At 37.9% G+C, this 144,179-nt stretch overlaps 1 protein-coding gene across 1 annotated transcript; it reads left to right on the top strand.

The window, feature by feature from the left end:
• Positions 1-38,258: 38,258 nt before the first annotated feature.
• Positions 38,259-89,284, top strand: BPNT2 (3'(2'), 5'-bisphosphate nucleotidase 2). The gene is made up of 5 exons (XM_072604633.1): positions 38,259-39,018; positions 73,518-73,680; positions 77,625-77,720; positions 83,641-83,802; positions 86,227-89,284. The coding sequence occupies exons 1-5, from the start codon at positions 38,632-38,634 to the stop codon at positions 86,496-86,498; spliced, it is 1,080 nt and encodes a 359-aa protein (XP_072460734.1). The 5' UTR covers positions 38,259-38,631; the 3' UTR covers positions 86,499-89,284.
• The last annotated feature ends 54,895 nt before the right edge of the window (positions 89,285-144,179 follow it).

The following is a 144,179-nucleotide window of genomic DNA, read 5'->3' as shown; positions in this document are numbered from 1 at the left end:
AATGTTCAATGAACTGGAAAACGTTTTTAAAAAAGGTGAAGCCCTCAGAGAGTAGAAATGGGGACAAAGAATAGATATTTAAGAGGGGGTGATTTCAGCTTAAGGGAGACAGAAGAGAGAATAAAATTTATATAATACTTACTTTGTGCCACACATTGTGCTAAGCATTTTTTGTAAACATTATCTCATTTCAGTCCTCACAATCCTGTGAGATAGGTGCTATTATTACCTTCATTTTACAGTTAGGGAAACTGAGGGAAGGCTCATAGAGTTAATAAGTGTCTGAGGCCAAATTTAAACTCAGGTTTCCTTATTTTAGGCCCATCGTTCTAACCCCTGTGCCGCTAGCTTTCTCACTAGCTTGGTATAAAGAAAAACATACCAACAATTAGAGACATGAAAAAGTGGGTTACTTTAAGTGATAATGGCTTCCCCATCATTTGTCCTTTAGCAGAAGCTCTATAGTCATTGGGGGAGGGGGAATATAATAGAGGGGATTTTATTCAAGTATAGTTTGAACTCGATGACTTCTGACCCCTTCAATAAAAAGATTCCACGTCCTGTGTAATACTGAGAAGATGAAGAAAGAAAATGAGGTTCAAGTACTAAAATAATTGAAAAATGACTTAGTATGCCATAGTCAGTGAATAATGCTGATGGAAAGAAAGAAACATAGCATATAGTATATACTTCAAATTAAAAGAGACAGGCAAATGGAAGTAGCAGAATAATGATACAGAGTCTAGAAGAAGCAATAGGAGAAGAGAGTACATATATTTGCCCCATCAATCAATCCAAAAGCATTTATTAATCACCTACACAGTACCAAGCAGCAGAGATACTAGACCAGGAGTGGAGAATCTGTGGCCTCAAGGCCACATGAGTTCCTCTAGGTTCTCAAGGGGGGCGTTTTGACCGAATTCAAACTTCACAGAACAAATTCCCTTAATAAAAGGATTTGTTGAATAGGGCTGCCTGTGGGACGTTTCCACTTATGTACCCTCTAAATGCCTATTATGTTGATTTAGTTGAAAGACCGGTACATTTGGAAGCAGATACCTGGGTCTGAGTCCCATTTACCTTGTATGTGCCATTTACTGCCTATATGAATTAAACAAATCACTGTGATTTGGGGGTCACGGTTTTGTGGTCACAGTTCAGTGACAAAGTTAGATCACATGATTTTTCCAGTTCTAAAATCCTCTGATTCTAAATAAAACTAAAATGAGGGTTTATTATCTTACCTTTTCCAAAAGTTACTCTTTCTCAAACTCTCTTCAATCATATGACTGTTCAGGCTGTTATCAGCATCTCACCTGAACTATTTCCATAGCTTCCTAATAGTCTCACTGCCTCAGGTCTTTCTTCCCTCTAACCAATCCTCCTCAAGTTGCCAAATGGAGATTCCTAAAACATAGTATGAACTATGATCCTCCTGTATTTGAGAAGCTTCAGTGGGTCTCTATTCCTTCTCAAATAAATTATAAAGTTCCCATTTGGCATTACAGACCTTCACAATCTGGTTCCTTCTGGCTCTGTCTTTCCAGGTAGATTATCTCCCATCTCATACTTTACATTCCAGTAAATCCTCCTTCCCCACCCCAGGTTTGTGATATTCCATTTCCTTTCTCAACACCCACATACCTGAAAGGCTCTTCCTCTTCACCTTCACCTGTTGGAATCCCTACCTTCATTGAAGAGGCAGTCCAAGTATCTACAAGAGGTATTTACTGATCCTTCCAGTTGTTGGTAATCTTTACTCTCATTAAAAAAACATTATTTTGTATTTGCTTTGTATACATTTTATATTTAATTATCTCTGTAAATTCAGGTTTTTATAACCTTCTTTGTGTGATAAGTTCCTTTGGCAATCTGGTGAAGCCTGTGGAGTCTTTCTCAGAATTCTATTTTTAAAAGCATAAAACAAAATACATAACATCAACTTGGTCTCCATTTCCATAAGGGAAATGGGCTGTGGTAAGTCTCTTTCTCAGTCTTCTTTTCCTTATTCATACTACAGGTAGAGCAGGAAAAATCCATTTGCAGGTGCTTTGGTCATACTATATCATTTTTCTTTTCTTGCTTCTAGTAACTTCTAATAACTTTAAAGTCAACTGAGAACTACAAATCCTGCATTTGCCATACTAACTAACCACTCACCATCCCTCCCTCTCACCTGGATATTCTATTGGGCTTGGATATGTCTCTCCAGAATACTCTATCCTTTTCCAATATCCGTAGGCTGGTAGGATAGGAAAAAGTACCCCCTCTAGTTTCCACCTTCTGTCTCCTCTTAGTTGCCCCATGTTGCTATTCTGCAGCTACAAAATGAACTTTAAATATGAGAAAGCTGTCTTCCACCTGAAGTCCATCAAACAGCCAGAGTATACATACATGTGGGTGGGTGTGTTGGAGGGAGGTGTCTGTGTCTGTGAAATAGCTACACACTGATGTCCTAAGATGTTGGATGAGGTATACTGGGAAAATACTATAGAGCCACACTCTGCTTTGATCCCAGCACTGGCTGGCAGCCCTATTCCTTTGCAGTAGTCATCATTAGTATTGATGCTCAAAGCATGGGACAGTTGTACAGCAATATATCCCCAGTACCACCAGGGAAGTATATTCTTGCACTTTGTGTAAAGCCACAGAAGGATGCACAGGGTATTTCCTTGCAAATATAAGGATGGAGTGATTGATTTACTGAACCCCACCTCACTTAAAATAAATAATGATGATCAATTTCAATCATAGGCCTTAAACTAAGTTTGAAAAGTCCTTCAAACAGGAATTTCATCATTGTGCAAAAATTGTTTTCAATAAGCCAAGGAAACTTGGCTACTCCCCAGTGGTCATCTATACATTATCAAGCAAGTTGAGAAGAAATTCATCTGAGATGTTGGAGCAAGGATGACTTTCCAGAATATCTTTGAGGAACTGCCTGAGGGGAAAGAGGAGACATTGACGAATGCCTTGGCCAGGTCTCTTCTTAACCACTTTGTCAGAGGAAAATATTGCAAGTTTTGCAGAGTCTGAAGGCTTCTGGAGTTGCTGTTGGTACCACAGCAGCATCCCCAGATCATCTGACAGCCCTAAATGTATTAGAAACCAAGGATGAGAATACTAGCAAAGTAACAACACCAAATTTAAGAGGAATTCCTTGAGCACCTATGAATGGGAGAAAAGGACTTCTAGGAAGTAGGGGTTGTGAGTCAACCCTTTGCCAAATATACTCTCTAGTTGAGCCCACTTTCCTTTGGATTCTATATGTACCTGTATGAGATTACGTCAAAGGGGTGTTTTGTAACAATTTGAGAGATATTTTGTACCAATTGTTCTTACTGTACTATCTTAGTAAATTCAGTTTTCCAAGAGTTACTTGAGGCTAGCTAATGAAATTATTTTTAACTGATAATTTTTAAGGAAAGCATACTGGTGGAGGCCTAAACCATGGCACTTGAGGAAGAAATAAACACCCTGACTGCCCAAGAGCACCCCTAGGTGCCTGAAGAAGAGTTATCACCAACTTCTGGGAAAACAAAATTCATCTGTGAAAATGGGAGTTGAGATAATAATGCTTGAGGTTTATGTGGGATATACAACTTTGTGAAAGTTACTGTGCCCCATTGTGTGATGACCAACTTTGACAGACTTAGATCTTCTCAGTAATTTGAGAATCTGAGACCATTTCAAAAAATTCATGATGGAAAATGCTACTTACATCCAGAGAAAGAACTGTGGAGTCTGAATGCAGATCAAAGCATACTGTTTACTTTTTTTTTTCTTCCTCCTCATGGTTTTTCCCTTTGGTTTTAATTCTTCTTTACAACATGACTAATGTGGAAATACGTTTAATATGAATGTATACATATAGTCTATATCAGATTGCATGTCATCTTGGGGAGGGATGAAGGGGGAGAAAATTTAGAACTCAAGATCCTATAGAGTAAATGTTGAAAACTAAAGATAAATAAATAAAAATTAAATTACCAAAAAAAAATGTGTTGTTCTCTGGGAGGTTTAGGTCCTCAAGGTTTAAGTATATCAAAGTCCACATTTCATACAGTAAAACCAAATGTATACAGGAGTGTTGGAGGGGATACTCAGGTCATATTAACACTGGCTTTCGTAATGATGACAATAATTTACATCCTCTAGCAACAATATGAATTCTTTTCATTTTACTAATTCTTTCTGTTCCAGACAGGAAACTCTTATCAGTCACAACATCAGATTATAAATGGGTTTAGCATTTTACTGTTTTCTATCCAGCTTAACAATAATATAATATTCAGGATGCCTCCCACTAACAAATCTCATTGATTGTTTTCCACATCAAGTCTCTTTTCCCTGCCAGGTTTAATTAAGAATTTATTTGAACTACCACAGCGGTCTTTGTCAATGTTTTAGATGCTCTGTACTAAATGAGAAATGCACTTTGTAAATGCTTGAGGCCTTTTGATGTATTGTGTTGTCCTCTTATGATAATCCTGAGTTTCTATATTATTTAGCACTTAAGTGTTCAGGAAGAAGATTAATGAATACCATTCATCAGCCCATATTTGAGCTTGTTTCTGGAGAGCCAGGAATGAACACCTTATGTTTCTTGAAGCAGATGTCACAAAGTTCTTTGTGTTTGTTTTTTTTCTTTCAAATTGCAGACATGATGATACAATCCTGAAGCATGCTGAGACTTTGTCTTAATATTATGTCACTGTAATTTAATATCATGCCAAGTGAGTGACAGAAACAACTTCAGTAATTGTTTGTTTTTATTACAGACATTCATATATTTTAGGTGCTTTGTGCTATTTGAAAGTATGGACAGAGGTTCTCAACTATTGGAGAGTGCAAATACTTCCTTAAATTCCCTGTCTGAGTTTTGAAACACTACATAGTTGAGTGAGAAAAGCACTGAGATTTTGAGTCACAGATCTTTTATTTTTCTTTTCTTTAATTCTTTTATAATTTTTTTTTAAAAAAATTTCTTTCCTAATTATTTTCAGGGGTTGGCATAGATCAAAAAAAGTGCCATGACAAGAATTACCTTTGCTAGTTGAATTTATACAACTACGTATTTGGTGATGAATGTAATTTTCACACTTACCAACTATGGGAAGTCTGGGTCCTCCTAAAAGACTATTCATTTTGAAAGTGCTAAAAAATAATACCTAATAAACAACTTCAATAGCTTCCTTAAATTGATAGAGAGGTATCCAGAATCGAGAATATGATACACTGTTCCCCAGGATACCTGAGTTTGATTGGCAAGGACAGACAAAATTTAGTTGGAAAGAAAATAGGACAAAGTCATAGGAGTATTTGATTAGTTCCCACAATCAACCTGATGAAGCTATAAAGCATGAGCATGTCCACTAGCACTTTGCTGTGAGGATAAAGGGCATCCATGATGATTGGATGACTAAGATTCAGGGGGTCAGTCTTGTCAGACCAGGCAGCCCTCTTTCGGAATTATAAAGGCAAACTGACAGACCAGCTTTCTCATACTCTCATCTGATCCATCCATTCTTTCTGCTTCTCTTCCACTTCTCAGAGAAGCTCCTTGAGAAAGCTGTACACATCACTGCCTCCCCTTCCTCTTCTTTCACTGTCTTTAACTCCTCTATGATGAGACTTCGGACCTAATCACTGAACTGAAACTACTCTGTCTAAGTCAGTAAAAATGATCTGTTAATTGTCAAATCTAAAGACCTTTTCTCAGTCTTTATCATTCTTGACCTCTCTGCAACTTTAGACACTGCTGTTCATCTTCTCCTCCTGGATACTTTACCTCAGGTGTTGTTGATCTGGGGTCCATGGACCCTCAAAGAGTTATTGGATAGATTTCATGGGGTCCATGAATATGGATAGGAGAAAAATACCTCTTAATTCAATATAATTCAACAAAAATGAATTTTATATCTTTAGAAACATTCTGAAAAGGGGTTCATGGGCTTCACCAGATGGCCCAAAGGGGTCTAGGACATGAAAATACTAAAGAACCACTGTCACATACTTTCTGGAATCTCATGACCTTGCTCTCTCTCTCCCTTTCTTGATTCTCCTCCTACCTGTCTGACAGAATCTTTTTGGTCTCCTTTGCTGGATCAACATCCAGTTCAGGCCCACTAACTATAGATCTGTCCCAAGGCTTGGTCTTCTTCTCTTTTCTATCTACAATCTGTCACTTGGTGTCTTTATTAGCTACCATGGCTTCAATTAGCATTTCTGTGTATTTGTTTCCCATATCACCAACTGTCAAATAGACATCCTAAATATGGTTGTTCCATAGGCATCTCAAACTCAACACATTTGAAAAAGAAGTCAGTATCTTTCATCATGGCCCCACCCCTCTTCAACTCTCTTAATACCATCAAAGGTACTAACATCTTGCCAGTCACTCAGATTCACAACAGCAGTGTCATCCTTGTCTCCTCACCCTGTTACTGAATGTGTCCAATCAGATGCCAATTCTTAATTTGTTTATCTCTCCAATATCTCTCATACAACTCCTTCCCTCTACTCACAAAGCCTCAGCTTTAATCCTGCACTATTGCAATGACATTCTAACTAGTCTTCCTGCTCCAAGTGTATCCCCATACCGCAAGTAACTTTCACATTGCTGCCAAAGTAATTTTCCTTTAGGACAAGTATGACCTTCCCTCCTTACTCCCAATCAGTAAACTCCAGTGGTTCCCTATTATAGTGGAATCAAATATAAACTTCTATGTTTGACCTTTCCAATTCTTTATCACCTACCTCTTTCCTATCTTCCCAGTTGTTTTATAGATTACTTCTCTCCAAAGCACTCTACAATTCATCCATACTGATCTGCTCATTCTTCCTGACACAGGAACTTTTCTCTTCATGCCTTTCTACAGGCTCCCCCAAACATAGAATGCTCTCTCCTTCCTTATCTTTGCTTTTGGAAGTACTAATTTTCCTTAATACTGAGCTCAAATACCACATTGTGCATAAGGCCTTTCCGGGTTCCTCAGATGTTGGTGCCTTTCTCTCTATGGTTACCATTTATCTGCTTCATTTATATCTTTCATATTCCTATATACATACATATTGTTTTTCTAATTAGATTATAAATTCCTTGAGGGCACACTTTGATTTTTGCTGTTTCCCCAGGACTTAGCAAAGTGCTTTATACAACAGACATTTAATAACTATTTATTGATTGATTTAATTTCTCAATTAAGATATTAATTAATGAAGATATTTCTCAATATCTTCAGGAGTTTCTCTTTGCCTTAGTGCCTTCTTCCAGAGCACAGGAAGAATGTGATGGGGCTTCTCATCTCTTCCCATTACAAGTACAGTTAATAGCATAATATGCCTAATTATAGGAAACTTTGACCCTCTTATTCTGGGGCAACATGTATGGCAGTTGTAAAAAATCAAACCTCCTTTGTGACTGGGATCCTTCCCAGCAACCCTATAGTCATCTAATTAGCATATCAGGGCTCAGGTCCTGAACACTCATCATCAACCAACATAGCACCTCCATCTCTGCCTCAGCAAGGCTGATTAAGTATCAGGTCCTGGACATGCCCAAACCCCTGGACTAAGAGTCAGGAAAAGAGAGAACTGTCTAAATCCTATTCTGTCTCCTATATAAGAGCTTCCTTCCACACCATGTGGCCCAAACTTTGGGACCACTCTGTACTGGAGAGTAGCACATCCCGGTTGTGTGCTTCCCCTGCCTGACCTGTTTCTGGGTATGAGCATGTGCTGAATAAACCTATTGGCTTCATTTGCTTTGCTTCCTGCCTCCACAATATTTTTTTTCCTAAGTTCCTCCTGTGAATTCCTCTTGACATACCCTATCTCTGGCCTTTTTGGATGATTCACCTCTATGAAGAGCAAGAGGGACATATGGAATGCTGCGCATATTTGCCTATGTGATCTAAAGAGGAAGCCACCTGGGTCCCCAGTTGTTGGTTGTCTTCTGCCTTTTTGTTTCCTGTCCTGTGCACATCAGATATTAGAGACCTCTACTCTATTTCTGGGAAGAGATAGGAGCCACTGGGGCAGTATAGAGTGCCTACAGAAGCAAACACAAATTTCTACTCAGAGTTATGTGGAGAGTTCACTGACAATGTTCATGACTCCCAAACTCCTGCCTGGTGAGGGGGGAAGAAGGAAGTAGTATGGAATTCCCCAAGTGGTATGATACAAGAATCTAGCCTTCTAGTCAGGGAAGGGGAATTTCTTAGAGAGCACTAGCTTTGAGCGTTATCTCATGGGTAATCTCAATTTCTTTCATTCTGAAATTCAAGAATTTGAGGTTCAGTCTAAAGGAAGCTTCAGCCTGTACATAAAAATCCTAGTATATTTCTTGGAGAAGGAAGACAATCCATGACATGGATGAAAGTCTAAATCCCATCAGGGACCAGAGGCAGGCAAGAGACATGGACCTTGCTACCCACACCCTCCTCTATTACCATGAGTTCCTTGGACATTGAAGTTTCTGTGGAGAATGAATTTCTTTTTCAGCAGGCATCAAAGTATGTTTGCATTCCAGGGAAGTTTTAAATCACAGGGTGGTTGGATAGCTAGGTGGTGGATAGAACACAGGTGGAGGAGTCAGGAGGATCTGAGTTCCAAAAACTGCACCTCAGACACTTGACACTCACTACCTTGGGCAAGTCACTTAACCCCAATTGCCTCATCCTATATCATCTCCAGTCATCCTGATGAACATCTGGTCACTGGATTCAGATGATTCTTGAGGAGGAGTGAGGCTGGTGACCTGCACAGCCCTCCTTCACTCAAAACAAAGTCAAGTGCAAGTCATGTCATTATTTCTCTGATGACATGGTCTTCTTCAGCAACAAAGGACGAACACACAAATCACAGGATAGTACTATGAGTCTAGAGAAGGAACAATAAAGAAACTTATAGGAAAGAGGCACTCACCAGAAGGTCAAAGGCTTGCCCAGATAGTAACCTCTATTTTATTTCTCCTTCAGGGAGGGAGTGGATTGGCAATCTTTGTACTTTGTATAAAAAGATTTGTTCTGTAAAACTTAGACTCAGTCAAATGGCTGCACCCAAGGACCTAGAAGGCAACATGGTTCCCTGCCCCTGTATTATAGTATTAGAATGACTATGATAATCAATGAGATGGCAGTCACTGAAATATTGAGGTATAAATGAGAATCATATCTCATTTTCAAGGCTTAAATTCATCAAAAGACTTAATAATAATGAAGAAAATATAGGATAAAGTAGTAAGGAAAGACAATTGCCGAAGCTCAGGTAAATGTTTTGTAAACAATAGTCTTTCACAAACCATTCCAAGCACCCAAAGTCTGTAAGTCAGCCAGCAAGCATCTGTTAAGCACTTACTGTGTTCTGGAAACTGTGCTGAGTGCTAGGGATAAAAATAACAACAAAAAAACCCCCAGCAGAAACATGGTCCCTGGTCTCAAGAAGTTCACCTTCTAATGAGGGAGATGACATGCAAGCAATCTAACACAAATAAGATATAAATAGGGTAAATGGGAGATAATCTAAAAATACTACAAATTCAAGTTCATGCTGCCTCCTAATTTCTTCTGTAACAGGAACACCTTAGGAAATGAAGCAGATAATTGAGCACTGAACTACATAATTGAGACTCAAACACACTTCTACTTTAATTATCTGGGTCTTTCCATTGAATTCTGGAATTTAAGAAGAGACATATAGTCTCACAGGGAATTTAGTTAAAATGTATTGATAAAGGGTACAAAGAATATATAATGCCATCCTGTGCTATTGCAACCCAAGTAAGTTTTTTTCCCTAATCTGAGACAAGTCACCCTACAAAAAAGGTCTTCCAGCTGCTAACCTAGTCTGCCAAGGCTGCAGATTGGCCTGAATTATTCCTTAACGTTGTAGTTGACACTATATTTACTCAGGGTTAAATACTTTTTATCAATAGAGCAAATAATCAGACCCCTGGGGTCATTGAATATTTCATTTAGAAACAAGTCAGATGAGGATGAACAGAGGAATTGAGGTGACTCCTTGACACTTAGTAATTATACCTATAAATTCAGAAGTACTATGACAGTGTTTGTGCACTGCTCCTTCTGCCCTCCACCAACTCTGAACAGAGTTCCTCACCTAGGGAATTTTCCCATGAATTTCCTCTGTGACCAAAATAGCCCTTTCCTGAGAAAGTGACTGTGACTTGAAAGGAAACTCTAGACTGGACCAAAAATATTTAGGAGTGAAAAGTAAATGTAGGTTCTAAATGATTTTTAAATTTAGGAGAAAGAAAAACAATGGTAATAGATCACATTGCTACATCATAGTTAATAATCCCAAACCACCCACTGCCAAATGGCCCATCTCTTTAATTTTAGTGTTCTCCTGGTGATGTCAAATTGTCTGCATCCCTGAGAATGTAATATTTGGGAAATTCCCACCCAGATTTTTTATCTCAAACACCTTTCCTTCTGTTCCCCTCAGAAAGGTTATGAAGAAGGGTGGGAAAGAAAATGAAAGAAAAAAAAACCTAGTTGCAACAAATTCTACCTGATATTGAGAAATGTTTCTTTTTAATGTTATTTCCCTTTTCCATGTCATCTGAATTTTTTTTTAAATTTCATAACCCTTAACAGCAAATTGTCAAGTTCTATGAATTTAAAAGGCAAGATTGGTGGTGCTGGGAGTGAGAGTAGAATGAGGAAAATTGAGCTAATTAAAGGAAGGAAAGTTTTTTTTCTTTTCTTTTTTTGATAATTTCTGAGTTTATACTAGAGTATATATCCTAGGCTGTCACTGAGCCTAGAAAAAGAAAAAAAAATGAGCCCATAGATCAGGCTGGGGGTGGTATGAATGTCTCCAAACACAATATTTTGATACTTCATTTAGTCGAGCAACAGAAGACCCTTCCCACACTCTGTTACAAATACAAAATAAATACAAGGTAATTTAAAGAGATTTTAAGAGAAAAAGTTGAAACTATACCTGAGATTTACCCACAACATAAGGCAGTGTGTGCCCAGAAATCTTCATACAAGGTGGACATAAAGTGACACTGGAGAAGGAAAAAAAAGGGGTGGGGGGGCAGGATGCAGAGTCTCACAGTATAGGATGGAAAAGAACTTTTCCCATTTGTACTTTTTTGGAGATAGCAGTAGAAATAAAGCTGAAAAAGCCAATGAGATAAAAATACAGGCTAAGAGAACCTGGGACATCACTATTTTATCACATTCTCCTTGAGTGAAACGATTGTCTATACACAACAACAGTCATAAGATGCTATACATATGGCAGATGTTTAAGAAAAAATAATAGCTAACATTGAAATAAGCTATAGAATTTACAAAGCAATCTGCATGTGATATTTCATTTGATCTTCACAATAACCCTAGAATGTAGAGGCTACCTCTTTTCACATGAGAAAATCGAGGCTGAAATAGGCTAAGTAATTTTCCTATGCTCATAGAGGATCCTCAAAAGTGCCTATGGTTAAGATTTGAAGTCAGGTCTTTTTTTTTTTTAAAGGCACTCGATCTGCTAGGCTGCTTTAGTTGAACTAAGTAAAATTAATAAGATAAGTGCCTCACTTCTTTGGTTCAGGTTATGATGTCCTAGCCTTTACAAATATTTATATGGCTACTTGGATTGCATTTGAAACTGAATGACAAAATTTGATAATCAAATGATTTTCAGAACTGAATGATTTAAATATTAAACAAAATGCTTATATGAATTTTTTTCTCCTTGGATGATTGTTTGGAAATACCACCAAGGTGATCTTTTAACCGTGGTTTAAGTTGTGCTATTTTTTTCTTGGTAAAACTAGTATCTTCTTTATTCCCTATAACTATGACCCCCAACATGTGATCCATTAAGTACTGATGACACGGGCTGGTCTAATATATTATTAATGTTTACAACATGACATCTATGCTTCTCTATTTCTGGCAAGAACATCATTTATGATCACCTCATTTTTATCACATCAAAAGCAACCCCATTCTTTGAATTAATTCTGATGAGGGTTAGTCAATTTTTTGTTGCGTGCAATGACAAGAGAGAAAATATAATATATATTTTCTAGGAGTCCTTTGGTCCCATTGAAGTAGTTTGATGGTAAATACCTACTAACTTCTGTAATGTGGTAGTTCTGGCACTACCTTCTCAGGCCAGGTCTGTTTTATTTTGCCCCACTCAGAGTTCTTGATACCCTGAAGGGGTTGAGAAGTCTTTCTTCTCTGGCATCAGTACAAATTCTCAGTAGCTGCGTTCTCCCCATTTTTTGGACCCCGATTCTATTTAATAATTTAATATTGGATTAGGTTTTTTTTATGTTTTACTTATTTTATTTTTAATTTATGGGATAAAGCAAGCATTTTCATAACATTATAATTTTAAAAAGATGACTGCACATGAAACTGCAAATCTATTATAAACAACTTGCCATTGCTTTCTAACTTTTTAAAAGAAATATTTACTTCGTTACAGCAAGAACACACATAAAAGCCTTTCCCCAGCACCTAAGGGACATAATCTTCCTTATGCTACCTCAGTCTGGGGGAAATGCATTGGGCTTGGGAATTAGGCTCACAATTTAGCTCAGTTCCTACATAGCAATGGGAGCTCCAAGCTCCAGTCCAAAGCCAGCACTCATGATGGCTTCTGATAAGATAAAGACTTAGAAAAAGATTTTTATCATCTACAAGAGACCTGTCTTACAACACTTGAGTTTTAAAGGATTGTGTCTTTAACTTCTAGTGGCAAAAACGACCTTCACAAAAGCAAATCATTTCCCTTGGTTTTGTTTTCAAAGAACTATAAAGTATCCCACCTTTGCTTACTTTGATTTTTCATATGATAGGCATATTCATAAAATGTAACCCTACAGTCACAATGAATGTCTCTTCCTTAATTCCCACTCACTTGCCAGCCAAGCTAAACACTTTTATTATAGCCTAGCAAGTTCCGGAAGCAGAACTGAAAGCCTATGTATATGGAGATCTGTTTATAGTATTTGACTATCTAGATAAATCCACCTCCCTCCACAATTGTTCGTATTTTCCACCTTCAATTTCAGTCTTCCATTGCTATACCTGAATTGTATGTTGAATTGAACTGAAAATCCAACCCACCCCCACAGGCACTGAAGGACTCCAACCTCATATGTCAGTGATGCTGTCAGAGCTGGTCCTGGGATCTTGGTAGAGATAGGCTTTGGGAGCCTGTGCCTCTCTGATGCTCTGAGTAAATCTGACAGCCAAGTCAATACCAGTTGTAGGAAGAGGGCCCTCTACTATAAAAATTCCAATGTGCTTTTCATGACAGCTTGTTAAATCCCTTTCCTCTGATCCCTGAACCTCTTATGACTCAGGGGTATTGAAAGGCACAAATGACTTTTTCAGTTCTGCAGAACTTTAAAAGTACCTGGGAAACAAAGAAAGCTCATAAACTTCCCTGCAAGGATGAAACAAGATTGTTAGCTTGCCACCCCGGAGGTTAAAAAAGAAAAAAAAAACTGCCAGTAAGTTCTTGGCCTTTGATTGAAAACTTTCCTCCTTCTTGGAAGTGGCTGAGGTGTCTATAAAGGAATTCCTCCAAGGACAGTAGAAAACTAGAGTCAGGGGAAATTCTTTCTTTGACTAGGTTTCTGTTCACACCCACTACAGAAGTCTGATGTTATTATAGATTAATTCATTCAAAACATTATTGTTCTAAAGTGATCTTTCTGGTAAATTTTGAAAAAGCTATAATACTTCTGCTTCTCCTCATTAAAAAAAAGAGGGAGAAAATAAATACTACCAAGCAAAAATATGAAATGGTAAAGATATCACAAAAGATTGTGTATTTTGTGTGTCATTTTACAACTGGCATAATGTAAATATCACTGACCTAGAAGTTAGGCTGTCTGAGATTTAGATTTGATTCTCTCCCTAGATAATTGTATAACCTCAGGCAAGACACTTCATATTTTTGCCCCTTAGTTACCTTGTCTAAAAAGAGAGGATAATAACATTTAGTTCACAAGGTTGGTGTGGGTGAGGACTAAAGAAAATGTTATCTGTGAGAATGCTTCGGGAAAAGGTGATAAGCTGAATGTGACAAAAATTTGCCTGAAAAACATCTGGGGGTTTTATTGGAGCAGATATCAATAGAACAACCACAGCCACAGAAAACTATTATGATCTTGAGATGCTTGGCTTCCAAAGAATAAGCCAGTGATCAAGGGAAGGGGGAAAAGAATAAGCATTTAATAATAATAATTAAATTTAATAATGCCTACTGAGTTCAAGACACATGGTTTTTTGTTTGCTTTGCTTGTTTTACAAATGTCTCATTTGATCACTCCAATGTACTCTACCATCATCAGACAATACTTGAAGCATCAGATCATTTGTGGTCACTACACTTTAGGAATAACTTTGATGAGCTGGGGATATCCAGAAGAGGGAGAACCAGCATGGTGAATTTCTGTTTCCATGAGAATAGAACCTGGAGTTGTTAAGCCCAGAGAAGAAAAGACTCAAAGAAGGTGTGATAGCTGTCTCCAAAGGTTCTGGCATCACCCTCAACTGGGAGTCCTCCAATGAAGGCTAGATGACAATTTGTTGAGTCCATTACAGGGAATATCCTATTTTTTCAAGTGTAGGTTAGATTTAAAGATTGACCGAGGTCCCTTTCAACTCTAAAATTCTGTCGATTTTTTGGAATTAAAGAGTGTTATATAAAGTTAAGACTTTTGTAATAGAAAAAAGTATTTGGGCTTCCATTCAGATAATTTGGTATTAGTTCTAGCTCTGACTTCTACTGGGTGACCAGGATCAAATCACTTAATATCCCTGTGTTTCACTTTCCAAATTTGTAAAATGCATATAATATTCTACCTTTCCTTCTTAGGGTTGTGAAGAACGTACTGGCTAAAACTTCAAGCATCATATAAATGTGAGGAATTATTAATACTACTCCTAGTAGTAGTTGTGGTGGTAGTAATGGTAATAGTGGTAATAGTAGTAGTAGAACTAGCAGTAGTAATCAACTTATTCTTAAGTAAACAACTTATTCTTATTCCTTAACTCTTTACATGCAAGCAGAATAATCTCTCCTTATGTTAGGTATATATTTGCCATGTTACAAGTACCCATAACATCTGTCTCACAGAGAAGATAATTCCCAGCTGCATGAAGTTTCATGGAAAAATCGCTGGATTTGGAAAGGTTATGGTGTGGTGTGGTGAAAATAGCCTTGTATGTGGAATCCCTTGGTATAGATAAAGTTAAGCATGGTCATTACTATCAATATGACCTTGGGCAAGTCACTTTACTGCTGATAGTCCCTTCATCTTTCAGTCAATCAGTCAGTCAACAAACACTTACTACACGTCAGGCACTGAAACAACAGAGAATCTGCTCCAAGGAGCTCAAATGTAAATGGGGGTGATGTATCAGTAAGTACCCCAACATACACAAGGGGGCCTGCTATCGCAGCTTCTTTGATCTGCTTTTCTAAAAGGAAAGGCGACTTTTGGGGGGTTAACAATCACTTTATTCAAGCACATGTATCGTTCAGTGAGTTCAGGGGGAAAAGTCAGAACCTTGAACTTCAGAGAAAATACAGAGAGATCAAAAGTCAAAAGTCAACAGACACACTTCCAAAATGTCGATCATTAACATACATACATCTTTACCAGAGAGGGAGGCACTAGCATCTGGGTTTTCAAAGTTGGGGGCTGCTTAGTGGCTTCCCTGTGTCTCATCTGACATACAAACCTTCTTCCAAAAACTAAGCCTCAAAGTAAAACCTGCACCTCAGAGTATGTATACACTTTTCAGAGCCAGAGGGCATGACCCTCTGACCCAGTGTCTCAACAGAAAAAACAAAAGGTACTTGGGACCCTTCTACAAAACAAGTCCCCTAATCAAGCTTCCCTCACTGGGCAGGGCCATCAATGGGTGGGGAAGATCTTCCTTAATCACATTCAAATAGAGGCATTATACTTTTTGATTATACTAAAACAAATACAGCAAAAGATTCTACTTTGTTTGGCCTCACAGGTGACAACAAACAAACAAAAATCTACAAATAAGGATAAGTAAAAAAAATAATTAACAGAGAGAAATCACTAGAATTAAGAGACTTTGGGAAACAGAATTGGGATTTTCTTTTGCAGATGGGATTTTAGTTGGCAATTAAAGGAAGCCAGGGATGCCCCTTGGCAAAGATAAGGAGGGAGAGTATTCCAGGCATAAAGGATAGCCCAAAGCCAAGAGGCATAGTGTGTTGTTCATCAGTCAGCAAGGAATCCAGTGTGACTGGATGGAAGATTACAGAGAAGAGAGTAAGGTATAAGAAGCCTAGAAAGGTGGGGTAGGTTATAAAGGCCTTTTCATCTTAAACAGAGAGTATTATATTTGATCCTGGAGGCACCAAGATGCCCCTGGAGTTTATTGAATAGGGAGAATGTCATAGTCAGACCTGAGCTTCAGGAAAATCACTTGAGCAACTGAATAGAGGGTGGTTTAGAGCAGGGAAAGATTAGAGGCAGGTAGTTCCACCAGTAGGTAATTATAATAGTTCAGGCATGAAATGATAAAGGACTGCTCAAGAATGGTGTCAGTGTTAAAGAAGAGAAGGGGGGATATTGAAGAGACAATGCAAAGGAAGGTGAAATCAATAGGCCTTGGAAACAGATTGGATACGGTGAGAGAATAGGGGTGGGTAAGAGATGAAGAGAAGTCATAGATGACTAGGTTGTGAGCCTGAGAAACTGAGAGGAAGGTATTGCCCTCTATAGTAATAGGGAGGATTGTTGGGAGAAAAGTTTAGGGAGAAAGCTAACAAGTTTAATTCTAGACATGTTGAGTTCAAGATGTCTACCTGACATCTAGTTTGAGATGTCTGAAAAGCAGTTGGAGACATGAGATTGGAGGTGAACGTAGAGGTAGTGGCAGGATAGGTTGATCGGAGATTCCACAGCACAGAGATAGGGGGTAATGAGAGCACCAAGTAAGGCAGAATAGAGAGAGAAGAGAAGAAGATCAAAGACAGAATCCTGTGGAACACCCACTGTTAAAGGACTTGATGTAGAAGAGGATCCAATAAGGAGAAAAAGGAATGGTCAGTTAGGTAGGAGGAGAACCAGGACAGAGTGGTATGCTGAAAACCTAGAGAAAAGAGAATATCAACAAAGAGTAACATGCAGTGCCAAAGACTGCAGAGAGGTCAAAAAGAAGGAGGATTGGGAAAAGGACATTGGATTTGGCAACTAAGAGATCAATGGTAGTTTGGGATAGAGAAATCTTAATGGAATGATAAGATTGGAAGCCAGATTGGGAGGAATTAAAAAGAGAGTGAGAGGAGAAAAAGTTGGGACATTTATTGGAGATGGCCTTTTCAAAGACTTCAGCCATAAAGATCAGAGTAAATATAGATACTAGTTAGTGGGAAAGAAAGGATAAAGAGAGGAGTTTTTGAAGATGGGGGAAACATGGATATTTTTGTAGGCAGTAGGACATGAGTCAGTAGAGAGGGAGAGATTGAAAATAAGTGATAGAGTAGGGATGACAGAGAGGTCAATCTGTTAGAGGAGATAGGATAGAATAGGATCACTTTGAGCAGGTAGAGAGTTTACCTTCACAAAGAGTTAAGATCACCATATCATGTGAGGCAGGGGTGAAGGAGCTAATAGTGGCAGAAGGCATATGAATGTTATAAGATGACATAGAAAGGAGAAGAGAAGTGGGAACTCTTGGTGAATGGTCTGAACTTTTTTCCTAAAAAATATAAACTGAAGATCTCAGCTGAAATGGTGGGGAGAGTTTGAACCATGGAAGGTCCAAAGAGGGATGAAGATGATTGGAAGGGCCTTTCTGGTGAATGGGATAGTGAGTTAATTATAGAGTGGTAGAAAGATTGCCTGGCACTACTGAGGGTCAGTTGAGTTTGTGTAACATAAATTTGTAGTGGACCCAGTTGGAAGGTTTGTATAATTTTCTCCACCTGTGTTCAGTTTTCAGTAATATTTAATAAATGGAAGAAATATAAGAGGGAAAGATCAGAATGAAGAGAAATTTGTTGCCTATGGAACAGGCATTCCACAGGGCAAAGTGGGAAGGAGTGAGTGGTGTTTGGTTTGAACTTCGGAATACAGCACGGGTGGGGAACCTATGGCCTCAAGGTCACGTGTCCTTCTAAGTCCCTGGATTCAGCCTTTTGATTGAGTCCAAGTTTTACAGAATAAATCATTTTATTAAGGGGGTTTGTTCTGTGAAGTTTGAATTCAGTCAAAGGGTCACACTTGAGGACCTAAAGGATAACATGTGGCCTTGAAGCCACAGCTTTCTCACCCCTGGGATAGAGAGAGGGTTGAAAAAGTTAGGAATACGGAATTGGATAGTGAGGGTGGGAAATGAGTTTTGGATGATGAACTATAGCAGTTTAAAATCACTGGGATGTTTAGAGAATGACCAGGTGTGAGAATGTTCCTCATTGAGTGAATGATGCCGCTCCTTTATCAAAAAAGAAGCTAGTGGCAAATGTAGTATAAGGTGGAAGGCACATGATCAGATGGCAGGTCCTGTTTCACCACATCGCTTCCCTCTAAAGGCTGGAGATTAGGTTGGAAAGGGTGCAGCAAGAAATGTGTTCAGTCCTGCACAATGGGAGAAGTTCTCTACAACTTTCCTCTTCCTCTTCTCTCAAGTGACAGGCACAGCAGGATATGGAAGGTTTAAGTCAAAGGGAAGGTTGTTTGTCTTTTCGCCTGAGTTTCATCCAGTTTGGGAGATGGGGCTGGCAACAGGAGTTGCAAGTTGCCTTGTGCTGGCACAGATGGAAGTCATTGCTTTGGGGCAAATGGAAGATACACATCTTGGTCTCTTGTCACCTTCCCTCAGGGGGCATTCTACCCAGACAGAGAAAAAATGTTTGTTACCTGATCTGAGGATTAGTTTATCATTTTACTTGCAAAGGCAGGAGAACAGGTGGCAGCAGGAAGTAATCACCTCCCTGTCCAAGGGGGAAGTCACTTTAAGGCACAAATAAGAAAATTGCATTAAATGGCAATAAAGGTCCCTTCCAGGTCTTAGTTTATGACACTGTGGTTCTACTCAGAAGAGTCCTTGGTTCACATCCCAGCCCTCTCACCTGTGAGTTCTAGAAAGTTTACAATATCATTTATCTTCTCTTAATCTCAGCTCCCTCACCTGAAAAAAAGTGGGTTTTTTACAATATAACCCAACTCACAAATTATAAGAAAAGTGATTATCAAATTTGAAAACATGATATTAATGGGTCATTATTAATAAGAATGTTCCAAAGAGCAGGATTTTTTTAAAATTCAAGATAATATGACAAACTATAAGCAATTTTCCAAAAGAAGCACTGTTAAATATGGACCAGCAGGTCTCTATATCCTTATTAATGTCAGTGATGAAGATGTTAAATAATAAAAGCCAGCTAATAACTGTAACTAGCATTTCTATAACATACAAAGGTTTGAAAAGCACTTCACACATTTTAACTCATTTTATCCTCACAACAACTCTATAGGGCAGGTGCTACTATTATCTCTATTTTGCAGATGAGGAAACTGTGACTGAGAGATTAAACAACACAGCTTTTAAGTGTCACAGGTGAGTCTGAAACAGAGTTCTTGACTTCAAATACTATACTATATTTGAATCCTAGAAAATTCCATGAGAAACATACCTCCATTAGACTCTTGGGGTCAACAGATTTTGATCTGACCTAAATCCAGAGTCATCTAGTCCACAATCTTTTATCCTATTCATAAACACAGAGTGAGAAATTATGCCAATACTTTGCTGAAATCTAAACTATGTCTACATTTTCCCTTATCTTTTACTCTAACAATATGTCAAAAACAAGATAAGATTAGTCTGATTTGACCTGATCTTGATGAAGCCATACACATTGGCTCTTTGTGATAACTGCTGCCTTTTCTACATGCTCCCAAGTTATCTTTGAAATAATACATCTTTTAATACTTTTAGGAATCAGTCAAAATACCTAGCCCAAAGTCTATACATGCATCTGTAATGTATAGGCCTCAGGTGGAGCCTGTTAAGGGAAGCTTGATTAGGGGAGGCTTGTTTTGTAGGAAGGCCCACGCCTTTTGTTAATTTCTAATGAGGCACTGGTTCTCAAGGGCTGTGATGCCCCCTGGCTCTGAAAAGTGTGTAAATACTCTGAGGTGAGGTTTTACTATAGGGCTTACTCATTGGAAGTGTTTGGCCAGATGACTCTAGGTAGCCACTGAGGAGCCTCCCAGCTTTGAAAACCCAGATGTGAGTGCTTCTCTCTCTGGTAACTATATATGTATGTAATGGTCAGACAGTTAGTTCTGTCTGTTGGTCTGTGATGTATGTATTGCTTATGGTCAGACAGTTGGAAGCCCTGTCTGTTGGTCTTTATTTCTCTGCTTGTATTTTCTCTGTTGGTATATGTGATTAAAGAAGATTGTTGGGGGGGGCAGAGCCAAGATGGAGGAGTAAAAAGACACACATACGCTAGCTCCGAACCCACAGCCCATAAAATATCTATAAAGAAGAACTCCCAACAAATTCTGGAGCAGCAGAAGCCACAGAACAATGGAGCAGATGAGATTTCTGTTCCAGAGAGCCCTGAAAACAGACACCAAAGGTCCATCGTACCCTGGACCTGGAGCCGAGCCCAGCCCTGCCTTGGCTGCACGGCACCAAGAGGAGCATATCCGAGCAGGTTTCAGGGACAGAATCTCCAGCAGCTGCGTAGGTCCCTCCACCCATGGGCCCCAAAGGTTGGTGAGAGGGTCTTCTTGGCTTGCTGAGAGGGGAGTGGGGTGCCCCCATAACTCAGGCCCCCTTGGGAGGCAGCAGCGGAGGTGGCAGCGCACTGGGGCTCCCAAACCAGGTGGGAGCTCGGATCCTTTGTTGAAGGTCTCCTCATAAACCCCCTGAGGGAACTGAGCCTGTGAGGCAGCCCTGCCCCCACCTGAGCACCTGAACTTAATCTCACACTGAATAGCAGCCCCACCCCCGCCAAAAGCCCTGAGGCTGGGAAGCAGCATTTGAATCTCAGACCCCAATTGCTGGCTGGTTGGATCTGGAGGCAAAGTGGGAGTGAAGAGAATACTCAGAAGTCAAGTCACTGGCTGGGAAAATGCCCAGAAAAGGGAAAAAAATAAGACTGTAGAAGGCTACTTTCTTGGTGAACAGGTATTTCCTCCCTTCCTTTCTGATGAGAAAGAACAATGCTTACCATCAGGGAAAGACACAGAAGTCAAGGCTTCTGTATCCCATCCCACCCAATGGGCTCAGGCCATGGAAGAGCTCAAAAAGGATTTTGAAAATCAAGTTAGAGAGGTGGAGGAAAAACTGGGAAGAGAAATGAGAGAGATGAAAGAAAAGCATGAAAAGCAGGTCCACACCCTGCTAGAGGAGACCCAAAAAAACGCTGAAGAAAATAACACCTTGAAAAATAGGCTAACTCAACTGGCAAAAGAGGTTCAAAAAGCCAATGAGGAGAAGAATGCTTTCAAAAGCAGAATTAGCCAAATGGAAAAGGAGATTCAAAAGCTCACTGAAGAAAATAGTTCTTTCAAAATTAGAATGGAACAGATGGAGGCTAATGACTTTATGAGAAACCAAGAAATCACAAAACAAAACCAAAAGAATGAAAAAATGGAAGATCATGTGAAATATCTCATTGGAAAAACAACTGACCTGGAAAATAGATCCAGGAGAGAAAATTTAAAAATTATGCGCCTACCTGAAAGCCATGATCAGAAAAAGAGCCTAGACATCATCTTTCATGAAATTATCAAGGAAAACTGCCCTGAGATTTTAGAACCAGAGGCCAAAATAAGTATTCAAGGAATCCACAGATCACCGCCCAAAAGAGATCCAAAAAGAGAAACTCCTAGGAACATTGTGGCCAAATTCCAGAGTTCCCAGGTCAAGGAGAAAATATTTCAAGCAGCTAGAAAGAAACAATTCAAGTATTGTGGAAATACAATCAGGATAACACAAGATCTAGCAGCTTCTACATTAAGGGATCAAAGGGCATAGAACAGGATATTCCAGAAGTCAAAAGAACTAGGACTAAAACCAAGAATCACCTACCCAGCAAAACTGAGTATAATACTTCAGGGGAAAAATTGGTCTTTCAATGAAATAGAGGACTTTCAAGCATTCTTGATGAAAAGACCAGAGCTGAAAAGAAAATTTGACTTTCAAACACAAGAATGAAGAGAACCATGAAAAGGTAAACAGCAAAGAGAAGTCATAAGGGATTTACTAAAGTTGAACTGTTTACATTCCTACATGGAAAGACAATATCTGTAACTCTTGAAACTTTTCAGTACTGGGTACTGGGTGGGATTACACACACACGCACATGCACACGCACACATACATAGAGACAGAGTGCACAGAGTGAATTGAAGAGGATGGGATCATATCTTAAAAAAATGAAATCAAGCAGTGAGAGAGAAATATATTGGGAGGAGAATGGCAGAAATGGAATGGGGCAAATTATCTCTCATAAAAGAGGCAAGCAAAAGACTTATTAGTGGAGGGAAAAAGAGGGGAGGTGAGAGAAAAACATGAAGTTTGCTCTCATCACATTCCACTAAAGGAAGGAATAAAATGCACACTCATTTTGGTATGAAAACAGGGTGGGGGGGATGATGGAAGGGAGGGCATGGGGAAGAGGGAGCAATTTGAGGTAAACACTCATGGGGAGGGACAGGATCAAAAGAGAGAATAGAAATAATGGGGGGCAGGATAGGATGGAGGGAAATATAGTTAGTCTTATACAACATGACTATTATGGAAGTCATTTGCAAAACTACACAGATATGGCCTATATTGAATTGCTTGCCTTCCCAAAGGTAATGGGTGGGGAGGGAGGGAGGAAGAGAAGTTGGAACTCAAAGTTTTAGGAACAACTGTCGAGTACTGTTCTTGCTACTAGGAAACAAGAAATACATGTAAAGGGGTATAGAAAGTTATTTGGCCCTACAGGACAAAAGAGAAGATGAAGACAAGGGCAGAGAGTGATGATAGAAGAGAGGGCAGATTGGTGATAGGGGCAATTAGAATGCTCGGTGTTTTGGGGTGGGGGGAGGGGCCAAAAGGGGAGAAAATTTGGAACCCCAAATTTTGTGAAAATGAATGTTAAAAGTTAAAAAAAAAAAGATTGTTGGCCCCTCAAAAATTGTTTTCCTTTTAGAAAAGCAGATCTAAGAACCTGTGCTAGCAGACCATCTAGCTGTGTCAGGGTTCTTACTGCTATAGCATCACTTTCCTTTGTTGAAAACTGTGATAACATTTGGCCTTCTCCTGTTTGCCATGATCTTTAAAGGATCGGTGAAAATGACTCAACAATCACAACTACTAATTCTTTCAGTGCTCTAGTAGTTTGGCTGGTGCTAGTGACTTAAATACGTAAAGGGCCTCTATTCATCATTTTTGTCCTGACCTTTCCAGTCCAAAAATCATTCACTGTGTTACAAAAAAAAAAAAAAAGCAAAAATCAGAGCCAAGAAATGGACTTTTGTTCGTATGTCATCTATCATCTTTATCCTGTCTACCTGAGAAGAAATACAGAGGAGGATCCCTTTCTTTCATCCTCCCCTTGTTTTCTCCATATAGTTAAATGCCCCTTTTGTTGCCCTTTGTATTTCCCAACAATCTGATCTCATATGTGACCTTGAACACTCCTGACACTATTTTTAAAAGATTATGGCAAGTTTTATTATACCTGCCCTTGCTTTCACATTTTATATATTTTTTAAACTCTAAATTTGTTTATGAGTTACTTGTATAACCACATGAAATGTTTTAAACATATTTTTTCTTCCTCATTGGAGTGGTTTCTCGTAGACTTCAACTTCTCATAGATTTCATTCTCAAATGTTTCCATCCTTCCTAGGTTGACTTCCCTTGTAGGATTTTAAGCTATAGGATCTTAACTGAGTCTTTCCCTAGAGCTTTTGAAATCTGCTTTCCCTAAATCTGGAGTTCATTTCAAATTATATTCAACTTTTCTTTTCTATTTCAAATTTGGAGATAGAGTGGTCACTTCCTTCAAAGATTCTCTTTTTTATTCAGCATTCGATTTCCTTAAGTTGGTAAACCATAAAGCTCATAATAATAATTTGTCTTGTCATTTCCACCAATTTTTGAAGGATGAAATGCTCATTAAGCAAATCCACATGTATTAGCTGCTTTGCTTTGGGGAAAAGAATCCCAACATATCTCTACATAATTGAAGTCCACCATCACTATTCCATCAAATTTCCATACACGCTTGTGTTTTAGTACCCAAGTTCTTCATCTATTTCTTCCTTTTGAATAAGTTACAAAGTATCTGGTATACTCTTATAATAGTATCACTCCTGTTCCTTCCTCTGTTGATCTTTAATTAAATAGACTCCATCATACTTTTTCATTCTCAGTTTCTGGATTTTTTGACCTGAATGTTTTATTAATGTTCAGTGTCATTTTCTCATCCACTGCCAACTTCCCATCCCCCTCCACTAAAATGTTCACCGCCTCCTCAGAGAACAATAATCTAGTCATTATTATTTCTCTTTGTTAGTACATGGCAATCTACTGCTCTGTAGCTTCACTTACAATCCTTAGGACTGATTGGACCAAAGTTTTATTCTTACACCACCATTATCCAATGTGTGGTATCAGCCTGAAAGAATGTTATTTTTTTGAATGAAAGGGCCATATCATTTTTGTATTGCCATTGCCAATGCATGGCACAGTGCCTGGCATGTGAATTCAATCAATCAATGAACACTTACAAATTATAGATAACAGTTGATATTACAAACATGGAACTTCTAATTAATCTCTCTCTATGTACCTATCTATCTATCTGTCTGTCTGTCTATCTATCTATCTATCTACCTATCTATCTATCTATCTATCTATCTATCTATCTATCTATCTATCTATCTATCTATCTATTTATCTATGTATACAGTCATCCCTTCCACATTGTGGAGGTTAGGAGCACAGTGTCCCTGTAATCTGGAAAAGCTGCATAAAAATTTTTGGCCTTCCTTTCATGCCAGAGAAGTCTGAATTGTTGTGGTATTAAAAGATAAAAATATGTTGATGTTATACAATACTGTACATGTATTTCATGCATTTCTCAGTTTCCAAACTGTTTCCATGTCATCTGCTGGCCTTCACGTGTCATCTGAGGCTTCAGCAAAATTCCCCCAAAATTTCCATTTAATTGCTTATGCCGACCTGTGCTATATCGAAACCAGAATGTGGAAAGTCACAATGTGGAAGGGCTAACTGTACAAATAAATCCAAGTGTGGTTTGAAAGTACTGATCTCACCTCTTTTTTAAAGCTTCAGTAACTAACATGATCCATCAGCAAGCATTGGCTGAGTACCTACTCTTTCCCCAGGATTATGCTAGATGCTGTCATAACAAAACAAAACAAACCACCACTATATGGCATATTCCTTGAAATTCAATTGGAGAGGTAATAACATCAACACAAAACAAAATATAGAGAATAATCAAGTACCGTTTGATGTGGTACACATTGTAAATGTTCAAAGAGAAGATAGAGTAGGCAAGAGGAGTTGGGAAACAATTAGAGGGAAGTTGTGGAATGATGGGGAAAAGCATCTGCCAATCCATAGGTGTATAAATTAATATTACATGGAAGCTAATGAGGAAACTAGTCTACTTGAGAAAAGGTTATATATTATAAGAAATAAAATTAGAATTACAGCTTTAGATCTGGAAGGAACCTCAGGGGCAAACTAACCCAATTCTCTTATTTTTATAGATGAGGAAACTGAAGCCTAGGGAGGTTAAGGGATCCGTCCAAGGTTACACAGCAATTATGATGGATGAGGTTTGGTTATAGAAGGCATCCATTGCAAATATGCTAATATTCATCTTTAAGTCATTTCTTTAAAAAGTATTGAAGCTATCATCAAGACTTAATTGGCTTAGAGGTCTAAAGACTGTGACAACTGATAGCACTTTCTCATTACCTGAGTATAAAACATCCAAAAAGTTCTCTAGCATCATTCTGATGGTTCATTGGAAGACTACCATAGCCAACTTAGAGACAGGGAAATCAACTTTGTGTCCTCAATATATCCTTATTGAATGTCCTTCTCCTTCAGCACCTAAGCAAATCTCTTTTATAAACTGTTGAATGACCTACAAATACCTTGTTTCACTCCAAAATTAGTCCTACACTCAGGGGATTGACTTGAGTTAGAGCCTTAAAAGTCAAACAGACTTTTGATACCTTTGATATTATAAAGCAGACAATAGAGAATCATTGTAGGTGTTTAAATGGGATAGCAGATATGATGAAAGCAATGTTTGTCAATGATTACTTGAATTAGTGGTGTGCAAGATGGATTGTGGACTGTCGAAAGAAATCAGATATGAGAGGATATGAGCCAATATCACTGTGGTGACATTTGAAAGGAAGAGGCAAATCCAAAGACACTATAATAGGCACATTATGATTGTTATAGAATCAGTGATATGATAGTTAAAAAGAAGTTTAGTGGTCATCTAGTCCAAGAATAACATAGGATCCAAAGAAAAATTATAACTTTCAATGATTTCCTTGCTAATTCCACATCTTTTATTGTAAGCATTTAAAAACGTTATTCTGAGAAAGGAGCCATGGGTTTTAACAGCTTGCCAAAAGAATCCATGACATAAATACTGTTAAGACTACCTGCACAAGATGAAGTCTCTCATTTTCAGTTGGGGAAACTGAGTCACAGATATTTTATGTAGCCTCAAAGTCTGAATGTAGCCCCAACTTCTGATAGAAAAATGCACAAATAGGATAGTGTACATACATTCCGTTTATCTCTTCATCCTCATATTTGCCTTCCCCCTCCTACTATCCTGATATTTAGTCTCAGCAGATATTCCCTGGACATTATAGCCATGGCCCCAGGTCTCTCATTTGGAATTCTCATTCCAATTAGAGACAAAGCTCTTTCCTAAACTTATTTAGTAGGTGTGTACTTGCTCTTTGTGTGGTCTAGCTTTAGCCTCTTTATAATTGAGACAGAGATATGACTTCATTTGTAAGGACTGACCCAGTTTTCACATGTAGGTCAGCCTTTTGGAGACTTCATGGTGCAACACCAATCAAACTGGTAATTTTTCACCCACACAATTGAGAATTGCTTAGTGTCTGCATTTTCAGAGTACTGACTTGCTCATTTCCAAGTCTTGGGTCCTCTAGAAGAACCTAATGAAGGGGGGTCTCTTTTCCTCATATCTAAACTTGTCTTTTTTTATTCAACTTTAAGACTTAGAAAGGAGAAAAAACTTCCTGTTCCTTGAATCTTATACAGCAACTACAAGAGGAGATTCCTTACCTACTTTAAACAAGGAAAGGCAAGGACGCTCAGGTTAAGGCATGTAGTTATAGCCTGAGGTATGAGTGAGGGAATTTTAGCTGTCAGTTCTATACTCTCCTTTCCACCCTACCACTGTTCCCAAAGCTTAGAAAGAAAATCTTTTACCTGCTCCATTCGTTTTCTCTTTTCTTAAGCTTGTGTAGAGAAACTAGTCTATAGGCCTAGTTAGCAAATGCATAGTCAACTAGTTCTCCATAAGTACCTTTTCTTTTTCACTACATAACCTTGTTTTTTGTCTACTTTATTCCACTTAGCCTGGCGTTCCCCATCCTACACTGTGTCCTGAAATTTGGTGTTCCTGAAATATCAGAAATCGTAAAAAGTCTATCTACCTTTTGCCTAGTTACCAAGGTAGCTGTGATGATGCAATAAACTTGACTCACCATTTTTGCTAACTTTCTCCTTTCTTTCATTTCAAGCATTTCTAAAGCTATCCCTTAGCTGTCATGCTAATTGACAATTCTGAGAGAGACTAGTTTAGGCCTCAGGAAAACTGGCTGCTTAATGTAGATAAACAAGCCAAAGCTCTTTTTAGTTCTCTTATTGTGAAATTTTATGTGATTTTTGTGTTCACTATGGCCAAATCCTCTGTGATTGTTAGCCTCTAGAGAATTCCAAGAACAGATGAGAGATTCTGCTTTTGAGGGAATGGGTACATTTTGCTTCTGGGCAATCCAAGCACTGATATAGAAGGATCAAAGTCATTTTTGTGGATCTAAAAATTACATGAATCAACTTGCCAAGGAGGTTTTCATTGTAACAATAACTATCGAGACAGCCACTTATCTTATAACTTATAGACATTTTCAGATGCTCAGAAGACGAAAACCAATTGTAAAACTTCATTTCAAACCAAGAGCTAATCCAGAGCCAAACTGCTTTCATGAAGAATATTGGACTTATGGCGATCATTTACATTTTTCTATCCTTTTGAGGTTAAAAAAGCGTTCTCGTAACTTTCTGGTGAAGTAGGTGGTGTGTTATGCGTATTTTTTAGATGAAAAGACTGACACAAAAAGGGTGTCTTGACTCTACTTGCACAGATAATGTGTCATACTTAGAATCTGAACTCGTCTCCTGAACCTTAGTCCACTAAAATTTCTACCTCATGAGGGGACCCAGCAAGCCCACTCTGAAACTTGAACTCTTTCTAGACCAAAAGTTCTTAATCTGGGGTCCATGATAGTCAGATTTCAGGAGGTTCATGAACTTGCAACTTTTTTGATATTTTGATACCTGTGTTTTGATATAATTGGTTTAATTTGGAATATTATACATAGCATATGTATTATTTTATGCATTGGACAAACATTTTTAGATGGGGTTCATAGGTTTTGCCAGAGAGCCAGAGGGATTCATGACAAAAAACATTAATAATTAGTTTAAGAACCTCTGCTCTAGACCTGAAGTTCTTAGATAAAGTATGTGTGGGGATTGGAGATGGGGAGGAAGGCAGTAACAAAGATCACTTTCTGGTTCAAAATTCTGTGATTCTATGGATACAAAGTTCAGTGTTTCTAACATACAACTTAGCACTTTCTTTTCTTTTGGATCAACAGATACTCAGTTGGTTTAAAATGAAACACATGGGTAAAGTTAGATGACTTGGGAATTTGTTCTGATGCTAACACCTGTTAAAAGGACACAGTTTAGAAAAAAGGGCCCAATGGACCAACACAGCATTAACAGATTGCTACTTCAAATGTACAATATGTTTTGCATTTGTTTTGAGACTAAGAATGAGAAGTAAATTGGGAAAACTGTTTTTAGGATTCAATTGGCTTTACTGAGTGAAATGCAATTAGAAGCCTATCCAAACTCATAAAATCAAAAAGAATGTTTTGTACTTTGGAAAAAAGGTTTTTTATTGTTGGCCTTTCTAGGCAGATTTGTGGAGGAGACTAATATGAAGTCTCTGAAATACGTGATAGCTTGGAAAATAGGTTATTTGATTTATGATTCCTTTCCCCTATCCTTTTGGCTTAAAATCTACAAATGCTTTAGAACTTCGAAGATTTTTTTATTTCATAAAATTGAACCTGGTTTTCTATACAACCTCTGTTATTTTCAGCGGTCTCACTTTCAAAGTTTGAGAATAGAAGCAGAGTAGAGGTACTTTGTAATCCTGGTGTTTACTTGGGCTGGGAGGGCAGGAGAGTTCCTTTATAGAGTTAGGGTGGTGAAGTGTTAAGACCAATAAACTTGAATTCAGGAGACTTGAATCCAAATCTTAGCCCTGATATAAACTAGTTGTGTGATCTTGATCAAATTACTTTTCTTTCTTTCACTACCTATTGTACAGAATGGTTATATGAATAACCCTTGGAAAATTGCATGACAATAACCAACTTGTGTAAATAATGTATTATTATCTTAGGTCTCAATGAAAGTAGTTATAATTTGTTGGAGAGGTTTTTACCCACGATAAACTGACATTTGTAAGATTACAAAATGTGTTATGATAGGCTACTACTATAATTTAAATTTTTATAATAAATGAACAGATAGTATTAAGTTTTCATTTTTCTACCATTATAAAGCAATAAAATTCAGATATTTTTTATCAGTTTATAAGTAGATGGAAAATTGGTATCATGAGAGATGTAGGTTTTGTTTATGGTAGGAAATAGGAGCATTTGGTGAAAGGTCTGACATTTTATTTATTTTTGTAATTAAAAACAATTTTATACATTGTTAAATGTTGTTAAATAATGCCTTCAGGAAAATTATGTAAAATATACCTTCAAGACAAACAAATACTTTATAAAAAGAGAGGGAAAGTCTGCCCAACTGAAGCAAAATACTCTACAAAATAGAAACAGGAGTGGTATGCATCATTTTGAAAATTTCCTCATGCAAGTTAAGGAAGAAAAAGCATGTTGAATAGTTTGAACCAATGTAGAGATTGGATTCATTAGGCTAAAATATCTCATCCCCCTTTATTCTAATGCTTATGACCTTTTGAATATTTCCAATTTATTCATTTTTAAAAATAATTTATTTTTAGTTTTCAATATTCACTTCCATAAGATTTTGAGTTGTAAATTTTCTCCCCCTTTTTCCTTCCCCCTCCCCAAGATGGTATGCCATCTGATAGAAGCTCTACTTATACACTCATATTAAACATATTTTCACATTAGTCATTATGTAAAGAAGAATTAGAACCAATGGGAGGAACCAGGAGAAAGAAGAAGCAAAACAAACAACAAAAGGAGAGCAAATAGTGTGCTTCCGTCTGCATTCAGACTCCAGAGTTCTTTCTCTGGATGCGGATAGCATTTTCCATTGTGAATCTTTTGAAGTTGTCTTACATCCTTGCATTGCTGAGAAGAGCTAAGTCTATCAATGTCAGTCATTGAACAATGTGGCTATTATTGTGTACGATGTTCTTGTGGTTCAGCTCATTTCACTCAGCATCAGTTCATATAAATCTTTTGGAAGTCTATCTACTCATCATTTCTTACAGCACAATAGTATTCCATTACATTCATATACCATAACTTGTTCAGCCATTCCCCAAATGATGGGCATGCCCTCAGTTTCCAATTCTTAGCCACCACAAAAAAAGCTGCTATAAATGTTTTCCTTCAAGTGGGTCCTTTTCCTGTTTTTATGATCTCTTTGGGATACAGAAGGTCTGACATTTTGAAGTAGAAATATTTGTATTGTTAACATAATTTTGTACTGAAACCTTAAATAAAGCCCTAAAGAACTATCTAACCAGTGAGTGACTGGGAAAACATTTCTCACACTCTTAAATATAATGAATTAAGAAGCTAATCATAGAATTTGGAGCAGAAACTGCACTTACAGATGACTTGGTATGATCTTTTCATTTTACAATAAAAAAATGGAGGACCAGAAAGGTGATTTGCCTAAAGTAACATAAAGAAGTCAAACTGAGGTTTGACTCACAATCATGTAATGTCAATAGTAGTGAGAGTTATTTCAATAACTCAGAGCTCATAAGAGCTACAAAGTAAATGCTTTTCTCAGGTCTATTCTGTAACCTTATTATGGAACTATTCCCTAAAACATAGATCAATCGAACTAGAAGGGAACCTAGAAGTTATGTAGTCTAACCTAGTTGCTGATGCAGAGCTTCCCCTCAGTAACGTAGGCAGCTAAACAATAAGGTGAATAATGCGCTCTGCTTGGAATCAGGAAGACCTGAGTACAAATCTAGCCTCAGATATTTACTAGCTATGTGATCCTGGGCAACTTATTTAACATTTGTTTGCCTTCATTAGGCAGGGTTGTGGTGAAGATCAGGTGAGATGATAATTATGAAGTCTTCATACAATGACTGGAACATAGGAAGTGCTATTATCATAAATGGCTATCTAGGTTTCCTCAAATTTTTGCAGTGTTATTGATCAATCAACAAGCACTTTAAAATACATTGATGTCTTTTGCTTTTACATTTCCTTTCTTTCTCAATATGTTCCTTACCCTTCCCCACCCAGGTGGGCATATTTTATTTTTTTAAAAAAGAAAGAAAAGAAAAAAAATCTCAAAACTAACCAATATTCTAATCAAGTCCAATCGTTCATTCTACTTCCATAGTCCTCCACCTCTACAAAGAAAATAAGAAAATAAATTTTTACCTCTTCTTCTGGACCAAGATGGCTTAGCATTATTTCTGTTTTTATTGTTATTGCTTTCATTCACATTGTAGCCATTACATATATGGTTTTTCTGGTTCTTCTTGACTTCCTTTTGTGTCAGTCCTTATGTCTTCCTTAACTCCTTGTACTTTTTATCATTTCTTGTGGAGCAAAAATGTTTCATTGCATCTGTGCACCACAATTTGCTTAACCGTTCACCAATAAATGGGCATTTATTTTGTTTCTAGTTCTTTGCTATTACAAAAACTGATATACATATTGGCATATGTGCCCTCCCTTTCCTTCCCTACCTTTTATCTATTCCCAGGATATGGTCAAGTCATTCATTTCCTTCTAATAATTCTAAATTGTTTTTACTGTCAGCTTTGTGGGGGGATATTTTAAGGGGAGATTCCAGGATTGCCCTGTTAGCAGACAACCTAGCTCACCATTACTGGAGGGGCTTCAAAGGAAAGCACAAAGGTAAGAACCTGGCTCTATGCTTTATTTGACTTCACAGGCAAGGTTAAAACAAAGACCTGGTTTGGGGAATTCACAGGAAATTGGTACTTGGGAAGTTGCTACAAATATGAGCTTTACTATAATGTGTCACTGCAAGCAGGGATAACAAAACAAAGAAAACACACAACATAGCAAAACAGACACAGAGAGAATCTTGACCCATGGATGTGATGCAAAGAAACCCGGCTCAAAGGATGTGGCAACCAGTACAAAGACAGTGGGAACAGGGGAGGGAGAGTAGGGGTCTGAGCAGGGAAGTTTAGAGAAGTTTTATACTCCAAAAATGGACTTGATTGAGAACAAGTAATTGATGACAGATGTGGGAAGGGGTATTCCTAATCAAAACCAGATGTGGTAGGGAAATTCTCTAGGTTACTTATCTGTACCATGCTTGGGTGGGGAAAGTTTCTGTATAGTGCTTAGAAGTTGTGTGAGGGTTTGAGTTGGCTATCTGAGGTAGAAGGAAAAGAGTGGCTTACAAGTTACTATAGTAGGTTTGAAGTCCTATCCAATGAGAAAATGAAATCATTAACTACTAGACACAGGATCAGAATGGGTCAGGATTGTGGAAAAGTATAAACTGTATGTTATTGCTTCTATGTTTTGGGTATTAGGATCACTTAGCGTAAATGACTCCATTTTGGAGTCCTGTTCTATCCTTATAGTTACAACATTAAATAAGTTGTTAACAAAATCATAATGATCACATTAGGGAAAACTCATCAAGGGTCCAGTAAGGTCTAAGTATACTGTGCCAGCCAAGACATCTTTAGCATTTCTTCCGATGCTATGAACTCCTGATGAAATATATAGCATGGTTCCTCAAACTTGGAGGGGCATTGTGGGAGACAATCTGTTACTGTTGTGTGTTTGACTCAACTATCCTGACCTCTAGAGGCTGATGGAGGGGTGGTAAGCATGAGTAAGTGGCCCACTGAAAGGGGTACTATGAAGGCTAGAACCTGAGAGTGCCACCCAGGGCTAGATGAGTGCTTAGACATTACTCTGGCCTGGAATAGAGCACAAAAGGCAAAGGACAGTAGCCTGGAAGACTTCCATAGAAAGGAAGCATATCACCATATATTGACATGCAGGAACAAAGTTCTAATTATTCACTATAGTTACTCCTATGCCTCTGGGGACCTAGAATTCTGTTCAATCCTACCTCTCCAGCCTCTGATAGCCATCATTCTTGGTTATTCCTAAAAAAACCTGTAAGGGACAATGACTTCTGCCTGATTGGCAGCGAATGGCTCCACACATTTTGCAGAGGATGATACTTCTAAGCTAACTTCTGCTATTTATTTCGTGAGCTTATGCCAATTCTATTTATTCTGTATATTTATGCCTTACTCTTTTTAACTGTGTTCAACAAAAAAAAAGAAAGAAAAATGAAAAAAAGTTCCAAATGAGTTCATGAAAAAATATTGACACTTTGGGGAAAAATGTTTTTTTTTTAAATATTCATAGGTCACATTGTGTAATCTTAATGTAAGGTTAATGGTGGGAGGGGGAAGAGTTAAAGCTCTTCCTCACCCATTAATAGGCCTCAATACTTTTTGTTAATTTCTAATGAGGCACTGGATCAGAGGACTGTGCCCTCCAGCTCTGAAAAGTGTATAAATACCCTGAGGTGAGGTTTTACTTTGGGGCTTATTTTTTGGAATTAGGTTAGTATTAGAGATGAGACTCGAGGTAGCTGCTAAAGCATTCTCCCCGCCCCCCCCCCCCCCCCCCCCCCCTCCTATTTGAAAACTCAAATGTTGATGCTTCTTCCTCTGGTAACTATATATGTATGTAATGGTCAGACTGTTGGATATGTCTGTTGATCTGTGATGTATGTATTGCCTAGTGTCAGATAGAAGCCCTGTCTGTTGGTCTTTATTTCTGTACTTGTATTTTCTCTGTTGGTGAATGTAATTAAAGAAGATTGTTGACCCCCCAAAAGTTGCTTTCCTTTTAGAAAAGCAGATCTAAGAACTTGTACAGCAGGCCCTCCTATGTATGCTGGGGTTCTTGCTGTTACATAATGAATGAATGAATGAATGAAAAAGCATTTATTAAATACCATTGATGTGCTAAAGCATTGGGGGTACAGACAGAAAACTGAGACAAAAACTACTCTCAAAAAGTTGTCATTCTAATTGGAGGAGAAATTCATGCAGGGTGTTCGCAAAGTCTTAAAGCTTTAACTGTACCAAGACTTTTGGGACATCTATGGCAGGTCAAATGCTACTTCCCATAGATTTGTTTGGAGGGCATAGCTGCAAGGAAGATGATATGGCCAGAGTACCTTAGGCTATACTAGTAGATGGGTAGATGGCAAAATCTAGAGGACTTCCTTCTTACCGGAAGGATTGAGCTGGTGACTCTTAGCTAATTCAAGTGTTGTAAGTAACCATAGATACTCTGCAAGAGGCTGAGGTCTAGAACGGCCCCACCATCCATTATTAGAGAAAAATAACAAGGAGAGGGTTCTCCTCTGATTGGGTGAGGGTGAGTTAATGTCCAGACAGAAATGGGGAAGGAAATGGAAAATGGTGGGAAGAAGGAGAGATCCCATTACCTATTCAGCACATAGGATCACAATGGGAAAGGGAAAAGGTTTTTCCTCCTTCCCTGTTCTCACTTGGCTTTCCCCTGAGGGCCTGAGTGTCTAATATGGTCATTGTGAGAAGTAGACAAGGACAAAATAAGGTCTTTGCCTTTCTTGGTTATCTGGTTGAAAAGTTATTCTTTACTGATCAAATTACTTTAAATTCATAAACCTAATTGTTTTTGATGCCTTTACTAAGACCAGTAGTTTTCAAGATTTTCAACATGTTCTAGAAAACAAATTTTTCAGTTATTACATTTACGTACAGTTCATATGAAAGTTCCAAATTGTCTCAGATGGTATCAGTTCATTGATGTTTCCTTGTATACATTATTTATGGCAATATCAAAACAATACACATTTATTAAGTGTTTAGTATGTGCTAGGATGTAATAAGCATTTTTTTAAATTAAAAAATTAAATTTCTTCAGTACAGTGCCTTTCACATCGTCTGCATTTAGTGAATACTTATGGATTGGATTAAAACACATTTTGGTCTTTAATTCTTCTAACTCTCCTTTAACAGATACAGACCTTCTCTGAAGCTATTTTTAAAAATCTTTGTCATTTTATTTACACTCTTTTATTCCCCCTAATTCTTTCATATTTCTTTTTCTAGTAAAATGCTATGATAAGTATGTATTGGGTTTTTTAACAGTTTCATCTGTTTTGCCTTTCTAGTCCTTCTTACACTGCTGAAGCTAGTGTGACTCTATCTTCTTTTTCATTATTAATGGAGTACAGTATTCACTTTCCTTTTTTAAACCCCAGGCAGACTTTCCACTAATGGTTTAACATTTCTCTTTATGATTACTATTCAGCAAGCCTTTTTGTTGCTCTCATGCTACATATAATTTGGGATGGTTCAGTAGCATAGAATGCTTCATATTTCAAATTGTCTTCATTGCTTTATAGCTCCCTGAAGTGTGTAACCATCTTTACTCTCTGACCTTTTCATTAAGAACTCCTTAAAAATCAGTCATGCTTGGTTGCAAAGTTTCCTCCCCACCAGTTGACATGAGGACAGTGGCAGTTTCCAAAGATCTGATGCTGTCCTCGTATCTGATTTCTGTTTGTATTTCACCATCAGCACTATTTATTTTGTAGCTAGTTACAAAAGGTACACTGGGAAATCAACAAGTCCTTGTATATCATTATCTCCATAATACTATGCCAATTTTGGAGACATCTACAGCTCAAGGAGAGGCTGGGCCATTCCAGGCCCAGCTTACACTGTCCTGTCTTGTTAACCATTCAGTGTGTAGGTTCCACTGAAGTTTCCTGTTTTCCAAACAGTTTCAACAAACATTTATTACGCACTTTTTATACGTCTAACATGGGTTTAACTCCAGCTCCGCTCTCCAAGACTTCTCCAGCATCCTCAGGAGTTTGGGGAGTCTTTCTTCTCCACCATTAGCTTGAGCCCCTTTCCAACTGTATTCCCCTAATTTTATGAGGTTCAGTGCCTCACACCATTTTCCATTTAACCATCAGATTAACCTTTAGGACTAGAAGTTTGCTTCAAATATATAGCAACAACAAACATACAAATTTTCCCTTCGGTATTTTGGAAACATGATTCCCCTTCCCCCCAGACCCCCCCAAACATGCACACACATGCACACAGACACAAAACCTTAAGTCTCTGGGGAAGGCATTAGGCTTACAGGTTCGTTTAGTTCCTCCTACATAGAATTTTCTCCATCAAGTTTGAAACCCAGCCTATAATCCCAGATTCCCAAGCCCTGAGCTCCAGGATCAGACACTTCACTCTATGCCATTAGAACAGATTCCAGCCCTGATTCTGGGAGTCACTTAGCCCAAATAATGTAAGTGGAGTTCACCCTCAGACAAGAATACAGGAAAAACCACCTGAGTTTCTGAGTCATGCTGTTTAAAGATGTTAGTTTTTTTCTAGTTAACCAATGGAAAAGGTTGCTTCCAACCAACTGGGCCAATAAAGAACTTGTCCATGCGTGCTCCAATCCTCCAGTCTTCCAGAACCAGGACCTCAGAGTCTTCTGCGTGGATGCCACCATTTTAGATGACCTGGACATGCCAAACATCTTTCTCGACTGACCTTTCATGCTTGCTACCCATGCGACCTTGGGCAAGTCTTTTAACATCCTTGAGCCTAAATGAATATAACATGTATGGACAAAGCAAGAGTTTTCCAGGATGGGCAGGCAGGAATTGTTTAAAATTTGCATTATTGAGAGTGGCTCCCAAGTCAGGAAGACCACGTAGTCATGTGAGTTTTGAACTCTATGTAAAGCATTGTGTTGGGCATTAAGGAATACAAAAAAGAAAGAATGTCAGTGTGCCCGGCTCCCAGAGGATTTAAAATCCAGTGTTTGGAATCAGATAGTCTTTACAATTTGATAGCGGAAGAGTTGAGTAAGGTAACCATCCAATCATGACCGTGGTGAAGAAGTCTACCCTTGAGCCATTCTAAGATGGGTTTGGCGGGCTTCGTTAGAGCCACGTTCGGATTTTTTAAGTGATATTCCCTGTCTGATCAGGACTGGAGCTTATCTCTGAAGGCTAATCCCAGGACTAGTCCCAGGCAGCTAGGGATTTACGGGGTGCACTCGGGGCCTCTGAGAGGTGCTGATCGCAGTTCCCACCGCGTCTACAAGACAAGTCAGCCATGGCATTGGGTTGGAGGAGACCTGTCCCCCCGGATCTCGGAGAAGCCTTGTACCTCGAGCGGGGGGCGCCACCCCGCGCTCCAGCCCGGGAGCCCGCAGCCCTCATGGACAAACGTTCTGATGACCCCTTACCAAAGACCCTAGTTACCCGCCAACGAACATCGCGATTTAGGCCGCGAAGCTTTTTTTATTTTATTTTATTTTATTTTTTTTGTAAGGGGAGAAGGGTTAAGCGAAGCTATATCCCTGCAAGAAATGCGACGATTCGGCCCCAACTCCAGCCCCGCCAGTTCCCAGCTCTGGAAACCGGCCGATCCCTCTCCCCGGGCTCCCGGGCACTGAAGGGCCAGGGGCAGGCACGCCCCACCCCGCCCCGCCCCCAAACCGGAGGCCCCGCCCACTGCGCCCGCCTCCTGCGCGTAACCCGGATACACACCCCCTCCTCCCCTTTCACCTCTCTCTGCCGTTGGCTAACGTGGAAGGGAACGAGCCTGCCGGGCGGTGGGAGCGGGACCCGGCGGCGCCCCCTTCCTGCTCCCCGGGCGGGTGGCTGAGCCCTGGCATGGGCCCCCGAGGCCGGAGAGGCCGCAGCGCCTGCCGACGCCGATAGCTGGCTGGGCCGCGTGCAGCGGGGGAAGGAAGGGGCTGCCCGTTCTGGTGCCTGGGACAGCGGCGGGGTCGGGGAGCAGGAAGGGGGCCCCCGCCGGCTGCGGCTGCCCGGGGCCGGGCGCGATGGCACGCTGCTGATCGTCTCCGCGCTCCGAGCCGCCCGGGCGGGATCGTTTCCGCTCCGGCCGCGTTAGGGAGGCGCCGGGGCCGGGTCCACCATGGCCCCCATGGGCATTCGCCTCTCCCCGCTCGGCGTGGCCGTCTTCTGTCTGCTCGGGCTGGGCGTGCTCTACCATCTCTACTCCGGCTTCTTGGCCGGCCGCTTCGCCCTCTTCGTCTTGGGGGGAGACCGGGGCGGCGGTCCCGACTCTCCGGGCTCTCAGGCCGACGCGGGCACGGTGGACCTCCGCGAACTGCTGGCCGTGTCCGTTCTGGCCGCGGTCCGGGGAGGGGAGGAGGTGAAGAGGGTCCGGGAGAGCAATGCCCTCAACGAGAAGGCCAAAGGGAAAACCCGGGAAGGGGCCGAGGAGAAGATGACCAGCGGGGACGTGCTGTCCAACCGCAAGATGTTCTACCTTCTGAAAACCGCCTTCCCCAACGTGCAGGTGAGTGCCCAGGCTGTGCCCGCAGCTGCCTGCCGTGCAGGCCTTTTTTTTTTTCTTCCCTTAAACAGGCCCAGAGTACCAGCTTGCTTGCTTGTGTTTAACTGGAGTTAAAAAGCAGGATAACCTTAGAACACACAATCTTCCATAAAATCTCTGAAGCGAGAGAGGTATTCATTTCCAAACCCCAGGCGTGGGTGTACTGTACGGGCATTATCCTGCCCTGTCATCTCCAGCCTGAGGTTAGTGTCCTTTGCTGAATAGTTTTAGATTCTTCTGAGACCTATTGATTGATCATTGGAACCATTGAGTCACGTTAACCCGTCACCACACTTCTCTATCGCCTTTTTAACTATGGTAGAAAATATTAGAAAGTTTCTGGAGTGAAGTAAATGACCTTGGGAGTGTATCTCATCATGATCCCATTTATAAAATCTCATTATTCTGTCCTCTATACCTCCCCTCACACTCATCGCACTTGATAATGTACCGTAGTTACTCTCCCTCCCCATATGTATTCATAGAATGAGAATCAGAGAGAAGCTGGGCTATTTAGCCAGAATACAGGACGCTTCCCCTTTCCCCCAGATTAATTGGTAGAGGGGTTGAGCACCCAGAAAGGTGGCTGGATCAACAGTTCAATTGTGTCATTAACTATATTTATGGAATACTTTAGAATTACAAAGTCTTTTACTTGGAGGATATCCTTGGAGGACTCTAATAATGTAGTTCCCCTTTTATTATCCTCATTTTACGTATGAGGACAGTGAGCCTCATAGAGGTTAAGCGATTTGGTTCAGAGTGCCGCTAGAAGCAATCCAAGATATTCTTACTCCGGGTCTAGTGCTGTTTTCAATAGTTTGCTTCGCTCTCGGGGGCGTAGGATTAAACATTTTAGTAAATGTTGCTACATTGTATAAGTATTTTATTAATGTTTACATTCCCACAGCAAGAACTCAAGGTGATTACTATAACACTTTCTTTTGGAAGTTTATGACCTAGGATTTATCCCTGGCATCTTTTACAGTATTTTGAGATTCACTAGAGAACTTTCTATACCACAGCCCAGTGAGGTTAAAATTGTACAGATATTTTGCCCATTTTACAGATGAGTTTGGGCCTCTGAGAGGTGAAAGGAATTTTCCTGTGGTCACACAGTTCTAAGTGCCTGAGGCAGAATTTACACCCAGATCTGCTAACTCTAGCTAGGTTGAACACCAGTTGAAAATTATTTCCAGAGGAATTTAATAACTGAATGGAAAATGGATTGTAAATGAACCCACAGATTGTTAAAATGTGTCTGATATTTATGACATCCTGGAAAGAATACTGAATTTTGAGAAAGAAGATGTGGATTAAAATTTAGTATCTTTGTGATTTTTTTTTTTTGACAAAATCACTTAACTTCCCTGAACTCATTTTCCTAATTTGTAAAAGGAGTTAGCTAGAATTATCTCTGAAGTAACTTCTACACCTAGGCCCTGTGACTTAGAATCAAAGGACCAGAGTTCTAAGGCTTATTATTCTTAGATATTTACCATGAGCGAAGAATTTAAACTTTCTGATTTCAGTCTTCCTGTCTGTAAAATGGGACTAATTTTATAATAGGAATTATACCTGTGCTACCTACTTTGCGGGGACTATCGTGAACTATTTTGTAGCTCATGTTCCTTCTTCCCTCTGCAAAAAATTTTATGTCAACAATGTGGATTGCCAATGTAGATGACAAATTACTCATAGGATAATTAATAGTACTATATTTAATAATAACTCTATGAAATAGGAAAAGGTGAATATCACCATAATTTTGTAAGTGAAGAAACAAGAGGTTATATGATTTTATTAAATGTCTCAAAGCTGTTAGGGGCAAAGCAAGGACTTGTATAGAAGTTCTGGAGCTTTCAGACTCACCAGTCTATTGCCCTTTTTAAAAAACAAAAACAAAAAACATTGGCTTTTTTTCTTCCTATGACTTTCCACTGCAGCACCTACCTCACAGAATTATGGTGATGCAAGTGAGGAGGCAACTAGGTAGTGCAGTAGATAGAACATTAGACCTGGAGTCAGGATCACCTGAGTTCAAATTTGACCTCAGATACAATCTAGCTGTGTAACCCTGGGCATTTAAACTCTGTTTGCCTCAGTCTCCTCAACTGTAAAATGGGAATAAAAAACAGCTTCTTTGCAATGCTGTCTAGGAGATCAAATGAGAAGATAATTGTAAAGTGCAGTGTCTAGCTCAAGTAGGCACTATAGAAATGCTAATGATTTTTGTTACTGTTCTTGCAGGGGATGTTTGAAAAGCACTTTGCAGACTTGAAAATAAATTGTGTGACTGGCAGCTGTTCTGGTTATCTGTGATTTGAACCAAGAATTGCCAAGGAACATTACAAATGTCTCTCTTAAAGAAACTTCCATTAGCAGTTTTGTGGTTAGCAAAATCACTCATCTTGTGTTTAAATATTTTGCATGAGTCCAAAGTGTTGGCTGTATGTTTTTTCCTTTGTTTTTTATCTACCTGCATCAAAACACCCATATTAAACTGCTGCCCTGGAAGTTTATGTTTGTGATGCATTTGGAATTCTCATAAAATTTATAGAGGTCAAAATAATGTGCCATTCTGCTCCAGCATTTCTTTATTCATTTTATTATATCTTTAAGTATAGCTGGGCAGCATGGTAGTTAGACCTCTAGACCTGGAGTCAGGAAGACCTGAATTAAAATCTGGCCTTGGACACTTAATTACTCTGTGACCTTGAGCAATAATAATTAAGGATAGTAGCAGTTAAGCAAATCACATAAATCTTCATCTACCTCAGTTTCTTCAGTTCTAAAATGGGGATAATATATAATAGCTAACTCTGGGATTGGTGCGAAGATCAAATGAGAATGTTTGTAAAGTGCTTAGCATAGTACCTGGAACATAGTAGGCCCTCAATTCTCCCTCTCCCCCTTTAAGGATGCTAATGAAAACAGGTACAGTTTTGAAATTGAGAAAAAATATAAAATTTTGGAAACTTAAAAATGACTGAATTTCAAGAAGGACAACCACAGGGACATTTAAGGTGATGGGAAAGACTGTTACTAAAATCTTTCAAAAAAGAATAAGGTTTTTTTTCTTATATTATTTTCATATCCATTTTGTTCTTTGGGTGACTTCCACAGGCTGCTACATTTGTTTTCTCGCTTACTAGGGAATGCTAAAGCATTATTAGTTGCCAAGGATAATGATCTGCATTTATTCAAGCACAAACACTGAGCTTTTAAAATTGCAGAAATTGGACTCTCTCGGTTTGAGCACAAAATAACTTTTTTGTTCTCTTATGAATATGTGAATGTGCAACTAAAATGTTTACATTGGATGGGGGTTGGAACACTAAAGAAGGTAATGTTCATTTACACAGTCGTAATAGAGTTTGTGTCTTATTGAGATATCTCCCTCCTTTTCTGCTTTTTTAGAATAGAGGCCAAATGTTTCAGCCCTCAAAGAAGAAATGGAAATCCTCCTTCTTTTTCTCACCCACCTCCCCAACAGAATTTCAGCCTTAGCAGTAATAGGGTTTGTGGCACCCCACTTAGAACTTTGTGGAATGGGACCCTCCCCTAACTCTTTTGTCCTGGAGGAAATCAGAATTGGGAGGCTTCAAATTCTTTTCCTTGATCCCTTCCTTCCCTTCTCTGATGTAGGGAGTAGTCACTGCACCATTCCCTGCTCCCTCCCCAAAGACACCTTCCCCTAAGCCCCCCAAATGCCTGATTAGAGCCTGAAGTTTGGTCTAAGCCATCTGACATTCATTCCTCCCACTCCAGAAAATTTCCTTCCATTTATCAGTCCTATTTTAGCTCCCAGTACCTGGAGACAGGTACCCTTGACAACCAGAGTTAGGCTGTGGTCAGGAGACCTAGTTTCAAATGGTACTTCAGATATTTACTAACGTGATCATCTCAGCCTCACTTGGTAAAATGGGGAGAATAATACGCTCTCCCTATGTTGTTGTGAGCATCAAATGAGATGCCCTATTTAAAAAAGCACTTTGCAAACCTCAAAGGACCATGCAAATACTTATTGTTTTAGTCATTTCTTATCAAAGAATAATTTATTTACAAGCATTCATTAAGCGCTTATGCTCCTATACACTGTCTTAGACACTGGGGAACACAAAGACAAAAAAATTAGTCCCTGACTTGAAGGAGCTTATATTCTGTTTTGGGGAGACAAGATATACAAAGATAAATAAATGGTAAATTGTGGACTGAATGATAATATTGTTAGGTGGTACTGTTAGAGCCAAGGATGTAGACTGATGTCTTGACAGTCTGGAGGGAAGTTTCTGTTGGAGTGCTGCAGGATTCTGCCCATGAATTTGCCCTATTCAGTTATTTGTTTGTTTGTTTTTTAATCTGTGACATTAGAGACATTGAAGGCATTGTTTAGAGGGATCACAACTTTTGATAAATGACATGATTCCGAATGATCTCAGCAGCCAGAAATGGAATAAATATCAAATTTTGCTCTTAGATTGGAAAAAAAATGGATGAGCACCAAATGAACAGAACTTGTTTTTGATATGGGATATGGGGATTTAAGTGTACTTCAAGCTTGCTATTCATAACAGTGTATGTAAGAGCTGATGGAAATAATAACAGTAACAATAATTTGAATGCGAAATTAAGCTGCATTAATAGAAGTTTAATATTTCATATAAGAAGAAATAATACTTCAAACAAAGTACTCTCTGTACTGGTCAGACAGTAGGATTATAGGATTTCCATGTAAGACAAGACTAAAGGTCCTCTAATCCCACCTCTCATTTTATAGGTGAGAAAGCTGAAGTCTAGAGAGGTTATTTCTTAGGGTGCCAGAGGCGGCTATCACTGAAAATATTCACCCCCAACCAGACACAGCTTTGTTTACAGTGGTGTACATACTGAATTTACTGGGGAAAGAAAGTTCCTAGAGGTTGGTAGACAGTAACCACCACCATTTTGATTGGATGATAAACATGGATGGAAAGAAGCTCAAATGAAGAAAGGTACTGAGTGGTGTAGGTCTCCATAATGGTGGTTGTACCCCAGGGGTAGGGAAACTGCAGCCTAGAGGCCACATGTGGTCCTCTAGGTCTTCAAATGTGACCCTTAGACTGAAGCCAAACTTCACAGAACAAATACACTTAACAAAAGGATTTGCTTTGAAACATTTCAATTCCTGTCAAAAGACCTCACCCAAGGACCCAGAAGGCCTTGAGGCCACAGGTTCCTCCACTCCTGTTACCCTGTTTGGACTTCAGCTCCTCACCCTCGTGTATGGTAATGCCTTTCTGGTGCCTAGGTTCAGGAATCCCACTGAGCCACCAAGGATGGAGTGACCTCAGAGAAAATCAGCTAACTGGGTCCACAACAGATTTATGTTATGTGATTTCAGCTGGACCCTCACTCAGCCATACAACTCATTTATACTCCTCTATTTGATTCATTATCCTGCTCAGATGTCTTCCCCCACTATTTCTTCCTTTGTCTTTACTTAGTCTGAATTCCAACCTCATCATTTCAACTGAAACTGTGCTCTCCAAAGAGATTTCAAATGATCTCTTAATTGTCAAATTCCAATTATTGTCCTTCTTGACCTCCCTGAAGCCTTTGATACTGTAGACTACCCTCTTCTCCTTGCTCTTTCTAGATATTCAGGGCACTGCTCTCTTCTGGATTTTTTCCTACCTGGCAGATGACAGTTTGCCAGTCTCCTTTGATAGACCCACTATGGGTGGGCATTCCCCAGGCTCTGTCCTGGCTCTTCTTCTCTTCTTCCTCTATATTATTTCATGTGATGATCTCATCTGCTCCAATAGATTTAATTACCATCTTTATGCTGATGATTCTGAAATCTGCTTAAATAGCCCTAACCTCCCTGTTGACCTCCAGTTCCACCTTGCCAACTGTTTAGTGTATATCTTGAACGAGATGTCTCATACTTCTTAAACTCTCAATGTCCAAAGTGAAAACGATTATCTCTACCATCACCTTCAACTTTCCCTTCTCCCTGATGTACTTATTACTATTGATGTTACTCCAGTCCTCCCAGATGTCCAGGCTTGTAACCTAGGTGTCAGCTTGTAACCTTGACAGCCTGTTTTCTCTTTCATCCCTCCTCCATCATATCTAATCTGTTACCCCTGTTGCCAAGGTCTGTCATTTTATAACTTCATCAGCATCCCTTGAATGTGTTTCCTTCCCTGCTCTAGCACTGCTACCATGCAAGATGCAGGCCCCTCATCACTTCACACCTGGACTGTTTCAGTAACTTTCTACTTGGTCTCTCTGCCTTAAATCTCTCCCCACCCCAATCCATCCTCCTCTTTGAGGGCTGTGAAATTAATCTTATTGTGTCAGCCCCTTTCTTCTCCAATTTAATAAATTCCTAGGGCTCCCTATCATTCTAGGATCAAAAAGGTCCTATTTGCGTTTAAAAGCCCTTCACAGTTAGGAAGACTGAGAATTTCTCTGTTAAAAGGTTGGGTACCAACCTTAATCCATTACCCTAAACAAAGCCTTTTTGACCTTGACCCATCAGCCTTTGCAAGGGACTTTTCTAGTGGTTGTGGAATGGGCTTTTAGTACAAAGAAATATTACTTCTTAGTATTTTAAAAAAAAAAACAACTTAGAAAGAGGTTTTTAATATGCTTCCATATCCCATAAATATGGATGTCTCCCAAGACTCTGCCAGTGGTCCTTTTCTTTTACTGCATTCTTTCCTTTTTTCAGTCTCTTCTCTTCCTAATTTCCTTGGTACAGATTACTTCTCCCCCTCTGATTTCTATCCTGAGTTCTCATCCTACATTGTCAACTGCCTGCCTGATGCTGCTTCAGAATATCAAAATAACAGGGCCATCATCTTCCCACAAAAATCCACCTACCTGCCTAACTTTCTAATTTTTCCTCTTGAGCCATTATTCTCCTTGCTTGGCACCTGGGGATTATCCTTAACTCCATTCTCCCATATGCAGTCAGTGGCTGAGTCTTTTTGATTCTACTCGCAAGTATTTCTCACATTATCTCCCTTCTTCCCACTTACAGTACCACCACTGTGCCTTAGGCCCTCTTTTCCTCTTGACTAGATTATTCTAATAATCTCCTAATTAGTGTCCTTGTTTCCACTTTCCCCTCTGTAATTCATACTTCCTGTCTCTACTACACTTGTATCCCTAAAGCAAAGATCTGATGATGTCACTCCTCTGATTAAAAAAAACCAACCCTTTAGTGACTTCCATTGCTTAAAATAGTGTCCCTTAGTCTAACATTCAAGGTCTTCTACAATCTAACTGCAAACCATCTTCCAGCTTTGTTGAATATGCGGATGCTCAGTGCACTCTTTATTAGTGTTAAACCTAGACTAGTTGGTTCTTTATTCTGAGCTGCTGTTTCTTATCTGTCGTTGCTGTCTCTCACATCTGGTGTGATGATCTCCCCATATCTCTGCCTGTTGAAATCCTTGCCTTCTTTCAAGGCTCAGCTCAGGTGCTCTGCCCTTGATAATTTTCCTCCTACTTCTTATGTGTGGAAGCAAGTGGATAGTGCCAGACCTGGAGTCAGGAAGAGTCATCTTCCTGAATTGAAATCCAGACTCAGACACTTATAAGCTTTGTGACCCAAGGCAAGTCACTTAACCCTGTTTGCCTTAGTTTTCTCATCTGTAAAATGAACTGGGAGAAGGAAATGACAAACCACTCCAGTGTCTTTTGCCAAGAAAACCCCAAATGGGGTCATAAAAAGTTGGACATGACTGAAAAACAACAAACCTCTTATGTTTCTCCTACAGTTAGTGATCTTTTCCTTTTTGAATTTCTCATGTTCTAGTTTCACCTCTTCTATATTGAATGTCATAATGGATGGGGTACACCATGCAGCAGCATGGTATGGTTGTTGTCCTTTGTTCTCCAAGAGGACCAAAATGACATCACTATGATAAAGTGAAGTTTCAGTGTGTACGACTGTGCCTGATGAGACCAGTACGAGCTTGGAATGCTCTACCACGGGGCACAGATAGTCCATGTGAACATTTGGGGCAGTTACTCCAAATTTGTACATTCTATATTTCCTTTGTGCTGTCTCAATTCTGTTTTGCTCATAGAGCACAGCGCCCTTTCTGATGTGGGCACACCATGCTGAGTGGTCCTGTGCCAGTGTCTCCCATGTCACACAATCCCAAAGTTCTTGAGAAAGACCTTGACAGTGTCCTTGTATCACTTCTTTTGACCACCATGTGATCTCCTGCCTCATGCGAGTTCTCCATAAAATAGTCTTTTTGGCAAGCATACATTTTGCATTCGAACAACCTGGCCAGCCTATTGGAGTTGTGCTCTCTGAAGCATAGTTTGAATACTTGGCAGTTCATTTCGAGCAAGGACCTCAGTGTCTGATATCTTATCCTGTCAGGTGATCCTCAAAATCTTCTTAAGACAGTTCAAATGGAAGTGATTCAGTTTCCTGGCATGGTGCTGGTAGACTGTCCATGTTTCGTAGGCATACAACAGTGAAGTCAGCACAGTGGCTCTGTAGACTTTCAATTTGGTAGTCAGGCTAATATCTCTTCTCTTCCAGACTTTTCTTTGGAGCCTCTCAGACACTGAGCTAGCTCTGGCAATGTGTGTCAACCTCATTGTCAGTTTGTATATCCCTGGCAAGTACACTACCAAGGTTAATGAACTTATCCAGAACATTCAAAACTTACACTAGCAGTGTTACTTTGAGCAAGTCACTTGACTTTTTTATAGCTGTATAACACATTTTGGGCATACTTTTACCCCAAATAGTTATGATTAAAAAATGTTTTGGTGTTTGAAGGGCAAACCACTCATATTCAGAATATCTGATGATATTTGAGAACAACTCCTTCCTGAATGTTGTGGATCTGGTTTTACCATTTGTTGATATGAACAAGCACAATGTTCTGTTCAAGTCAGTGCTCATTGATGGAAGGAAACTGTTCATATCTTGATGCAGGTGGATAAAAAGAAAAGTATTTACTTTGTGCAAAGCATTGTTCCAGGCATTACAGCCTAAAAGAGTAGTTCAGGAACAATCCCCTTAAGTGAGTTGTTATTCATAATAATTTTTTAAGGCCAGTCATCTTTAGTGTCACATCAATTATTTATTGGATATGGGCACTTAGCTTAAGCTGGACTTTTGTTTAATGGAAAGAGCAATGGCCTAGTTTGTAACCCTGGGTAAGCCACTTTATACTCATTTGACAAAGAAAGGAGCTGAGAACTAGCTAGATGCTCTACTAGTTTGAGAGGTCCATGGAACATTAGGTTGGAAATGCTCAAAAAGCAATCTCTCCTGCAGGTTTGGAGTGTAGGAAGAAAGATTATGGCTGGGTATATAGATCTGGGAGTAATCAGCATAGCAGTGATAATTGAACCCTTGGGAGTTGATGATGTCACTGAGAGAGAAGAGAAGAGGGCCCAGAACAGAGCCCTATGGCACCCCTGCAGTTAGAGGAGAGACAGACAAGTAGCCAGATAGGTCAGAGGAGAACCACAAAAGTGGAATTGTGAATTTCCAGAGTAATGAGTATGCAGGAGATGATGGTCAACAGTATAAAATGCTACAGTGAGGTCAAGAAGGCTGGGGTTTGAGAAAAGATCCTTAAATTGGGCCATGTCAAAGTCATTGGTAACTGTGGAGAGGCTATTTTCATTTGTGTGATGAGGTGAGAAGCCAGATTGTAAGAAGCTGAGATGTCAGTAAGAGGAAAGGAAATTGAGGCTTTTTCTAATAGTTTGGTTAGAAAAGAGAGGACAGACGATGATATCAGAAGGGTCAGGTGACTTTTTGTTTTGTTTTGAAGCATAGGGGAGATCTGGGCATGTCTGTAGGCAGCAAGGAAGCAGCAAGTAGATAGGATCATTGGACTTGATCGAAAGGTTGTGACAAACAAAGCCAATGCAACCAAGATCAGAAGGAAAGCAGAAAGCTGGGAAACAATTTTTTACTGCCAGTGTTTCTGATAAAGGCCTTATTTCTAAAATATGAATCAAATTTATAAGAATATAAGTCATTTCCTAATTGGTAAATTTCCAAAGGATATAAACAGGCAGTTTTCAGTTGAAGAAATTAAAGCTATTTATAGTCATATTAAAAAATGCTCTAAATCACTATTGTTTAGAGAAAGGCAAATTAAAACAACTGTAAGGTCCAACCTCACACTTATCAAATTGGTTAACATGACATAAAAGGAAAATGGTAAATGTTGGAGAGAAGATGTGGGAAAAACTGGAAGACTAGTGCATTGTTAGTGGAGTTGTGAACTGATTCAGCCATTCTGGAGAGCAGTTTGGAACTATGCCTAAAGGGCTATAAAACTCTGTATAACCCTTTAATCCAGCAATATCACTACTAGTCTGTACTCTCAGTGCAGACCAATACCAGGTCTGTATGCCAAAAAGATCTTAAAAAAGGGAAAAGGACTCACATGTACACAAATATTTATAGCAGCTCTTTTTGTAATTGTAAAAAATTAGAAGTTGAAGGGATGCCCATCAATTGGGGAGTAACTGAACAAGTTGTGATATATAAACGTAATAGAGTATTATGGAATACTATTGTGCTATAAGAAATTATGAGTAGGAGAATTTCAGAAAAACCTTACATGAACTGATATTGAGTGAAGTGAGCAGAACCTGGAGAACATTGTATACCGTAACAGTAACATTGTACAGTGTGGTCAACTGATAGCCATACAGTGATCTGAGAGGTTTCCAAAAGACTCTTGATGGAAAATGCTATCTACATCCAGAGAAAGAACTACAGCGTCTGAATGCATATTGAAGCATATGATTTTCTCCTTTTTTTCTTTCTTGTGATTGGCCCCCTTTGTTCTGATTCTTCTTTCACAGCATGACCAATATTTAATGTTTAATATGTTTAAAAAAAAGGAAGAAGTGTTGTAACAGTTATGGGGTCATGGTGCTGTAGGAGATGGAAGGGGACGAGATTAAGGTTACAAGGAAAGGGACTTAGTGAGAAGGGGCATCCCTTCAACTGGAGTAAAAGAGAGGATAGAGCAATCTTGTCCAGAGCTTTTGAGATTTAGAATAGGAGAAAAGAGGGAGCTCAAGGTGTGAACAATCTTATTTTTTTCAGTACATATAAGAGGACAGGGGAGAGGTTTGTGTGAGATTTAAGGAGAGAAAAAAAGGTCTGGAATAGCTCTCAATGGGAATTCAATAGAGAATCAGTTCCCGAGGAGTAAAAGAATTGCCATGCTGCTTCAGTGAAGACCCTAGTGAGATTAGATAATAGAGATTGCAGTGGAACCACTTACCACGTTGAGTAATTTTGTCCAACTCTATTTATCAGCAGGTGAATAAGAGTGGAGAAGGTGGTTGATGGGAGTAATCCAGGACTAGGGTTTGGTAAAGGATGACCCACAGAGATAGTAAAAGGAGACAAGACTTTGAGAGGAGGAAACACTGTAATGTTGAACTGGGTAACCATAGTCAACACCGGGAAGGGTGGAAAGTGAAATTATAGTAGGGCATGACAGCCGGGGAGAGTACTGAGGGACAGGTCTTGGTGAGGTTAAATAACAGATTAAACATATTCAAGCGAAGAGAAAGGTATAATTTAAAGGTGTGTGTGTGTGTGTGTGTGTGTGTGTGTGTGTGTGTGTGTGTGTATATATATATATATATATATATATATATATACACACACACATATATATAATTATTATTAATATTTGTATACTGTTTATTATGAGCTAGGCACTGTGCTAAGAACTTGATAATTGTTATTTTCATTTGATTCTTACAACAACCCTGTGAGGTAGATGCTATTATTATTTTCCCCATTTTACAGTTGAAGAAACTGAGGCAGACAGTGGTTAAGTGAGTTGGCCATGGTCACACAGTTAATAAGAGTCTGAGACCAGATTTGATCTCAGGTTTTCCTGATTCCGGGTATTTTGCTACCTAGAATGATAGGTTATGATCAGATGAAGAGATTTCAGAATATCATTAAAGAAATATTGAGATTTACGTATGTGGATGTGAAGGTAAGGATAGGGAAAAATTATAGTAGTATCTTGAGATGGTCCTCTTTGAGAACAGTAAATGAACAACAGTATCTTGAGGAAGAAAGTTTATCCTTTTTTTTTAAATAAAAGAATACAGATTTAAAAAACAATCCTAACTTATGGAAAGGTTAAACCCCAGACTAGCCATATAGCTTGGTTAGATGCTGTGTAGATATCTGGTGCTCCATCTTATTGTATTCCTTTTCTTTCTGGAGGCACTGATTCATGAATGTGGGAAGAAGGGGATGCATAGTAGTGGTAAGGTGGGCATTCTCCAGCAGGACCTGGTTAGTGGATAGGTAACACAAGAAGCACATAGCATTTTTGGCTGTGCTATTTGTGTTCTAGAGCATGAAACAGGAAGAAAAGCTTATGGAACAAAGTCTGGGAAGCAGGCTGGGTTTATTGTCCTTTTTCAGAAGAGGCAGCCAGAATCATACAAGGCAATTCTCCTAAGGCATTGGGTTTGAACTTGGGATCTGTATTTTTTGTCATTTGGCTGGCCTCCTAAGAGGCAGATTCTGTTCAAAAAGGCTTCTCCTTTTGCTGCTGACCTTGCATCCAAACTGATTCTAATTGTCCAGCTATGGAATATCCTCAGTATACATTTTATAACTCATCTGGTTTCTCCATATTCTTTATAATTTCATCATAGTCAAGTTTGCTCCTTTAATACTTTGGTTTTTACTTGCTATGTAGTCATTACTCCTGGCTATAAGAACATATAGTTTCCTAAGGTCACACAATAGCTTCCTGACACAGTTTGTCACTGTTTTCAGTGACACTTGAGTAGCATCTTTTTTTTTTTCGAGGCAGTCAAGGTTAAGTGACTTGCCCAGGGTCACACCACTAGTAAGTGTCAAATGTCTGAGACTGGTTTTGAGCTCAGGTCCTCCTGACTCCAGGGCCAGTGTTCTATCCGCTGTACCACCCTTAAGTAGTTATCTTTATAGCTTCAAGGATGGTATTTGGTGGCAGTAGTTTATAGAGAAAGCAGTTGTCAGAGCAGCCTGTGGGAGACAGTACCATTTTCAACACAGTATCTACCATGACTTTGGTGAACATCTGCTCAATCCTCTGTTGGGAGAACGAGAAACTAATGTAAAGACAAGGATGTGTATGACACATGAGCAGTTAACATTACCCAAATGGGATTTTGCCCTCTCCCCTGGCAAAATCTGTTGACACAATTTCCGTACCAGGAGAGAAGTCAGGAGATAAAAACAAATGGATTAAGTCCAGAAAGGAAAAGTGTCATCATAAGCTAGCCCTTTAGGGTCATCAATGCCAACCCAACCAATTCAGTATTAGTAGAGAATCCTATTGTAGAAGACAGAGAAGTGTCATGCTTGAAAATTTATAGTAATTAATGGTATTGCAAGCTAGGGACCTTTTCAGTGAGCACTACTGCATAATTTGAAAATAATGGCACTGAGTCTAATCACTTTTTCTTTGCTTAGTTGAAGAATCTTTTGTGGCCTGAACTTGTTCTTTGATTTGTAACTATGGTTGTTTGCAGAGGCGGCTGCTGGCCTTGGTTTCCTCTATGGGCCATGGGCCTCTGGGGGCCTTTGTTTGATTAGAGCTTATCTCATTCCTGAGATTCATTTTATGGGTTGACCTGCTTGAAGCTTTCTTTTGTTTCCAGCTGTGCTGCCTTGTTGAAAGTTTTGTTTCTGAGCATTCATAAAGTGTTTTTGTCCTTTCTAGTCCCTTTTATCCCATTTTGACTCAGCATTCAAAAGCTGAGGTAGTCTATAGCCTGCAGTGTTGATAGCACAGACTCATCTTTCATGGTTGGGGTGGTTCAGCTGGGATGGGCATCGTTTTGATTCTCACTTTGATTTAGAACCTTCTTTGCTGAGGATTCTGTTTTTCTTCCTGTATTGGGGGGGGTCCCTGCCCCTTGCCCAAGATAAGGCAGATGGAAATATTCCTGAAACCATACTGGCTGTCCATACCTCTAGCCATACCAAAGTTTATGAACTAAAAGAAATTTATGCACCTAGTCACGAGTTTCTGTACCGTTCAGTGGTCATGTATTGAGTAATTTGTGCTTGCTACTATGTTACATGGTAGGGATACAGTTACAAAAATGGAATAGTTTTTGGCTTCAAAGAGCTTATAGAAATTGAAGGAAGGAAGGGGCATAAAAAAAGCAAGTAAATGCAAAATACGTGCAAAAGGAAATGCAAAGTAATTCTGATAGGCGAAGACACTTAACAGCTACAAGTCTTTTGTAGGAGATGGCACTTGAAGGAAGCTTCAAAGTGCAGACTCCTCCAAAATACACTAGAGTATTTCATATCAGATGGGTCAGCTAGGTGGTGATAAGGGCAAGCAAAGTAGGATCTTCTGCTGTTTTTGTTTTAGTATAATCTAGTGCCTCTGATTGAATCTTGCCTGGAGCCTTTATTGGGAGCCAAGTAAGAAACAAAAGTTTCTTTAACTAGGAACAGTGTATGTATTTGTATTGTTAATGTGATTGAAGATCTTCCCCACCTATTAGTGGGCCTGTCCATTATAGGGAGTTTGATTAGGGAAGATTGATAAGAAGACCCACACCTTTTGTTTATGAGGCACTGGTTCTCCAGGGTCAGGGTGCCCTCTGGCTCTAAAAAAGGTGTAAATACTCTGAGGGTGAGGTTTTACTTTGGGGCTTAGATTTTGGAAGAAGCTTTGTGTTCCAGAGGAAACTCTGGGAAGCAGCTAAGAAGCTCCCTGGCTTTGAAAATCCAAATGTTGGTGCTTCCCTCTCTGGCAACTATGGTCAGACAGTTGGACCTGTCTGTTGATTTGTGATACATGTATTGCTTATGTCAGACAGTTTGAAAGCTCTGTCTGTTGATTTCCTGAACTAAGTGAATGATATATGTGCTTGATTAAAGGAGATTGTTAACCCCTCAAAAGTTGCCCTTCCTTTTGGAAAAGCAGATCAAAGAACCTGTGATAGCAGGCCCCCCTGGGTATGTAGGGGTGTTTACTGCTACAGTGGCACATGACTAGAGGGCTGGACTTTGAGTCAGTAAGATGTGAGTTCAAATCTGGTCTCAGATACTTATTAGCTTTGTGACCCTGGTCAAGCCATTTATTCTCTGTTTCCCTCAGTTTTCCTAAGTGGGGATAATAATAGCATCTGTGTTCCAGGGTTGTGAGCATCAAATGAAGTAACTGTGAAGTCCTTAGCACAGTGCCTGTCACATGCACGCACTATATAAATGTTAGGTATTATTATTGTTACGCTCTGTGTTACAAGTATATCTCACACACAGGCATACCGTGGAGATATTGCAGGCTTGGTTTCAGAGCATTACAATGAAGCATTTATTGTAGTAAAGCAACTCACACAGATATTTTGGTTTCCTAGTACATACAAAAGTTAAGTTTGTACAATACTATAGTCTATTGTGTGCCATAGTATTATGTCTAAAAAAAGCAACAGACATAACTTAATTAAAAAATACTTTATTGCTAAAGAATGCTAGCCATCATTAGAACCTTCACTGAGCGTTAATCTGTTTTGCTGGTTGGAGGGCCTTGCCTTGATGTTGATGGATGCTGACTGATCAGGGTAGGGGCTTAGCTTTTGGCCTGTCTCGGCTTTTGACATGCCTTTCTCACTGAGTTTAATCATTTCTAACTTTTGATTTAAAGTGAAAGACTTGCAATACATCCTTTCTCTTGAATACTTAAAGGCCATCATAAGGTTACTAATCGACCTCATTCCAAAATTTCTGTGTTTCAGGGAATAATAGGAAGGCCCGACAGACACTGGAACAGTTGGTCAGTGTAGCATTCAGAACTTCTACACACACCATGTATCGATTAAATTTGCTGTCTTATATGGGGACCAAAACAGTTACAGTAGTAGCATCAAAGACCACTGATCACCATGGCAGATAGAATAATAATGAAAAAGTTTGAAATATTCTGAGAATTACCAAATTGTGGCACAGAGAAATGATATGAGCATACACTATTAGAAAAATGGTACCAATAGCCTTACTCAAGGCAGGGTTGCCACAAACCTCCAATTTATAAAAAACACAGTATTTGCAAAGTGCAGTAAAATGAGATATGCCCATATATTGCATATATATAATATATATATCATATGTATTATATTGTTATTGTATCATCTCTAGCCCTATAGATGAATATAAAACTAAGACCTATTTATCTTCCTATCCTGATCATTCTCTGAACCTAAATTTGTCCATTCTTTACACTCTAGCTTTTTTTCTTTTTTTATTATAAGTTATGTTTGTGAAGGAAAAAAAAAACTTGAAATAGAATCATATTTTATTTATATATATTTGCAAAGTACTTTAATTTCATTCATTTGAAGCTTTTGCAGTAGGTATTTTGCAAATGATAAAACGGATACTCAGAGACTAGTTTTTGGAGGCAATTGGGCAAGTGACTTGTCCAAGGTCACACAGCTAGTGCCTGAGGTTGGACTAGTGTTGTTAATGTACTTGCCCATGATCACAGAGATAGAAGGTATCAGAGGGAAGAATTTGAACCAGGTCTTTCTGATTGCAGGTACAGCATCTACTGCTATGTTATCTCTCTAACATATAGGAAACATCTTATTTTCAAGTTTTATGATGTGCCTTGTTTTTACATTACAGACTTTTATAGATTACTTCTACTTTGTGAAAAGTCTTTTATGTGGAGTAAAACAGTTACAGAAAATTAATAGTAACAGGGCTTGTATCTAAAGGTCTATAATATTTAAAAAGAAACTGTTCTCTCTTCTATCCTCCACCCCTTTGGGGGAAAAATAGAAACATGAAACAAATGTTTTTTCTAACAAATATTCATAATTAAGCCCATTGGCCATACATGGAAATATATATCATTCCACATTCTAAATCTATTATCTCTTTGTCATAGTTAGCACATCATTGGTCCTCTGGGAACGTGAATGGTCATTATAATGATTGTAGTTCTTACAGCTTTCAAAGTTACTGGGTTTTTTTTTTTTTACAATATTGTTATTGTTTAAATTCTTCTGGTTTTGTTCTTTTCATTCCTCATCAGTTTGTAAAATGTCTCCACAATTATTTGTTTTTACAATATTGATGTTATGACATAAGTTGTTTTTCTGGTTCTGCTTGCTTTATATTGTATCAGTTCATATAAATCTTTCTTTTGTCTTAGATATCTATTTCTTCATTTCTTACAATCCTATTCCATAACGTGTGTATTAACACATATGCATACACATAAACCTATGTATGTATATGTATATGTTTATCTCTGTATGAGTGTATGTATATATTGTGTGCATATATATACTTATATGTGATCAAATATATATATATGTGTGTGTTTATGCATACATACACACATATATGTGTATATCTATATCTGTATATACATATATACCATGATTTATTCAGCCATTCCATCTTAAGAGTTTTTTCTTCTATGGGCATTAGTATGTATATTAGAATCCATATATTAGTCACTATGGAAAATAATAAGTTATTCCTTACTTAGGCAGCTTGGTGGCACAGTAGATAGAGTGCTGGGCTTGGAGTCAGGGACACCTGAGTTCAGATATGGTCTCAGACTCTTTAGCTGTGTGACCCTGGGCAAGTCACTTCACCTTAGTTTGCCTTAGCCTCTTCATCTCATAAAGACAATGGAAATGGTAAGCCACTGCAGTATCTTTTCAAGAAAATCCTAAATGGGATCACAAAGAGTTGGACACGATTGAAATGACTAAATAAAAAAATTTCATATTTAAATGTACTGCTGATCAATATTATTGGACAATAAAATCCACTACTCTCTTGAAAAGCCACCTTCTGTCTCTCTACTTTAAAATGCTGCAGTTCGTGTGAATGACCCTATCTCTGGCATCTGTCCAAGCCACAGTTGAGGTTTAGCAAGGATTTGGCATGCTGGTCTGAGGGCCCTCTGACTACCTCAGAGTTTCTGCTTAGGACAGCTGTAACTGGTTACGTAAGGAAAACAGACAGGGAAAAATAGAGTGGTATATCTTTTGGAGAACTATCTGTGATGTTGTCCATTGAAGAGAGTTTCTGCAGAAAGAAGGATCGAGGCAAGGTTTGTGGGGATAGCTGGATAACAGAAACTTATCAGTTGCTACCCAGATCTGTTCTTCTTGTATGTATATTTCTACATGTTGGTATTTAGGAATAGTACCAGGGAGGTTGTGGTATTTACATCCTATATCTGTGGTCTGTTTCTGTCTTCATGTCATCTGCCCAGGAGATGGGGCCCCTATCCTTTTGGGGAGAGAGTTGAATAAAGGTCAAGCATGCACTGTGCTCCTGAGAATCCCTCTGACCCTGCCAGCTATAACAGGTTAGCTTGGTATTAAATGGAAAGGGTACTAGACTTGGAAATGGAATTAATGGAAAGAGTATACAGCCTGTCTATTGAAACACTGGGCTTTTCTACTTTCTTTTAATTAGCAGAACTTGTAAAAGAAAGTAAAAAGGCCTAGATATCTTCCACACTGCTCTCACCCTCTACCCTACCCCTGCTAAAAACAAATAAGTAGATAACTTCAGGGACCATTTTGGGCTTCCTGTTCTTAAGAAAGTTATTATTGAAGAAGTCTTCATTAAAAGGCCAACACTGCCCTAACTCTTGAATTTGGTGATCACCCTTGAGAGATTCCTCCAGAAAGCTCTATTCTGAATGGACTTTTTCTATTCAGGATCTAGAATCTTGGTTCCTAGGGACTTTCAAAATTCTCGCTCTTCCTAGGGTAGCTAGGTGGCCCAGTGGATAGAGCAGTGGCCCTGCAGTCATGAGCACCTGAGTCTCTAATCCAGCCTCAGACACTTATTAGCTGTGTGACCCTGGACAAATCACTTAAACCTGATTGCCTATTAAATAAAATAAAATCTCTCCCTTTTACATGAGAGATTTAGGACTCAGGAATACTGTACATTTATACCCCCAGTTCTCATCACATACGTGCTTCTGCTACACAGAGACTGTGGTCCTGGTACTTGAGAAAGTAATATCATTTATGTGGACCTCTGTTTCCACATTGTGTAAAATGGAGGTGTCCAGACTCTGACCCTTATAATTCCTTCACATTCTAAATTTATGATCTGACTTAAAAAAGTTCTTGTCTTTTTTATTAAGGCCAGTTAAGGTGGGGGATGGAGAAGTAGAAGAAAAAGCATAGAGAAAAGAAGAAATAGAAGAGGGAGAATTCAGTACAAGAAAGATTTAGATATGGAATCATTGAAATATTCTAGAAAGTATATTTCATAAAAAACTGAATGAAATTTTAGAACAAAAATATGCCATATTATTAATTCAAATATAGCTCACATTTCCCCACTTTCTGTAGCACCTTTCTTTTGTTCCCACCTCTCCTCCTACCAAAAACCAAAACAAAACGAAACATTGATTTTTGCAAAACATGAGCATGAAACTTCAGGTGGCTTTTGTAGAAGTATTCCAGTTGATCTGTTATCTCATCAATTTGTGTACTCCCTTCAGCAATGCAGATCAGAACCCGTACATGCTTGCCCATCCTATCTAATTCTTGGCCATGTAGCACCCTAAGTTAACCTTGAGGAATCCATCCCAGGTACTAACTTAAACCTTCTTTGCTTTGCCTTTCCCTCAAATAAATATCATTGAAGCACATGGGCTACCCACTGGGTATCCCTTGTTCTTGCCATATAAAAAAAAATACTAACAGCTAGCATTTTTATAGAACTTTCCAGGTGTAATGTGTGTGAACACTTTACAGATATGTCATTTGATCCTCACACAACCCAGTGAGATAGGTGCTGTTATGATCCACACTTTACAGTTGAGGAAACTGAGATTGACAGAGATTAAGTTACTTGTCCAGGGTTTTTCAACTACTAACTGTCTGAGCTTGGATTTGAACTCATCTTCTGACTCTCGGCCTAACTCCCACTACACTACCTAATTTTAAGCAGCCATCTTTTTTTTTAATTCCTTTTGTCAGTGACATCCTATGCATTGCTTTGTCTTCATAATTACTTAATTGCATGACATTGTGGTCTTCTCCCATCTTTTTCCTCTTAGGTGCTTCTTGGTTGATCCCCAAAGGTAGTTTTTCCACAGACTATAATGTTGCATGACCTGGAGCCATATATACAACATTGCTGGAAGAATATCAGTATTGTATGTGTGTGTGTGTGTGTGTGTGTGTGTGTGTGTGTGTGTGTGTGTGTGTGTGTGTGTGAGAGAGAGAGAGAGAGAGAGAGAGAAAGAGAGAGAGAGAGAGAGAGAGAGAGAGCGCTTTGTTTTGGGGACAAACTTGGGGCCACCAAAATACCTGCATCAGTTTCCCACTGCCAGTCCAGCATTGTCTCTTCTTCTAGTTCATTCTGTACTCATCTCATTATATATTTGCAGATTGAGACAGCCAGTGTAGTCACAGGGTGAAAAAATCGTCTCCAGACTCTAGCACAGTGATCAGAACAATCAGTCTTGGAGCTGGGGGTGAGATCTTAGAACCCTGGCCTCAGTATGTTTTAGGGAAAGATAAGAATGAATGTGATGGCATAGTAAGACCATTTAAAATAAGCCAGATAGGATTGGCAGAACACAAATGGAATCTATTTAAGATTAGTTATCGGGACATTTTTCCCCTGAGAATAGAAGAAATTATAATAAATAAACAATACATAATGTTTTAAGTTTTAAAATAAATTAACAAGCACTTATTAAATATTTCCCATGTGCCAGGAACTATGTTTAATATTCAAGATATAAATAAAAGCAAAAGCAGATCCTACTAATTATCTGACTCAACTTGTTTTCCTAAAGCTTGCTCTTTTATAGTACCTGTGTTTGGTCCTTACCCTCACCTCCACCCTTGGCTAACACGTAGGTATATATAGTCATGGATTGGGTCAGCTGAGAGAGCCAAGGCCTTGGGCTTTCACAGCTAGAGATACATGCGTATTATTTTTTAAATTTTACTCTGAGGACCTACCTTAAAATTATGTTTTGATGACTTTGATCAGAATCTTTTTACCACAAAATGCTTAGCATTTAAAAACCACATGCTTGAAAAAATGAATTTTTGCTTTTAATGATGTTTTGCTTTTTTGAAAATCTAAGTATATAAAATAATACTGTTGTTCTTTTTTAAAAGTTTTTTTGTGAATTCCGAAGTCAGGTTTTCAGAAAAACTTTTACTTTTCCTAATTTCTGAGTCTAAACATACTATTATAATTTGTTTTGGGCAGAAAGCAGTGTTATGTTACTAGAGAATTAGATGAATGTTAAAAGTTACTACAACACAGTAACTTCAATTTAGAAACATAAAGTGAATGTAACTACTGGCTTGGTTATATTGATAAATATCACACCTAGATTTGTTGTGCTTTGAGTTATCAAGTAACTCACTCAATCCCCATTCTTACCCTCTTGTAGCATCATCTCCCATTACAAAAGATTCTTGTGTAAGTCTCAGCAGATTGCTGAATCCAGTTTAATGAAATTTAATTCTGTCGCTTTTTAGTCTTTGCATTTTCAAGGGGAGATTTAAAAGTTTTGAAAACTTCTTTTTTATGGAAAAAAGCTACTTTGTATTAGAAAATCATTTTCAGTTTACTTGTGTGCTTGTAGTAAAGCCTTAAAAAATTTGTCATTCTCTAAACTGGTGGTTTAAAATCTTCGCACCCCAGTTATTGTCCCTAACCAAAAATGATATAGATTGTAGTTCCTCTGTCTGTCTTTTTTGTTTGAGATAAATGTTAGTGAAATACCTTTAACTTCTAAGTGGTGGGCTATAGACAGTAAGGATAATTTCTCTTTATAGGGCTTTCTGGTGTGATTGTTTAATAGCTTTGGCATTGATCTTTTGCTACAATCATCTTTAATCAAAGTAAACTGAAAGAGCAAATATTGATTTTTTTTATTGTCTATTTTCCTCACATGCCACTGCATATGTTGCCTATAGGAACTTATCAAATATTAGCATTCTTTCTCACTTATTGCATATTGAATGAATTTAGACTGCAAGTATTAAGCATTCATGGGGTGAATTATTAGGCCACTTGAGTATACATATTTAAAAACAAAAATGTATCCTGCCATTGCATAAATTGTCATGTGCTTATTTTCACTCCTTCATTGACCTGTTTTGTTTTTTGGGGGATATTCTCTTGACCAAAGTAGATTGTGACTTCTGGTACTTGTGTTGGGGTCCCAAAGGCCATCAGCTGCTCCACCTTCTTATGATAAACCTGACCCCAGACAATAACAGTTTTCTGTAATTCTTTGACAAATCTATACTCAAAGCCTTTCCAGAATGGGTAGGTTCTGTCAGAACTTGTGGCTCTCCTAACAAAGCATAGAAACCCAGTATAATCTTATATCATGTCTTACAGGGTATGAATGGTTTATAGTATATTAAGGCAAGCAAAATGGACAAACCTTTAACTGATAGAAATGTAAGAGAGTATTCCAGGCAGTCTTCCAAAAGTTCACTTGGAAGTTATTTGTTTGGAGCTTGAGATAACATTTCTTACAAAAAACATTGTTTTAAATTGTAGCCAGTGGCATTCCCTGGTCATTTCCCACCCATGCCACTTGCACTCTGGGCAGCTTCCTGCACAGGAAACTCTGCTCTAATCTTGGGACCATAGGCTATGGGAGATGGACTTTCTCATTTCTTGACTGGAATCAGATCACTTGCCAGCCTTTTCCGAAGTCTGCTCATGTCTCTGTATTCTTTTTTTGTTTGTTTACAAGAGATACATTTTATTTTTTTTTTATTTTTTCCCAATTTTTATTGATTATTTCTAGCTTTAGGTTTTTATTTATTTATTATTAGTTTATTTATTTATTTTTAGTTTTCATCATTCATTCCATTTGAGTTCCAAATTATCTCCTCATCTCTCCCCTCCCCCACCCCAAAGCTGTGCATTCCGATTGCTCCTTCCCCCAATCTGCCCTCCCTTCTATCACACCCTTGTCTTCCCTTATCCCCATCTTCTCTCTTTTCTTGTAGAGCAAGATAGATTTCTATATCCTATTATCTGTATTTCTTATTTCCCAGTTGCATGCGAAAACAGTTCTCAACATTCATTCCTAAAACTTTGAGTTCCATCTTTTCTCCCTTCCTCCCTTCCCTTGCATCCCCACTGAGATGGCAAGTAATTCAATATAGGGTATGTATGTGTAGTTTTGCAGAAGATTTCCATAATAGTCATGTTGTGGAAGACTAACTATATTTCCCTCCATCCTATCCTGCCGCCCATTTATTTTATTCTCTCTTTTGACCTTGTCCCTCCCCAAAAGTATTTACTTCTAATTACTCCCTCCTCCCCTTTGCCCTCCCTTCTATCATTCCCCCACCCCATTTATCCCCTTACCTCCTACTGCCCTAAGACAGATTTTCATACCAAATGCAGTGTGAATGTTATTCCCTCCTTAAGCCAAATGTGATGAGAGTGAACTTCACTTTTTCCCTCTCACCTCCCCCTTTTTGCCCTCCATTGAAAAAGCTTTTCCTTGCCTCTTTTATAAGAGATAATTTGCCCCATTCTGTTTCTCCCTTTCTCCTCCCAATATATTCCTCTCTCACCCCTTAATTTTATTTTTTTAGCTATCATGCCTTCCTATTCAACTCACTCTATACTGTCTGTATGTGTATGTGTGTGTGTGTGTGTATGTGTATATAATCCCTCCAACTACCCATATACTGAGAACTAAGTTTCAAGAAAAGTTTCAAATATTATCTTTCCATGAAGGAAAGTAAATATAAACATTTCAACTTTAGTAAGTCCCTTATGATTTCTCTTTCCTGTTTACCTTTTCATAATTCTCTTGATTCTTATGTTTGAAAGTCATATTTTCTATTCAGCTTTGGTCTTTTTGTCAAGAATGCTTGAAAGTCCTCTATTTCATTGAAAGACCATTTTTTCCCCTGAAGTATTATACTCAGTTTTGCTGGGTAGGTGATTCTTGGTTTTAGTCCTAGTTCCTTTGACTTCTGGAATATCATATTCCAAGCCCTTTGATCCCTTAATGTAGAGGCTGCTAGATCTTGTATTACCCTGATCGTATTTCCACAATACTTGAATTGTTTCTTTTTAACTGCTTGCAGTATTTTCTCCTTGACCTGGAAACTCTGGAATTTGACTGTAGTATTCCTAGGAATTTTTCTTTTCAGATCTCTTTCAGGAGGTGATTGGTGGATTCTTTCAATATTTATTTTGCCCTCTGGTTCCAGAATATCAGGGCAGTTTTCCTTGATAATTTCAAGAAAGATGATGTCTAGGCTCTTTTTTTGATCATGACTTTCAGGTAGTCCCATAATTTTTAAATTGTCTCTCCTGAATCTATTTTCCAGGTCAGTTGTTTTTCAAATGAGATATTTCACATTATCTTCTATTTTTTCATTCTTTTAGTTTTGTTTTGTAATTTCTTGGTTTCTCATAAAGTCATTAGCTTCCATCTGCTCCATTCTCATTTTGAAAGAACTATTTTCTTCAGTGAGCTTTTTAACCTCCGTTTCCATTTGGCTCATCCTGGGTTTTTAAAGCATTCTTCTCCTTGTTGGCTTTTTGGACCTCTTTTGCCATTTGAGTTAGTCTATTTTTAAAGGTGTTATTTTCTTCAGCATTTTTTTAGGTCTCCTTTAGCAAGCTGTTAACTCACTTTTCATGATTTTCTTGCCTGCTCTCATTTCTCTATCCAATTTTTCCTCCACCTTTCTTACTTGATTTTCAAAATCCTTTTTGAGCTGTTTCATGGCCTCAGACCATTGTATATTTATTTTGGATGTAGAAGCCTTGACTGTTATGTCTTCCTCTGATAGTATGCATTGTTCTTCCTCATTGGAAATGATGGAAGAAAATACCTGTTCGCCAAGAAAGTAGCCTTGTGTAGTCTTATTTTTTTCCCTTTTTGGGGCATTTTCCAAGCCAGTCACTCAACTTTTGACTCCTTTGTCAAGAGGAGCATTTAGTCTGGGGACCTGTAAGTTCTAAGTTCCTCCAAGGTGGCACAATGAAGGGACTGCTCTCCTGGACTGCGCTGTGGTCTGGGAGCTACTGCAAGCTTTTCTGCCCAGGATCTTTGAAGCTGTCTTTGGCGTTTGTGGGTTGAGTAATCTAGGAACCTCCAGTGCTGCCTGGGATTCCGCCCCTAAGGCCTGCTAGCACTGTGCGGCCTAGCCTGGGCTGTGTTCTGAAGGCTGCTCTCCATCCTGAGCCTGGTGCAATTCCTGTCCCCCTTCCAGGTTGTCTTCAGTTGGAAGTCTCTTTCACTATGTCGTTTTGTGGCTTCTGCTGCTTTGGGATTTGTTTAGGGTCATTTTTTAAAGGTATTTTACGGCCTATGTGGTGGGGAGCTAGAGTAGGTGCATCTTTCTAATCTGCCATTTTGACTTTGCCCCCCTTGTCGCCCTTCTTATTCTATTGAATATAAGCTGTAATCGCATTGTGTTTGTTTTTCTGACCTGTATTTGCATAGTAACTGGCACCATGTTGTTCAGTTGTTTCAGTTATGTCCAACTCTTCATGACCACATTTTGAGTGTTCTTGGCAGATGCTGGGGGTTTGACCATTTCCTTCTCCAGCTCATTTTACAGAGGTGGGACTGAGGCAGACAGGGTTAAGTGACTTGCCCAGGGTCACACTGTTAGTTAAGTGTCTGTGGCTGGATTTGAATTTAGATCTTCCCAATGCAGGCTTGGTGACATCTGTGACACCTAGATGCGCCAACTGACCCTTAGGAAGTGCTTAATAAATGCTTTTTTTTATTCATTCTTTTGCCAGCCATCCAACAGTATAACATGATGGGAGATTCAAAAGAATTATAGAATATATTATCCCTGTCCTTCGGGAACTTACAGTCTAGTTGGGGAAGAAAAATTAATGTGATTTAATCCATACACTATGCTGTTAATGAGAATTTCGGTGAGCAGTTACAAGATAAGTTGATAAGATGTTCAAGAGGGTGTGTGTGTGTGTGTGTGTGTGTGTGTGTGTGCGCGTGTGTGTGTGCGTGCGTGCGTGTGTGTGTAAATCACAGAGTCTTAGAGTTTGAAGGGACTTCAGAGCTTATCTTACTGAACCCATAGAAATGGTCATACATTAATGTAAGGCATCTACTACTCCTTGAGATAATTCATTCCACTTTTAGTTAGTTTTGATTGTTTGGAAATTCCAGTCCCTACCCCCTTAGGTTGAATCAAATGTGCTTTTCTGCAACCTCTGCCCACTTTTTAGCCCTGTGCTTAAGTCACTTATGTTGTATGTACATAGTCAAAGAAGATAGAATGAATATTTTTCTTTAATCTTAGTTCCCTTTGGTTCTTGTACCATGGGCAAAGCCCTTCCTTTCCCAGCCTTGGTTTCCCCATGTATAAAACTATGCTAATGACATGGTAGCCTGAATATTCAGGACTTGAAAGAATGAATTAGCTGTTTAGAAGGTTATTGAGAATGGGAATTAGGGCTACCAGTGATGCATTTCATTAGTACCTTTCATCCTGAGGTCTAATAATGGTGACCATCTTCATAGCATCTGTAAATAGAAGCCTAGGAAGAATACATGCTTACTATGCCCATTTTTGCATATAGAAGCTGAGATTAATAACTTGAATCATTTGATGTTACTCATCAGTGACACTGCTCAGAAAGGGTGTGTTGAGGCTCAGTATTTGCAAGAGTTGTGGATTCAGAATCAGGGGAACTGATTCAAATCTTGGTCTGCTAGTTGCTTCCTATGTGAGTTCAGTAAAATTCCTTTCCCTCTCTGGGCTTCAGTATCCTCAAATGAGAAAGAGGGAGTTAGAGCCAGGGGTGGGAAACCTGCAGTCTCAAGGCTACATGTGGATGGATGTTGTAGAACCAATGGATTTATTCTGCGAAGTTTGGATTCTGTCAAAGGGCAGCACTTAAGGACCTAGAGAGCCACATGTGACCTCAAGGCCACAGGTTTCCCACCTCTGGATTAGAAAATGTCTGAGGTCCTTTCTTTTTGTAAATTCTATTTTCCTTTATTCCCTGTTGTCAGAATATCATATATGATAAACTAATTTCTTTAACTTTCAGTCTTAATAGGAGAGTGCAGTGTTCCATAGAATTGAAAAGTTGAGTGACTTTCTCTGAACGGGAGTGCTTTTTAACAAAATGGTGTGTCAGAGTGGTCGTAGCCTAGCTGCTTTAGAATTGTCCATCTTCACACCTGAACATACTGTAGGTCAAGTTAGTGTGAGACCCTTCATAGCAACCCAGTTTTGGTTTGGTTTAATAAAACATCTCTGACTTTCTTCTTGTCATACCCCTTACTCTATCTTCAGCCCCAGACCCTCAACCTTGAGGCCTTGGAAACCAGATTGGTTAGAGTTAACTGGTCCCACCAAGACCTTGTTGTTTGGCCAGCACTGCTGAGCAAGTTCCCTGTTGTCTTCTCCTCCACCCCATACACATTTTTTTTTACCATCTCTGGTGTTAGGTTCTATTGTTATCCTCATTTTACAAATAAAAACTAATGTAGGTTAAGTGACCTGCCCAGGGTCACACAACTAAGAAGTGTCTGAGGCAGAATTTAAAGTTGTTTTCCTGACTCCCAAGTCCAGTGCTTTTTTCCACTCGGTGGCCTAGATGCTTTGTCATTGAAACAGCAGTTGATTAAGGATCTACTCTGTTCCAGTTACTGTGCTATAAAGTTCTGGGAATAACAAGAAAATTGGGGAAAAATACCTCTGCCTAAGAATGTAAGCTTCTTGAGAGCAGACATTGTCTTGCCTTTTGCATTTTTATCCCCATCACTTAGAGCCATGTCTGGCACAAAAATGCTTACTAACCTTCTACAGGGAAAATGACCTGCTCCCCCTACCCTGAGGTGATACTTCTGTAGCTTCAGTAGACACTGGTGGGAACACATCTCCCAACTGTGTAGGTGCTAACCCATCCCACTCCTCATCCCAAATACCTACTGTGACAATAGATCTGACACTAACACTAAGAAGGAGGACTTAAAGATAAGTTAGTATTTCTGACCACATCAATTCCATAGAGATTTCTGGGGCTTTTCCATGCTTGATCTTCATTTCCCATTTTTTGTGGGTATGTTTTTTTAATGCATTTTTTAAGTTTCTGAAGCTCCCACATATCTTTCCAATCTCTTTTTTTCTCAGAGCCCTTATTCATCATTAGCTTGTCATTGATCTTTTATGTGAAAAGCAGAAGAGTCTTCGTTACTTTTTCACAACAGCACCAAAATCTATATTTTTGCCTGCAGTGAGTATGGCATTTATTCTCGTTTTGTTTTTCTAAAGATTATTTAGGAAAAAATTGTGAAATTTGCCATCATAAGGGTTTGTTTCAAATGCCAAGTAAGGATTGCTCCCCCCTTCCCCAAACGAATTAGAGTTGAATTAGTGGTGTTATTATTTTTGATTTTGAAACAAATCTCTTTTTTTTTCATAAAGATTCATGTTGTGAAAATTTTTAAAGTTAGGGGTAACCTTACAGATCAGTTAGTCAGCAAGCATTTTTAAGTGCCTTCTATGTGCCTGACACTAGAAGCACAAAAAAAGCAAGGGAAAAAATGAAAAAATCTAGTGAGGGAGCCAACATGCAAATATGTAAAACATACATGTATATGTGTATATAAGTGTGTGGGGGGGTCACATAATGAAAGTCTTTGAATGTCAACTAGTATTTCATATTTGATCTTGGAATTGGTAGGGAACCACTATAGATTATTGAATGAGGATGAGGTGGGATATGTGAGATGATCAGACTGTGCCTTAGGAAGATCAGTTTGACAGCTGAATGGAGGATGGACTAGAATAGGCAGAGACTTGAGGTAAGGAGACCCTTCAGCAAATTATTGCAATAGTCCAGGCATGAGGTGATGAAGGCCTGCCCCAGGAATGGTAGCGTCATCAGGAGAGTGAAGGGAGCATATTCAGGGTGGGTGGTAGGGGAGGGAGAAGGAAATAAGTATTTATGTATCCTGTTGTAGCCTTAAGTATTAAATACATAAGTATTATGTAGCCTATTACATGCTAAATCTCTACTATACATTGTGCTAAGCACTTCACAAATATTATCTCATTTGATCCTCAGAACAGCTATTTTAACCATTTTATACTTGAGGAAACTGAGACAAACAGAGTTTAAGTGATTTGCTCAGGGTCACACAGCTAGTGTGTCTGGGGCAGGATTTGAACTCAATCCGAGGCTTTTATCTACTGTGCTACCTAGTTGCTGTACAAGACGTGTTATGGCAAGACATGGTAAGAGATTGAATATGAGTGGTAAGAGTATGAGAAATGGGGAAGGATGCCTAAGTTGGGAGCCTGGGTGATTGGGAGGATGTGATGATATTGACAGTTATCAGAACATCAGGAATGGGGAAGGCTTTGGGGAAAGGTGGTGACTTCAGTTTTTGACATGTCAGGCTTAAGATGATAGCCGGTGTGGGATGTATGCAGTATAGTTGGTTGGAGATAAGAGGCTGAAAGTCAGCAGAGAGGCTTGAGCTGGAGGAAAAGATCTGGGAATCATCAGACCCAGAGATAACTGAGCTCTTGGGAACTGATGAGATCATCAAGTGAAATAGTGTATATGGAGATGCCAGCTTCACTTTAAAATGAACACAGGCCAGCCCCACCTCTCATGCCCTCGTTTATCTATCCCTGGTTCCATCATTTACTAGCTATGTGTAGTTTAGCTTCCCTGGCACTTAGTTTCCTCATTTGTCAAACAAGAGGTGTTAGACTACATTATCCTTGAGTTTACGTTTATGATCCTAATAATTATTATAACTGACAGGTTTAAAGAGCTTGATATACACCTTATCTCATTTGACATCAACCATCCTATAGATGGTATCCCTATTTTACAGAAGAGGGAACAAAGGCTAAGAAGTATATAATTTATTGGGGTAATTGAGATAATTGGAAGAACCAGGGCTAGAACTCAAGTCTCTCAGCCAGTTCTTTTTCTGCTATTACAAACTACATCATTTTTAAGATTTCTGTAAAGATCCAGCATTTAAAAGATTTCTATAGCAGTGCTGAAAATTAAATTTCTTGTTAAATATTTTGAGTTTGTGTCTATAGAAATATTGGGAAAAGCACTAGCCTCAGTTCTCACTCCTTTTTGATCCATTCATACTTGGAAATTAAACAGATACTCTTAGGACCAGTGACTTCTAATTTTATCATGTAATAACATACATTGTATTAAAAGGTAATTTAGGGACTCCTTTTTTGTTTGTTGTTTATTTATTTGTTTTGTCTTTATGTCTAGGGAATTGCCTTGCCTTTAGTACACTCTTACTTTCCTACTAAAGCTCCTTGAGTTGAGTTGCAATCATAAAATTATGAATCCACATTGGCATTTAAACTTCATTGACTCCAACATGGCAAAGAAAAAAATATTAATTCTGTACTGTGCATTGTAGGCACTCTGCCAGAAACAGTTAAAAATTAGCATTAATCTAATAACCCAAGTATTTCTAACTTGGAGAGAGTGTTCTGATCAAACAGGCACAGTCCCCCAGACCCTTGGACATGTCCTGGACCAGGAGGAATTGAGGCAATATTTACAGGAATATTGAACAAAGAAAAGAATATCATATGTTGAAATAACATACTTAGGTTAACATTCCAAAACATTTGTCACCTTCCTTGACCATTGTTCTCAGGGATTGCTCGGACTTCCTCTCAGCAATCAATGAATCCTTTCTGCATGGAGAAGTATTGGGGGTAACCCCATCCTTTCTGGATTTGTAGAAAGAGGATATTGCCCTTAGGTGATTTAATAGCATGATCTCTTCAAGGCCCGAGTGAAAGCAATATGTATAACCAGACATATAGGTACTCTTTTTTTGAAGTTTGGTTACAGCTCAATCCATTTGCCCAAGGAAGTCCTTTTGTCCTTATTCTAACCGACTTAAAGAGAAAAATCTGGAAAAGGTTTTTAGGCCAGAGAAAATATTACTTAATATTTCTAGAGAAACTAAAATGCGTTTTTTTAAATATGCTTACATAAATATAAATATCAAAAAGTCTTAACTGACATTCTTGTTGTTCCTTCCAGAGTGAGTGGGTAGTCATACTTGACTACTCTAATTTGACCTGTTACTGAAGTGCATTAAAGTAACTTATCTCATTTATGTAAGATTTTAAGACAAAGTATTTTCCTAAAAAAACACTGTGAATTAAAGAATCCAGGCATTATGATCTCCATTTTTCAGCGGAGGAAACTGAGCCACAGCAACTTAATTGACTGGTTGTAAATCAGTACCATAGCTGGTAGGTAAATTTTTTGAGCTGGAACACAAATGCAGATGCAAATAGGAGCCATGGTAGAAGTAGGTGAATTAAATAAATAAATGGTATGTAGGCTCAGTTCTGAGTCGGCAAGCAGTGGGTACTGAGAACTTTTTTCACGAATTAGGTTTCATAGCCCTCTTCTAGTTTGCCAAGGAAAGCAAGGAATTATAATTTCAGTGTCTGTTGAAATGAAATAAGGGAAAACATTGGCCAAATGGCAGAATGCAGGAGAATAAAGGGGAGAGGGTATTTTGCCAGTCATTGGGGTTTGATTTCATGAGGATTTCCGTGGTGGAAGTGGTTAGGATTAGACTGAAGTAGTACAGTAAGGGAAAGGACATGATGAAGAAGGAAATTCTGTGACATTTGCAAAGGACAGAATCAGATAACAGTGTTCTAGCCTTGGGTCAGGTCAGCCTGCCCCTTTTGTTTCTGTTGAACCTGTTGTTATCTGAAGTTCTGAAAAGGTCTCTGAAGATCTTGAGATAAACAGTCCTGGGATACGGGTAGCAAGTGCTGCGTCGGTGATTTTATGAAGGCAGCAGTTGGGGCCTGACTGACATCACAGGGCAAGGTAGATCAAGTATGTGCCAGCACTGGGGATACAGACAAAAGTGAAGGTCTCTGCCCTCCCTCAAGGAGTTTGGATTATACTGGAGGAGACAAAGTAACATAAATAGCTCTACACAAAAGTAATATAAGGGAAAATTTGCGGGGGAGTCTGGGGGAGCAGGCAGAGAACAGTAGTGGCTGGGTTAGATGAGGAAAGGCAAGATGCAGTGCCGTAATAAACTCAGTTTTTGTGAACTAGTGGTGATGACATGTGTCCTCCTATCATTTACAGTCTTTTCCTTCAGACTTTATCTGTTTGTTTCTCCAGCGCATTTATTGCAAACAGCCTGACCTACTGGATAAAAGGTCAGCCTTGTAGTCCGGAGGTCCTGGGTTGAGTCCAGCCTCAGATACATACTTGCTATGTGAATTTAGACCATTCATTTAACCCTTCATTGCCTCCAGGCAACTCTTGTCCAAGGCCAAGACTTCCCTGTGATACCTGAATTTGTTTTTTTTTCACAATAAGAGTTCCTTATACCAAAAAAACAGCAGTCATGTACCATACAAGCTAACAAAATACTTACTATGCAACATATGTGTAATGGTTATCTGTATCTGTATGTTACCCTCTTAGCATCCTGAGCTCCTTGTAAGGAGAAGGGATTGTTTAAGTGAACTTAGTATTTACTCCAGTGGGGCAGCTAGGTGTTGCAGTGGCATAAGTGCCAGGCCTCGAGTTAGGAAGACTCATCATGTTCCCTGAGTTCAAATCCAGCCTGAGACACTGTATGACCCTGGACAAGTCACTTAATTCTGTTTACCTTAGTTTCCTCATTTATAAAATGAGCTGGAGAAGCAAAGCCTTCCAGTATCTTTGCCAGGAAAACCCGAAATGAGATGATGAAAAGTCAGATAAGACTAAAAGGATTGAACAACAAAAATTTGCTTCACTGCTTTCTCTGCATATAGCTAATTATTAATATATGTAATGAATGACCTATTATTGTAGTCTTTTTTAAAAAAATACTCATTCCCTTGTTTTTGAATCATTCTAATCCTACAGTTTATTCTCTGGAATACCAATTATTTACTGAATTCTTAGGTGCCAAGCAGTTGCTTTAGGTGAACAGTCTATTGCTATGCTACTGACTTCTCTAAGTGACTATTTTTCAAGGCTTAAAGGACGTATTTTTCACTCTCCTCAGTCCTTTTTATGATATTGTCACTGATGAAAGCAGATGCTTTTGAAACTGTCAAAATGTAGTTGTAGTGACCTCTGTCTCATTTGTGCCATGGGGGTTGGTGGTGACTAGTCCCTGGTGTGTCCCCCATCTCTGCCCTGATTTCTGTACTACAGGGGCATGACATCTGGCCATAGAACTACAAGCTGGGAGCTGTCTCTGGACTAACCATAAAGCAGCATTGTTAGAGAGGAGAAAACAAATAAGCCTGTCTTATTCAGAATACTGGTCTTTTACTGAAGGGTACTCATGCCCGTGCCTACCACATTTCTGGGGGTGGAGAAGGTCTTTAATTTTGCATGGAAATGCTTTGCTAGAGTAAATGACTCAGTTAACTTTATAACGTTACCTTTATTTCTGTGCAGAGAGGTACAAAGTAAGTATGCCTTGTTTTACATAGCAAAATGATTCCTTGAAATGTCTTATGTAAATCTAATCTGTATAAATTCATTCACATTTTAAATGTAATAAGGAAACTTGCTGTTGAAGGAATTATATAGGGGAAAAAAAGGATTATTACCCCAGTTTTGCAGATGTGGAAACTGAGATTCATGAAACGTTGAGTGACTTGCCCTGAAGATTGCAGTGGGCTTTGAACTTAAGGCGTTGTGACTCCTAGAACAGCACTCTGTCTACTATGCCATCCTTCCTCTCTTATCAAGATATGTTTCTGGCATTTATTATAATTTCTTTACCAGATTCTGTAGCTTATGTCTTTCTCAAGTCCCCATTCCTCTCATGTGTTTACCTTCTGATTTGGTTTTCTTGTTTTTTCATTCCTAACTGTTAAGGTTGCTCCTTGAGCCAAAGGTGAAATGTTATTCTCGCACTTTTGATCAGTTCTTTTTTGTTAGAAAGTGTTAGATCTTACACAACTTTGCCTTAAATTGGCATCCCAACTTTGTGAATCATGAGGTTGTCCTCTGTTTTACTTAGGTGATATGTTGATGTTCTGTGTAGGTTATCTTTGAAAAAAGTCAGATGTGAAGTGCAAATTACCTTTGATATGATGGTCTCTTTCCATTTTGCAGTAAGACAAATAAACATGCCCTACTCTAAATAGCTCTTTGACCCTTTTAGCAAATGGAGTAACATTTCTGAACCACAGTTTCCACTCATTTAAAATAATGCCTATACCTGTCCCATTTAATAAGATTGTTGTATTTATGTGTTTAGAAGCATTTAAAAAACCATGAAACAACCCACACAAATTTATAAAATAATTATTTTCTTAATACTAGTTTCTTTAACACTAGTTAACATACCTGAAATGTTTCTCCCCATTTTGTTTTTCATTGTACTTCTTACGTATTTTTTTTTTTTTTACCCCAGATTAATACTGAAGAACATGTGGATGCAGCTGACCAGGAAGTTATCTTGTGGGATCACAATATCCCTGAAGATATCTTGAGGGAAATAACCAAACCTAAAGAGGTCCCAGCAGAAAGTGTTACTGTCTGGATTGATCCACTTGATGCTACACAAGAATATACAGGTACAGTTTGGTAATCTAGGGTCAGTCTAAGAGGAAACTTTTTTTGCAATGAAACTCACAGAATATTTGCTGAATACAGTATAGTATGAGGGAATTAGAATAGATTAACTCTGGGGCTCTTTCCACCTTAAAAATTTTGTGATCCTAGTGTCTCATACTTGCAGGTTTTAAAAATAACACTGTATTTTTTAGGAGAAAAAGTCAGCCGTTATTTTTTCTGGTGAAGTTGTATTGTACTTAAATGTCTTGAGCAAAGCAGTGATGTTATTTTCTATCCAAAGAGATAGCTTACTGATACTTATTTGGGGGAAACCATATGGCTTAGTGGATAGAGTGCTGGACCTGGGGTCAGGAATACCTGAGTTCAAATGCAGCCTTACTCACTTAGTAGCTGTGTGACCTTGGGCAAGTCACTTAACCCTCTTTGTCTCAGTTTCCTCATCTGTAAAATGAGCTGGAGAATGGCAAGCCACTCCATCATCTTTGCCAAGAAAACCCCAGAATGGGGTCATGAAGAGTTAGACACAACTGAACAACAGAAAGAATGAGTAAATTTTGAATCATTCAGTTTTAAGAATAGAATTGGTCTTAGGATAGACACCTTATGAAGAAATGGCCATCCTGGTTGGCTAAGGGATTTGCCTGTGCTCACACATTTAGTTAGTGACTGAGCCAAGACTAGAATCTAGCTAGCATCTAGCTAGAATCTTCTCACTAATATTTCCTTTTTCTTTCTTCTTGGAGGCAGAGTTAAGTGACTTGCCTAGGATCACATAGCTAGTAAGTGTCTGAGGCTGGATTTGAATTCAGGTCCTCCCAAGTGCAGGTGTTCTATTCATTGCACCACTTAGCTACCCCTATTTCCTTTTTCAATACATTGGCTTCGGAGGTGATTTAATCACTTAATCTTTAAATAGGTTTATATTTATAGATAAACTGACCCAAGCATGGAGCCTTTTAGTTAATAAAAGGATTATATACTCTAACCTTTCATAGTCCAAATCCATTCTCTAATGTTAATCTTTTCTCTAATAAAAATGATTTAGATATTTCCAGGACTTCGGTTCATAAACACACCAAGCTGGAAGGAACTTCCTAGATTGTCTAGTCCAGCCTGTATCAGAACTGGATTTCCCTTCAAAACATCCTAAACAAGTGACCCTTTAGTTCATGCTTGAGGCTTGGAATGACAGGGAGGGAACTCACTACTTTTTTAAAACAGCTCATTCTGTTTTTAGACAGCCTTAATTGCTCAGAAGTTTTTCCTTCTAGTGAAGGAATTTGAATTTGAATGTTCCTTGTGAGACATTCAGATGTTTTTCTGTGCCTTGTGATAGAATTCATCCATATCTAGTGGGTTGTGAATTCCTTGTGGGCTGGTCTGTGTTTTCCTAGCATGCCCTACTTATATGGGTTTTCTTCTTACTCTTTTTACTATATTTGTTTTATCCTTCTCAGTCTGAAGATACCATATTCCTAAGTTGTTCAGTTGTATCCAACTTTTCATGTCCCCATTTGGGGTTTTCTTGGCAAAGATAGTGCAGTAGTGTGCCATTTCCTTCTCCAACTCATTGAAAATTGAGGCAAAGAGGGTTAAGTGACTTACCCAGGGTCACACAGCTAGTAAGTGTCTGGGGTCAGATTTCAACTCAGGAAAGTGAGTCTTTCCGACTTCAGGACTGCACCACCCAGTGTACCACCTAGCTGCCTTGTTTAGGCTTTAAAAGGGCCACAGAACAGAATGTATTTAACAAGTATCACATGGCAATGAGATGGGCAGCAATAGAGCACTGGATGTAGAAACAGAGCTGGGTTCAATTCCTGGTTCTTAGGCCACAGGCACATTCCTCTGACCTTTTTAAGTTTTTACAACCTCAGTCCCAAGAGCAGAGATAATATCATTTGGATTATCTGCTTCACAGGGTTATTTGGAGAACCATTTTTTTCCCCCCACAAAGAGTAAAAAGTGCTATAGAAATGTTATCCATGTATATAATATATATAAAATTGCCTGCTTTCTCAAGAAGGGAGGGGGGGAAGGGAAAGAATTTGGAACTCAAAATTTAAAAAAATAAATGTTAAAAATTATATTTACATGTAATTGGAAGAAAGTGTTAAATATTAAAAAGGGAGAAAAAGAAAAAAAAGAATTATTGGTTAAAAAATAGATTGATTTCACTTGGAAAATAAAAAATCAGGAATGATGCCCTGGGATTTGAAATCAGAAAACATTATGATATAAAATCTGGTATTGCTCATCTCTTTCCTTCACATTTTTTTATTACTTCATTTGATATTCTTGACTTTTGTTCTTCCAAGTAAATTATTATCTTTTTCTAATGCAGTAAAATTTTTTTTGTTAATTTAATTGGAATGGCATTGAATATATGAATTAGTTTAGGTAAAATTGACATTTTTATTATATTGGCCCTGCCTACCTATGAACAATTATTATTTCTCCAGTTGCTTAAATCTGATTTTATGTGTGTAAAAGGTTTTTTTTTTTCCTTCATAATTTTGTTTATATTGGGTTCATTTTGGCAGGCATACTTCCAGGTATTTTATATTATCTAGTTATTTTAAATAGGGTATCTTTTACTATCTCTTGCAAAGTTTTTGTTTGTGATATATAGAAATGCTAATTTGTGTGGATTTACTTTATATTCTCCTACTTTACAAAAATTATTATTTCATTTAACTTTTTAGTTGGGTTTTTGGGACTTTCTAAGTATATCATCATATTGTCTGTAAAAAAAGAGGTAGTTTTATTACCTCATTCCATATTCTGATTCCTTCTGTTTCTTTTTCTTATTTCTATTGCTAGGATTTCCAATGCACTATTGACTAATTTAATAACTAATAAATATTTTAATAAATTAATCCTTTTTGAATAAAATATACCTCTTAATAGCCATATTCTCTTTGTGGGGCACATTCTACCAATTTTCATTAATATTTACTAAGTAATTTTTATTTCTTTGTAGGATAAGCGTAAGTACAAAATACCAGCTAAATTCACTTTCACTTGATGAGGAGAATTTTTTGGTTGTATTCTATTTTCAGGGGAAAGAGGCAAATCTGAGGAAGACAAATTATTAGGGATTGACCAAAAATTAGATTCAGTCTAATCTCATGGAACTTTAACAACTCCAGTATATCCAAGACAGCAAGATTTGATATTTAGAATGCAGAGTTGATGACCCTGATACCTTGGCCCTGCAGCTCCCCAAGTGACCTTAGGCAAATCACATCCCTTCTTCTGACCACAGGCTCCTCATCTGTAAAATGGAAGGTTTGATCTCTTAGAGATAATCTCTAAAATCCTTTCTAACTGTATGGCTGCAGTGTTCTGAGCCATCAAAAGCATTAACTTATATTTAACGTGCAAATTTAATGCTATATTTATTGATATATCGATCTGGTGTTGTTAATATATCATGGACCAGAAGTATACTGATTAGGTTCATCTTAGATTCTAAAACAAATTGTATTTTTTTTTTTTTACAAGGAAATTCAATTAAACATAATACTCCATTCCATTCCATTTCCTATGAATCCAGAATTTATTTCATATATATTCATGACCTTGGAGATTCACAGTGGAAGATTTGAAAAGCTTGACCTTCCAGTCACTTTGAAAGGCAGGATAGTTGAAATGCAAAAAAGAACATATTCATTTGGATAAAGTACATTGGAAATAGACATTATGTAAGAAATAATCTTCCACAGAAGTGGATTGATGAAATAGAGTTTACTTTATATTTGTAAAGGGCTTATCCTGGGGTAAGGCTGCATCTGTTTAGGGCAGACTTGCCCCATGGAACCATTTCATAATCACTTTTTTTTTTTAAAGCAAATAGGAACCTTTCATTATAAAAGCTGATCTGGATTCTGGATTTATATTTTGTGACTTTAACCCTGATTTTTTTTTCTATTCCATATAGAGGATCTTCGGAGATATGTCACTACAATGGTGTGTGTAGCTGTCAATGGTAAACCAGTACTGGGAGTAATACATAAGCCATTCTCTGCATATACAGGTATTCTTTTGTCCTGATGCGTCATTTCATTCTTTTATATTATCAGTGAAGCTGATGTTTGTAGCAGTAAGTTCACACCATACTGCCACCAAATGTTCACTAAATATTGAGCTTCAAACTTGATTTACTGCTTGAAAGATACTGTTTTCCAGATTGGGCCATAGCTACTGAAAGAGAGGCCAAGAGCAGGAGTATGAGTGCCTGAGGACGTATATGTATTAGACTGAATGTATATCCTGCTATTTCAAAGCCAACTGAGAACTGCATTTTAATGGTTTTTATGCCTCTCTTTATTACAAATAATTTAAAATTGCCCGTGGTTGATAATGAGCTAGATATAATATGTAAACAGAATAATACACCCCAAATTTCACTATATTATGCCCTGCATTATCTATTTTTCCATTTTCTCTTATTTATTTTTAACTGGATAGGTAATTTCATTAGTACAGAGGGTGCTACCAATAAGGAAAATATCCTTAGTAAAGATTAGTAAAGTAAATTAGTCAAGGCTAATGCAGATTTTACCAATTTAAATAATTAATTGTGCTGGTATTTTTGTAAAATTTTATTGAGGTACTGAGGCATGGAATGGTTGTTACTTTCCTAGGTTCACACAGTCCATCATACGTGCCAGAGTCAAAACTGAATCTAAAACTTCCTGACTAGGAGCCTATTGCATCATGCTGCCTGTCATGTATATATTACATTAATCTCTATCTAGTTCTCGATAAATATAAAAAGAGAGATTTTGTTATTGTTCATTCATTTCAGTCCTGTCTGAATCTTTGTGACCTCATTTGGACTTTTCTTGGCAAAGATACTGGAGTGTTTACTATTTCATCCTCTAGCTCATTTTATAGATGAGGAACTAAAGCATATATGGTTAAGTGACTTGGTCAGGGTCACCCATGTGGTGAGTGTCTAGGACTGATTTGACCTCAGGAACACGAGTCTTCTTGATTCCATGTACAGTGCTCTGTGTGCTGTGTCATCTAGTCATCCTGGAGAGATAGATAGATAAAGGTGTTTCTGTATGTTATGGAGTATCCAGCTGACCTGTGTATTCTTCCATCAGAATATCAACCTTCCTTTTAGGTAGTAATGCATATATTTCATTCATTATCTCCTACCAGTGATGTGGTTGCATAATACAGTTTGCATGGCACATTCATTTCTTAAATATTCCACCTAAAAATCTTGTGAGGGTAGAAGGTTGAACAAAGGTACATAAAATAACTTATCTAAAGATGTAGCATATTCTGATATGTAATCCTCATTGTTGCCTTAGGGGATCCCTAACCATCTTCAGAGCTCACCTGGAGTCTTGAGCTGATCCTATAAGACTACCTCCTATAGGAAACCAGTTCTGATCCTCCCAATTACAAGTACCTTATCTCCAGAAATTACTCTGTTTACTGTATATCTACATTTTTTATGTCTATATTGTATCTCCCTTTCCCCCAATAGAATATAAATTCTTTGAAGATGAAGATCCTTTCATTTTTGTCTTTATTCCCCAGAGCCAAAATAGCATCTGGGATATAATAAGAACTTAATAAAAGCTTGTCGAATGGACTGTTTCTTCATTGCCCGGATCGTTTAGTCTAAAGAAAGCTCTTAAGGGGAACATGATAGCTGTCTTCAGTTATATGAAGGATTGTCACATTGGAGAGATAATAGGGCCAAATGAACTGGGAACAATGGGTTGAAGTTGTTGTGAGGCCAGTTGAGGCTCTCTGCAAGCAAAACCTTGCTCGCAGTTAGAGCTGGAACGAGATTCCTAAGTTCACTGCACTGCCTGTCTTCTAGCAGGGGCCGACTGAACACGTTGCTAATGACAGAGGGGAGATCTTCCATTCCACCCTGGACACCTATTGGCTCTGGGCCTGACCCCAAGCTAGTCATTTAGTCTCTCAGCACCCCAGGCAATAGTTGCTGACATACTTTGCTCTCAGCAGAGTTTGCTCACCTGAAGTTCCTTTTGCGAAACAAAACAAAACACAGATTGAGACAAAAACCGCTAAGAATCAGAATGACCTTTGAGGTTCCTTCTCATTCTGACGTATTGTGATTGTGAATTTTTTCAGGTCCTAGTCCTGTCCTTCATTATTAGCTGTGCTTCCCACTTTTGTGTTGTTCTTATATTTGATAAATATTTCATCTTTGCCTTCATTCAGATTAGTGCTAAAAGAGCTTAACAGAAGAGGGTCAAGCACATGTTCTATTGGGGACCTCATTCCAAACTGACATGGATTCCTCTGTGATCCCTCTTTGGGGGTTGGTCATTGTCCACTTCTCCAGTTGTCTAACTGCACAGTAATTTAGATAATTGGTTATCAAATTTTTTGGTCTCGGTTCCTCTTCACACTCTTAAAAATTATTAAAAATCCACCTCCTACAAAAAACTTTTGTTCATATGGATTATATCTATCGACACATGCCATCATTAGAAATTAAAATATCTTAGTTTTACTGTGAAGATACTTTTAATTTTAAAGCCCCTCCTCCCCCTGGAAGAGTCTTGGTCTATAGATTTCTGCAGGTCTAGATACTTGGTCTGTAAATTTCTCCAGGCAGAGGCACCAGACTTTAATAGTTTTATATAGTCTTTTATATAGTATTCATATAGTATATAATAGTTTAATTTATGTAGCATATAATACTATATAGTTATCCTATGTATTTTTATATAACGTATATACTATAATAAATCCTGTATATATCATAGTGTATATATATGTGTATATGCACACACACACACACACTCACACATATATGTAATACTATATATTATCTTTGTATAGCATAGCACATAGGCAATTTAGTGTAGTAGATAGAGCCCCATTTCTGAATCAGAAAGATCTGAGTTCATGTGTGGCTTCAGATAATTTACTAGCTATACGACCAAGAGCAAGGAAGGCACTTAACTTCTGCTGCCTCAGTTTCCTCATCTGTAAATTGGGAGGGTAATGACAGCATCTGTCTTGTCTCAGTTTCCACATCTACAAAATGGGTATCATAATGGCGTCTATCTCCTGGTTTTGTTTTGAGGATCAGATGAGATGATATTTGTAAAATGCTTTGCAAACCTTAAAAGTGCTATGTAAATGTGAGTTATTAACATTATCATAAATCATGCTGGAACAATTTAATCTCCCTCAGTAATAGTGACAAAACACACAAATGAGAGTGTAATAAAATATCTACTCAGTCTTGATTTCTTGATTTTTGTTCTTCCTTGATTGGATGTCCCACGTGTGACATTCTTGATTACAGGAATATAGATTTAGAGTTGGATGAGATGTTTGAGCTCTTCTACTTCAAACCCTGAGTTAAGTGAGGTTTTTAAGACTATAGAATACAGGAATAATAAAAATTCAGAATGACCCTGAAAATACTTTTAAAAATAATTTTACAAAATGAAATAAATGATAACAAGTGATAATATACTTAAAGCATTAAAAAAAAAACCATATTAATTACACACTGAAAACATTTCCATCACATATGAATAAGCAGCAGTACAAATAAAAGATGACTATAAATACTAAGAAGAGAAGACCTTGCAGGTCCCAAGTGATCACAAAGGGTCAATTGATGTGCAAAGATTAGAAGCTAGTCCTTCTCCTCATGTATAGAATCAGTTATCATGGGTCTTGTGTGTGTTTGTTGCCTCCTTGTTTGTTTCTCCAGTGCACTTGTATCCTTATATGTGCCAGCTCTTTGGCCAACCTGTCAGTGTCCTTCCCAGGCCCTGAGTTATAGAGTGGCTGCTCTGATAGAGTTTGGGGGTTGTTTGGGTGCAGAGGGAGAGGGTTTTTCAAATCAAAAACCAGGATGAGATCATAGTTCCTTATACTCCTCTCACGAGGTCAGGCTACCCCATGAGTCACTGGACCTGTACACCTTACCCAACAAATGAATATCTAATTCTAAACTCTCTTTATCAAGGAACTATCTCTTCTTAAGTATCTCCAAGGGCCTCAATTACAAAATATTCCAGTTTCAGCACTTAATTGGCCTGAGAAGTAGTGTTCTTAAAGCAAACAAAGAAGGTACAAAGTAGAAATCTGTTTTACTTTAACTGAAGCCCTCTCCCTCTGGTTCAGATCCCCTTCATATCCGTTAACTCATTTATTCATGAAGCATTAGTATTTATTTTTTTCCCTTTTAAGATAACTGTATATACTACAGTAAAATCTCAGCGAATTAAGATTCCACCTGTAAGGAATTTGTGGTCATTTGAACTGGTTCTACTTTTATAACCTCTCTGAACAGAGTGTGAGGTGAGAAAAATAGCGTGCAAAGGGAATGTAGGGCATGGTTCACCAGTTGATGAAGGTACTTTGAAAGTCTTTAAAGCACTACATAAAGCCTAGTTGTTAGTATTAATACTGTCATTATTATTAGGCTTTGTGTGCTGTACCACAAAGTTTGAACTGCTCAGCATTTCTCTGAAAGCCTTAGTATGTTTTTAAAAGCTCCCTTTCAAATTCTCTCTCCTCCAGTCAGCACTGGGTGCTTTTAATTTTTGCTTCTGAGTTCTGTTTTCTGGCCCATTTTTGCCACCCTCTGAATCTTATCTCTGTAGCCTGGTTAAAACATGGTGGCCAAAGTGGATGAAAGATCACAGTGCTGTAATGAGTCTGAAAATTCAGTATTTATCAAAAGAATATAGAAACTCTAACATGGACAAGTATAGGTACTTAAATAGACATACAGATGCAAGGCAATTCCTTATAACACCAAATTCTATGCCGGGTGGGTTCTGTTGAGGTTCCAACGTCCATAGCAATCTGGCTGTCCCCTCCCCCCAGCTAAAAGTATGTTTTGTAGCTGCTGTTTTCATCATCATCATTATATCATCATTAATTTTTTTTAAGTGGCCACTGGGTGGTTGTCATACTGTACCTTTAAAACTTCTGAACAGTTCTGCTTGTGTAACTTAGAATTGATTTAAAAAAGCATATTTATACATATGGTTATCTAAATATGCAATTTTTATAAAATGAAGGTAACAGATTTATGATTTGAAATATTCCTGTATAGAATATTTAAAACCAAAATAGATAAATGTTTCATTTCCCTTACACAATACTGACCTCTAGAGAAATTATATTGTAAATTCTTTTCTTAGTAAATAAAGCATGCTATAACTGAAGCATATTTTCTAAAGGAATCTGGAGATTTTTGTTTTGTTTTTATTATTGTTACTGTTTCCCCCCTCATCCCCCGCAAATGTTTACTGTTAAGTTTTTGTTTTAAATTGCTTCATGCTTTGAATATTTCTACTTAATTCTTTTAATGTCTCTAAGTTTGGGAATTTGCTGCATAATCGCCACCTTTTCATCCAGGAATACCATGGGAAATGGATTTCTTTTTTCCATAGCTGTAGTTGTCACTTGATTAGGCTGTTAGAGAAGGATTTAAGTAATGCACTTAGTTGTAATTTTGGGAGGGGGAAATACTGTTGTAGAGATAGAGAGGGCAAGCTTGTCTCGGGCCAGCAACCTATTAATTCAAGTTTGGATGTATAGACACAAGATTTGAATGACCTTTTGGGGTTAAAACAGTTTCACATGTGTGTTTTAAAAGTTACTGTTTGACAGTCCTTGGGAGTGGGACAGAACATTTTCAGAAATTATAAAAATTTAGAAATACATTTTGAAACTATAGCATAATTTAGCTGCAATAGTGGAATATGAATCAGGAATAAAGAGAAATGGCAATTTTGCAAATTTGTCATGTACAGTTCTTTTTACTTATTTTAATTAAATGTCATTGCAGAGCATTCTTTTCTGGGAATGGATGGGTTTTTAATTATTTAAAGATGTATGTGAAACTGAAGAATAATGTATAGTTTCAAAGACTCAGACGTCTTTCAAAGTTGCTAATGGATGATAAATTTCCTTTATAGCTTGGGCAATGGTAGATGGTGGTTCCAATGTGAAAGCTCGTACTTCCTACAATGAGAAGACCCCAACGATCATCGTATCTCGCTCCCATTCAGGAACAGTTAAACAAGTGGCTCGACAGACATTTGGAAATCAGACCACTATCATAACCGCAGGTGGTGCAGGTATGTTACTGTGTCCGGCCTAGCTGTGATATGACTTGATTACACATACTTAGGAATTTATCTCAGTCAGAAGGATCCTTACAGGTTATTTAGTCCAGCACATATCTGAGCAAGAATCTCTTCTCAAGAAGCCTGGAAATGGTCGTCCAGCCTTGACATGAAGACTTGTAGTGAGAAGAAGTAAGCTACGTTCTGTCACTTTGAAGTATTTCTAATTATTAAGGAGGGTTTACCATTCACTGAGCCAAAATCTTACACTTTTTCAGTTTGTAATATGAGAGTGAGTTTATGTGTAAATCTTGTGTCCCCAATTAGGTTGGGACTTCTTGGGGCTAAAAACTTAATCTAAATTTTTTCTGTACCCTCATAGCACCTTGCATATAGATGCTGGTTCAAGAATATTTATATCTGCCTTTTAAAATTTTGCTGTATCCTTAAGGGAAGTACACTATCCAAGGAATGCTGATTTTTGTCCATAAAATGAAGAGGTTGAATTGAATGAATGTTCTATGACTATAACTTGAAATCATTAAAGAAAGTTACTTTTTAACATATTAATATGTAGTCGTATTCATGAAGCAAAAACATTGCAGATGTAGTCAAATCTTGTGCCAGGAGGACAACACAGTCTTTTTTTGTTTGTTTGTTTGTACCTGGGAAGTGGGGAGAGTGTTAAAAGTGAATGTTCTTCTCTCCTTTTTAAGATCATCAGTGCAGCAAGGTCCCAATTAGTGCAAATAATGAATCCCCTGAAGTGATTGAAACTTATTCAGATTTGCACTTCATATTTCCTTTGGATTTGAACCAGTTATTTTATTATAAATAGTTATGTTTTTGAATAGTGTGAAGTTAAATACATGTGACCACTTTTAGGAATTCTTTATTTACTCTAGTAGGGATTTAGCAGTACTTTAAAATTTTTTTTCCTATATCCTTAAGTGAGGATAGGAGAATACAGAATAAGATAGAGAAAGAAAGTATAACTTAATTCTTGAATCCTGGGTATATTTGTTTTTCTATGTTAGACTTGAATTCTTAAATATATACAGTAATGCTTTGGAGATTAGACATTGGATATATTGGTGTAGTGCTAACAATCTAAAGTGAAACGTCTCTTAATCAGTGATTCAACTTGATTTATTGAAAGACAATGATATTGGAAATTAGAGGACCTGAATTTTGATTGACTTTAATATGACCTGTAAGAACACAGGGCTAAAAATTTCACTTCTGTCCTATCAGTTTTTCTCATTTACAAAATGAGATAGGAGTTTTCAATTTTTGGTTGTTGTTTAGTTGTTTTTTAGTTATGTCCAACCTGATTTGTGGTTTTCTTAGCAGAGATATTATAATGGTTTGCTATTTCCTTCTCCAGCTCATTTTTCAGATGAGGAAACTGAGGCAAACAGTTAAGTGACTTGTTCAGGGTCACACATTTAATTAAGGGTGTGAGGTCAGATTTGAGCTCAGGGAGATGAGTCTTCCTGACTCTAGAATCAGCACTCTTTCCACTGCCCTACTTAGGAATTTTTAAAGGAGTATTACTTATGTGTCCCATATAGCTCTAAATCTCTGATTTTTATTTACAAAGCACTTTACAGAATCTCTTTTAATAGTCACATCAGTCTTGGGAAGTTTTGCTCTTTTTTGAGGATAGGGAAACTGAGGCACAGACGTTATACAGTACACACTAAAGTTACAGACATAGCATGTGGCAGAGCTCAGATTCTCTGATGGAGGGCCTAAGAGAAGGATTGGGATAGGCAATGTGGAGTATAGGAAAGTGAATCAGTTAGTGATAAAAAAATTACTCATCAACAATGAGGAACTAGCTGAGGTTGGTTACAAAGCATGCCTCTCTAATTGAGAGGCTTTTCTGACTTACAGGAACGGAGAAGGTAAATATCCCACACTGGGCATTAGCAAGACAGAAAAGGAAAGATAGAAAAGTTGTGGATTCTTAGAAGTTAATGCGTGAGTTGTTGAAACAATCAGCCCTACTTGGGGTCCAGCATCAGTAAGGAATAATAGAAGTAAAAAGCTAGGATTATGGACTAGGAGAAGTAGATGGTTCATGATGAAGTTAAACAAAAAACAGCTTTTAAACTTTAGCTTTTAAGTAAAATTTTCCAAGGTTTTGAGTGAAAAAAGTGGTTGTAATTTGCTTAGTGCTTATGTCTATATGAACCTACCCTTCCGTTGAAAATAACTGCAAGAAAAATTTAAATCAGAACTATAGGAGTCTAGTCATAATTCAGACCCTAAACATAATCATAATTATCAATATTTAAAGTGGTATTAATAATTAATATTAATAACACATACTACTAGTGTTCCTGATAATTCGTAGTTGAATACACACTTTAAAAATACAAGCAGCTTATAATAAACAGTAACCTAAACCCTATATGCTTTATTTTTTAGGTTACAAAGTTTTATCCCTTTTGGATGTGCCTGATGAGAACCAAGAAGAAGCTGATATCTATATCCATGTGACATATATTAAAAAATGGGATATTTGTGCTGGCAATGCCCTCCTCAAAGCTCTTGGGGGCCATATGACCACCTTGAGTGGTGAAGAAATAAGTTACACTGGCTCCGATGGCAATGAAGGGGGACTCCTGGCCAGTATCAACATGAACCATCAGGCGCTGGTCAAAAAGCTCCCAGAACTTGAGAAGACATCCCACAAATGAGCAAAAGGTCTGCAAGGATACACTTCTTCTTCCCAGAGCTGAGAAGGGTCAGTGTGAAGGACCCTGGGCTACAGACAATCTGTGGAAGACTATGCATGATCAAGGCCATCTAGTCTTCTTGAGATGATGGAAAGTAACAGGGACTCTCCCCACTCCCTACTCCCTTCCTTTTAAGATGCAAGATTGAGGAAGATGGGTCGCTTTTTATCTCACTCATCATCTTTATTTTGGAGACTGTTTTCATACAGTTGTCATACTCAAGGTGCATATATGTAGATATATTGTGGGTTGAAATCTACTCCTGAACAGACTGTATTTGAGTGACTTGTCACAACAGCATCATTAAACTGAAAGTACTTTTCATAAAGAGTCAGGCGGAACGAAGGATTAATTTTGAAAGCTCATTTGGCATTACTTTATAATATACCTTGCTGAAAATGAGGTCCCATCAAGGATTTCTCCCCAATTCCATTTGGATGGAAAGCACAAGGAGCCAAACACATATGCAAGAAATAAATAACTCTATTTGTCTGTGACAGAAGAACATTTTTGACTGATTAAAAATTACAGTTTGATTTTGTTTTTTCCAGAACTTTTAAAAGTTGGTCATCCAGCTGGTAGAAAATACTGAATTTTTGATGATTTGTAAATCATGGTAACTGTTATTGCTGTGTACTTTAAAAGAAAATTGTGCTTCTCGACATAGCTTTAATGTCTTGCCGTTGATTTTCACTTTCCCTGTGAAAGATGCATGACTCACTGGGTGCTCCCCCAACCCCTTTTCCAGTCCTAATTATTGATTCTGCTACTTGTAAGTTTTATTCTGGAGTTTCAAAATTGGCCTTAGGGATTTCGCTACACCGTTTCATGATCTATTTTTAATGAAAAGACTACTTGGGGGAATTAGGGACAGAAAGATGAATTGCAAAAATATAAATGATTTGTTGGTAATTGAAAATTAATGTTTGGTAGTACTAGAATTGAACTGGCCTCCCCCCCAAAAAAAAACCAAAAATTAACAGATTTTTTAAAAAAAAGTTTTATTTAGTTTGCACTTAAGAGATCAGATCTTCATAGTAAGTTCATCCAGAAGGAGTTATTGCTGCTGTCACTGTCTGTTCAAGAATTTTTCCCCAGACTACAAGTGGTTTTGGGGGCATCACGTAAATCTACTGCAGGATAAAACACTGAGGCTTAGAGTTCATTCTGATGAGAGTTTTCTTCTGATTACACTTCAGAATCTAATTCAAACAGGAAGGATGAAACATTTGCCTTGTGTCCTGTTTTGTTTTGGCTGTAATTATGTCATGTCTCTGAGCTTTCATCGATGTCCACTTTCTCTCTGGGTGATACTAGTGAACACATACTTGGACATTACATACCTGGACACTTCAAGGACACCAACCAATGCTATTCTTGTTTCTATCTTTTGTGTTCCGTTATCCTGTGGAACAATGGCAAAGAAGGGATTCTATTGAGAGAGAGGTTGAACTAAATTTAACCTTTTAAGCTTCATTTTTTATGATTTTCAATAACATGACTTAATGTTTCTGTACCGTGAGTAATAGCATTTAACTTTACTGTGGAGGCACAGCCTCCTAGACTTCATAATCTGATGAAGGAGGCTTATTTCTTGGGATGCAGGTCATGTTAAGGACACCATTTCTATGCCCTTCCTCAAGGAAGATGAGTAATGTGCTACACAAACACCTAGGGTATGTCTACCAGAGTACTAAGAGAATGTCCTAGCCTGCCTAAAAATGGCATGCATGAGATGTGAATACCTCTGAGAATTCTACGGTCAGGAGAAAGCTGGACTCCCCTTAGTAATGAAAGATCGCACCTCCATCCACTCACTTTTACCTAGTTCTCAATGCTGATGGTAAAGCTGGCAAGATGGCAGGCCTGGGCTAAGTGGGAGTATGTGGTCATGAGCAAAGATTCCCCTTGGCTCATTCTTTTGAAATAGGTTCTTTCTATACCCATGGCCCTTGTTGAGTGGTGCATAATTTTTTGGCCATTCTAATGGTTAGTATATTTGTTATTTATACAGTCAGCTAGGAATTCCGTATACAGTGTTGAGAGTTTCGGAATTCTTAGCTATTTGGTTAGCGTTGTGGTTAAAAAGGACCACTTACTGGCATTGTAAAAATGGCAAGGGAGGTGGATCATTGCTAACTCAACTGGAATCCTTTAGCAGTGTAAATGTAAATGGCATTTGTTTTAATTCAGTCAGTTCTTATTAAGGGTCTACTTTGTGCAGACTGCTATTGAGTGTTGAGAGGGATACAAATATATGTGAGACATAGTCTTAACCAGCACATTTTTAGCTGATATTCATCAGTAAGTATATACTGGCAAACAATTGATTTGTACCAGCAAAGTTGGTGAGTCCCATATTTGCTAGTTTGATCCTCTGTACTAAGACTAAATGTGTTGGGAGGAGAAATGCCGCTGATAGCCTGTACTGACTACATGTGACAGCATGACTTTAGGTTTGAAAATTCCAGTTCAATGAGAACAAGGTCTTCCCTTGACCTTGTTAAAAAATTTCTCTTTTTCACTTCTCCGTGACCACCAAGTCCATTCAGCAGAGAACAGGCATTAATTGGTAATAATATATGACTTCACTTATGTGACAGTGAATTCTGTACTTGGTATCTTGAGTTTTAGGTTGGCATTGTGCTTTTCTCTCAGTATTGCGTAGTTAATTATGAGCCTTAAAATAAAGTTTTTCATATCTTCTCATAAGATAATTTAAAATAAATTATTTTGAAATGGTCAAAGCTGCTAATTTTTGTTAGGTTTTTTTTTTTTGTTTATTTTTCCTTTAGAGTATTGGGAAATATGTTTTTAGGATAAAAAAGTGTCTTAACTCTGTGTCCACATTTTGTGGGAATTGGAAGGATACCTGAAGGAGGGGAGGAAACTGAATTAGATATTTTTATTTGTAGTCGAAGATTTTTCCTGTCTAGCAGAAAAAGCTTTCAAAACATAATTTGCTGTTTGATTTTAATAGTTAGGGCTTTGTGAGGTATTTGGGTGTGTACAAAAATTAACATTGACTAGCTATTAAACATGTTATTTCTATAATATGTTTGGCACAGTTGAGTGAGGCTTACTTGTATGGCTGATTTCTTTTGCAAGTGCTTATGTAGCGTATTAATCATTTTAAAAGGTTTTCTATTTGTCTTCAAAAAGCAGTATGCGTTGTTTCCCAATGTATGGAAAATGTTTTTTTGTTACTTTATTTGGGACAATATTTTTTCTTTAATAAGGAAAACCATTTTCCTCCTCTTCTTCCCTTTCAATAAGCAGAAAAGTTGTATCACATTAAAAGAGCTTAAAATATATGAAAGTACAAAATACAATTTTCCTGGATTACAGAAGTAATGAAATTCATGCCTGATTTGGGACAAAAGGAGGAAGTTGGCAAAATCTTATTTTGGCACCCTTTGCCATTATCTTTTCATTCTTCTATTTTCAGAGAAAGTATTACAAAATATTTGGTGTTTTTTTCTCCCCAAGATTTTAAGGTATTAGTGATAACTACTCTGTTTCTTTATTCCAACCAATCACTGTTGAACACCAAGTGCTATAAATCTCAACAGTGACATCTATTTCAGTACCACTGACGCATCTGTCCCTTTCCCCATTGTGTATCTTCTCCCTTACTTTGCTCTCCTCTCTTTCTCACCTTTCCTTCTACATCATTTTTCCCCTTCCCTCTCTTGCTGTCCTTATGTACTATCTCATTCTTGGATATTGTTCTCTCCTTTATCCATTTGTTGCTTCTGAAATTTGCAGCAGTGTGAGAAAGTTGGACTAGACTATTGGACTTTTCTGACCTTTCCAGCTCTTAATCAAATTCCTAATAGGGATGGATGGGATTTTGTTAAATGAACTACAGGAAGAAGAAAATCAAACCTGTCTTGAAAATTCCCAAATTAAATGTATTTTCACCAGATTCCCTTTAGAAATTAAAGAGAAAAATAAAACTTCTAATCCCCTAAACTTCTTAAATGCCAGATTTTACCTTATGTTTCTATCTCTTCAAAATATTTCTTTATCTTTCATCCACAAGTCAAATTTAATGTAGGAGAACATAAAACTAGAGAGAAAAAGAGCCTTTGGGGAAACTGGCTTTGATAGAGCCATTTCTGTACATGTGCCCTATTTCAGAACACAGTGGATCATTACCATGTCTGTAGTCTTTCTATATGTACAATTGTGCCATGAGTGTTTATTTTTTAAAATATCATGTATTTCTTGAATGAATGACTTTTAAGTCGTAGTAACAGAATGATGTGGACACACACACACACACACACACTTGTTCTGGAATGTCAGCATGTTTACACACATGCGCACACACAGCCCTTTGATTCATATTGTTCCAGAATATCTACATGTTCCTTCTCTGTATTTAAAAAAAAAAAATGAGGGCCAGGGAAGAAGAAAGGGAGCAGCGGCAGAGAGAAGTCTTAGAAAAGGAAAGATCCACCATAAAGAGGAAGAGCTTTGTGTAAGTTGAAGAGCAGGGATATAGGAGGTGATATGAGGAAGAAACATCTTCTTAGACAGTGGGTAGCAAGGAGGTTTGGAGGGACATATGATCTACCATCAGAGTTCAGTTTCTCTTAGAGCCTTCCTAGTAACTGCACCATAGGATAAATAAATGCCTACTGGAAAAAGCTAGAGAAGAGAAGGATCCCATCAGCTTCTTCTTCCTTCCTTAGCTCTGGGGCTCTCTGTATTGCCCCAAAGAGCAATTAATACAGGGGATTTCAAGCCAAGTTGAAATGAGCAGGCAGTTATGAAAAACCAGAACAAGAATATCAGTAAGTAACCTTTTAGGTGTTTGGTGTTGAATGCAGGATAAGCCCATTTGTTTTGAGTTTTGAGACAGAGCTGCAGTCTGAAAATTACTTTTAGTATATAACTGACAACAAATTTTGGGTCTTCCCATTTAATTATTTAGCTTAAATCTGTGCCTTACTGCTACTAGGGCATTGTGTGTTCATGGAGGGGGAAGACTTTCTAGTGGGAAGGGGGAAATACTTAAAGGAAAAATAAATTATGTAAGTGTTTTTAGTGTTAATTCTGGGAGAGAATTCATTAAGTGAATGAATGACAAAATATTTTTGCAGACTCTACAAGTAGAGTATAAGTAAGCTTTTATATGAAACTGGTATGTCAGTGTTTATAGGTCTGAAATGGAACTTCATCTTTTGATTTTTAATTTGGTTTTATTGTAACATTGTAAACCTATGGAAGGTAGAACACATTTAAAAATTTGATGTTTTAAACAGCCTGATTTTTAAATGAATTGCTTTAGCATGGAATTAAAACTATTGCCCTAGTTCCCCTAGAATCAGTTGTTGCTATAAATTAGCTATTCTTTTTCAATGTGATAAATTAGCTACACATATATGTATCACATGAAACTTAACATTAATGTTAAAAGTTGCTTGTGTCCATGGATTTATAGGTAGTTCTGACTATTTGTAAATAATTTCACCAAAGGGGTGGAAAGAACTGAATTTTGTACTTTCAAAAAAAATTTTGGCTTTATGCGGTGATGGTGTGTGAACGTTTTTCTTTTAGAAAAAAGAAAAAAATCTAGTCAAACCTAGCAGGTATATGCTTTTCTAATTTGCCACTGGTGAAGGTTTATAAATATTAAAGCAGTTGACAGAAAAGCTTTTTAGAAGTTTGGTGGTGAATTAATCATGTGTGGGAAAATGAGATTTATAAGTAGTTTTCCATTTGGGATGAAAATTAGAAATGCAAGCCAACTTGGCTTCATGTCTTGTTAGAAGAAAAAGGTGATGAATTACATTAAAACAACTCATTCTATATTGTGTGCTTAGAAGGGTTCCCCAAAGTATTGGTACGGTAAACGTCATCTGTGTAACTTGGCAAAGCAGAAATGGGTGTTCATTTAGTAGTGTTTTCCATTAAAGTTCTGTGTGTGGTTTGTATGTATTGCACACACGGTAAATTTTCCATCAAAGGAGAAATGCTCAACATATGTCTTGATATTAAGGGAGTTGGGCTAGGGAGGACAGGAATGAAGTTCACCTGGCTGGAGCTCCATCAGTCATTAGGGAGATCAGTTAAATCAAGCAAGAAGAGCTTACTACTCCTCTCTCTACACCAGCATCATTTAGTCTTCCCAGCCAGCCCTGAGTGAAGGACAGAAAGGATCAGGCAGTTTATTTTGTCTAGATAGTCATTATCTATCATTGGCAACAAAGGAGAGGAGGGTTTCATTCTTCAAGTCTCTTGAGAGCCCCTCTCCTAGTCTACCATTACAGAAAATATTCACTATATCCACTGGGTATCCTTCCTTAGTTATCTGCCACATGCTCAGAAGATTCGGTCTGTACACAAACATCTGTCCATCAGCATTTCATCTTTTTTAGCCTTCCTCCCTAGTTTTCCTTAGTCCCCTTTGCATCATGTTCTTTCTTCTTCTTTGCCACAAAAAAAGGTCTCCTAATCCTTGTGGACCAACTCATTCATCTTGCCTGGTGGAAAATATAAATAAACGAAGATATGAGAATGTGGCAATGGAGGCCATGAAACGCTAATTTCAGAAACAACCTTCAGTTGCCTCTATTGGTGACATGTACATCAAAGGGTTTCAATGCTAGAATTAGCCATTAGTGTTTCTTATACTTTACTTTTGCTTGCTTTGTAGAGATATTTAATCACCTAAAATTTTACAAATTATGTTCCACAGTTTCTCTAAATACTGTATGTTGATGACTTTGTGTCTTCTACTTAAAATTACTTGTTTCCTAAAAAAATTTAAGGAAATTGCCCTTCTCCCACTCTACCCCTCCTGAGTACTGCTTAGTAATCAGTGAGAGCTAGTAAATTTGAGATTGTCTCATTTGAAGTGGTCTGTTGTCTAGCCCCAGCAATTTGTGTGTGACCTGCCTCTCTGGTTGATACTTTGCCAAATGAAATCTAAATTCTCAAAATAAACTACAGTGATGTCTGAAGACTATAAAGTGTGGCAAACTGATTTTGTGAAGGAAATTGGGGGTTGATGGGATGGTGGGAAAGGGGTAAAAATGCAAAGAAATGTGAGATGTTTGAATTAAGGAATGGTAGGTTAGGAGAAAAAAAGAATGATATAGGAGTGGAGAAAATCCAGACTAGAGACATGGTGGTGAACAGATAAAGGTAGTGAAAATGTTACTTAATTACTAGAGGAAGATATTTAAAAATTAGAACTAAATAATTTCATTTCCTGTCAGATGCTGTGCTTTGTTTTAACTTGGTACTCTGATGGTTTCCCTGCCCTTTTTTGGCTTTCTTTTGCGTTGTCTTACTCCCATTAGATTGTAAGACCCTTAAGGTTGAGGGGCTCTTTCTTTTTCTTATTTGTATTCCCAATGCTCAGCACATAGTAGGTGCTAAAATGTTTTATTGACTGAGGATGAGAGGTAAGAGGTTAGAGGAGGTGGAAGAAGATAAAAAGAAACTGCAAATGAAAGATATTTAGAAGAGACAGTTGAGTGGGAACCTAGATTGAAGTGCCTGGGAACAATCAAGTACTCAAGACACACAAGGAAGCAGAGTAAAGAAAAATCATGTGGGATACTCTAAGTACAGCAACAGTACTTTTGTGAGCTCCCCAGAGTAGGGGAGTAGCAAGTTGCCTAAGGAAGGTGCAAACCAGCCCAGGTCAGAAATAGACCAGGTAAGGCCCCATGTTGATATCACTAGTAAAATGGGTCTCTAGGACTTCTAGCCAGGATAAGATGGGAGAACCTGTCTAATAATAATGTTAATAATAACAGCAATAATAAGGGGAGAAAATGTAACCTACAAAGATCAAAGGTAATGTAGTTTGAGAGTTAAAGCTTGAGAAAGACTGATCTTTAAACTTCTGTAAATAGAAAATGTATAGTGAGAGTCATGAATAATGGGAAGTTATGTAAACAAGGAAAGGGGGAAAATGAGGGGAGAAGAGTCACAGCAAGTGGTAGAAAGGAAAGGAAAGGGAAAGAGGAGTGAAATGATATTGATGATTATGGAGGAGATTAGAAGTGAAGAAGTAAAATTGAGAACGAAAAGGGAGAGAATGAAGATGAAAGATTAAAAGTGAAGGGAAAAACTATTGACAGAATTGGAGTGAAGAAAATGGGATGAAGGAATGAGGGATTGAAAAGGAAAAGATCAATAGAAGAAAAGATGTGGAACAAATTGAACAGACAAGACATTTTGTTTCTATATGAATAGTCCTGAGGGGTCTGAAGTTGGAAGCAAGAGGTAATCCTGATGTAATTGCCTTCCAGCAAGAACAAGATATGGGATGAGATGTTTACTTTGAAAGAAAAGGAGTTGCTAATGGTTGACTAACTTAACTGGAACCTGGCTGTAAGTCTTGCCTGTCAAAAATGAAGAAATGGTTAGAGGGAAAAAAGGACTGAAGGAGAAGTGATGTGATGGAGAGTGAGAAATTCAGTGTACTAGACATTAGATGGATAGATGGTGCCTTCAACAAATAGAGGGATGTTTGTCTTTGAAAGAGGGAAAGGCATAAGGGGGAGGGGAAACTGAGTTCAGTTTTAGACTTGTTGAACCTAATGTGTCTTCACGACATCTAGTTTGAAAAGTCCAGTAGGCAATTTATGATCAGGCTCTGAACTTGGTAACTTTGGAGAGATAAGTTTCTGTTCAGAGATCAGTTCAAAATGCCAAATTTCAAAGGATTGAGGAGTAATTTAAAGGAAAGGAAATGGTGATAGCAACTACAGACAACTTTTTAAAGAAGTTTATGTCGGTTTGTTCTGGTCTAAGGTGTTGAACTTTAGAATATATGCCTTAAATCTCTATATCCTATTTTCTCCAGTGGTAAGTGAATATGTTTAAGAGATGTGACAATATCATATTTAGGAAAGTAACTTAGGCATGTTTGACATAGGTGTCTAGTTCCCCCTCCCCTCCCAATTTATGTTACACATGAGAATTCTAATCCTTAAATCTGACTGGGTTGAAGTCAAAGAATTTTGGAATGGGCATTAGCATAACTTCACTACTCTCCATGATTATTGATAACTCAGTTATGGTTGGAAATGGCCTAAGATCATACATGGCAGAGGTCTACCATGTTTTCTTATGAACCAATTAAGAATTTTACCTCCTGTTCTTTATCATTTAACTTGATTGTAATAATTTTATAGATTAAAACTTTGAATCCTGTAACTAATCTCTTCAAAGTTGTATATAGGAGCATCCTCACCCAGGGCAGTGTTTCTATTTTGGTGAATTATTTGATGACACTGTTCTTAGGGTCCTAAGTGAACACAAGCTTCAGTAAAATACCTAGAGGCTCAACAAAGAACTAGGTAATTTGGGATTAGGCCAAAACTGGCTTGATGAATAATTTCACATGAAAGAATTTTTACATGAAGAATTTTTACAGTTATACCCAGGAAAGGGTGACTGGTAAGTGAAAACCATTTTCCCCCTCTAATTGTAGCCAGACACTCATTCTCATGCTACACCAGTTGAGAGAGGTGCTAGAAAATTCAGAGGAATCTTGTAGATCAGCCCTGGCAGAGCTTGTTGGCCTTATGTTGGCCTTTCTAACATGTGGGAACAAGCAGAGGGGACAAAGGCAAATTCTGACTCACAGGGGAGGATACTTATCAAGACACCAAGATTATTAGTGATTTTGTTATCTTTTCCGCCTTAGACCTCACATAACACTTTGTATCTCTCTTATGCATTTACCATGTGTTATTTTGTACTGTAGTTCTAATAGTTTCTTTGGGGTGGGGGCAGCGGGTTGTGGAAAATCCTTTTGCTCATTTCTTTTTTTCTCTGTTATATCCCCAAGACTTTATTCAGGGCCAAGACTTATGATACTCCATGTTGGCTCTATCCCTCTCCCACAGGAAATGCCTTCCTCCTTGATCCAACTGTTAATAAGTCACAATAATACATTTTTCTTAGTAAATCATACAGTTTAATTGAATTAGGAGATGTGAGGTAGCATCAAGCAGCAAAAAATGCATCAAACACAATCATTTTCAGAAGGACCTCTTATCAAACTTTGTATCCCAGGATTGGGGAAATATAGGTGCCAGCATAGTGGGCAGCATGGAAACTGGGGCATATTGGAGAACATACTTTGTGGTTACTCCTCAGCATAGCAAATGGGCAAGCAATAGAACATCAAGACCTTCACTCCAGCACTTCTCCTGGTTCAAACCTTCTTTCTTGGTCATCTAACACTGATCTCATCCTGCCTTCACCTCTCCCTTGGGATCTCTTCATGGCTTCCACGTAGAATCTTCCTAATACAACACAGTAGAATATATTATTAGAATATATTAGGACATATTAGAATATATTCCTAATATAATATAGTAGAAGAAGCCTCACAGGGCTTCATTGGAATGCCAGCTCTAGTGAAACAAGGAGAAGACGGTATCAAAAATTACTACAAATCCCAGACAGAGGAGAGAAGGCTCATAGGGCCACGCAGGCAATGTGGCCATTCTTCTGTCTTTCCCCATGTCTTCTTCCCAGAACTCCTTTTCAAAATTCCCTCTCAGAAATATCATCCTATTTTACCCAGTTGGGAGATGAAGTCTAGAGAAGTCCTTTTGTCATTATTTTTATATGTATTATAAAACTCCCTTCATGAAGGCATAATCCATGATTTTGCTAAATTTTGCCTCTTCCCCATCATCTGCCATGTCTTTCCTATCATCACTGTACCCAAGAGGCATTTGAATATTTGTTGAATTGAATAAAGAAGAGCTAATACCTACTTGTACCTCTACTGGCTTGACTGCTCTGATGATTGAAAGAAGTAATATAACCAGGTTGAGGAGAAACTCCTTTTCCTCAAAAAGGTTCAAAATAATAAGATGTAGTTTAAGGATAAAGACCATCAGCGGAATTATAATTTATAAACCAACCTCTTCTACCTCAAAACTGGTCATTAGCTATTGAGTGCAGTCATTCTGTTTTGGATTTTTTAATTTGTAGATAATGCTTTCAGAATTAAAAGCGACCTACCTCAAAGATCATCTCCAGATCAACTTGACAGGAAAACCTCTTTAAAACATCCCTAATGAGTGTTATTAAGCCTCCAATGGAAGCCTTGCAGTGATGGGGAACTCATTACTTCCTAAGAAAGCCTATTTCTTTCTTTTTTTACCTCTAATTGTTAGGAAGGTTTTTCCTTATATAAAACTTTAGAAAAACTTTGAGGGGAAACTTTTATTTGAGGACAAGCTAAAAACTCTAATCCTCCATAAAAGTCCTTCCAATACTATATTTAAAGACAACTCTGTGTGCTTAAATTATGTATTATAAATTCCTTCCCCCAAGTCTCTTTTCCAGGTTAAATATTTCCAGTTTCTTCAGCAAATTCTTGCATGTGGTGATTATGAGTCACCTCAACATTCTGGTCCCCCTTTCTGGAATATATTCAAAGTGGTCAATTTTCCTTCCTAAAATGAGAAGCCCATAACTGAATAAAATATTCCAAATGTGTCTGACAAGGAAAGATTGACATGGCATTCTGAACTCCCTCAGTCTGCCTTCTTAGATATGTAGGTGGATTTCTGATTGCATCAATGGGGGAATTTCTCTATCAGATTACTATCTCATCATGTCTTCTCATGCCATTCTTGTCCATATCTATCCAAAAATTTTTCTGAAGGATTCACCCAATGTTCTAGAAATCCCCCTCTGGTTCTGTTAATAGATATGAGTGTTTAAGGCTGAACACATGCTGTCTCTCTGTCTTGATACATGACCAGCCAAACTTCCTTTCCAACCATAGCATCCTTGATGATGGCTTTTTCTGTCATATAAGAGATATTATTTGAAAAGTTTCAACCTGCTTATAAGCACCATATAGCAGCCAAAGGCCTAATGGATAGAATACTGGGCTTAGTGTTCAGAAGAAGATTTTAAGTCCAGCCTAAGCCACTGTGTAAACCTGGGCAAATTATTTAACCTTTGCCTCAGTTTCCTCATCTGTATAAATGGATAATAATAATACTTACCTGCCATAGTTGTTGTGTAGATCAAATGAGGTCTTTGTGAAGCACTTTATAAACCTTAATGGACTATATAAATGTTAATTATTATTATATGTCTTTCCAATTTCCTTGGATGATTTGTGATTTTAATTCTTCAGAGAATGATTTATAGCTATCTAGAATATACTAGGAGTGTACTGGTGTTAATGAGATAGGATTTTATGTCAGCAAGGAGTTGGACATTGTTAAAAGTACTGTTCATTCCCAAATTCAATCTATCCTGGTAGCTCCTTCGTATACTCTTATCGGCCCAACTTTCTTGTTTGCAGCAGGTGTGTATGTATGTGTGTGTGTGTGTGTGTGTGTGCGTGCACGCGTGCGTGTATGTGAAAAGCAAACATAAATACAAGTAATCATCTAAACTTTGCATGAAAGGAATCCACTATCTCCCAAAAAGTTCCACTTTGGAGAGCTTGGAATGTTAGGAAGATTTTTCTTCCTTTAAGCCTAAATTTGTGTCCTTACGACCTCTTACATTTTTCCTAATTATGTCCCTATGACCAAGCAAGACAAATTTAATCCCTATGACATATAAAAGTTCTTCTAATATTTAAGGGTAACAAATGTGTCCCCTCCCCAGCACCCAAACCTCTTTTTCCCTCTAAGCTAAAAACCCTCAGTTTCTCCTGCTGGTCTTCATATGGTATAATCTCAGGGTCCTTCACCATCCTTGACCTGTTTGGGATACTCTTCAACTAAACAAATCCTTCCTAAAAGGCACTGACCAGAACTGAATATGATACTCCAAATATGTCCTTTCCAAACAGAGTGTAGAGGAAATAGAATCCCCTAATTGCTGGATGCTACATGTCCTTTAATGTGCTCTAAGGTCACATTACTATTTGTGCCTATCTTGTTACATGTTGATGCCCATGGAGCTTGCCTTTGACTAAAACCCTCGGCTCTTTTTTTTCTTTTCCCAAGTGAACTATTGCCTCATCGTGCCTTCTCTGCCTTTGCAAGTAGAATCTGATTTTTAAAAACTGAGTATCAGACTTTATCCCTATTATTTTCATCTCACCTCTTCTTAGATTCTAATCAGTGTTCTAACTTGTCTAGATCTTTTAAATCCCTTTTGCAGGTTTCCAAAGTGGATGTTAGCACCTGGAAAGGTGCTGGAATGATCTAGGGGCTAGATAGTAGCATCGGATGCAATTGGGGAGCATGGAATAAAAATAATGGGGTGGTGGAAACATAAGGAAAGAAGACAAGAAAAATTTTGAAAAACTGTTCGTACATGTTTCATCTGTTGTGTAACAGAATTAAAGCTGTAGTGATCACATTATTTTCAAAATAAACACACAAAATGCAGGCTATAATTGATCAGTGGTCAAGTCTGCCTATAGGTCTTAAAAAGCAAGTGTTGGCAAGTGAACATATCAAGCATTGTTGGGAAGTCCAGCATGTATCAGTAGGAATATGTGCAGGTAAAGACTTGTTTATAATACGATACTATATGGTTACATGATATAATAATTATATCATCAAAAATTTTAATGCAGGAAAAATACAAATTTACAATAAATTATTAAATTTAAGATGTTATTAAATATATACATATATATACACTTGAAATAATGCAAATTTCAAAAACACTTAAAGAAAATAGATTTCCAGATGATTTTATTTTTTTAAAAGGGGGCAGTAGGTCAAATAAGTTTGGGAACCTCTGCTTTAGAATATAAACTCCACAAAAGCAAGAATTATTTTTTTCTTATTTGTATCCCCAGTGGCTAGAACAGTATCTGGCACATAATTGAATTTTTGAATCTGAACAGTCATGTGACATTTTACCTATTCCTTTTTAGCTTTGTGTCATCTACATATTTGATAAGTGTATCATTTAGAGGTGAGGGAATTCATCACTTCTCTGTGGCTACACAATTCTGGCCAGTCCTTACAGTGGCAGAATTTGTGTTCTCCTTAGGGATCACTATGACTTTTTTTCCTGGATGTCTGCTACCATGTGCTCTGTGAGGAAAAGGGAAGTCAAGTTGATTGTGAATGGTTCAATCCTTCCTCTGCTTCCTATTCTTTGTTACTAGTGGTCAGGAATGGAGAAAATTTCTCCAACATTTTATTAACCTCCTAGAATTATCATTTATTCCCTCAGCAGGAAAACAGCATTTTTCTCCACAGCAAATTTAAATTTTCTGAGGTAGATTGATCATTTTATGGCTCACTTTTTGATATTCCATCCCATTAATGCTTGACCACGTGTACTAGCATATACACACATATGTGTGTAAAAGTGTATGTGAATATTAACATATATATGTATATATTCCGTCTGCTCCATTTTCCCTCCATTACCTTCTATCTCTATGCATATGGAGCACAGATTTAGTTAAGGACCTTATCATAGTCAAAAATCTGGTACAGTCTGTTTGGCCATTATATAGTCTGGAGTAAGAGAAAAGCCAAGGAAGAAGGGAGTATGGAGCAAATGGCAGGGACTCTTTTTTGTGTAGGTGCATAGAGGACATTCAATAAATACTTGTAGAGTTTGAGGCAGTTTGAATGCAGGTGAACATAAAGGGAAAAAGAGAAGTAGTCTAAAATGTATAAGACCTATATTGCAATGTATATTTCTGGGTATGTGAGGATGATAAATGGTAGAGCTGTTTTGTAGGAGGTTGAGAAGGCAGTCTTAACTATAAATTTAGTTGACTATCTTTGGGAGAGATAGAATTCAGTCAAAGGGGCAGGTTAATAGGCCAGATTTGCCAGGTGCATCCTCACTGCTCAGATCATCCTTCGAAAGTACTCTCTCCTGACTCCTAAGCAGTTTGAGCCCCAGTTATAAATAATATAATACCTCCCAGGGAAATAAATATATCATATGAGGTTCTAATTACCCTACTGTAATGTTACAGAAGCAGGGTCATACAAAGCAATACTAGAGAAGATGGTAGATTGTATAAGTGTTTGTCTTACCATAAGGGAGCTTCTGTATGTTTCTCAAAGTTTTGTGTGCCATCCATACCCCTATTCTCTCAAAGTATGATATTACTCACAAAAGGGTTAATGCTGGTATAACTAGGATCCATCAGCAATAAAGCTAGTACAAAGCTTATTTAAATACCTATTTTCCCTCCATTAGATTATAAATGGAACCACTGATGCTATTGTAGCAAATGTAGACTCTGAAGTATTGTGAGTAAAATTGTCAGTGTTCGAATAAACAGAAACCAGAACCTGCCCCAGAAAGTTTAGGAACCAACAAAGGCTTAATGAGTTCACCTCAAAAGAGCCCCACCAACAGGGGCAGACACTCCCTTCAGGGACAAAAGGGCAAGACATATTTAGGTTTTAATTAGATGAGAGGTAAATGGGCTACTGGGCCCCTCTTGATTAGATGGAGCTTGTTACGAGGGGGGTGCTTGGGGATATGATTGGGGACAATACAGGAAAGGTTCTTATTTGAGTTAGCTGTTCCCTGTAACTCCCACCCTAATAGATAGGACTGTTCAGGATACTTGCTCTTTCAGCAGTAAGGAAGATCATGGAGTGGGGGTGGGGAGTGCAAAACAAACAGGGTCAGGGACAAAATTAGAGAAACTACAGACAAAATGGAATTGCTTCAGTTTTCTCAGCCGTCTACACCATCCTTGTCCCAACTCTCACAGATAAAATCAGTTCCCTAGAATTTGGCTACATCTCACCCTCAGCTTTTTAGGTATTATTGCCAAGGGGTCAGGAGTGATTCTCTTATGTCATTGTGTCCAGCCCCTACTGGTGTGACTTTCCCAAAGATGATCAGTTGATAATCATTTAGGCAACCAGCCTTAAGTAGTTTTTAAGAAGGGGTATTTACTAAGGTGGGAATTTAAGAACAGGTGCCTTAACATGTCTTGCCACAAGTACATACCTAGTCTGAGGTAATAGGCTGAAGCTTAGAACATCAGACACAGGGATAACTCACAGCTCTTAAAAGTCTTAAGAAAGAAAGTCTTTCTTCCTGTTGATGGGATGTTCAGGAAATTCTCCTAAATCATGGTGAATATTCATCCCGTTTATCCTTAGTTCCCAATACATATACTGCTTCTAGGGATGGCATTTGGGACAACAATGGGAAGATGGTAAGTCCAATATCATCCAGACCCTTCAAAGCTGGAAGGTCATCCTGTGGGCAAAGCAAGTGTGAGAGGGAGGGAAAACTGGCCAAGGCCTAAGCAAAATGTCCCTCTTCACAGGTGGATGCTTTACAAGGATGTGACACACTTGCTCTAAATTCTGAGGGCATAACAAAATCAGCCAGTCAGTTGGAACAGACTTCTCTTCCTCAAATGACTTCAATGACTTTTCTCATTTAGTAATGACTGAAGTTGATTGATTTGGCATCTTATTCCTCACTTCAAGTGGCACTGGGGTTGAATACATCAATCATCCCACCTTCAGATTACTTACTCTGCACAACCATTCCTAAGTTTTTTCATCACTGTCCTGGTTGCTAACAATGGGGATACTAATTTGAAAGGGAGAGTTGTAGTTAATTGATGCTTAGAAAACATGTGTTTAGAGGCACTGAGAATGAAATAGAAGGGACATAAATCAATGCCCAGTGGTTAAAAAAGATGGAGTTGGTTTATAAGTACAAAAGAATTAATAAAATTCTAGCTCCCTCACTGTGCTAAGTAATTGTGGAGCCCTCGAAGATAGGTTTCGATTCACCTTTCTCTCATTCACCACATCTCTCACCAGAAACAGCTACTTATAAAACATTTTTTCAGCCCACTTGATTTCTACCTCTATTGATTTTTTCATCTCTCTCAAATGGATAGGCAGTCCCACTCTACTTTTAAGGAAAGAAGAAAGGATGAGGTTATTCAGCAGAATGATTATAATTCTAAGGTCACTGTCCTGAGTATATGTGTGTGTGTGTGTGTGTGTGTGTGTGTGTGTGTGTGTGTGTGTGTGCATATACATTTACATATATACACACATATATAAAAATTTTTTTAACTAATTTATTTTTAGTTTTCAACATTCATTTACACAAGATTTTGAGCTCCAAATTTTCTCCCCATCTCTCCCCTCTCCCATCCCAAAACACCATGCATTCTAATTACCCCTTCCCCCAATCTGCCTTCCCTTCTATCACACTCCTCCCTTCCCTTATCCCCATCTTCTCTCTTTTCATATAGGGCAACATAGATTACTATACCCCATTACCTGTATTTATTTCCCACTTGCATGCAAAAGCAGTTCTCAACAATCATTCCTAAAATTTTGAGTTCCAACTTCTCTCCCTTCCTCCCTCCCCACCCATCCTCACTGCGAAGGCAAGCAATTCAATTTAGGCTATATACGTGTAGTTTTGCAAAAGACTTCCATAATAGTCTTGTTGTGAAAAACTAACTATATTTTCCTCCATTCTATCCTGCCCCCCATTGATTCTATTTTTTCTTTTAACCTTGTCCCTACCCTAAAGTGTTTACTTTTAATTACTGCCTCCTCCCATTTGCCCTCCCTTCTATCATCTCCCACCCCACTTATCCCCCTCTCCCCTAATTTCCTGTAGTGCAAGATAGATTTTCATACCAAATTGAGTGTGCATGTTATTCCCCCCTTAAGCCAAATGTGATGAGAATAAGCTTCGCTTTTCCCTCTCATCTCCTCCCTTTTTCCCTCTACTGGAAAAGTTTTTTCTTGACTCTTTTATGAGAGATAATTTGCCCCATTCCATTTCTCCCTTTCTCTTCCCAATATATTCTTCTTTCACGCCTTAATTCTATTTTTTTTATATATCATCCCTTCCTATTCAACTTACCTTGTGCCCTCTGTCTATATATACATTATATATATATATACATATATATTATACATATATATGTATAATCCCTCCAACTACCCAAATACTGAGAAAAGTTTCAAGAGTTATCAACATTATCTTTCATGTAGAAATGTAAACAGTTCAACTTTAGAAAGTTCCTTATGATTTCTCTTTCCTGTTTACCTTTTCATGCTTCTCTTGATTCTTGTGTTTGAAAGTCAAACTTTTATTCAGCTCTGCTCCTTTCATCAAGACTTCTTAAAAATCCTCTATTTCATTGAATGACCACTTTTTCCCATGAAGTTTTATACTCAGTTTTGCTGAGTAGGTGACTCTTGGTTTTAATCCTAGCTCCTTTGACTTTTAGAATATCATATTCCAAGCCCTTTGATCCCTTAATGTAGAAGCTGCTAGATCTTGTGCTATCCCAATTGTATTTTCACATACTCAAATTATTTCTTTGTGGCTGTTTGCAATATATTCTCCTTCACATGAGAATTCTGGAATTTGGCTACAGTATTCCTAGGAGGTTTTCTTTTCAGATCACTTTCAGGAGGTGATTGGTGTATTCTTTCGATATTTATTTTACCCTCTGATTCTAGAATATCAGGGCAGTTTTCCTTCATAATTTCAAGAAAAATGATATCTAGGCTCTTTTTTTTTTTGATTATGGCTTTCAGGTAGTCTGATAATTTTTAAATTGTCTCTCCTGGATCTATTTTCCAGGTCAGTTATTTTTCCAATGAGATGTTTCACATTGTCTTCTATTTTTTTCATTCTTTTGGTTTTGTTTTATAATTTCTTGGTTTCTCATAAAGTCATTAGCTTCCATCTGCTCCATTCTCATTTTTAAAGAACTATTTTTTTTTCAGTGAGCTTTTGATCCTCCTTTTCCATTTGGCTAATTCTGCTTTTTAAAGCATTCTTCTCCTCATTGGCTTTTTGGACCTATTTTGCCATGTGGGTTAGTCTATTTTTAAAAGTGTTATTTTCTTTAGCATTTTTTGGGTCTCCTTTAGCAAGCTGTTGACTTGTTTTCATGATTTTCTTGCATCACTCTCATTTCTCTTCCCAATTTTTCCTCCACCTCTCTTGATTTTCAACATCAAGAGCTCTTGCATGGTCTGAGACCATTGCATATTCATTTTGGACGTTTTAGATGCAGAAACCTTGCCTTTTATGTCTTCTTCTGATGGTATGCATTGTTCTTCTTCATTGGAAAGGATGGAAGAAAATAACTGTTTGCCAAGAAAGTAACCTTCTATACTTTTTCCCCCCCTTTTTGGGCATTTTCCCAGCCAATTACTTGACTTTTGAGTCCTTTGTCAAGAGAAGGGTATACTCTAGGGACCTGAAAATTCTCAGTTCCTCCAAGATGGCAGAAACAAGGGAGAGGAGTTTACTCCTCTCTTGGCCTGTGCTCTGGCCTGGGAACAACCACAAGCTTTTGTGCCCAGGATCTGTGAAAAGAATTTCCTCTCCAGAACCTCCACCAGCTCTACCAGGCTAGCCAGTGTTCCTCCTCACCCCAGGACAGTCACTCAGTGCTGAGATCCAGATCAGTTGCTCAATTCCTCCAGGGTTTTTAGGCCAAGGGCTCAAAAATGGATGCTGATGCAACAGTGACTGCTTTTGTGCTGGGGCTGAACCAGACTGAATGTCCTTCTCACACAGGTAAAGAGCTTTCTCATTGACCTTTTAAGCTGTCTTTTGCATTTGTGGCTTGAGAAATCTGGGAAATACAGCTGCTGCCTGGGTTTCCTTGTCCTGAACCCTGCTCTGATCCTTTCTTTGTCATGCTGCATGAGCAGGGCTGGGCTGTGCTTTGTGAGTTGCGCTCTGCTCCACGCCCAGTGCAATAGACCTTTGCTGTCAGCCTTCCAGGCTGCCTTGGGCTGGAAATCTCTTTCCCTCTGTTGTTTTGTGGCTTCTGCTACTCTAGAATTTGATTAGAGTCATTTTTTACAGGTATTTTATGGGCTGTGGGGGGAGAAGCTTCTAGAGGTCCATCCTTCTACTCCGCCATCTTGGCTCCCCCTGTGTAAGTTTAATCTGTATCATTAGAATTTTCCCCATCACTTATTCTAGACAATCATCAAGACAATAAATCAAGCCCTCGTTTGTATCCCTTTTTATTTTTGAGGTATAAATGTTTACGCTGAAAATATGACAATTGTCCTCAAGAGTTAGTATGAGCTACCCCTTGGCATGGGCCTGGTATGAACTCTTTTTCGGTTGCTTTTTCCTGAAAAAGCCCCCTGAGTATGCCTGTTTTAGCTTGCCTGTGACCTGTCTGTCTTTTCCTTCTTTCCTTTTCATGACTGAGCAATATCAGTATTTGCTGTTTCTTGGTGGCAAGGTAGGGGGAGGAGGGCATTTGGGCAGAATTACTGTAGCAGTGGGACTGTCTTTTCCAGGGCCCTGGCACAAGCATTCTAAGTAAATGCTGGGGGGAGGGAGCAGGTGAATGAACACTCATTCTATTAATAGGTGTCTCTGGTATTAATTCACAAAATTTCAACCTTGCCAACACTGCTTTGTCTTTTTATATTGAAGATTTAGTTCTACTTATTCCACATCAAGAGCACAATTTCTTTGTTTAGAGTTTAGAGTATTGAAAAGCTTTAAGGGGAGCTATAAGCGTGCTATTTTGCTGATCACCAAACTGGAATCACTACAAATTCAGCATTTACAAAGAGCTTACTATACACTAGGCATTGCCTGGTTTACTGAAGATACAAAAGCTGGATAATAGTTAGCTCCTGCCTTCATCACCCTTCTAGGTGAGAATGTTTAGTTAAAAGAAAAGTTGATGATTTGTATTTGTCAGCAATTACTAAATTGATGAGTTAATGGAATCAAAACAGCCATCTTCCAGTGCTCTTCTATGTTTCCATGAATATTATTGCTACCATGGTCCTTATCTGAATCATTTTTGCATCACCAGGAACATTTAAACTGTAAGAGAATTTTTTGACTATTTTAAAACTCAGTTAACAGGACTTTAAAAAATCTGTAAGATTTTGATATCTTATTTTTGACCACAAGAGGGCAATCTAGTTTTCAGAAAAGCCAGAAAAGTTCTATGACTGCCTTAAACTTCATTCTATCAACCCAGTGTAAGCTCCATCTGGAAGCTTAGGAGAAGCCACATGTGACCCTCTAGGCCACATGTGACCCTCTAGGTCCTCAAGTGTAACCTTTTGAGTCTAGTTGGATTCAGCCAAAGGGTCACGCTTGAGGACCTAGAGGGTCACATATGGACTCAAGACCACAGGTTTCTCACCCCTGTTAGGCTAATCCCCCTTCAAAGGATTCAGGGCTTCTTGGGAGTCAAGTAAGCTTCTGTTCTGGTAAATTCCACCTTCCTTTGGCACCCACACAGATCAGCATGACTGGGAAAGCACAAGAGCATTGTCCATTATCTAGAACCCAGGCAAGCATGCTGTCATGAAATTGACATACAATATTGATGGACTTCTTCAGGCAACCAAATTTTGACGTAATATTCCATAAGCCCTCATGACTAACAGTGTCAAAGGCCTTGTTCAGATCTACAAACTATGTGTACAGACCTCTGTTCTGCTCCTGGTATTTCTCTGGAGTTGTCAGGCAGCAAACACCATATTGACTGTTCCTTGGCCCTTTCTGAAGCCTCACTGTCTCTCAGGTAGATGACCATCTTCCAGGTGAAGGATCAAGCATTCAAACTACTTCAGAGAGTGCAGCTCTGATGGGCTGGCTACATTGTTCAATAGCAAAATGTATGCTTCCAAAAAGACTATTTTAGGGAGAACTCACACAGGGCAAGCATTCGCATGGTGGTCAGAAAAACCAATACAGGGACCCTCTCAAGGTCTCTCTTAAGAACTTTGGAATTGAGTGACATGGGAGACACTGGCACAGGACTGCTCATCATGGCATGCCCATATCAGAGAAGGTGCTATGCTGTATGAGCAAAGCAGAATTGAGACAGCTCAAAGGAAACGCAGGATGCACAAATTTAAAGTATCCACCCTAAATGTTCCCACGAACTATTTGTGCCTGACCTGTGCTAGAACCTTCTGAGCTCTTATTGGTCTGACCAGCCACAGTCAGACACACTGACACTTGATTCTAGCATAAGGATGTCATTTTGGTCCTCTTTGAGAATGCAAGACAACCAGCCCAACCACTGTTCTCCTTCCACATTCCTTCTCTTGGTAACCTCACCACTTCCCCTAGCTTTAACTATTATCTTCATCCATGGTATTTCCAGATTGATATATCCAACTCCACTCTCTCCTCTGAGCCTCAGTTACACATCAGTTTTCTATTGGATATCACAAACTTAAAATGCCTAAAACCAACTTACTATATTTCCCTCTTAAACTTTCTTCTCTAAAAACCCTTCTCTCCGCTCATACAGATACTACCTTAGTTCAAGTTAATAAATTTTCTCACATAAACTATTGCCACAGCATCCTAATTGGTTTTCCTGAGGCAAATGTCTCCCACATACTACCATCAAAACAATTTTCCTTAGACATATATAAGATCATGTGACTCCCCCACTCAAGCAATTCCTATGACTTTTCAATGCCTCTAGGATAAAACATAAACTTATTTCTTGAAATACTTTTTATTTTCTAAATTTATTTTATTTTTAATTTATAGAATAAAACAAGCATTTTCATAACATAGTATAATAAAAAAGATGATTGTACATGAAATAGCAAAAGCTACTTTTTGTAACTTGCTATTCATTTTAAATATACAGCAAAGTTATGATGTAATTTTTTTTCCTGTTTTTCTTCCCTCTCCTACCCCCATGGCCACCATTAGACAAAAATAAGTATGGGTATATGTGTGTGTGTGTGTATACACACACAATACATGCATATGTGTATACATACATATACACATGTGTGTGCATATACATATGTATGTATGCATATATAAAAATATATATACACATATTTAAAATTATTCTCTACATGCTTTTATTTATCAGTTCTTTTTCTAGATACAGATAACATCTTCCTGTCATTTATAGTTAATTTGGGTATTTATAATAGTCAAAATAATTTATTGGCTCAAAGTCATTCTTAAAACAATACTGCTGTTATTGTATATAAAAATATTTCTCTTGGTTCTGCTTATTTCACTCTTCATATATTTGTGCAAGTCTTTCTTTGTTTCCCTAAGATCATTGAGCTCACCATTTCTTTTTAATTAAATTTCTTTTTAAACCCTTTGTAACATCATCCAAACCTCACTGGACATTACACCCCTACCTATTATGATACAGCCAAAGTAGCCTTCTCTCTATTCCTCACACATTACACAGCCTTTCCCATCACTGTTTCTTCCCACCGGCTTTTCCAGATGTTTGGTCCTCCTTACTTCCTCCTCACAGAGTCTCTCTCTTTCTTTACAATGAAATTCAAGCACCATCTCCTTCATAAAACCTTTTCTGTTTTCCTCAATGGTTAGTGCCCTCCTGCCAAAACTACCTTGTATTTAACTACTTTGTATATGTTTGTATTTATTGTCTATGTTTCTTCTGAATGTATTTTCATTTATACTTGTTCCTTCTATGAGCTCCTTGAAAGTAGGGATTATTTAATTCTTTGTCATTATATCCTTAGCATCGAGAACAGTACCTGGCATACAGTAGATGCTTAATAAATATAAATTGCCTTGTGACCTAGCAATACCACTTCTGTGTATGATCTTAAAGCGATCATACAAATGAGAAAAGGACACATATATACAAAAATATTTATAGAAGCTCTTTTTGTGGTGGCAAAGAATTGGAAATTGAGGAATGTCCATTAGTTGGGGAATGACTGAACAAGTTGTGGTATATGAATGTAATGGAATGCTATTGTGCTATAAGAAATGAGGAGCAGGCAAACTTCAGAAAAACCTGGAGAGATCTGAATGAACTGATGCTGAGTGAAGTGAGCAAAACCAGGAGAACATTATACACAGTAATAGCCACATTGCACAATGAGTAACTGTTAGATTTATCTCTTCCTAGCAATACTGCAAAAAACCAAGACAACTCCAAAGGATTCATGATGGAAAAAGCTGTCCACATCCAGAAAATAAACTGTGGAGTCTGAAAGCAAATTGAAGCTATCATCTGCTCTCTCACTCTCTCTCTCTCTCTCTCTCTCTCTCTCTCTCTCTCTCTCTCTCTCTCTCTCTCTCTCTTTCTCTCTCTCGTTTCTTTATTTCTCATGGTTTCTCTCATTGGTTCTCATTCTTCTTTACAATATGACTAAGGAGAAAATAGGTTCAGTACAAATGTATATGTAGAGCCTACATCAAATGACATGCCATCTTGGAGTAAGAGGAGGGAAGAAATTCACTTCTTATGGAAGTGAATGTTGAAAACAAAATAAATAAGTAAATTTAAAAAAATGTAAATTGATCAATTGTCCTTTCGCTACAATCATTTTTTTACATTATTTGTCATTGAGTTCACGAGATTTTGACACTTTTAAAAACTCCTTCATTATAGAACCATATTCTAATCATATTGGATATTAAATAGTCCATTTTTTCCAAGTCTGGCTCAAATTGTAGCTCATGGTTTTTCCACAGAATTTAAATCAGGTAACTTCCAAGATCAATGAAACATGTTTTTCTTCATCTTTTAGATGAATTTCTTAACCTTTCTTGACAAGTGGTGTAGAGTAAGGGGTTTTTTTTGTTTTTTTTTGGTTTTTTTTTTTTTTTGCAGTATTCCATCTCCACTTGAAAATTTCTGAAATTCTGGAACAATTTTGCTCCTCATCATAGCAACACATTTATCAAATCTCATCATTGCTCCAATGGGGAAAAGACTTCTAGGCCCGTTGGAAGTATAACATGCCAAAACATTTTTGGTGGGTTTTATAGTCTGATGAAGATGCTGTGATTATGCAAGCCTTCCTGAAATTCCTCCAACAATGGGTTTGATATATGTTGTCTTGAATGAAAGAATGAGTTTTACTTTAAAATAAAACAAAGCAAAATAAAAACCTCTGGTACTCAATCTGGGTTTATCTTGCCTTTGACAGGTTTTTTTTTTCTACTTCATAGCGATGGTTAGCAGCTAGTCTTTGTTGATTTCCTTGCTGTTCTTTCAACTTTAGGAAGGCTATATCTCATTGTATTTAATTCACAATAACTCTTCATCTTGTCAGGTCTCTCTGAAGGTGTTTGCTTATTTTCTGAGGGTTAAGAAGGCTGTCTGGCAGCAACAGTTTCTAGGATCTCATCTTTAGTTCTTGATTACAATTTCCTTTGCTTGTAGGTCTGGCTGATCTTTTCTTCTTGTGTATTTTAATGATGCTTGAAACAGCTGACTTCCCGTCACAAACAACCATGCAATATTTCACACAGTCATTGAAATGTGTTCTTTAAGAATTACAACTTTTGCACATTTTCTTGGGTTAATAGCGATTCTTATAAACCATGGAAATAAAACTCATCACACAAGAGAAGTGAAATCTGACACTAAACTATGAGAATACCAACCAAACGTGGGAAAATCAGCTCACTCTGATTTTATTTGGTCATGTCAGACCTTATGAATTAACCTAGAGTCAGTAGAAGCATTACTCATGGTCATTGCTATAACAAAATGAAACCATATCAACATTGCTTATTCCAAGTAATTCACACAGCACTTGTAGAAGCATGCGGCAGGGAGAAGTGTGGCGTAAAGAATTTAAAGCTGGCCTTGGAGCCAGGCCCACCAGGGTTCAAGTCTTTTCCTTGACTGATACTGACTGTGTGAACTTACATAAGTCATTTAGTCCCAAGATGCCCTAGGAAAGTCTCTGAGACTCTAAATTGCAGAGAAGTTACCCAGTTGCACTGGTAGATGGAGCTTCCTCATCTGGGAGTCTTCTATACCAATGCAAGTACAGGTCCACTTCCTATCCTTTAAATATATGTGGTATTCCATGACTAAGTAGTCTGCTCAAAGGCAGGCACTATTTCACTTTTGTCCTTATCTTCTTATCACTCAGCCAATATCTGGCATTGGGTGTGTAACATACTTGCTTGATGTAGATAAGAAAATTGAGGCTTAGTGAGGCTAAATAATTTGTCCAAGATCATACAAGAAGGAAGTGACAGAACTGGACTTGTAGATCCATTGCTCTGACCCCAAACAGAGCTTTGTACATAGTAAGTGCTTAATAAATGCTTCATTCATTCGTTCATTCATCTGTTCCAACTCAACTTTTCCCACTGCATTACTCTGTCTCCATGCCTATGTATTCTCTGTCTCCCTATATATCTCTATCCAGTGTCTCTCCACCTAACTGCCTCTTTAAAACCAAAGTGTAAGGGTGTAGTGGCAAGAGCACTGGACTTAATCAGGAGTTTGGGCTTCCTGAACTGATTCAGTCACTGCTAACTCATTGTGTAACATTCCTGAGTGTCTATGTTCTCATCTTTTCGTTCCTATGATTCATTTAAATTTAAAGGTATAAAACAGTCATTGAATACCTAAAAAATACAAGGCTTTGGGATTTTAGCACATGTAGAATAAATACTATGAGAAAAGAAAATAAATCTCTTTGTTTACTCTGTTATATGACTATGGATTTTTTGAAAGGAACTAGGAATCTCTGGAGCCAGTTCCAACAGAATGGGAAGATGGCAGTAGGGATGGGTGAATGGAAATGTTAGTATTTTATAACTAAGTCAGTTTTTTCTCAGTTAATTATTTATATTCACCACCAAAGTCCTGTGACTACCAAACTTTTCAGTTCTCATTAAGAATTTTACTTTCTTACTAGTTTCAGACCATGGCCACCTATAAAAACGTTTCCACCATTCCCTTTCCTTTTGCTTGCTTAATCTTTAAGATTAAGATAAATCTTTAATCTTTTTATAGTACCTGTCCCATAGTAGGTACTTAATAAATATTTATTGGATGAATGAACAAGACATTTCAAAATAATAATCAATTAGTATTTTCCCAATGCATTTAAAATAAATGTCTTCCTGCTTTCCCAGCTATCACTTATTTATTTTCTCCTCTGTTTTAATGCCTGTTATATTTAGTTTTTATTAACCCTCTCTTCCCCACCGCACCCCCTGTTCACGAGCCATATGTTACTCCCAAGCAAGAAATAATCTTTCCAATTAATTTAGATGTTATTTTTAATGACTCCAACAGCTAGCAAACTGAAGTTTGCTGGTGCAGTTATTTCTGAGTGAACTGAGAAATTGAAAAATGGCAATTCGTTCTGAGGAAAAAAGATTTTGATCCTTGACTGGTGAAAAACACATCACGAGTCTCACAAGACAGAGCTCAAGCACTGATTTCTTCTGTAATTCAACTTTCATTACCATATAAATTGATTCTGTAATTTAACACAGAACTCATTTGTATGCTTAATGTTTGAAACCCAGGTGGGTTAGTTTTCTGAAACATTGCGACTAGCATTTAAAGCAATTTTAGAATCCAGTGGTAAAATAGCCAAATGTGTGAGTATGTGGCTAGTGGTACAGTGGATAGAGGTCAGGTCTGAAGTCAGGAAGACTCATCTTTCTGAATTCAAATTTGACCTCAGATACATACTAACTGGGTGAACCTGGGCAAGTTACTTAAACCTGTTTGCCTCAGTTCATTATCTGTAAAATGAGTTAGAGAAGGAAATGGTAAACCACTCCAGTATCTTTTGCCAAGAAAACTCCAAATGGGGTGAGTTGGAGATACACATATACACACACACATACATACACATATGTGCACACACACAGTGATTTTTTTAGTCACCTTTTTCAGTATGTATATGTGCCTGGTGTATATATGTGTCTATATTATATATATATATATATATATATATATATATATATATATATATATATATATATATATATGTTAAAAACACACTGCCTCTATACGTATTTGTGTATGTCTATACACAGTCGCATATTTAAGAGCCAGCATGGATTTGTGGTTGGAGGATTGACTTTGGAATCAGGAAAATGTGGGTTTAAAATATTGCTTCTTAGACTAGCTTTGCTAACCTATTAAGTGCCCCAGTCAACTAAACTGTCAGTTGCAGATGAGTTTGCGTCAATGAAGAAAGTTTCTCTACTGGGAATTCCCCAATGACTCTTTACTATTAATATCATACAGAGCATAAAAGAGGGAGGCATTTGTTTTCTGTAATTTTCTGCCACTGTTATGAATGATGTCCAGCACGAAATTAGAATGGAAGAGGGGTTCTCTGTGGATGGCGAGCCCCTACAGATTTTTCTGTTTTTAGATGATACTGTGCTGATAGCATCAAACTCAAGAATGCTGTTATTGTTCAGTTGTTTCTGACTCTTCATGATCCCATTTGGGTTCAAGAAAGAGTATGACCCTGTTTTTCAGAAGCCAAGATCCCTTAAGCTTTAGTCTAAGTCCATGCTTGGGCTAGAGCTAGGGTTCTTTAGAGGGAGGTGCCCCAAGTTCTCTGGGCCACTAACATCATGAGTTTCCTGGTCATGGTTTTTTCCTGGAAGAGAGTGGGGCATGATGATAGTGGAGCTGAATATAAAGAGTGCATCTGGGCAGAGTGGGGAAGATCATGTCTTCTGGCAAGCCAGAACATAGTTTAGGGCTAATCCTCTGGGGAGAAGTCATCTTTTCTTCTGAGGATCATTGTGCTCTCTGTAGGAAACACCTAGAGGTGCCATCAACTAGGAAATCCCAGATCTTCTCAAACATCAGAGATAGTCACTCCTTGAAAGTCTATCTCTCATGATGATTGTGCGGTGATTTATGCTCAGAAGAAGCAAAATAGAAAAACAGAAAAAAAATAGAGAAGACAGGGACCCAAGGCTAAGGCTCAGGCAATACATACTCTGACTGCCACGTATGAATTAATTAACAAACATTTATTAAATGACCATAATGTGCCAGGCACTGTGCTAAGCCCTGGGATTACAAAAAGGCAGAAGACAGTTCCTACCTTAATAGTTTATAAGCCACTATAAGTGCTGGATTCTGGAAAATCCCAATGAGAGAGTTCTATGTTCCAGAGAGAAGAAAAGAAGTTATAAGTTAAGTACAGAAGTTGCTTCTCCCTTTAAAGTCTACTGAATAGGTGATTCTTCCAGTTCAGTGGGGACCACGGGGTTGCTACATCACCACAGAGTGCTAAATAAGTCATTCAGCACATAGTACTAGCATCTCTGGAAGAAGCCAGTGGAACTTAGGACGTTCTTTAGGGGATGTCCCCTATGGGTCCACACTCAAACATACTTCATGCTGTGTACTCTAACCTTCTTCCTGCTACATATGTACTACCGTACATGGTTTTGAGTTCAGTTTACTCAATATTTGGATTTAATGACAGTTGGAGTTGACAAAGATAAGTTACAAAGATACATAGGTCTAAATTAAAGGAGTGTAGAGTGGGGTGCACTTGCTAAACATTATACCTGATTTTAATCCCATCCAGCAATTATGCAAATGTTTTCACTGAAATTTGACTAGTCTTAATTAATCTGTCTTAATATAAATTAGTTGTTCTTACAAAGTAAACAGAAGGTATTACATTTTTATGTTTTTGACAAATGGATTTAATGCTCACTGAAATTTCATTTGTAAGATTTTCAAACAGATGAGAAATTCTCTTTTCAATTTTTTTTTAAAACATGTACAAATAGGATAGTTCTTTCATAGGTGAGAAATCTACATTGTTTTTAGTTCCAGAATCACAGAAGATAGCAAGATGTTCCAACGTATTTTTAAAATTCTCTTTCCATAGAATGAATTTCTTTTCAGAAGCATTAAATGCTGTGTTCATTCTTAAAATGTTGTTTCAAAGAGTAGATTAAGCATCTTTGATATTCTTTGAAAATATCTACTTGGGAGCATACTGTTGATAGCCAATTATCATGTTAGAATACTTTTCTTTTTAAGTTTAACAGCTCTTTTAAATAAACTTTGCCACAAGATAACCAGACAACTTTTGTCTGAAACAGAAAATTTTCAAAGTTATTCACCATCTCATTACATTGACAAATTGCTGCTTACACAGTGACTACTAGTGAGAGGGAGTTAGTAGGCACAATCAATTTCCTTTTTTTTGCATCTCTGTAAACATTCTGGATGATAAGGCTTATGAGTATTTAATTACTCAGATAATTTGATTAATATTACCAAAGAGGTAAGTTTCAACGCTGAAAATTTATATCTTCCAGTTGGAGGGATAACAAAACCCGAAACCTGGGCAGGAGAAGGTACTTTGTGATACACCAACACAAATATAAATAAGGCACTGTCCTAGTCTTTAAGAAGTATATAGAAATTAGGAGGAGTGTTGCTATTCCAAGTTTTTGAGAATATTTCCTCACCCCACCCAATCACACATACACCCAACAAAGCAGTTCCTTTGCAGTTAGTTTTCTTTCATTTTCTGAGGTTGTATTGTTTAAGGTCATAATCGAGTCTGTTATTAGTTCGGGTATATTACATTCTTGACATGAATCCTCTGTTGATTTTGAGTTCTCAGTTTTGTTAACTGAGAACAGTAGGTGCTGATATTTTTTTTATTCCTTCTAGTTCTGTTGTTATTTCATCTTGTTTCTATTTTGCTGATTTTATTTCCTACCATCATCTTTTTAATCAAGTTGGCTAAAGGTTTATTAATTTTATTAGTCTTTTCTAGCTCTTACTTTTTTTTTCTAGCACTTCTATAGTCTCATTGGTTTCCAGATTATCTATTTCTCTGTTAAGCTTCTGGTTTTTCATTTTTGAGCTTATTTGGATTTATTTGTTAAGATCCTAATTTTTTGAAAAAATTGTATTCAGTTCATTAATCCTCTGCTTTTGTATTTTGTTATTGTATATTTTTAGGGATATAATGTTTCCCTTAAGAACTTTAACTTTAGCTTTAGCTGTTTTTGGGAATTTTTATTCCAATGGAGAGGTTACAAGTATATATAAAAGCATGTACATCATAGATATAAAGTTATAAATAAAAAAAAAAACATGTACAGTGTAGCTAAACACCAAGCATTTTTTTCAGAGATCATTGTATTTTACTTGTATAAAGATCATGCATTCTTTTAATGTCATTACTTTTTGCTTCCCGTCTTTCAAATTGTATTCCTTCCATGATCATTTTCTTTCCCATTTTCTGTTCAGTCTTCTCTTGGAATTCATACCTTCCACTCTTCTGGAAGCTGGTTGTCTCCAAAAGCTTCGGTTTTTCTTCCACTGGGGCAGAATGTTGTCCATGGAGCACAATATTCACTTCGAGGATGTGGTCTTCCTTTGAACCAACTCCATGCAGATTAGACCCATTGTAAGGTCTCCATCACTTGTTACAAAATATATCTCTTCCATCCCCTTCAGGCCTCCTGGGGAATGCTCTTCAAGGCAAGTTCCTCTCATTAATAAGAAAAGATCTGCTTTCCTCCTGTTCCAACTCTTCTATTTGCCACTTTAGTCAATTCTCTTGAAGATTCTTTCTTGCAAAGAAACTATGGGAGTTATTATCTCTTTATTGTACACCCATTTGTCTCTTTTTTTCCTTCCGTGAACCCTTTGATTATTTAATTTAGTCCCTCAAAATATATTGATTCATCTGGAGTGGAATCACTACCTGATATTTTGGGCTCCTCCACCATTATTTGCCTTCTTTCTCTAAATTCTGCTTACATAGCTATCCACTTGTATGTTCTTAGAAATAAATCTCTTTCTTCTTTCACAATATGACTAACGTGGAAATGGTTGTTGCTATTGTTGTGTTCATCCTTCGTTGCCTAAGAAGACCATGACATCAGTGAAATGATGACATGATTTACACTTGACTTTGCTTTGAGTGAGGGACGGCAGTGCAAGGTAGGAGAGAAATGTGGAAATATGCCTAACATGTATATAACCTATATCAGATTGCTTGCCATCTTGGGAAGTGGGGAGGGGAGGGAGAGAAAGATTCGGAACTCAAAATCTTATAAAAAAATGAATGTTGAAAACTATCTTTACATGTAATTGGATAAAATAAAATGGTTCAAAAAATCTCTTAACAGTCCCACTATTGTTGTTATTGTTGTTTCTGTTGGTATTTTCACCTAATAGATATTTTTATCTCTTTTAGGTTTTTCTTCTTTTAATAGTCTGAAGAGATGGGGTAATTTACTTCCGTACTTGTGATTGCTATCGCAGTCATATCAATTTCTTTTCTTTGTGTGTCTTGTGTTTACAAGTTGAATAATCTGCTCCTGACTATTTTGTTTTCTCCAGGAATACTTCAAATCATTCTCTTTCATTGAACCTCCATCTTTTTTTTCATTGATGATTGAGTTAGGTTATTTTGGGTTGCACCATAGGCTCCTTTGCTTTTCTGAATATATCATTCCATCTTTTCAGTTACTGCTCTTTTTGCATGGAAGGATAAGTGAGTGTACAACCTGTATAGACTTAGATTCCCTAACCTAGGTCCTCCAACTTGTTCAATTTTGGCTTATTGCATATTATGTCCCTGGGGAAAAACAAGGGCTACCAAGGAGTAAAGAATAGTTGTTTATACGGTTCATCTGCTAAAGTGCAGAGCTTTTCTGTTTTGTGTCCTTTGTTGAATGAAATAAAGCCAGTCCTATATCTGGCGCTTTATTGGCCCACAGTCTTGGGTTGAAGTTAAGGGTATCCAAAATTTCTCCTGGAAAATGAGGACATGTGCCAAAAAGAGAGATTTTTGCAAATTACTCTCAAGATTGAACATGATCTATACAAAGTGAAAGTTTAGGCTTTAGACACTAGAAATAATAAAAGTTCACATTTATATAGGATTTGACTTGCAAAGTGTTTGGTGCATCTTGTTTCTGCACACAGTTATTTGTGAGATTGCTAAAGTTTAAACTGCTAAAGCCATTACCTAAGGGTATTGTCAAGAATCCAGTAACCAGTACAGTTTTCTTTTCATGTAAACTCGGTGGAACTGGGAAAGTAACAAGACACCTCAACCACTGTACTTTATGCCTACTGATATTAGAATATCAATTGAATATGCATGTGTGTGTTGGAGAGGAAGGTGATGGTGGAGGTTCAGAATAAATTCATTTCAAATTAAAGATTTCTCAGATGTGTTTTAGGTCAACCTTAACCATAAGGGGATCCTGCCATATCCTGACAAATGGTTATCTAGATTTCATTTATAGACTCCCTGTTATGGAGAATTCACCATATGCTGAGGCAGTCCATTCCACTTTGTTAAGAATTGTAATTGTTTAGAAATTTGTACCTTATATCAAGATTGAGTCTGTGCCTGTAATTTCCACTCATTGCTTCTAATTCAGAGTGGAGCCGAAAAGTATAACGTGTGACAGTTCTTTAGATACTTGGAGACAACCATCATATCTGTCTTAAGGCTTCTTTTTACCCTTCTTTTCAATCAGTTGATTTATAGTAGTTTGTAGTGGTTTGTGAATTTGTATACAAATAATCAAATAATAGGTATATTTGTGAAAGCAAAGCAATGTGATTATCTGATGACTTCTTATGGCTATTTTCCTTCTACGAATGCAACCTAAAACCGATTTACCTTTTGTATATGACTCTTACTGACCTCATCATTTATTAACCCACTCCTCACCCCCAGATTTTTTCACATGGTTGTGGTCTAGGTAGATCTCTCTCCCATCCTGGACTTCTGTGGTTGATTTTTTGAAACTGAAGGTAAAATATTTCATTAACGCCATTAAATTTTAACTATGTTAAGTCTGGTCCAAACAGTATAGCTTTTTAGAGATATTTTAAAATCCTGATTCTTTTGTCAAACATGTCAGTGATTCTTTCCAGGTTTACGTTATTTAAAAATAATGAATAGCAGTTATATAACACTTTAAGACTTGCAAAGCACTTTAACTATGCTGTCTCATTCTCAAAACAATAGGGTGAGGTAAATGCTATTACAATTATCCTTTCCACATCACAAGGGTCAGGGACCCAGTGCCCTTATGGTCTGAAAAATTCATTTAAATTTTTTTGGTCATCCCTTCATACCAGAGAAGAAGTCTGAATTATTACTGTATTAAAAGATAAAATATGTTGATGTACAACACTATACATGCATTTTATGCATTTCTGAGTTTCTAAACTTTTTCTGTGTTGTCTGCTTGTCTTTGCTTGTCAGTGGGATTTCCGCAAAACTCCCCCCAAATTTCCATTTAATTTCTTATGTCAACCCACAATATATCAAGAGTATGATAGGGAAAATTACAATATGGGACGGATAACTGTATTTATTTTGTAGATGAGCAAACTTGAAGCTAGCAAGTTAGTTGAGTTGCCTAGGGTCACACATCCTAATAATTGGCTGGAGAAGGAGTTGAACTCAGGTCTTCCTGACAGTAAGCCTAACACTGTCCACCAGGCTAGCTGAAACAGTTAAAGTAAATTCGTGGGTATGAGATTTCCTGAATATGGGTCCTCAGGAAAATGATACGATTTCTAGCTTTATTGTTACTCAATGCAGGAAGCAGAGAAACAAAGGCTATATACACTAAGGCAATATAAACAGCCAGAGGTTTGTTACCACCTGAAAGAAACTGAACACATCCTGAAGGTAAAGGAGATGTTGTTGGAGAGGAGGGAACACACTTAAAGTTGGGGTTCAAATGGTAAGATTACATACCCTAAGAATGGGCTTAATTGATAACATGTAATTGGTGCCAGATGTAGGACAGGGTATCCTTAATCAGACCCAGATGTGGTAGAAAAATTCTTGGACTCCCTTACCAATACCAGTCACGTGTAAAGCTGGTGTAGGGAGTGTTTCCTTATTGGGACCACAAACTGGTGGGAGGATATGATGTTAAGTAAGGCAGCAACAGAAGAATGTTTCAAGGCCCTTGCAGCAAGTCAAGAATTCATCTAGTCAACAAGCTACAAACCGTATCTGCCTGACACAGAGTTAACAGAGGAAAAGTAAACACTGTTTGTTATGTTATGTCCTTCTATGGGCATTAGAACCACTTAGCCTAAGTGACTCCATATTGGAGTCGTATCAGAAGTCTAACATCAAACAAAAGATCAAACAATATAAAGTTTATAATCATCACAGAAAGCTATGTGGTTTGGTGCCTAGAAAGCTGGGCTTGGAGTCAGGAAGGTATTTAGTTCATGTTCTGTCTCAGACGCTTATTAACTGTGAGACCCTGGACAAGTCACCTCACCTCAGTTTCCTCAACTGTAAAGTAAGGATAACAATGTCATCTATCTTAAAGGGTTGTTGTGAGGATCAAATGAGCTAATACCTGTTAAGGGCTTAGCACAACACCTGTAATAGCTGCTGTATAAATGCTTACTTCCTCCCTCATCCTGCTGCTAATATAGGATTATTTGAAAACTTGATAATCAAGTCATCTATAGCTTCACCTAAGTGATTGATAAAAAAATATTGAATGGAACAGGGCCAAGGACAGAACTTTGTAGATTCCCTCCAAATTAAATCCACTAATTGTAGCTCTTGAACTCTAGTCATTCAAGGGAATTAATAATCTACATGACTGCATGATTATCTAGCTTGCATTTCTTTATCTTGTGCAAGTAAATTCAATTAAACAAATATTCATTAAGTGCCTCCTCTGCTAAAAAGAGATACTAGGGATACAAAGAGAAAAAAACACAAACAAGCAACAAAACAATCCTTGCCCTCAAAAAAGTTCATTATTTACTGGTAACGTAAAACGTACCAAATAACACTTAGCTCTGAAGGATGGAAACACTATAGTGCTGAAAATGAAACTGGACTTCGGTTTAGGAATCTTGATTTCAGTTTCTGGTTTTCCTTCTAACGCACTGCATCCCTTAAGGTAAGTCACATAGCCTTTCTGGGGGTTTAGGTCTTCATTTTTAAAATGAAGGGGGTTGGCTTAAGTGATCTTTAAGATTCCCTCAGTTCTAAAATGCCACATCTATGAACAAAGCCCAAATCATATGCTTAATATTGAATAAGAATGTGTCACTTGTGAGGCTATCACTGAATTTATTTTCACATGAAATGTTCTTTTATTTGGCTTATTATTCCTGATTCATGAAAATTTTTATCTTGTTTCATATCCATATGCATATATCCAGGCTAGACTTTTAGATTGATTGATAAAGCAAACATTTCTGGATATGCCAGTTTGATCCTAAAACAAGTTTTCACTATTCCATTGTGTCTGTTTTACAACAAGCATCTTCACATAAAAATTCTGAATTTAGACCTGAAATCATTCTGATTTCTTTGTTGACTTGTAGTATTAGCAGCTTTGATGAAGCATATTTATGTATAAAATGAGGCTAGGCTTTGGGTAAAGCAACTTATTCAATTCATCCATAAGAAGTGCTCTCCCAACAAAATAGGCCGTAGAAGATGTTTTAGGATTTAGAATGAGATGGGACTTTTGAAGTTACCCAATGCAACTAATCTCTTCATTTTACAGATAAGCAATTTTTAAAACTAGAGAGAGGTTGAGACTTGCCTAGAAAATACATAGCTATCTTTCCCCCCAAACCCTTCTCCTAATACTTCCCTCAACATTTATTTTCCCATCAATGTTATTTCTAGCAGCTCATGAGCAATGGATTTTCCATGAAGGAGAGAATTTTTTGGCAACAACTTATTCATCTATCTACCAAAACATTGAAGGCTTCCCCTGCTCATTAACAGAGAGAGAGAGAGAGAGAGAGAGAGAGAGAGAGAGAGAGAGAGAGAGAGAGAGAGAGAGAGAGAGTGCCTATGTGGATAATATCATAGATCTTTAAAGCATTAAAATAAATCTCATTTGAAGAGCCTTTTCTAAAATGATTGTTTTGGGGGCTTAGAATTGGATGTAAACTGAAATAAAATGAGTCCTGCCTCTGTAGCAGTGTTTGGAATAAGATGACAATAATAATGATGATGGGAAGTCAGTCAATTAACATACGTATACACACACACACACACACACACACACACATACCTAGTCGATTCTAGTTTTTAAAATATGAATTATTTCCACCTCAGAAGAGATCATTCTACCTTCCCATCCCTACCTGTCAAGGTTGAAAAACCTAGAGAAGGCATACAACTGTGCAGGGAGATATTGTGTTTGCGTAGCAGTCTGAAATTGTTACCTACCTTCCTGCTCTATTTAAAGAATGTCAGTATGGTTTTCCATGGCAACAACATCAAGGTCATGGGTCTACCTGTGACAAAGCAAAACTGTTTGTACAAGAGAAGTTTAGAATGTTGCGTCCATGTGCATTTATGTGTGTATGTATATGTGTGGCATGCAGGTATGGAATACTGAGGAGTGAGTGTAAAGAAGGTAGAACTTGTGAGTGTAGCCGCTTGGCCATGATTCTGTTTTAAGGCCAAGCAGGAAAAAGAAAGTACCTCTGTGTATAGATGGCCAAAGCACTAAGGCCCTCTGCCATAATGCTTCTTGACTTCTTTTAAGTGACATCAACAATTTAAGCTCTGATGATCAAGACCAGAATATTTGATTGGTATCTTCCTGGGCTTTAATCATCTCACACAGAGAAAGACATTTTAGGAGTAGCTTTCTATCCCAAGATCTATCTTTACCTTTTCCCTTCCCTTCTCTCTCTTTCCCTCTCTCTCTCTACTTCTACCCCCATATCACCCACATCAATATCGAAGTATGTTGATATCATTTTAGATTTATATACAGATCAATAGATTTACATATGGGTCTGTGTGTAGATATCTACATAGACATTCATAGACATATAGACATTTATGAATAAATATATCAGTATAAATAGATATGTTTATGTACACGTGCATAAATACATACGTACGCTTCTGAACTGTTCTAGTCAATCTTTGGCCCCCTTTTTAGCTTCATTTGATCATTTCAAAGGAAATGCTTAGTTATATATCTTAAGGAAATATTATTCACAATAAGTGCATCTGATATAATAATATAATATATCATTATATTATTATAATATTATATAATAACCCAAAACATGTCTCATTAACCTCCCTCTGTCCTCTGCAATTCACCACCTTATGCCAGCCAATCCTATTTAGAAGATTAACATGAGACCAGGGAGGAAATGAAGGATTCTGCCTTGTTAAACTGAAGAGTGTTTTCCTTTTCAAACCAGATTTCCGATCATGAAACAAGTCTTACACAGTTCTGGTGGCAATTCTCCCCAGATATGTGTTAGGTCAGATCACATTTCATGGTGAGGAATGTAAACACTACATTGACTAAAGGTTTTCTTTCTGTTTTTAGTAAATGTACCTCCCTGACTGGATTAAGATCTTTGGTTACATCAAGCCTCTAACTGGCAGAAGACCAAACTTAATTTTTCAAAGAGAACATTGTCATGGAAAAGGGTTAAAGAAGGAAATATAATTGGTCTGAAAACAGCTGTGGGAAAGCTAGGAGAGGAACAGAGTGGAGTGGAGTGCCAGCGGTGTGCATTTGGAGGGGAGGCAAGAATCTCTTTCAATTTTTACTTCCTGAGAAGCAGTACAAAATTTTTCAAACAGAAGACTTGGTCTATGAGGATGTTTCTGAAACTTCAATGAAAGCAAATCCTCTAAAATGTGCTGTCCTTCATGTACACAAATGATCCCCCACTCACTTTCACTTAGAGTTGTTTTTCTCCTAGTGGTGATAAGTTGTTCTGATTCCAGTCCCCTTGGTGACTAATGGATGTACCTACAAGACATCTGGCTACAGCTTGGGAAACAAAAAACGCAAGGGCCACAAACTAGAGTTTTTCTCTATATGAAGCTTAGTCTATATGCAAGATTTTTTTTTAACAAGAAGGCAGTAGAAATTTATAAAGGGCATATATATAAAAACAGTTAGTAGTGACAATAATGATGATGACAACATTCAAACCACCAACACCATTGGTAACAGCAAACAGTTGACTTTATGTAGTTCGTTATATAGTCAACAGGCAACAATTAGAATCAAACATGGAACATCTGATTGGTTTAAGATTGGAAAAGGAGTATGACAAGGCTGTATAGTCTCACCTCGTTTATTTAAGTTATATGCAGAGTAAATCATGTGAAATGGATGAGTCAAAAGATGATGTTAAAGTAGCCAGAAGAAGTATCAATAACCATCAACAATCAATAATAGTTATATGCAGAAAAAACAACTTTGATGTCACAAAGCAAAGAAGAATTAAGAAGCTTCATGATGATGGTAAAAGAGGAGAGTGTAAAAACTGGCTTGAAGCTTAGCATCCAAAAAAGTAAGACATGGTGACCAGTCCTATCACTTCCTGGAAAATAGAGGGAAGAAGGAGCAGAAGCATTGTCAGATTTTATATTCTTGGCTCAAACATCATTGCAGATGGTCAATGCAACCATGAAATTAAAAGATGCTCCTTGGAAGGAAAGAGCACACTAAAAAGCAAAGATATCACCCTGCTGACACAGGTCCAAGGAGTCAAAGTAATGGTTTTTCCAGTGGTAATGACTTTGAGAGTTAGACTATAAAGAAAACTGAGCACCACAAAATCAACACTTTTAAATTGTGCTGCTGGAGAAGACTTTTGAAAATCCTTTGGACAGCAAGGAGAGCAAATCTGTCAATATTTAAGGAAACTCAAACCCATTGGGAGGACAAATACTGAAACTGAAGTTTAAATACTTTGACCACACAATAAGCAAACAAGACACATTGGAAAAGATCATGATGTTGGGAAATATTGAAGGCAAAAGGAGAAGAGGACAGCAGTGGATGAGATGGATAGATAGTGTCATGGAAACAACAAGCATGAGCTTGAACAGACTTTAGGAGATAGTGGAAGATTGAAAGGCCTCTCATGCTATGGTCCATGGTGTCACCAAGTCAAAGAAGACTAAAGGAATGAAAAACAGTCCATTAGATTTCAAAGAGAGGAGGGGTTGTATAGCAGATAGTGTACTGACCTCAGAGCCAGGAATAGTTCGGTTCAGATCCTGTTTTTGACACATGTTGACTTAGTGCCCTAGGTAATCTCAAATATACTAAATGATGGGGCAGGTGTCTATCTGCATAAGTCGAGAGGGTTTTAGCAGGTGTCAATCTGCTTTGACAGGAGTTTTCTCAGTGAGAAATCGCTCAAACAATGTAATCATGGATTTTTTAAAAGATTTACAAAGCACTTTTCATATGGTGTCTTATTTAATCCTCATAACTGTCATGTGAGGTAGGTACTATTGATAATGTCCATTTTACATATGAGAAAATTGAAAATTGGAAAGGTTAAGTGCCTTGTCCATCCAGTAAATATTAAAGGTCTGCTCTGAACCCAAGTCTATCCATATTATCAGTTTAGGGCCTTTTTCTGCAAAATACCATATGCTAATCTAGGACATCTTATAATTTTCCAAAATGTGCATATAAAATCATATTCTAATACACAATATCATAAGGTTCTCTCATGTATCATGTGTGTGTATATGCATATAAATATGCTGCTATAACAAACCAGAGTCTTATACCTCATAATCATTCTTCATTATTTTGGTGATCAACATCAATTCCATTGTGAAGTCAACTTATGTTATTTTCATGTAGACATTGTCATTTTCGAGGGAGTTGTGGGAATTGGGTGAAACACTCATTCTATGTAATGACTCAATTCTGGAGCTAACCCTTTGTGACTGGGAACCTGGACCACCTTTATCTGTGGCTTAGAATCCCTTAGCTAAGGACTAGGTTATACTGACCAGAAACCCACTCAAATCTGAATATTGATGCAAGGAGTTATTTTTTCATAATTATACATCGCAAGCAACCCCTATAATTATCTGAAAACTGGCCCTACCCTATTCAATCAGTTACTTTTTCTGTATTCCTTTGATTGAATACAGACGCTTGGGGGAGAGGGTAGAGGAACACCTCTTTTCCTGATTTCAGGGAATTGCACCTGTTTGCTCTCTCTCTCTCCCAACTTGGAAAGTCCCTAATCTTCCCTCCAATTAGACATCAGAGTACCTAATCTTGTATTATAGTTTGTCCCTTGTTAACTATTTTAAATTATTTAGTCTTATTTGATTATTTTTAATGCATAAAATCCAACTTTCCTGGTATTTGAGGTCCAGTGCCAAGCTGAAAAACTCTTATACCAATTTTTATGCAATTGGCATACATTGCTTAATAAACCAGCATGCTAAGAAGGTTGAACCTTAATTTTCTTAATCATTTCATTTTTCACCTGCTACAATCTTTTGAAGTAATGCAGGGATGGTCATGATCTCCTTATTACTTAGCAAATTCCAGACTTGATACAAATGATAAATGGTTGAACAAGCTCCAGTTTCTCAAAACTCATCGTTGTTTCGCCAGTCTACCTCCTGAAGCCCTGAAAAGTTGGGAATGAGTTGCTTACTGATCTGAATGTATAGGCTTGAAAATCAGCTTGTGAGAAGGAAAGAAAGCAGCCACCCAGAAAACTAGTTTTAAATCCATGGGATCAGGCTGGAAAGAAAGATGTTAAAGTGATTCTAATCCAAAATGTTACCTGTCCTAAAAGGCACTGATATTCTCCAAGTTTAAAAGATAAAATTCAAGGGGAACTCAATACAGTAAGTATTTATTATGAATCTGCTACTTGCAATGAACTGTGTTAAATATGGGAAAAAGGAGAAAGACAATCAAGACATCCTCATGAAGCTGATGGTCCATTTACACAGGGGTGGGGAACCTTCTGCGTCAAGGCCATATCTGTCTCTTGAAGTCCCCAAGTACAGCTCTTTGAATAAATCCAAACTTGATACAACAAACCTCGTTAATCAAAGAATGTGTTCTGTGAAGTTTGGATTCAGTCAAAGGACCACATTTGAGGACCTAGAGAGCCACATGTGACTTTGAAGCTGCAGGTTCCTCACCCTGGATAGAACAAGGATAGTGTGGGTTCCCTCCATGGTGTACTTGCTTGGTGCTTCTCTGCAAATCCCGCTCTCACCATGTGATATATTTGGTGTAAATCTTGATAAAAGCTTTGAATACTAGTAATGGAATGGGACAATCCAATGAGTTAAAAATTGAGAACATATAGTGAGTTATGCTATAATGTGGCATAGGTATTGCCAAAAAGCACCGTGAGATTCAACATTGTGTAATAAAAACCATAAGACTGACAGAAAAATGAGGTTAGGCACGCAATGGTCAAAAACTTTACCAGTTATACATTAAAAAATTGGAATACAATTTAAAACAGCAGCATACTTTTATATGTGTTAAATGATTAAGAAATACATAAATATTAATATAAATAATGGTAGTGTCATAGTCTTGGATGGTTGCTCACTTCCCATGGGGTCCAGATTGACAAAGTCTCTCAAAAGTTGGGTGGGCTACAACCCCAAGCCTTCAGCTACAACTTCTAGGCTCAGGTTGGAGGTCATGCCTAAGAGGTCATGCCAAGAAGAATGGCCCTCCTTGGCCCACAACACCTTCTGTACCAGAAGATACACACACACACACACACACACACAGACACACACAGACACACACATATGTATTTATATAGAGAGATAGATATATAGATATGGATATATATGGTAAAAATATATATAGGGTAAATACCATATATTTTATATAAAGTATTTTTATATTTTATATAAATTATATTTTATATAAATTTATTTAATTATATATTAATATATTAATTATAAATTAATAATGATATATAATTATTTATATAATTTATATTTTATATAAATTATTTTTATATTTTATATAAATATAATACCATATAAAATATATGGTATTTACCCTGACAAAGACCCAAACTTTGCTTGTGGAAGTAGGCATCAGGAAAGTTGAGACATGTGAGCTACCAGACAGTGGTTACAGTTTTCTGCATTCTCACTGTTTATTGGGGAAGACATTGAGCATAAGGTAATTTGAAATATTAAGCTCAAAATGCTCGCTAATATATCAATCTCTTTGGAAAAAATTCATTTAATTATTAATTATTAAATTATTAATTATTAAATTCAATTATTTTTGTATTTTGAAATGTGCATTACAGCAGAACTTTTATATAATAAATGTTTTATATATAACATCACACGTGATATTTATTATGTATTTATAATACATCATTTATCACATGTATAAAAATTATCATCGTGTTCAACAAATTACTTATAATGCTGTGTGATAAATGACTTATTATGCACTCAGGAAAAGGAAGTATTAATAATTTCTCATACATGTATAATATCATTTGTAGTGCACGAAATATTTATTTTTTGTATATGTTAATAAATTATACATTGTATGTGTATATGTAAATAGTGCCACTTCCAGCTGCTCACCTTGCCACTAGCACTCAGTAATCTTACCTCCTTTGAGAACCTTTGAGGAGTATAATCCAGAACTGGAGGCAGGAAGTCCTGAGTTCAAATGTAGCCTTAGACACTAGCTATGTTACCCTGGTTCAGTTATTTAACTTCAAACTGGATGATAATAGTACCTACCTGGTAGGATTTTTGTGAGGATCACATGAGATAATAATATTTGTAAAAAGCACTTAGCACAGTGACTGGCACATAGTAGGTACTATATAAATGTCTATTCCCTTCCCTTCCCCTTAACTACCTCAGTTAATGTCCTAGCACAGTGGGAAGAGTGCTGGGCCTGTAGTCAGAAAGACTCATCTTCTTGAGTTCAGATACTTACCAACTGTTGATCCTGGCAAATCACTTAATGCTTCTTGCCTCAGTTTCTTCATCTGTAAAATGAGCTGAAGAAGAAAATGGCAAACCACTCCAGTATATTCACCAAGAAAACCCCAAATGGGCTTACAAAGAATTAAACACAACTCATCTAATATCCACTTCCCAAACAAATAACAAAACTTAAAATCTATATTTCTCCAGGGTACTCTGATTCCTTCATCAACTTAATGTGTAATTTGTACATAGCACTACACTGTATTTCACATATGCCATCAACCTTCTTAGGATACCAGTTTGTTCCCAAATCTAGATCATATGTATTCTCGATCATATGGTTAGATAGAGATTGTTGGACTTAGTTGATCTCAGTTTGGACCTGAAGTTCTCTGGTTATCTTGGCCTTGACAGGGAATACAAACAGTTAGCAGCACACGGATTTCACTTGTTAAAGAATGATGCTGTCACTACTGGTCTGAGGATGAAGATGGCACCATTTCTAATCCTGATTTGCTTTTTATTCTTTCCTTAAATAACTAGATTTGAACAATGATTCTCCTCCTAGTGACTAGGAAATGTCTCGGTGACTCCAAGGTCAGGGACCTGTTTGGGAGGCTGCAGGTTGGGACTGGTGAGACTGGTGATATGTCTCCATGGGTTCTTGGGGTCAAACTGCATGCTTATCTTTCAAATGCACCTCACTTGAGTTCCAGGATAAACATTTGTATATTGTTGTTTCTTTAAGGGACCTCAGTGTTCAACCAGTCCAATCCGCAGCTTCGGTCTCTCTACCATCTACTGGCTACTTGTCTACTTGCTATAGACATGTCCATCTTTCTCTCATTCCCCAAAACCCCCTCATTTGAGTCATGCATTCCCATTGTCATCCCATTCTCTCATATCATTCGTGACGAAACTCTTTTGATAGAGAGCATTTTAATGTTGCTCAAGGGAAGCATGGTAAATAATTTCTCTGAGAAGGATTAGAGAATTGAAATGGAATACAAGCTCCATATGAGGCAACAGTTTGATTTGGCATCCAAAACTGCTAATGCAAGCATGGATAGCATTGAGAGGAACATACCTTCCAGGAAAGACTCCTGTTAGAGCTCTTAGACCTGGGGTATTGGTTGAATTGGGAGGCAAAGAGAAGACTAGAACATAGTGGATAGAACACTGGACCTGGAGTCATGAAGACTTGTGTTCAAATCCTGCCTCAGACAGTTCGTAGCTTTGTGACCCCGATCAAATTACTTAACTTCTAGAAGCTTCAGTTTTCTCACTTATACAACGGTGATAATAATAGCACCAATCTCCTAGGATTGTTGCAGAGATCAACATATGTTGAGATCACATATTTTAAGTGTTTTGCAGAACTCAAGTGCTAGGTAAATGCTTTTACTGTCATTATTGTCATTGGTATCTCATACTAGAAAAGACATTGATGAGCCTGAAAATATCCATAAAGAGGGTGAAGAGCCTTGAGTTCATGGTTTATTAGTCTTGTTAGAAGAAACTGAATATGTTTCATCTGGAAAAGGGCCACCTTGGGTGGGAGCATGATCGCTGTCTTCAAGGATTTGAAAGGTTGTCATGTGTTAGAGATTTATTCTGTTTGGCCCTGAGGAGCAGTGCCATGAACAATGCAGAGAAATAAGATTAGGCTGCTTGTAAGGGAAAACAAACAAAAAGAAACCTTTCTAGCAAGAGCTGTCCAAAAGTGAAATGGGGGGGCGGAGCCAAGATGGCGGAGTGAAAGCTCCTGGACAAACTCCTCTGGATATCTCTGAAAGGAGAATCTGACCAAACTCTGGAGGTATGGAATCCAGTGGGTGACAGACTTTGACAGATTCGGAGCCCAGGTTAGACTGGAAGGTCCACGGGAAGGATCTGTTCCGCGGGGGTGAGCCCCAGCGCACAGCGCAGCGTGGTCAGCGCAGCAGGGCGGAAGGGACCTGAGAAGCCCGAGAGTGGCGGGCGAAACCAGCGGAGCAGGAGACAAGCCAAACCCAGCTGGTGAGAGTCACTGAGCGCCAGATATCAGCGCAGCAGCCCTTGAAACCTTCAGCCCGAAGACTAAACTTCGGTAAGTCACCTACTTGAACTTCCAGGAGCCAGGATGGCGGAGTGATCAGTAAATGCTCTTCCCCCCCCCCCCCCGATGACCATGAAAGAACCATAAAATATTTCCCCAGATAAATCCTGGATCAGCGGGAACAGCAGAAGGGGGCAAATAGTCTCATAACACCAGAGGCTAGAAAAATAGCAAAGGGGGATTCTTCTTACTGTGGCAGAGGCGATCTGGAAGGACAGACAACCCAGGGCAGAGAAAATTCGCACTGAGACCCAGGCAAGCCTCAGCGCCTGGAGACGAGCCCCAGGAGGGGCGGGAACATGCATTAGCATCTAGGCGTGCCCCAGCCCTTCAGGGGAAAAGGGAAAACAATAGGGAAGCTGGGATCACCATCCCCTGACCTTGCCTTTGCCTCAGGTCAGCTGAGGAGATCTCCTGAGACCAGACCACCCCTCCCACACACCTAACAAGCTAACCCCAGGGTTGATCTGGGAAACAAAAAACAAAAACCTGCTTTTAGCCTAGACACACATCAGCTCAACACAAAGATCTGTACCTTCTGACTGAAAGAACCAGAAGTTACAACACTCAGCCAACATCATGAATCGGAAAAAGCAGACGAAAAGTGAAAAAAACCATAGAATCTTTCTATGGGGATAAGGACCAAAACACAAACACCAAAGAGTTCAGAGCTGAGACTGTACTTCCATCTGAAACCTCAGAAGGGACTATGAATTTCTCACAAGCACAACTAGATTACCTGGAACATCTGAAGAAGGATATAAAAGAAAAACTGGCCAATGATTTTAAAATTATAAAAAAAGAATTCACTGATGAGAACATCACTCTGAAAAGGAAAATTGAACAAATGGAAAAGGAAGTTCAAAAATTAACTGGAGAGAATAATTCCCTAAAAGGAAGAGTTAATCAAATGGAAAAGGAAACCCAAAACCTAATTGGGAAAATTGATCAAATGGAAAAGGAAACACAAAACCTAACTGGGAAAATTGGTCGAATGGAAAAAAAAGTACAAAAATTAAATGGAGAAAATAGCTCCTTAAAGGGAAAAATTGGTCAGATGGAAAAGGAGATGCAAAAGTTAACTGAAGAAAACAATATGGTGAAGATTAGAATTGGGCAAGTAGAAACTAATGACTCAATGAGGCAACAAGAATCAGTCAAACAAAATCTAAAGAATGAAAAGATAGAAGAAAATGTAAAATATTTAATTGGAAAAACAACTGACCTGGAAAATATATCCAGGAGAGAAAATTTAAGAATTATTGGCCTGCCAGAAACCCATGATGAAGAAAAGAGTCTGGACAATATCTTCCAGGAAATCATCAAGGAAAACTGCCCAGAAGTACTAGACCCAGAGGGCAAAATAGTCATCGAAAGAATCCACCGTTCCTCTCCCGAAAGGGATCCCAAACTCAAAACCCCAAGAAATATCGTTGCCAAATTCCAGAGCTATCAAGTGAAGGAGAAAATACTACAAGCAGCCAGAAAGAAACAACTCAAATATCAAGGACATACAGTCAGGATCACACAGGACCTTGCAGCTTCTACATTAAAAGATCGAAAGAACTGGAACCCAATATTCCGTAAGGGAAAGGAGTTGGGACTTCAACCAAGGATCAACTACCTAGCAAAGTTCAGCATAACATTTCAGGCAAGGAGAAAGTCATTCAACGAAAAAAGGGATTTCCAGAGCTTCCTGACCAAAACACCAGAACTCAATAGACAATTTGATCTTCAAATGCAGGTCTCCAGAGAACCATAAAAAGGTAAACAGGGGGGAAAAACAAAAACAAAAACTTGCTACTCAATTAGGGCAAACTGTTTACCTCCCTATAAGGGAAGATGATACCTGTTAATCTTGAGAACTGTGCAGCTATTATGATAAAAGGGATATATGTAGAGGGAATGGGTATAAAGTAAATGATGTCATGTCAAAAATATGATTTAAATATGAGAAGGGATTGTAATAGGAGGTGTGAAAAGGGGGAAGCAGAAAATGGCAAATTATATCACAGGAAGAAGTACAAAACTATAGTAGAGGGAAGGAGGGGAGGGAGATGAGCATTGTTGGAGAGGTACTCATCTGATTTGTTTAAAGGAGGGAACAGTAATCTTAAGTAGATAATCCTAACTAGCTCTATAGGTAGTAGGAGGGGAAGGGGGAAGAAAGGGGAGGGTGGCTAAAAGGGAGGAAAGAAGCAATAAGAGTAAAGGGGAGTAAAAGGGAGGGGGGCTAAAAGAAGGAGGGGAAGGCTGCAGGAGGAGGGGGAGAAAAGTGAATACTATTGAGGAGGGGAAGGGAGACGGGAGAGCTAAAAGCACAAATGGTGGGAAAGAGGTTGGAGGGAAATACACAGATTGTAATCATAACTGTGAATGTGAGTGGAATGAACTCTCCCATAAAACGGAGACGGATAGCAGAATGGATTAAAAGCCATAATCCAACAATATGCTGTTTACAAGAAACACATTTTAAACGGGGGGATACACATAGGATAAAGGTCAAAGGATGGAGCAGAATATATTGTGCTTCAGCTCATGTAAGAAAGGCAGGAGTAGCAATCCTAATCTCAGACAAAGCAAAAGCAGAAATAGATCTAATCAAAAGGGATAAGGATGGAAACTATATCCTGCTAAAAGGCACCATAGACAATGAAGCAATATCATTACTAAACATGTATCCTTCAAGTGGTATAGCATCCAAATTCTTAGAGGAGAGGTTGGGGGAGTTGAAGGAAGAAATTGATAGCAAAACTATACTAGTGGGGGACCTCAACCTCCTCCTCTCTGAACTCGATAAATCTAACCTCAAAATAAACAAGAAAGAGGTTAAGGAGGTAAATAAAACTCTGGATAAGGTAGATATGATAGATCTTTGGAGAAAATTAAATGGGAATAGAAAGGAATATACCTTTTTCTCAGTGGTACATGGAACATTTACAAAAATTGACCATGTACTAGGACATAAAAATCTCACAATCCAGTGCAGAAAGGTAGAGATAATCAATGCATCCTTTTCAGATCATAATGCATTAAAAATTACATGTAATAAAAGGCCATGGAAAGAGAAACCAAAAATCAATTGGAAACTAAATAATCTAATTCTAAAGAAGGGTTGGGTGAAAGAAGAAATCATAGAAACAATCAACAATTTCATTCAAGAGAATGACAATAGTGAGACAACATACCAAAACTTATGGGATACTGCAAAAGCAGTTATTAGGGGAAGTTTTATATCTTTGAATGCTTACATAAATAAAATAGAGAAAGATGAGATCATTGACTTAGGCTTGCAGTTGAAAAAGCTAGGAAAAGAACAAATTGAAAATCCCCAAGTAAATACCAAATTAGAAATACTGAAAACCAAAGGAGAGATTAATAAAATTGAAATAAAGAAAACTATTGAATTAATAAATGAAACCAATAGTTGGTTTTATGAAAAAACTAATAAAATTGATAAACCATTGGTCAATCTGATTAAAAAAAAGAAAGAAGAAAACCAAATTACTAATATTAAAAATGAAAGGGGTGAACTCACCTCCAATGAGGAGGAAATTAAAACAATAATTAGAAACTACTTTGCCCAACTTTATGCCCACAAATTCGATAATCTAAACGAGATGGATGAATATTTTAAAAAATACAAATTGCCCAGATTAACAGAAGAGGAAGTTGAATACTTAAACAACCCCATCTCAGAAAAAGAAATTGAACAAGCCATCAATGAACTCCCTAGGAAAAAATCTCCAGGGCCAGATGGATTCACAAGTGAATTCTATCAAACATTTAAAGAACAGTTAATTCCAATTCTACATACACTATTTTTGAAAATTGGGGAAGAAGGAGTCCTCCCAAATTCTTTCTATGATACAAATATGATTTTGATACCCAAACCAGGAAGAGACAAAACAGAGAAAGAAAATTATAGACCAATTTCCCTAATGAATATAGATGCAAAAATTTTAAATAATATTTTAGCAAAACGAATACAGCACCTTATCACGAGATTAATACATTATGATCAGATAGGATTCATACCAGGATTACAGGGCTGGTTCAATATTAGGAAAACTATTAGCATTATCGATCACATCAACAACAAAGCTAACAAAAACCACATGATTATCTCAGTAGATGCAGAAAAAGCTTTTGACAAAATACAACACCCATTCCTACTAAAAACACTGGAGAACGTAGGAATAAAGGGAACTTTCCATAAAATAATAAGCAGTATCTATCTAAAACCTTCAGCAAGCATTATATGCAATGGGGATAAGCTAGATGCATTCCCAATAAGATCAGGGGTGAAACAAGGTTGTCCATTATCACCACTATTATTCAATATGGTACTAGAAATGTTAGCTGTAGCAATTAGACAAGATAAAGATATTCAAGGAATAAGAATAGCCAAAGAAGAAACTAAGTTATCACTCTTTGCAGATGGTATGATGATTTACCTAGAGAATCCCAGAGATTCAAGTAAAAAATTACTTGAATTAATAAACAACTTTGGCAAAGTTGCAGGTTACAAAATAAACCCACACAAATCTTCTGCATTCCTATATATTAGCAACAAAGTCCAACAGCAAGAGATAGAAAGAGAAATCCCATTTAAAGCTAGGGTAGACAGTATAAAATCCTTAGGAGTCTACCTGCCAAAAGAAACCCAGGGATTATATGAACACAATTACAAGACATTTTTTGCACAAATAAAGTCAGATTTAAGTAAGTGGAAAAGCATTAGTTGCTCATGGGTAGGCCATGCTAATATAATAAAAATGACAATCCTACCCAAATTAATATACTTATTTAGTGCCATACCAGTTAAACTATCAGACAATTATTTTCTAGAGCTGGATAAAATAATATCAAAATTCATTTGGAAAAACAAAAGGTCCAGAATATCAAAGGGACTAATGAAAAGAAATGCTTGAGAAGGTGGCCTAGCGCTATCAGACCTCAAACTGTACTATAAAGCAGCAATTATCAAAACCACTTGGTATTGGCTAAGAAACAGAGAGGTAGACAAGTGGAATAGACTTGGCACTCAAGATGCAGTAGGCAAGGAATATAGCAACCTTCTGTTTGATAAACCCAAGGACCCCAGCTTCTGGGATAAGAACACATTGTTTGACAAAAATTGCTGGGAAAACTGGATAACAGTGTGGTGGAAATTAGGCATAGACCCATACCTGACACCGTACACAAGAATAAAGTCCAAATGGGTACATGATTTAGGTATAAAGATTGATACCATGAATAAACTGGAGAAGCAAGGAATAGTGTATTTATCAGATCTATGGAGAAGGGAAGAATTCTTTACTTAAAGAGAGATAGAAAGCATTATGAAATGTAAAATGGATAACTTTGATTACATTAAACTGAGAAGTTTTTGCACAACCAAACCCAATGCAACCAAAATCCGGAGGGATGTAGTAAATTGGGAAAGAATTTTTACAGCTAAGCTCGGGGATAAAGGCCTCATTTCTAGAATATATAGAGAACTGAGTCAAATGTACAACAAGTCATTCCCCAATTGATAAATGGTCAAAGGATATGAACAGGCAATTTTCAGAGGAAGAAATTAAAGATATCTATAATCATATGAAAAAATGCTCTAAATCACTATTGATTAGAGAGATGCAAATCAAGACAACTCTGAGGTACCACATCACACCTATAAGATTGGCAAACATGACAGAACAAGAAAATGATAAATGCTGGAGAGGATGTGGGAGAGTTGGAACACTAATTCATTGTTGGTGGAGCTGCGAGCGCATCCAACCATTCTGGAGAGCAATTTGGAACTATGCCCAAAGGGCTACAAAAATGTGCATACCCTTTGACCCAGCAATATCGCTACTAGGACTATATCCCCAAGAGATCATAAAAATGGGAAAGGGTCCCACATGTACAAAAATATTTATAGCAGCACTCTATGTAGTTGCCAAAAACTGGAAGTCAAGGGGATGTCCATCAATTGGGGAATGGCTGAATAAATTATGGTATATGAATGTAATGGAGTACTATTGTGCCATAAGAAATGATGAACAAGAAGACTTCAGAGAGGCCTGGAAGGACTTCTATGACCTGATGCTGAGTGAAAGGAGCAGAACCAGGAGAACTTTGTGCACAGCAACGACCACAGTGTGGGAGAGTTTTTTCTGGTATACTTGGAATTTTGTAATAATGCAAAAACTTCTTATAAAAAAAAAAAATCCCAAAGGTGGTTCTCAAGGCAAAATGCCTTCCACATTCAGAGAAAGAAATATGGAAGTCATTCACAAAATGTAGCAGATCATGTTTGTGTATGTGTATGTGTTTGTGAATCATGTTTTGATTTGTTATATGATTTCTTTCATTTATTTTAGTCTGACTACATAGCATGACTATAGTGAAAATATACTCAATAGGAAAGTATATGTAGAACCTATACAGAATTGTATGCAGTCGTGGGGAGGGAGGGGGGTAGTGGGGGGTAGGTATGGGGGGGATAAAATCTCAATTGTATGTTAGTGATTGTTAAACATTAAAAAATAATAATAAAAAAAAAAACAAAAAAAAACCAAAAGTGAAATAGTCTGTCTTAGGAGGTAGTGACTTACTGTTCATTGGAAACACTCGAGCAAGACTGAATGAGACTATGTGTTAATCCTGATAGAAGTGATAATTCCCTTTTGAATACTGGATGAAACAGAGTATTCTGGGGTTTCTTTTTACTCTAAGATTCTGTGATAATGTTTATGATAAGAAAGGATACTTTTTAAAAAAATTATGTCTTTGATGAAGAGTTTTTTTTTTCCTTCATAAATTGTACCCTAAACTGTAATTCTTGGTAGGGAGATGGGGACTACTCATTCTCATTCAATTGAGTTTTCAGTCACTATCATGCCAGCCTTAACTGATTCTATTAACTGGTTCTGACTTACTTGATACTGACTGACAGTTCAGTCTGCCAGTGATAAGGGGATACAGGAATCCTGGAGAAACTACAACTATAATCTTCTCCATAGTTACTGAATTACCTAGGGAGACCCATCTGGAAGATGTATAATATTCATTGTCACTCTGGAATGCTGGATAGATTATGGACACTCTAGAATGCTCAGACTACTGATGTTCAATGTTTCCCTTAGCCATTTGACCAGCAGTCTGGGTGGTTCTTAGGTGTCTTCAAGTAGGACAATTACCCAAATGACACAGTATGGTGATGGCCCCAAGTGGAACTCTCTGATTCATCTGGAAAGGAAATTACAGACAATATGCCCTGATTAACTGGCCTGTCAGACTCAGCTGTTTGGTCTTTTCTGATTGGGAGAATCTGGGACAAGAATGAATCATTGGTTTCTTAACAGTGGGTAGAGGGGGAACAAATAAGACAGAAAAGAGAGGTTTAAATTTAAGACAAAGTTCAGCTATTTCACTGCTTTGCTTAGGGCTGACTAGCCAGGAGTGGAATTTACTTAAGTTGCTGCCCCTTTCTTCCACATACCTAGCATTTCAGCTAATTCCCTAGGTAAGAGGAAATAAAACCGAAACAGTGACCAACCAAGAAACACTCCAAATAAAACACTGAACAGGGCATGGGGATATTATTCTCTCTCCTAAATTCTAAGCTTCAGATGATCTGTAATTCAGTTTTATCCAAATAGCTTTACAACCATTACCATTTTAAAATACCCAAGGAAGCAGCCTAGCTAATTCTATGTCTCTTTAGATAATAGACGATGGAAAATTATGTTTTAGTTTTGTCATCTGTAAAACGGGAATAATGATATCTTGCTATCTACCACAGAGGGCTAGTTAGATCATTAAATGAGAAGATAAAGGTACTTGGGAAGGAATGAGGTGTTAAACATATGAAGCTTTAAAAAGACAATTGGGGACAAGATAGTTGAAAATGAACAAAATCATTTCCTGGACCTGAGCACCAATGACTGAAAAATGTAAATTCAGAACAAAACTCAAATCATTTGGCTTTAGTGCCTTGGGGCACTTTAGAATAGAGATGGAACAAGCACAAATAAGAGAGTCTGAGTCCAGATGCTAACATTCCTACGGGATATAGTTTCTTCTTAGAGGTAGAGCTCCTCATACCTCCATTCCCCATTGTCTGATCCACTGGAACCCTCTACCAAGTTCCTATAATCTAATGTGGTCTTCCCACGAGAGTAAGGCAGAATACTCCTTTCTGAACAAGCCACTTGACCTAGGGACTTTTACCACATCGGACATCTAGAATCAGTTAGTGGTGTATATCACTGATGGCTACTCTGACTTTCTCTGTTAGAAACTCTCCCTCCCCAGTAGTAAACTCAGTACTAGCCACTGCTCCAGGTACTTATACCCCTCTGTCCTCCCTTTCTACTGTCTCCTCTGAAATTTTCCTCCATTGTGGTCCAGATGGCTGACTGGTGTCAGAAGACCTTAGTTTGAAATCTTGTTCTCCTACTTACTACTTCTGTAACTCAAATAAATAATTTAGCTTCTCCAAGTTCCAGTTTTCCTCATGTATAAAATGAAAGCCTTTCAAAGTCCTTTGAAGCTCTTAATCTATGATCTTATGATCATCTTCCATCTTTTGACACTTACTGAAAGCCTTTCTCCTGAAAACATTTGTCTTTTGGCACTCTCTCTTACACAGATTGATCTTCTCACACACAAGGGGTCAGGAAGAAGAAGCAACATATGTCTTGCTCCCAGACACTGTCTTCCATTACTTCTCAGTCATCAATCAATAAGCATTTATTAAGCATTTACTACATGTCAGGTACTATGCAAGGCTCTGGGGGTAAAAGTATAAAGACTATAACAATTCTTACTTCTAAGGAGTTTATATTTCTAATAGAGAAGACAGAAAGGGCAAATACAACCATATATAACACATATACTGATTACAAAATAAAAATGATTACTATAGAAAACAGTTAAACATAAGGCAATCTGAAAGGGAGGCCACTACAGATAGGATCAGAAAAACTTCATACAGAAGATAGTGCTTGATCTACAGCATAAAGGTAGAGAGGTATACTGTGAAGCAGAGTTAAGAAGGGAATATCTGTCCAGAAATGGGCAGAGACATGAGAAATTGAGGGTTCATGAGTAAGGAAGAGAGAAGTCAGTTTGGTTGGATCACAAAATGTGGGAAGGTAAGTAATATCTGATAAGTGCAATAAGATGAATTGGGGCAAGGTGGTGAAGGGCTTTGAAAGCTAAACATAGAAGTTTATAGTGTATTACAGAGACAATAGGAAGCCATTATAGCTTGTGGACTGGAGATGTCACATGGTCACTGCATACTATACCACCAACATCATGCCTCCATCCTTTTCACTAGCTACTCTGATGTCATTGGTTCTCTTTTAGAAGGAAGGACAGACAACAGTGCCACTCAGAGGAAGAGTACAGGGTCACCTGACCTAGCCTAAACCCAGTCAATGACTGCTTTCCAACCAGAGCTCTCTGCCCTCCCAGGTGAAGGATACGACCCAAGCCTTACCTATCTCTCATTGTAAGGCTGCCTGCTCCCCACCCCAGACTGAGTTTCTCTCCCCATTTACCACCTACTTTTTCTCTTATTACTTCTTTTTCTCTCTTTATCTCTGCAATAATTAATCAACAACTATTTCCTACAATACTTCTCATGTACTTTCATCTGCATTTCCATCCCCTTCAATTCAACCCTTCCATGTCCCATTTCAATTCTGCCTATATCTTCCACTATGCCCTCTGAATTTCATGTTCTTAGCAAATATTCTCCTCTACCTCTTTATACTGAACTCCACTCTCTTAAGGTTAGTCTATCTATTTAACCCTCACAGAGACCTGACTACCCTGATGACATTGCATCCCAGGCTATCCCCTTCCTCAATGGCTGTCCCTTCTGTCCTCTCCTTCTCTCTCACTCTGATCCTGCCAGGAGAATCAGAATATTTCTTGCTTCCTATTGTCACTTTCAGACTCTCTCTTAACCTCCTTCACTCAATGACCTTTCCTCTTTTGAAAGTTACACAAATACATTTTTTATCCAATCAAAATTATGGTAATTGAGGTATACTGGCCTCCCTGTACCCCCTCAAGACTTAGCCCATCATTTATTTTTCTTTTCCCCTCAACTCCTACACTTATAGTAGAGGATTTTAATATTCAAATTCCCTAATATTTAATTTCCTCTTGTTTTCCTCTTTAAGCCCCATGACTCCAATTTGGTCACACACTGGGAAGGTTATGCACTATTGTTACCCAGAGGTGTTATACTTCCCTAATTCACTTCACTGACATTCCCCTAGTTGATCACAATTTCCTACCTCTTCCTACAATTTCCTCACCTTCCTCTTTGCTTTCTTCATCCTAGAACTGTTCTTCAATCATATCAAAGCCTGTATCCTTTCTATCCCTCAGTGTTTTCTCTTGCTCTAACTTCAGGCTCCTCCTTCTCTAACCTCAACACAATAGTTCGCTATTTCAGCTCTAAACTGTCCTCTACTCTTGAATCTCTTGCCTTCTCATTCTATTTCCACTCTTCTCTTGCCAAACCTCAACCCTGGATTACAGCTGCCATCTGCCTCTTCCACTCCTACTCACAAACAGCTGAATGAAGCTGGAGGAAATTCTACAACCACAGTGATTTGGTACATTACAAATTTATGTTATCCAACCTCAACCGGGCAAAGCCATACTTTTGTTTTTCCCTAATTGATTTTCTATATCACTCCCCTCAGCAGCTCTTTCAAAACCTTTTTGCCCCTCCTGAATCTTATATCTCCTTCTCTCACCTCCATAAGCTGAGGACATTGCCCCTTATTTTATGGAAAAAAAATTGAAAGCATTTAATGTGATCTCCCTATTCTCCTATTCTTTTAATCTCAAGGACCCTTTATATTATCTTCCATAGTCCCTGACAGAGAGGAAGCCCTTCTCCTTGCCAAGGCCAATTCCTTTACATGTTCACTTTAGCCTAACCTCTCCTGTTGTCTCCAGGAGTCTGTATGCTCAATCTTTTCATTCTTGAATCTTCAACCTCTCCCTTTCAACTAATTTCTTCTCTACTACCTTCAAACACATTTAAATTTTTTTTCTCTCAAAAAATTATCTTCATTAGATCCCACTATCCCTAAAGATATCACCCTATACCACCTACAAATTTATGTATAACCTCAAATGGGCCCTCACTGCTAGGCAATCCTACCATACCTCCCTTATCAACTTACTATCCCACTTTCCTTAACAGCTCTTCCAAACCTTTTCATCCTTCCTGAAACAAACCTACATGGCTCTTCCTCCTCCCATTCTTTCAGGTGAGAACCTTGCTTCATAACATATGGAAAAAATTGAGGCTATTTGCTATGAACTTTCTCTTCTCCCCTCTTCTTCATCTATCATTCTGGTGCCTTCTGCTACTCTCTCCATCTCTGTATCACATGATGAAGTGGCCTTGCTTACCAAGGCTAAACCTTCTACTTGTTCAAGTGATTCCATTCCATCTCATTTCCTCCAACATATTACCCACTTTATCACCTTCACTCTTTCACTTGTTTTCAATCTTTCCCTCTTTATTGACCATTTTCTGCACACATGCCTGTTTCCTATCCTGAAAAAGCCATCACTTGACCTTTCCCTCCTTAGTGTTATCCTATATATCTTCTTCCCTTTGCAGCTAAACTCCTTGAAAAGGCTATCTACAATAGGTACCTTCCTTCCCTCCTCTCACTATCTTCTTAATTCCTCACAATCTGACTTCTGATCTTATTCCAACCAATGTCTCTCTAAAAAGTTACTAATGATCTCTTATTTGCCAATCCAAAGGCCTTTTCTCAATCCTTATTCTCCTTGACCTCTCTTCAGCCTTTGACACTGGTGACCCCTCTCTCCTCCTTCATAGTATCTTCCCTCTAAGTTTTCAGGATGCTACTCTCTCCTGGTTCTCCTTCTATGTATCTGACTGTCCCTTCTCTGTCTCCTTTGCTGGATCCTCCTCCAGATCATACCATTGATACCCTTCAGGGATCAATCCTGGGCTTTTATTTCTCTATGCTACTTCAGTTGGTGATCTCATCAGCTCCAATGAATTTAATTACCATCTCTATG

Source organism: Notamacropus eugenii, chromosome 4 (assembly GCF_028372415.1).
Source record: "Notamacropus eugenii isolate mMacEug1 chromosome 4, mMacEug1.pri_v2, whole genome shotgun sequence".
Classification (NCBI taxonomy): Eukaryota; Metazoa; Chordata; class Mammalia; order Diprotodontia; family Macropodidae; genus Notamacropus; species Notamacropus eugenii.
Note: the sequence above shows the minus strand (reverse complement) of the source record. Positions and strands in the feature narration are given on the sequence as shown.

Excerpts from the sequence above, each read along its gene's own strand:
- BPNT2 (XM_072604633.1), top strand. The coding sequence starts at position 38,632 with ATGGCCCCCATGGGCATTCGCCTCTCCCCGCTCGGCGTGGCCGTCTTC. Across the intron at positions 77,721-83,640 it reads GCCATTCTCTGCATATACAG|CTTGGGCAATGGTAGATGGT; the intron begins GTATTCTTTTGT and ends TTTCCTTTATAG. Across the intron at positions 83,803-86,226 it reads CATAACCGCAGGTGGTGCAG|GTTACAAAGTTTTATCCCTT; the intron begins GTATGTTACTGT and ends TTTATTTTTTAG.